Source organism: Macrosteles quadrilineatus, unplaced genomic scaffold (assembly GCF_028750875.1).
Source record: "Macrosteles quadrilineatus isolate MER2022 unplaced genomic scaffold, UCM_ALF_1.0 Scaffold_9__3_contigs__length_116548681, whole genome shotgun sequence".
Classification (NCBI taxonomy): domain Eukaryota; kingdom Metazoa; phylum Arthropoda; class Insecta; order Hemiptera; family Cicadellidae; genus Macrosteles; species Macrosteles quadrilineatus.
In genome coordinates this window covers 35,768,719-35,912,897 of record NW_026542602.1, presented here as the reverse complement: position 1 = coordinate 35,912,897, position 144,179 = coordinate 35,768,719, and the positions used below count along the sequence as shown (strand labels likewise).

At 34.7% G+C, this 144,179-nt stretch overlaps 4 protein-coding genes across 5 annotated transcripts; 2 read left to right on the top strand and 2 right to left on the bottom strand.

Annotated features, from left to right (window-relative positions):
* Positions 1-37,947: 37,947 nt before the first annotated feature.
* LOC129002899 (probable serine hydrolase) lies at positions 37,948-58,573 on the bottom strand. 2 transcript variants are annotated; one of them, XM_054431015.1, is made up of 6 exons: positions 58,123-58,573; positions 55,154-55,238; positions 52,478-52,638; positions 48,491-48,723; positions 44,062-44,254; positions 37,948-41,831 (listed from the first exon to the last, which is right to left on the bottom strand). In XM_054431015.1, exons 2-6 carry the CDS (start codon positions 55,218-55,220, stop codon positions 41,535-41,537), a joined length of 951 nt encoding a protein of 316 aa, XP_054286990.1. In that variant the 5' UTR covers positions 55,221-55,238; positions 58,123-58,573; the 3' UTR covers positions 37,948-41,534. The 2 variants fall into 2 exon arrangements, with proteins under 2 accessions (XP_054286990.1, XP_054286988.1); XM_054431013.1 differs by having other exon boundaries at positions 58,248-58,573.
* A 5,780-nt stretch (positions 58,574-64,353) lies between these two features.
* On the top strand, positions 64,354-84,387 carry LOC129002810 (probable isocitrate dehydrogenase [NAD] subunit alpha, mitochondrial). Its single transcript, XM_054430885.1, has 7 exons — positions 64,354-64,407; positions 65,641-65,698; positions 71,174-71,299; positions 73,890-74,062; positions 80,083-80,346; positions 80,809-81,058; positions 83,531-84,387. Exons 2-7 carry the CDS (start codon positions 65,672-65,674, stop codon positions 83,756-83,758), a joined length of 1,068 nt encoding a protein of 355 aa, XP_054286860.1. The 5' UTR covers positions 64,354-64,407; positions 65,641-65,671; the 3' UTR covers positions 83,759-84,387.
* Positions 84,388-89,484: 5,097 nt separating this feature from the next.
* LOC129003325 (phospholipid-transporting ATPase ID) lies at positions 89,485-136,732 on the bottom strand. Its single transcript, XM_054431618.1, has 25 exons — positions 136,561-136,732; positions 134,747-134,841; positions 133,181-133,393; positions 132,013-132,128; positions 130,250-130,345; positions 126,328-126,483; positions 125,201-125,375; positions 123,277-123,488; positions 121,484-121,646; positions 101,433-101,513; positions 100,855-101,017; positions 99,982-100,091; positions 99,272-99,463; positions 98,658-98,829; positions 98,004-98,108; positions 95,884-96,055; positions 95,060-95,205; positions 94,183-94,311; positions 93,688-93,911; positions 92,853-93,078; positions 92,340-92,443; positions 91,734-91,865; positions 90,738-90,880; positions 90,054-90,229; positions 89,485-89,544 (listed from the first exon to the last, which is right to left on the bottom strand). The coding sequence occupies exons 1-25, from the start codon at positions 136,730-136,732 to the stop codon at positions 89,492-89,494; spliced, it is 3,726 nt and encodes a 1,241-aa protein (XP_054287593.1). The 3' UTR covers positions 89,485-89,491.
* Positions 104,699-119,297, top strand: LOC129002408 (E3 SUMO-protein ligase ZBED1-like). Its single transcript, XM_054430186.1, has 2 exons — positions 104,699-104,832; positions 116,618-119,297. The coding sequence occupies exon 2, from the start codon at positions 116,638-116,640 to the stop codon at positions 118,960-118,962; it is 2,325 nt and encodes a 774-aa protein (XP_054286161.1). The 5' UTR covers positions 104,699-104,832; positions 116,618-116,637; the 3' UTR covers positions 118,963-119,297.
* Positions 136,733-144,179: the final 7,447 nt, after the last annotated feature.

Genomic DNA, 144,179 nt, shown 5'->3' with positions numbered 1-144,179 from the left:
GTTATCTCGCACGTTGAATGCAACTTGATCAGCTGTTACAGTTTTTTTCCATTGTTACCCAGCTGTTATCACTCAGAGAGGATAATCCAGTCGCATTCAGCTCTCCCGCCCAAAGGATTGCACGGAATGCCCGGAAACGTTTAGATTGGTTTCAACTTCAGACCCCGTAACTGGTTATAACAGATCACCCTTTTTGTGTTTTTCAATTTGCAAGAGATTTTTTACTCTTGTTATTGTGTTGCAATTTATTTTCCATATTTCTGCATCGTTTGGTCAACGCGGACAGATTATTGTACTTTTCAGGGGTTTGCCAATATTACAACTAAGAAGCTCGGATTTGTGTGATTGTTAGAATTTTAGTATTTTTGGAGAGGATAACACAAAAAAGTGGAACTGTTGAGTAGAAAAGACTCTTCCTACTTTTAACGATTTGTAATTCCATATACAAACAACATTATACAACATTATACATTATACATTATTACATTTATACAATTTGGGGTGTGTTTTAGTATTTCTTGTTTTGGGATCTGCCTCTCTGTTCCTTAGAGGTTTCACAGGTTCATCGTAACACCATGTAACTGGTATTACAGTTATTGACAAAATCTATATGTTAGGTTTAAGAATATTATGTTTTAAAAATATTAATTCAGTTCATAAAATACTATGCCCTATTGCAGGAAACATATTCTTTAAAAAACAATACACCGCCTTAGTTGCACCACCTGTGTCTAAAACTATTGCACTATTATTTGGGAAAAAGTGAGAAATATTTGTATACAAAATGGGCATTAACTTTTCCTATCTTTTTGTGAACTCCTTCCCCATCATTTAGGTTTTTTTTACTATTCTCACATTTCTTTAATTTTCTATGAAACCCGAATATTAACTTTTCATACAGTGAAAATAACTTCACATTTCACATGGATAATACATCGATTTTATGATGATATTAGAAAATATTGTATTCTTAAAATAAAGAAAAGTGTACTAAGTAAATGTGTTTTAAGACATTCAGAATAACAAACCCGTTATTCTCAACGCTAAGTTCAATTCTCTCGTAGCATTTTATAATGAGAATTTTTATGAATCTTGAGTATTGTGGTGAGACACAATAAAACAAAAGGACAATAGATGGTGATGGTGGCCGAGCATCTAATTATGAAACCATTGTCTGCCTCTGCCACCTTGATTTGCCACTCTTATCTTGGTTTTATGAGATGTAATTACCGTGGCTGTGGCCAACAAACACTTCCCAGTGAACGTTTTGAGGTTCCGTGATAAGTTGAAAATTTCAGTGTCTCAGAATGAAAATGTTTTTTTTTTAAGTAGTATATTTATCTGCATTTTACAATGGTGTGTGTGCCATGTGTGAGTTGATAGAAATGAGTAGCCTACTTAAAATATGCTAAACAACTGTTAGTATTACCACTGGTCATAAACCGTGCTTACTTTATAAAATCTATGACATAATTATAGAAAAATAAACATAGAACTGAAATAAGTTTCCCACATTCTATTTGAAATCTCAATCGCTAGACTATCAAAATATAAAAATGTTTGAATATTATAAACACTATAACATTAAATTAATTTTTTTATAAACTCTGAACTGCGTATAAAGTTTATTAGAAAATATATGAATAAAATAATTTAGATTAAAAATAAATTACATAATTGAAGGATTGCTCCCCTCCCCCTCTTTGTGGGCTTCCCATGATACATACAATGATGTACCAAGTTTTACGCCCGGTGATCTAAGTTTACAAATTCATTAAGATACACAGATATGCATATAACATGGTCAAAATATGTAAACACAAGTCAAATTTGGGTGCAATCAGTAATCATACATTCCGATTTGAAAGTTTACAATAACAAATTTGTAATTTACAACCTCTCACGTCTAAAACGGTGTAGCTACTATAAAATACCCCCGCCGCAGCGAACCTGCCGACTAAGCGAATTTCCATCCGTCTAAGTCGATTTTCAATTGAATCTATTTGAATAACATTAGGTTTAACGAGTACCTAGGTTTGCCACTACAAGGAAACTAATATAGTGTGTGTTTTTAGTAAAATATGTATAGTATAAGATAAATAAATTTGCCAAGTTTGATCAAAATATATCCATAAACAAGCAAACTACAACACTTAACAATACATACCCTCCATAAGAATATTATGGGAATTTTAAATTACCAATTTTTTAAATTGTATCCGTTACCAGTAACCTTACAAAAACACTCACCGTGCCATTAGGTATTACTGTTACCGTGCCTCCTACGGTAATAGCTACTTTTCTATAGGGAAATTTGCTAAAATCTAGGATTTTTAGCCTCTACATATTATTAACTTAATAAAGTATAAACTTCTAAAGATCTTGTTCTTATTTATTTATTTGATTTTCAATGCTACAAAACAGCACAATGCCAATTACTTTGTAGCATTAATCAAATAACAGGAATGTTAACATGATATTACAATTAATAATAAACACAACTAGGGAAAAATGTCCGTCTTCAATGGTGACAGTTTCACTCAAAATATAAATAAAAGAATATAAAATATAAATAAGAATATAAATAAGAATGACAATATAACATTTAAATATACAGTAACAAGAGAATTTATAACTAAAATAATACTGATGGTCATGAATCAAATATAATAAATATGCAATAAATATCATATAAATATATAACAAATAAATATGTATTATTTACTTTTACTATATATACTATATGTATTTATTTATTTACTTATTCATTAGTAAAATAAATTTCATTTGAATCACAGGCCCTTGCTCCATTCTACACTATCCTTCAGCTTCAAATACGCATGTGCACTTATTTGTCTTATGAATGAATTTAGTTTTATAAGAATTACAAAGATTCTCTTTTAAAATACTTTTAAGAACTTGGTAATCATGTGTTCTTTTCAGAAGCGGTTTGATTTGTTGCTTTAAGTAAATTGTAAAACAATTATAAAATATAATTACTCATTCAGGATTTCATAAAATTACATTTTACAAAATATTTTTTCTTGCTTTGCTGAAATAAATATGCAACTCTGGGTGGGATTTAAATTATCCAAACAAATATGTACATTTATTTTAATTTTGAATGTGAGTGCTGAAAGGTGGTATAGGCTATATTAAACAATCCTGAATCTAGAATTGATTATGTAATGTGTTGAATAAAAACTAAAACCTCATTCCTTTTAAGGCAGAATAAAGTAAAGACCTTCTACCTTTATTGTGTGATTCTATAAATTTTAATACTGCACCCTTATTTTGGAAGTATTGTAGATATTAAAATCAATAGACAATATTTTTTGCGTTGATGATTTATTTATCTGTACATTTTTATGTAATGTCTTTTGATGGGGGTTTAGAATTATTTAATACAACTAGGGTAGACGTACCAGGTCTAAAACCAAAATAAAGTAATCAATTCTTGATACCGTAAGTAACTGGCCCCTTTTGATGTTTTGATATTGTCTATCCCTTTACACACCGGTTTGACCTTATTCTATCCTGCGATAGTTTTAAACCATTATTTAAATCTTTGCTTAGCCAAAACAATTACTAACATTATCTCTCAGTATATTAACACGTTCGCTGCGGCATACATCAAACAGGCGCTCGCCAATTGGGGCAAGGCCTGGTTGAAAACCCGGTGCGCCGCCAAATCAGCGATCGCAATGGCTTTCAAATATTTTAGTCTGACGAATCACAAAAGAACAGCAGTAATATATGCTGCAATATATGTAGTAATATATGTAATGTATGCAGTAATATAAGCAGTTGTTCACACTTGCTGCTTAAGTGTGAACGTAGTTCTCCGAGACACCCAAGGGTAGCAGCACTGACTGGATCATTAGCCAGTGTCTTTGTAATGTGGTTAGAAGAAAGAAAATCTCTGAAACTGGGACAATAGCATTGCCAAACAGGATTTTACTTCCAACCTACACCAAAATATTTTACCAACAATGACAAACTTTTACAACGCTAGCTCCTAGCACGCGGTAGGCACGTTGTAAAAATACAACACCCGCAGCGAACGTGTTAAGAGTAAGGGGTGAAACACTCACTAATTAAGCCTCAATATTTATTCTATATCAAATGAAAAATAATTTCATCACCACAACTACAGTCTCAACGCAGTAGATTGTTTTCTTACCACTCCTCCCCTAAGACGGATTCAATCCCATCAAAGGTGTCCCATGTAAACATGCTAATGCTGACCCTAAGCCTGCATCGCGTTTTAGAGTTGCAATTCCGCTAAACCAATTTAAACGTGATCAATTATCCCAGCCCGAGCAAGCCTGTCAATGCGTTGTCGATTTACGACAATAAAATGCTAATTCCCCCGGTATATAAATTACCACCTCTATTACACCTATACTTGCCCGATTTGTCGGGTTTAATTGCTGAACGGTTTCACAATGGGGAAATTATCTTGAGCCTCTGTTTAGAGAAAAGGTATGCAGATTGAGAAACCTTTTGGAAAGTTTAAGTAAATTTGTTGTGACTAATGGAAGTCCTTTCAATTTCAACTGATTTAACATTTTTAGTATCGTTGGACAAAGTTGTACATTGAGCAGTTGAAAAAATTACAACAAGGAGTCTGCAATCTGCCCTAGTCTTTGTTTACCTCTTTAGGAAGAACAACTGTTTCTGCAGCTCACTATCAGACATCAGATCGATTAGACTTTGTACGAGAGGATCAAAGAGTTTAAATAGTTTTTCTCAATTTTCTTCTTGTTTGCTTTTACAAATCCCAACCAACTTTTGTCATAGACAGAGAATTCCTACCAGAACCTATTGATTTTTGTTCTCAAAAGTTCCTGCCTATATTTCCGTGTCCTTTCCATTCTCGTGGAGCCCTGCGAACATGCTGCCAAGATTCGGTGACATCGCAATGTAAAATAGCAGAGGTGACTGGCCAATCGATCTCTATAAAGGGAGGTTTCACTCTTCAAGTACTTATTTTCAGAGAAAAATGTATCTTAAAAACCATCACTTCTTTGATGATGTTCCTGTGTTTTGATCATACATCTCTATTTAGCATGTGTTATTTTGATCATATCTATCAATATACTCAATACAATAAGGGTTTTCCATGTTACATCCCCTTTTCAGCCGTCCTACTTAACCGATTGTATTGATTGAGGTGTCAGTTTGTACAAAGATCCAACACTTTGCTGACCAACTATCTTTATAACGGTTTAAATGATCATACTGTGAACAAGAAACAGACGATACAGTTTATGAAAACCAATATAAGCTACATTTTTGACAATTGAAACCTGATTGAGGTAGGTTAATCACTCTTCAGTCGTTATGGTGTGGATATAGATCAGTTAAAGGGTATTGCATTATTATTGTTACCTTGTAATAAGCTTTAAAATAGTTTAAACCTTATTAAATGCGTAATTTGTGCATGGGCCCCTCTTCTTCTTACAATTGGACTAGAATAGTATGAGAACTATACAGTAGAAATCAAACTAGACCTTAACTATCAGCTGATTCTTAACGACTGAGTAGTTATTGTGTACGATTTTGAGACAAAGTGACAGGTTTTCACTATTCTAGGAAATTTTAAACCACAAAATAATTATACACACTCGTATATTTTCCATACCATAATCAAATGATCAAATTCAACCAATGTTTTTTTTTTTCAATCGACATCTCGTCGATGGCAGGTGACACAGGTGATCACTGCCACATGTATCTCGTGTCCAGGCGTTACTATACACTCAGTATCGTATACGACTGCTAATCCATCAGGTACGCGTTCAGTTCTCATTTCCGGACAACCGATTGGCTCTCGCCTCAGATTTCGCGGTAACAGCTCATCACTCCTGGATTTGTTTTTATTTTCGGATCCCAAGCGTTCGTTAATGTTAGTCTGCAATTTATTTTTCCATTTTCTCCGCCACGGGTCGGATTACCGGAGATTTGTAACCGGACAATGTTTTACGCAAGCTTAAAGTAGAGTTGTCATTGAGGAGCGATTTGTCCTTCGGTTCCACCTAGTTTGGAAAGTTTGAGTTTTGTTCAGTTTTCGGTAGATTTGTTCAACAGAGTTGCGAAATAGCTTTAAGGTCGTAAGGTGACTCCAAGAAACTTAAAATATTTATAACTTTCTTCCCCTATACCATGGTATATGAGAAAGTATTGTTTTCGTAAAGATTGTTGAGTTTAAGTTTTGAGTGGATATATTCGTTTTTTTTTTTCGAAGTGATGTATGTGTGTGTGTGTGTGTGTGTGTGTGTGTCTGTATGTTTGGATGTGTACAAAGCTACAGACGACACCTATGGTCCGATTTTGATGAAATTTAGTATGTACTAATCCTTGGTATCTTCAGGGTTTTTAATTTTTTTTGAAATTTTGATTTTTAATTTTGATTTTCCCATAAAATCCATAAGATAACGGAAAATCGGGTTTTTATCGAAAATGGCCCTAACGATTTTGATAAAAGTTTAGTATGTTGTACCCCTTTCAATTCTGAGCAAAATGGCATAACTCCCATTTCTGTAAAAATTACATTTAAAAAGTTATAGTAAATTATGTTATTTTCCCATAAAATAACAGAAAATCGTATTTTATAAACAAAGCCGGGTTTGATTTAAATTAGTATGTGAAAGTCCTTATAATTCTTAACAACATAGTGCAATCCTCCATTCCTGTAAAAATTACGGTTCAAAAGATAATGTAATTTATGTGATTTTCCCATAAAACCCATGAAAATACGGAAAAATTGAGTTAAAAAAAAAACTAATTCTAATTGAAGTTAGTCTGTAATGGTCCTGATAATTCTAAACAAAATAGTGCTACCCCCCATTCCTGTAAAAAATGTGGTTCAAAGGTTAATGAAACTTTAGCGATTTTACCTATTAAATATTAGCATAGTTCTCTCACCGCTTACCCATAATAAAGGTTGTTGACAAGCTGATGGGAGAAAGTATGAGCCATATTGCTAATACCGTTTATTTTCATGAATCTCGTTTTTGTTGTAGCCTTCATTCTTGCAGAGATCATGATCTAGTTTGCAATCATTTCCACAACTCAGAATGTGTAGGCCTAGTGACACATCCAGTTTTTAAGTTACTACCAAATGATATATTGCAGGCATTCCATAGAATGGCTTCTATATCCAATGCCTGGAGAATTTAGGCAAAGTATGAAGTGTAGTAATTTTTAATAACTGTAGGATTTTATACACTTTAAATAGGAATTTTATAAAATGCCTATAGGTGTGTCAGGCAAAGTACAAAAAAATATTAATTAATAGTAGACCAATTGATTTATTTTGGATATGGTTATGTTAGGATGATTAGTTTTAGTTAATTTTAGATTAGATTGGCTAGTAACAGAAAAGGAATCAAAAGTCTACAACAGTTATTTGTGCAACTAGTGAGCAAAGTGAACAGTTGCCTCACATGGAAACCCTTACTCTTACTTGGAAATGGTAACTCGAGTTGCACATTATATTTTTCCTACAGTTACCATAAAACAATTAAATTGGTAAAGAAACGTGCCTTCACGTTGCAAATCTGGTGTGAGACAAAGTAATTAGAGTGAGACAATGTTAACAGATTCGCTGCAATGTTAACATTGTCTCACTGATGAGCGAATTGGCCACTTTGCTTTCTCAAATCAGTGAGAGGACATGTAAGTACATTGTTAGGTAACTGTAGGAAAAGTATGTAATCAGCTGTATTTCATACTTAACCCGGTTCGTTCTAGGCAATGTATAGAATGCATTGTATACAAGGCCTGATTATACACTTTGCTTGTAACATATATAGTGCAAATATAGCTGTAGAAAAACATGCCCATTTTACTGAAGATTGCATACTCCGTTACAAAATATATCTACTAGAATAAGATTTTCTGCAAGAACTAATGCTACTACGAAAACGAGGTCGCTTGAAAATAAATACTCATTCAATACCCGTTTAAATGGAAATTTTAAGAATTAAAGGAGATAACAAACATAGAAATTCCCCTCTAATCATTTTGTTAGATTTAAACTAAATTTATGTGTAAATCTGTGTGTGATGTGTTTTAGTGTGGCTGGACAACGTGGGTAGAACGTAAGTAAGACAAGTTCTATGAAACTAAGAAGCTTCTCTTATTTCAGCCAAAAGGTGAACCATCAACACCCATAGGTAAGGCCTCTGCAGATCTGACATCTAATGAGTAAAGCTCAAAACACTCTCTATTGTAACCATTATGACTTATTAATTTGTAATAAAGAGTTTTGAATTATAAGATAAAAACTGTTTAACTTGTACAGCGTTGTAATTTGTGCAAACGTTGAGAAACTCACCAAGATATAATGGTTTAGGTACTAAACTCGTTATAATTTATCGCTAAAATGAATACTGATTTGTTAACAGTGAAATCTTTCAGATATAAGTGACATAGCTCAGAGAAATTTGTTGATTTTTAAGACATCTGCTTAAGAAAATTGCTTTAAGTATTGTTCTGCTTAAGCAATGTTTGAAATGCTTTGCTTTCCTTTATAGCACCTACAATCTTAAACGCAAATACTTAATTGCTGTAATTCTTCTCTGTTATTACATGAAACTTAAAACCTATGAATAATGCATCAGACTTAATTGAAACCTTTAAGCCTATTATGTGACTGGTTAAATATACCCCGTGATAAACTAGAGAATAAATTAATTGATTTTAAATGTAAATCTTTACAGTTGAATTAATATGGAAAACACATTCCGTAGTAACCTTTGCAATTAAAAAATACAATTTATGTAAGGTATTAAATAATGTATTTTATAAACGACTTGCATGTAATGTCATTGTTAGTGAATGTCAAAGGAAATTATCTAAAATACCACAAAACATTCTTATTATTTATATATTTTCCACAAATGCATCAAACTGACATGTTTAGTGAATGTTTTACGTTCGTTTGAAGTTTAGTTACTGACATAAATTTATCTTTAAAATTAACATTTGCTTCCTTGTAGTAATAGGAAGCATCAAATATTTAATTTCGATATTGAAGTAGATTCTAATAAAGACAACTACTACTGTAGTATTTACTCTAAGAACATGCATTTTAGTACTCCTCCCATAAGAAATGCCATCATTATGCATTATTATTTAATTTTTCTACTACGGGAGTTGACGTGGACAAGAGTTTTTATAATTTCCGATTAATATACTTTTCATTTAGCATAATTACAAATTTGGTAAGTTGGAATATATGAAATTGAAGGTTAAGAAAAACAAAGGTATTTTAAAGTATGACACTCTGTCAGTTGTTTAATTTTACTACTTTTTATCTACCAAGTACAAGTTTAAAACTTTAAAAATGTGTACTTCAAGTTAGTGTTGATAATCAAAGTTTACAAACACGGAATAGGGAAAATTGTATGAATTAGGTTTTATGTGATAACTTAGTGGTTTTTGGAACCGTAAATAAGTTGTTGTCTCTTTGAAACATGGTGAAGAACGGTTAAATTCAACGAGAAGACAGATATACATGTTTCAATCACAACTGTTATTCTTGCTGATCTATAGGGTAACATTTGCATCTATGCAGCCTAAAGTCAATATTTAACACAAATGCAGTATACTGTATTTAGCAATTAATGTATTTTTAAACTGATGACCTATAAAGCCTAAACCGTTTTCAACGTAGGTTTTTTATGTTTATCAACTATATTTTCATAAATTTAATTATAAACTCATCCATTACTAAAGGTCGAAACAAACCGTCAACCTAAAAGACTTTTCCACATAACTACAGTATTTCCATTCAGTCATACCAACGCAATACTCGTAATATATCCAATAAACAATATCATGTAACAACACTCATGGTTGGCTACGTTGTTGTAGTGGTACCACTGCATTGTCACTGTTACATCTTGTATGCGTATTGTCAATTAATGGGCCACAGGTTAATCTACATGATCCGTCATTGTTGGAAAAATGGAAAAGCCTTTGTTTAATTAAAAACGACAAAAACGCGGATCGGCGGGAATATAAAAACTAATTAATCCGACCGATGTGATGGCGCTCTCATTATGGCGGGAACGTCCGCGCCACCGCGCCAAACACACTCAAGGTCGCTATTGATACGAATGTCGAATTACACTTTAGAAATATCAAAATAGTTCTCGATTGTAGTCGAGTTGGGTTTTATTGCACTTTTTGGCTATATGATGTGACATATTGCAGTTAGCTACATGGAAAAATTTGTTATCAGACAACATTTTCTACCCACAAATAAGTTTTCGAAGAATATGTTTCTGTGTTAGGTGAGAAAAACCTTGACTAAAAGAGGCAGTTTTACTAGGCAATGCATGTTAAGCACTTCAATGTCAACATTACAAACAAAATAAACTTTATAGTGTCAGACTATACCGTCTTTGTAAAGCAAACTGGTTAATATTGTTGTATAAAATAACTGAAATAAACTTAAAATACTCAAGCGTAGATCTTCACTCGCTCTTAAACAGACTTTAAAAAAATAAAATAAGTGTTTAACTAAAATAAGTGTTTGTACACATCATTATTATACGATGAAGTATTTTCTTATTGTTTCTTTCAATTTCTTGTTTTGAATTGACATACATTTCTCTGTTATGTTATGTTTTCTCTTTTGTGATTTTGAGCTTTGGTTGGTGTACAAACATAGACAAAAATAATTAAATATATACCGTCAGCTGTGCTGAGGTTACCATAAGTTCTGACGCACACCGCTGAGAGCACACCATGTAGTAACGGCATACGCTCATAGTACGCTACGTAAACTACACGGCACTCCCAATGGTGTGCGCCAGAACCTATGGTGACCATGGTAACCGCAGCACGGCTGACGGTCTATATTTAATTATTTTAGTCTGTGGTACTAATCTTACTATGTAGTAGATCAGTACACCATCTTAAATTCCAGATGTTTGCAAATGTTTCCACTGTACAAAACGCATTGGAAAATAACCACAATCATATACCAAGTACACTTTGGGATACACTCCTAGCTTTCAAATAGAGTTGATAACCGATAAATTTGTTATAGGCATCATAGAGCACGTTATAACATAATTTATAGCTATTAAAATGTATACAAAGTTAAAGCCCTTTGAAGCTTCTGCAAAATACTCTTGAACATTCTACAATTAATTGTATTGTTTTACACGCTCTTTCATAAATTTAAAGATTCTTGCAAGCATCATAAAATACATTCTAAAACCAATCAATAGACGTAATCAGAAGTCGATTGTGGAACTTCTTACAAGCTGTTAATTGTCGAGCAAGCATCTAGCTGCAGTTTCAGTAGGTAATATTACTAAATCACAATCAACGTAACAAGCTGTAAATGAATTTCTTCTGTTTATTGCTTTGTATTCGTTAGTCTTAAAAGGTTACGTCATTGAGACCTTAACCGTATCATGGGAATCAAGGAGAACCCGTTGGATGTTTTGAGAGTGATTCATCATTTTGTTTGGTTTTTGGTTAAACGAGAGATTAATATTTGAATATATGTCATTCATTTGTGGTATAATTTGTGGCACCGTTAGTTTTAGGTGTTATGGTGGTTTCTTTTCCCTTAAATCTTAAACCCTTAGCCCTGAATTTAATAAACAAGTTTTATGTAATTTCAAAGATTGCAAATAGGACCGTTAAATATATTAAACCATTGTTAAAACAGAAGTTTCGGAACTAAGTTTAACCATAATCATTTTGCACCTTTTTTACAAAGTTAATAATTAATCCATACACGATAAAAATACCTTGTATTTAATCTAATAAGTTTGAAAACTATGAGACGTGTAAGAAGAAATTAAAATTGCCCATTTTTAACAACACTTTGTGTATCTAGAAACATATGTGCAAAATGCAATTCAGACTTGGAAAACTACTTGGATACATTATCATGCTTCTTTACCAGGTTAACGGGATGATAATTATGTCAAACCTGCTTGAGCTCAAACTTCAACTAGTTTAATCGTAAGCTCAAACCCAGCACAACCTAATGAAGTTACACCGAAGATGACTTGTTCATTCAATCCATTCAGTCTCTACATACAAAATACTCTAAGAATCATAGACGGTTCTTGAGAATAATTATTAATTCTGTACTCAATGAGAATGTACTTTACAAAAACCACTGCTATATACTAATACTACTACACGAAATCATATAATAGTTGATTCCAATATGTTAATCATAATACCCCTGCAGCAGCAAACCTGCCGACTAAGCGAATTTCTATATGTCTGAATTGATTTTCAATTAAGTTTAAATAACATTAGGTTTAACGAGAACCTAGGTTTGCTACAACAAGGAAATTAATAAATAATGTGTTTTTTTATATATTAATAGCTTGGTATAAGATAAATAAATTTGCCAAGTTTAATTAAAATATATCCATAAACAAGCAAACTGCCAGATTTTACAATATTCTCCTTAAGAATTGTGTTCTCCTTAACATGGGATTTTTAAATTAAAAATTTTTTGAATTTTCTCTGTTACCAATAACCTTACAAAAACATTTTGATATACAAAATTATTTTGTTTTTTAACCTCTTTAAGTAGGTTTAGAGAGAAATTAATAAATTTTATGTTTTGAGGGTCAACAATGAGAAAACCCAATTTTTGCCTCATAAAACCCCGTTCTCATGGTCCGATTATGCTGTTTTGCTAACTCATTCAAGTTTATCCTGCCTTACACCTCTAAACCAAATTCCATCAAAATCGGGCAAAAATTACTACATCGCGTTCAGGGACACATGACGTATGATGCTCGTAGTTTTCGCACCGTGACGTATGGTAGTCTTGTCAATTATACGGTTTTTACCGTTGACGCAATGCAAATGTGTTAAATGCAAAAACAATGATTTAGTTTAGTGTACCACTAGGCACTCGCGATGGAGTAACCTTGAAATGGCCGTAGTGGTAGTGCAGTATTATATACCTAAGGGTTGCAAAGACGCTTAGGTACACATGAGGAGCAAGACGTATTCGTTCACATGAGTCTTAATGGTTTGTATATGATTTAATATATTTCATTGACGAAAAAGGTGCGGTATAAGTTTCAAGCGTGAGATTTCTGCTTAAAAGGATCAGTTTTGACTCCCGCCTTTTCTGTATTCGAGAGCTCCCCGATCTAAAATAGTTCATTAGGCCTAATATTATCATGCAAATATTTATGCTCTATTATTTCATTCAATCAAATAACATTTAAAATCAATTGTATAACATAACAGAAGCGTGTTAATAAATTCTTACGTCAGAATTCAACAAATTAGAAATAAAAGAATGCAAAATGGTAATTTGTATGCTCTATTTTGTCATTCGTCAAATAAGGTAAAATTCCACAACAAAAGGGTGTTAAGTAAATTTTCACGCCAGAATTCAACAAATTAGCGGTTAACAACTAAACCGGTATTAAACAGTTCGCCCAGCATTAGTGCATCAAATAGATTCAGTCCCGCGTCCCCACAGGGTATAAACCTATGAAATCGGGGATTCAAAACTAATAAAGATATTAGCCTGGAAGCGTGGGAAGGGAGCAACAGTGCGTCAAATAGACCAACTATCGCATCAACCCTCCGATACTATCACTAATTTATCATCATTTAATCGTTGTATCACCGCACCTGTAGCTACTACCAATTAATGACTAAACTGATAACCGCAAGTTGGCGTCCCTATTGTTATTTTAACCGATTATTTGCCGATCACCCTATGTGATCACCGTTTACAATAATATATCAGGCCGATCAACAGATTGGTGAATTTTAATTCCAAAACTAAATCGCATCGAAATTAATTCCAGGTTTAAAACAATGACCAGTTGATTGGCTAGATTTGTATTACGGCTTTGCAATAATGTCCGGTAAGATTGTGGCTTTGATGCGGTTTCATTATTTTTGTGGGGGTTGTTACAGCTGTGAGTGATGATTGTGAAATGAAATTGTGTTTTTTATAGAAAGATGAAGTTTTCATTTACATGGTGAGGTAGCCTCTGGATCACTAAATTTAAGCTAAATGGTTTGCGTTACCTGGCTTCGTCAAATGATTGTTTTTCAGTAGTTTACCACTATAGCTTCAGACTTAAAAGTCCATCATCAGGTAACACAAAAACATCGATGAAGTCATCAAACGGATTTCGTTAGATGACTTCATCGATGTTTTGTTTTACCTGATGATGGACTTTTAAGTCTGAACCTATAGTAGTCAACTACTGAAAAAAGGATCACTTGAGGAACCAAGGAAACGCAAACCATTTAGTTTTAATTTACGTATTTTTACTACGCTCTGAACAGGCTATTTATGTAAGTTAGGTACTACGTTTTATATGTTTACTTAGGTACTAGTGTTCTGGCTATTAAATTGATGACAAGCTCGTTTTTATTTTTTCCTGAAAATCGGTTGTTTTGTATAATACAGAAGCATTGGATTTATCACTGTGAAAGGTGAACCTTAAACATAATTTTTTGTAATGATGTTATTTGGTCCAGGATCACTTCTTGAAAATTAAAATGGTATAAGATTACCTGTTTCTGTCTATGATCCTAATTTGTAGTATGAGCTACCGGTTTCGAGGTTATAACCTCATCATCAGGCTCTTGTCACTCTTGCGAGGTCGTCAAGTTTTATAAACACACAAAACACATGACAAAACGTTTGCCCGTGCCGCGTCGTGTGGGAACTAGTTCCAGATTTTTATGTTAAATAGTATTCGTATCGTATCGTATCCGTCAATGTTTTTTATTTATTTAAATGTCAGTGTTTTGTGTGTTTATAAAACTCGACGACCTCGCAAGAGTGACAAGAGCCTGATGATGAGGTTATAACCTCGAAACCGGTAGCTCGTACTACAAATTAGGAGCATAGACAGAAACAGGTAATCTTATACCATCTTAATAATTTTTTGCTTCGGGTGAGACTTGCAATAACCATTTTTTTTTATTTTAACTTGTATGCCTATACTATATTTTTTAGTATTGTTTTCTAAAATGATTGTGGTGGCTATTATGAAAATTATACGATATATATATAAATGGATAAAGACATTTAAGTCCTATCCAATAAAAAAATAATTTCCAAAACTTATCACTAAAACCACTTTTTTACGGAAAAAGCACTAAAAAGTCGACGTGAGGGAGTATAAAACTGTGACTAAAACGGTGGGGCGTTGCTTTTACTTTCAAGCTACAACTGGAGTTGGTTGGTATTGCAATCATGTTGTCTACATCGCAAGAGAAATAAATCCTTGCTTTGTGCAAAGAAGCAAAATGTTGTTTGAGTACCCTGTCTCTGTTCAATACCCGTGCAATTCAAGACAAAAACTAACTGGATGAGACGATCAGGTTTGACTTATGGCGAAAAATAAAGCCCGGCGATTATCATCATTACTATTCTCTGTAAGTAAATGTATTGTAATCAAAATACACAACATTTCCCCTAATATTGTATTTTCAATTAATTAAAAAATCTTATATTCACAAAATTCGGCTCATTAAGATGAAATTTTTCAGAAGCTGTCGATTTTTGTATCTTACTGGACTATTATTTTCAGCATTCCAATCTAAATTGTGATTTTTTTAGAACCTTTGTTAAATTCATACACACTTATCCAGAATAAATTTCACAAACATGGTATCGACAATCCCAAGTACAAGCACAAAGATAAACTCATTCCAAACCTCAAACGACCTTTTTGTTAGAGAAACATTGCAACTGCAACATTCCACATTTGATCCGTTGGACTGCAAAAGGCGAGTCAAGCAGTTGTAGGACAGTAGCAACTGCACGAGAGATGCACAAAGTCTAGCTGTCATCACCAGTCCAATCAATCGACAAAAGCTCTTTACAACAAAAATTGAATTCATTTGCTTTTTTCACTGAACCCTCTGCGCCCGATTGTTGTGCGAATTAATATTTTTTGTCCGACGACCCTCCTACTTCGCCAATAACAAATCAAAAGATCCGCGCTCCCGGCGCGGCCCGAGGTCTGTATAGTTCAAAAAATTTATTTTTTGTTTGCATTTTCCCCGAATCGCGAATCGCATTGTCGTTTAGACAAACAAATAGGATTGCATATCTGTGCTTTGGATTGGTTCCTTTCACATCGGAGTTTCGATTTGACCAGATCTTCTATTAACCTTTTTCATGCGCTTTACCCGAAATATGAGAAAAACAATTTGCAATATTGGCCCTCTGTTCGCGTATTGCGGTTGGTAATATTGTAGTTCTTAGGAAGCGATGAGTTTTTTCGTTACATTCTATCTTAATGAAACAGAGCTTACGTATCTGTGAAATTTTACTGATTGATTATTTTATTTTGTATATACTACTATCAGTATCATACTTTTGTTTAGTCTTATATGTATTTTAATGTTTAGGATCAAAGTTTTATTTATCTGGAAATGACAAGCTAAACAAATTAATGATTAGTGGTGATGATACTTTAATGTAATCTATTCTACCATCTTTTCAATACCCTTTGGAATTGACATAGACACTCCATCACACAAATGTGTTAAAACCAAGGTACCAAGAATTAGACCTAGCCTTCAGACTTTATGACGTGTAGGACGTAAAATATGTGTTGTAACTCATAATCTTGTAAGAGAGATGCACACACAAAAGATGGACACACAAAAAACGTTACCCCTTTGTTGAAACTAAAACTAGCTACTTTGCCTGTAACAGATATTCGTAAAAAATGCTAACTTGTTTGAAATGGCTGCTTCTGCTGGATTAATGGATTTCTTTAGGGTATTTGAATGAGCTCTAAAGCCAGTTAGTAAAACAAGATAGGCTCCTGTGAAGGTACAAAAATGAACTGGAACGCCTGATGATAGCACAACGTCGTGCTAAAACCTATGTCGCTGGCATCGACTCGTTTCGAACAAGAGACTGAAAGTATTCAAACTACTATAATAGTTCAGGGTCACAACTTTTTATATTTACTCTATGGGTATTAGCCTAATAATATATAACAAACGGCACACTATAATGAACTAATAGAGGAACCGTTTTGCCATCTTTGGTAAAACAAAAATACGTAGAAATAAGTATTTTTACAAGTAGCAGTACTCAGTATATTAACAAATACATTTCCATTTACTTGAGCCATTTTAGGTAGGCTATAACCCAAAGTTTGGTTCGACTAAGACAAATGGCTTGTTGTATAATCAAGTAATATGCATGAGATTCCAAGATTACAAGTTCATGTCATATTACAATCGGCGAAAAGTTTCCACCGGTGGCATTATAATATTAGGTGTTTGGTTTTCGTAACAGAGCCAATAAATATTCATTGGTAGATTGTCAACTTAAATAAGATGCTAAATCGTTCGTAATTAACATGAATTTCGACATAGCTTATAACTAGAATCAGGAATTGTTGATTTTCTACATCATTTGGAACTTTAGAGCTTGATGCTATAATCAATGGGTGAATCAATAATCAATCGGATTTAATATTTAGTTTACATGTTTAGTAAATACTAAGTTAAGTAAACACTAACGTAAAGAATTTTAATTTCTTGAGGAAAAATCAAACATTCTTCTTCGATGTATGGATTAATACTAAAATATTATTACCGGTTAACATAATATATTTATAAATAGTATTTATTCCTTTAACTATTTCTCTGAATAAAGTCAAAGGAGTTTCCAATCAGTCGTATCACTATCGTATCCTAAAAAAATTGTATAAAATACAAAAGCAAATCAAAACAATTTGTAATCAGTTCCTTTGAAAAGTTGTCTTTTAATTGTCTTAAATAGACCTCTTCAAAATGGTTTGATGAAATTTGATGCTCTGTTGCTGAATTCTTATTAGCATCAAAATGTTGCTTTTGAAGTAGCTATTCTACCTATATTGACAAGCTGTAACCAATGTTTAATGCAAGTAGAATACAGCTGAATGGCCCAGAATACAGAGCTGCTACAGTCAAATTTATTTTTCACTCTTAGTTTTGCATTACCATAATTGTTTATGTAACATAAAAGATACTTTGGTTTACAATAAGTAATCCTTTAAGTTTGTCTTGGTAAATAAATGTTCGTGTTCCTCAGAAATCTTTAAGTGGCATCGACAAATTTCGAAGGGACCATATTTTAAGAGCTTTCATTTTATTCTGAAACTGGCAACAGCTTTAACATTGACAATAATGGGATGTTTGCTTTATTATTGTTGAAGAAATTTACTTTGATCAACTGTTTCAATATCCATCAGTTCTTTTTCCAGGGGTCTACTGTTCGAAGTAAATGATTTTATAACCAGTAGGCCTATACACAATTAATTGTGTATTTCAAAACTAAGTTTAGATTATCATTGAACATTCATTATGAAAACTCAATGATTCAAAGACATGAACTTTATATGAAATACGGACTTTCAACCCACGATTGCACCTAAAGACGCAACGAATTCAATCCTAAACCAACAAAAAGACATCTTTTTCAACATCAACGACTAATCATTCCAAAAAGACAACATACAAGTAGACGTAATCACGACCTGTCTATGCGTTCCGCTCGCTGATTTCGAATGCAGATTTTCGTTTTGCGTCAGTCTACTAAGTCAATATCATTAAACGGACAGCCGGTTAATAAGGCTCGGCTGAATTGCTACATCATACATTATAATGTATGGACAATAAATAAACATAATTTATACGAACTGGTTGTCGTAAATCGATCGGACGGACAATTACCGTGTCGTGGACTGCTCCAGTAATGGGTTGCGATCATTAAAATGTCTTCTGTACTATTTTCGATACCCAGTTTGGAGTGCGCAAATCGGTTACATTAAGCATCCTAGTTTGGCTTTGGTTTATAGTCGATGGAATAAAGGGTCCATTACAGGGTGAATTGATGTTGAATCTTCTCTTGATGACTGCGTATTTCGAACAAAATGGAACAAAATGGTGGATGGGTGTTGTAGTTTTGTTAGTACACAATAGGTCGCCGGTTGAATCTTAAGAAAATACAGTTTTTGTGATAGTTTTAAATTTGTCCAAGTTTTCATGGATCTTTAGGTGTTTATCAAACCAAGGTTATGGAGAAAATTGAAAAGTAAAACTTTAAAATTATGATTCTCATTTTTTTTAAGGAGAAAAAGTAAACTGTCTTAGTTGGGTATAATTTGATTAAATTTGGAACGAATCTGTCATATTTAGAGAAATTAAGTAAAAAATACCATCCGACAAATTGGAATTAACTTAGTCTGCAGGCTTGCTAAGTAGGGGATATTTATCGATAATCCTGGCTAATGAATCAGGTGTTCTTCGTCAGAAACGAGGCTATCATAACCATCCATTCCCAGTTTTGAGTGTGTAAATCGGTTAAGAGCATCGTTTTTTCTTTGGTTTACAGTCGATGGGACAAAGGATCCATACATTTTTTTCCTTGGACACTAGGCACAAGCCTGGGATTGTTTTTCACATTACTTCAGGCTATACCTAGAGGTTGCGGCATTGTCACTCAGATAAAATCCATTGGTGATTTGGCAGGATTTGAACCCGGGACCCCAGGGACCGAACTCCCGCACTCTAGCCACTAGACCCCCAACTCGCTCCCCAAATGCATACATTGTGCTGAGCGTGAATTGATGTAAAATTATCTGTATTTGAGAAAGTGTTCCGAAGGATTTAAGATCGCCTAGGTCACTAAAGGATGTTAGTTTGAACAGAAGAAAAGGCAGTGCATTTAGATTTTTCAAATTGTAAACCGTTTTCCTTGCTCATTAGGCTTTTAATTAGACATTTGCCTAATTATATGCCTAATACCTGAATAAAGAGCTGATCTTGCTATTATCTTTGACTATTAATACAACAACTTCTATATCCAATAGTCAATGCTATTATGCTATCACTTTTTTATTCACTCATCTACGCCTTACAGCACGAAAAAACGAGTGTCGGAGTCATATCAAACTAATTTTAATCATTTGTTCCTTATTTGTATTTTGCTTTGTATATGAAAAGTGCTTAGTTATTCATGGTTAGTTAAGATTCATTTTGTTTTTCTTTTCTTTTTACAATCAAACTCTTCCAAAGTTAACTGTTCACAAAACCTTACAAACGATTTCTTTGCTATTTAAAACATGAACTGTTAATGGTTTGATATATACTGTATGGATAGTCGGCAACAGTCGTATACAATCGCAATGCAGATATAAAATTTAATCACGTGTTTCATTGGTGAATTCCATGTCAAAAATGTTTTTAATTTTCCTATGTCACTTCTAAATAGTGCAAACACAGACAACCGATTTATAAATTCATAAGATGGGGTACGATCAAATATATATATATATATATATATATATATATAATACATATATAATATATATAATATATATATATATAATATATCTTGCTAAGCATATTTATCAAATGTGTTTTTAATGTGGAGCCAACATTCGCTCCGGATCAGCTGATACCAGGGATGGTGAACTGTGACGGTGGGTGTTTTTTTTCATTAGCATTATTGAAAACGTAACCGGACTCTATCCTATTAAGTATTTTTCAATAGCAATTGTTTGTTTTGATTATGCACTGATAGGTTTTTTTACATTCCAACAAACTAAATCATAAAGGGAGTAATATCAAGCGGTAAATTAGCTTTTGTTTTGGTCACTAATATACTGTTTGGGGACAAATAAAAATAAAACATGTGATGGCAAAATGTCATTAATGATCAGATAACTTTGGGTAGCATAACATGAGTCCACTAGTTCTTAGTCTCATAGAATTGAATACAAAACACGATTTTTAAGACCTCTAGGTAAGTATAGATATATGAAATAAGTATTTTTTCTATTTAGTAGAGGAAATAATTCTATACAAACTATGACAGAGTATATTTCACAAGTAAAGATCATGCTGAATGGACACAATAGCAACATTCATAAGTAGCGACTAGTGTTAATTCTCTACATTCCCCCTACTATATTTTATTTACCCTAGGATAATTAGTTTCTTTGAAAAACAGGAATACAAACCCAATATTTCGCATATTTCCACACACGTCTCATTGTTCTACGCGATTATACATGTTCTAAATGTTGTGGTAGGATTAATATTTCAAAAAAGTGTTGTTTTGTGTCGCCGGTCTGAAGAAACGAGTCATTGTTATGAAGGTTCATGCCGGGCGTTTAATATTTTTGAGGGTGGCAGTGGTAGGCTGGCAATTGAGGGGAGATGGTACAAGGTATGGTTTGAGGGCTCCCCCACTTCGTAGGATAGGTTAGGTTAAGTTTAGAAGGTTTTTTATGTTGCCTAAACCTGGCTGGGTAGTGCTCGCCCCAGAAAAAGTCAGAATCTTGATGGTTCAAAACTGGACCCAGATGTCCCTGATCGTTGGGCTTTCAATATATGATACTGCATAAAAAACTTATTATCTTAGTCAGTTTAAAGCTTCATAGACCAACTAATTTAAATCTACACTCACCTTTTATTATATTCACCTTTAAATACGCACTTAGTCCGCAACCTAGCCCACGATTCTGACCCAAAATCTGTTACTTTTAACAGATGATAGTTTTGACTTCATGTTCCAGCGCAATAACATGTATATAATATAGCTGTGTTGGGGAAGCTGACGCCTCTTTAAGTTGTCATAACGTTTATTTTATCCTTTCGTGGGTGGTAGACTCGCAACCGAGAGAATATTATATTTAAGAGGGTGAGAAATATAGATCCTCCTGTGTAAGATAGGTTGGATTAGGTTAAGCTAGGTTAGGTAAGGGTAGAGTAATTCAGATTGGAAACGTTCGATTTGGTTAGGTCAGGTTAGATTAGGTTAGGTTAGATTGGGTAAGGCTGGAAGGTTAGGTATTAAAAGGTTAGTCTTATGTTTACTAAATCAACTTACGCAAGGAGAGCTCTCACCCGACCCATAATATGTACCGGAATATTTTTCCTTTTTTAACAGATTACAGATAACAACACCTTGATATCAGTATTTTATACCGAGCCTATCGCACTACACCAGCATCTGTAATAGTTTGACGACCAGGTCCACCTAGACCTAGAGGCTACTAGAATGTAGATAGCAGATACATCAGATAAGCCATTGACAATCGCAAGCCCCCCCTCGCTCCACAGCCCCTCAAACAGCTCATTAAAATATGCAAATGCCTAGCTAAATCTGAGTAGCGGCTGATATACGTAGTGCTTAAGCAGGATGGTTTATGGGCCGTTTAAATTAAAACCAGACCATATCAAGTGGGCAGTAAAGCCTCAGTCGCGCTTTAAATCGGTTAGTTTCAATTAACATAATTAACAGTTACGGGCGTAGACTTTCGACGGCGACAACGTTTTACAACATCGTAAAATACAGTTTGTAATAATCTCACATTCGCCAATCCAGATTGAAACGTTTTTGATTGATGGAAATCTTTGTTCAAATGGATTGTTGATGGATTTCCTCATTCTTTGATTAAAGGAGTTGTTACATGTGAGAGATTGTGTAACGTTGTGAGATCAAAACGACGTAATCGTACAAATAATTAATTGTTATTTCTAAAATTAGGATTGGGGAATTTTTTTTAGTAAACATGGCTAGAATTTGCAGGATCAATCTTTTTGAAAAATCCTTTTTTTAAATTCAGTTTTACTTATATTTTAGTTGTGTTGCCCTTGCCTATCTGGATCTCAAATGGCTTTGAAATATTCATTAACGTGTGTTTTTTATAGAAAAAATTACATAGGTAGTTCAAGTCTTTATTGATTGGTTTCGGTTTGTGATGTATGTGATTTTATTACCAATCACTGTACCAACCTCTGAATTTACTTAATCCACCTAGAATAAAATATGATAATGATAGATAAAATAAAACAATATATTTTTTTGCTTAAACTCCAATCAGAAAGATGTTACAATGTTGGGTTGGAACAGCTTAGGTTGGATCAGGATGGGTTGAATATTTATTTATTTTATGGGTTTGGATATTTAATTGGCTTTGTTTTGTTTTGGAAGTTTACGTTAAATATAAATTTGGACTTAGTAGTTAACTCCTCACTAATGTGTACCTATTATGTTTTAGTATATTCTGACGTGGAACTATTATATTAGTATCCTCCAAGTTATAAACAACACCTCAAAGATGTCTAGTAAACAACTGTTAACGCCTTCTTTAGATGTTTATACTTTGCAAATTAATAGTCTGAATAATTTAGACAAATGTAAAACTTTAGAGGCAACAAAATACCCCGCAAACTCACTATCGTTTAAATTCTGTTGGGAACATCTTTGGACCTACGTCAAATTACAGATACAAGAAGATACATGCTACAGTATACACTTAGTACTTACATATGTAGTATTTGATTTGCAAATAAATAAGTAAACAAACATGAATATTTTGAACTCCAACTCAGGAAGAAGTAAGATTACAAATATGCCGACACAAAAATCAAGAGTACTATCATGGAACTCATCCTTTAAAATTGCTACGTGCAAACAAAGAGGAAGATTTGACACGGTCGCTTTACAGAGAGAAATAAACAAACATGGTGGAGTATATTGTCGCTATATTGTAGCTTGTATTTACAAAGCGTGCAATATGTCAGCTGATAAGGTCGCGTCGCTCCCGCCAAATAACAGCTGCTAAATAAAAAAACAGCTGAAACTCTGGGGAGGCTGCCGACCGATGTAGCGCTGATCATAGATAAGTGAGTCTAGTCACGAGAACACGAGTTTATATTTAAGTTTTGGTGGTTCTTGCAGGAATTAATTGAATGTTTAAGGTATTTAAGTAAACTAAACATAAAACCTCTCCTATCCTAATTCCCATTGAAGTCTAACCCATGGCAACTTATAGTAGTTTACACTCATTGGATCATTACAATTATGGTTATACGGCTGACAACAGATTGAAAGTATATAACTATCTATGTTTATTTTTAGGGAAATTTTATGTCAAATGATCACCATCTCTAAGAGAAACCATTGCAAATAATAGTAGTTTTAGCTTATTTGCGGCTTTAGTTATATGGCTAACAACAGAATACAATTATATATGCATATTTATAAGGAAATTTCAGATCAAATTATCACAGATATATTTCAATTTTAAACATCTTCCTATCAGGACTTAAGTCTGAGGGTTTAAGTGTTTCCAGATAAACTTGTAGCTAATTTGTAAATCAGTTCACATTAAATGCTCATTTTGTTAACAGTTATGTTCTTTGTTTTAGGGGAATAAAAGAACCGATACATTTGTAACGTTTAGTATTGATTCTATAGCTGCAATGGTATGATGTGGATAACTTGTCTTCAACACTACTCTATTATTTACACTTACGGTAAAACTGTTATACAATACAGTTGTGTGTTTTTCGTACAATTGTATACAATGCATTTCCTCTCAGGATACCTATAAACCTATTAACTTTAACCTATAACCTATAACTACCCTACACCTTTAACACTTTTAACATACAATGGTCTTATACAATTAGCAATGTTCACGACTGAGGCAATAGTTTAGCTGACAATAATTGTTTTATTTTGTGCACTATTATTATTGACCTAACATAGCCTACATCTCATCTTATGGTAAAATCTGATGTCGGTTTCATGCACGTAACGTTTGAGTGCACTAATACTCACTATGATTTGTTCTCTTATTTTGTGATAAATATCATACATATTGTGATTTTCGCTTCCTTTTTTGGCTATAATATCATAAGGCAAACAACAGATGTTTGTTATTTAGTTTTGTTCAACATTTAGTAGTTTGAAAATTGGTTAAATAACATGAAACAATAATAAACAGTAAAATGCCTCTACTTAGACCGTTACTACCTTAAAACTATCTTCAGCTTAGATAAAAGAAAATGGAGGGAAACTGTGACGTCGCCAGTGTGACGACGTCTTAACTTGACAGGAGACGGGACTTGTGAGAAATAAAAACTACATAATTAGATAATACCACGGGCTGCACGGACCGGGATAAAGGTGTACGGTTGCAGGACTAGGACGGACTGACGTAGTGGTTAGATGCACTGGTATAGCGTGGTCGCGGCAGCCAATGGGAATTTATTAAAAATCACCTGATATGACGTCACAGACGTGGCGTGATGTACACACACACTAACACACACTTACATTTTATACAAATCTGGTTTCCTACAAGAAACGCTGTTTTACAAATATAATATTGAATACATAAAGTCATCAAATATACTACAGAAACAGATTAAGTTTACTATAATATATAAGGTGCAAGCTTGATTTTTATTATGACCAACATTACATGAGTTACATGGCAAGTTTCATTATTTCTTAACCCACCGTTTTATTACATATTAATAAAACATCCCGAAGCAATTAAAAAAGTTTAATTTTACGAAATTGGAACAACGTTGATTAATTTTTCCTTATGAAATTGTTAAAGTTGATTTTGACCGAGATTAATTTATAGTCTTACGCTCGGGTGAGTATATGATTGACCCTTCTCAAAAATTCAATCAATAAGATGATTGAGGTTGGTTTCATAACCACTCGTGTTTCTTGATGGCAAAACCCAGTTTAATCATACTGTTTATGAATAATTAGACACTGTTTGACTCGTTCGGTTTTCGAATTGTTAACTTTTGTATTCGTTTCGAAAATGTTCGCCATCGAAACTGAAACTTGAAGAAGCAGATTTCGGCTTAGATTTACTATGTAAGAGATTTTGAGTGGTTACTGTTGTAATGGCACTATAGTTTATGATTGTAAACTATTATTTCCGATTATATATAAAAGTGTTAACATAATAAAGGAAAAGCGCATAAAAGGGAGGTTTTTAAAGTAGTAATATTAGAAAATTTTACTCTAGCTAAGTAACTTAAGGGGACTGTGGGGACACTCTTTTTTGCTTTTATTTCGGTTAAAATTGGTCAAATAGTGTTGCATTACATGTAGGTTAACAGCAATAACATACCATAACGTAAAACACTACTTAAAAAATATAAAACAATAATTTAACAATTTTTATCATTTTTTTTATATTTACAGACCCCTTGAGAGGTTTTACAATACACCCAATACATTATAAGGTTGGCCATACGATACAAATATACGTTATATAGAAATTCGTTCGGGGCTTGGTGTTTTGACGCTTGATATAATGTAAATACTTGATAATATGAGTTTTTTTTTTACATTTTACTATGGAAACGCTGGTATAAGGAAAGCATGCCCTCCCCAGATTAAAATAGAAACCAGTTTTAGATTTAATAAATAGCTCAATTGATCGACCGATAGTGTGTTGCCGTAAATAATAACAGTTTCCCTATTAAATTCCAGATTTTTGTATCGTAAAAATGATAAATTTACTGTTGATACAGGTGAATATTTATAAATATTGATATTTTTGGCCAAAATAACAAATTACCTTCGTAAAATGAAATTATTCCAGATTTATTTAATGATGAACGTAAACTATGTAAAATGCTAAGATTCGCAAAGTTGCATTCATACAGATAATTATTATCATATACATTTTGGCCCACATTTATTAACGATTTTTGAGGGATATTACAGTACAGTATTTTAATATAAAATAAAAAATAAAACTCTCTTTGTTAATAACATTTAATTAAATAAAAATTGGCTTTATAAATGCCAGAGGAAGGGCATTTTAAAAGAATTGTCCAAAACATATTTTATTTTAGTTATTAAATTCAAAATACTTTTTTAAAAATCCAGAGGATGCACACAAATATTAAGGACAGCCAAATTGACTTATATTTCCGTAAAGTTATTGCCAATATGATTCATAATTTACAACTTAGTTAAGTTTTATTTATTTTCTAACAAATTAGTCCTGACACATAAGAAAACAATATTGTTTATGACGTAATGACCAACTAAACCCTCTAATATGCAATATACATTCCAATATATAAGCCTCGTGGAGTTAATATTTAAAGTTTTGCTTCTTAATCGTAAATGTGAATCACACATTCGCTTCAATTTTCAAAAACACAAATAAAATCATTAGATTTTGGGGACAGCAAATATCCCAACCAAGAGTTATTCGCCAAACCACCTTATTAATACTCAAAAGCTTTCATAGTATGGGAAATAACAAAACATTTCTATCAATGTCTCCGGGAGAGACTCATACGACTACGCCCACTTTAAGCAATAATATAACATACCAGCTGAATAATATACTGTAGAAGGAATCTCACCAGCGTTATGTTAAACGTAGTAGTTGGATTAGATATGGAGTAATGATAAGCTTTCAAAACGTTTGCGTTATTATATAATTTAGAAAAGAAAATGTAGAGTTGTAATATTATTTATTGGTAGTCATGCATGTGTTCATGATATATTCAAAACCATACTTTATACACCTCTTACTTATTTTTAGATGTGTTCTTATAAAAATTAATAACTAGAAATTTACTTGGGTTATGAGTTTTAATCATTGAACAGACTAATTAGAGACCTAGATTATAAAATGGCATACATTCTAAAATAAACTTGCACATAACCCACTTTCAGTCAAGCAAAGGCCGTGGAAAATTGAGTAAAAAAAAAATAAAAAAATCTATTTTCATTAGGTTCAAATAATGCATTTCAACACTCTAGGTAAACTAATTTCTACCAGATATTTTTTTTCAGAATCCTGTCTGTATCCTTAAAAAGGAACTAATAATAAAATATCAAACGTTGGCTGAAATGTGTTTAATATTAATCCCACTTTTAATCGACATTTACTCCACGCACACGAGTATTGCTAAAATGTCGCATGACATTAAAAATGGCAAAAAACAGGACGTAGCCGTGTCATGACGTCATTAAACAGCTGATAGCACGTATCGGCCGGAAGTCCGGCTTTCCAGCTGTTTTATCACTTTTACAGAGTGTTCCGAACCCCTCTCCAACCCTTTCGAACCTGCATCGTTAGTTAACGCGTCCAAAAATGATATTTATGTATTTTCAATCCAAGCCTGGCGAAGCTTTGAAAGGTACAGCTGTGTTGAGCCTAATTCCACGTTTACACCAAAGTCTTCCACTAAGTTTTCCACTGAAATAAATTAGTATATTGAAGCATTCTTGTATGCCTAACGGTCAGTGAGAAAAAAAAATTAATTTAAAATTCCCGTTTTATTATTATGGAGAAAATGAAAAATGTTGTAGTTTACTTGTTTATTAATTAAATTTGGCAAATTTATTTATTTAATACTATGATGCTATTAATGTTTGGTCAAAAACACTGTTTACCTTCCCTGTAGCGTCAAACCTAAGCACTCGTTAAATCTTATAACGAAAATAAAAGGGCAAAGGCTATTTAAATGGGGAATAAATATGTTTTATTAATGCAAATAGTCAAATTTAATCAGACAAGTTGAAATTTGCTTAGTCTGCAGGTTTGGTGCGGCTGGGGTATTTATATTTGTTATAATATGGATCTATCCATACTTGCTAAAAAAACCTAAATCTTCTATTTATCCAAATATACACTTTAGAGCTTAAAGACCCCAAAAAATATATAATTTAAACTTTTAAAACTACAATATGCATGTGTTTGTATGTGAAATTACATATACTTGGGTAGAGTTTTTTTTTCATCATGTAAGAAAAGATGGACGGACATCTTATTTTGCCTAGCCCCGGGGCCAATTTAATTGTTTTATACCTTATTTTTTGTTGCTGACATAGTTGATGAGTCATACCAGTTGCTATAGCTCACAATAAGTCGTTCTATCAGTTTGACTTGGTAAACAAGTTTGCGTATTCAACAGAAATCAGTCATTTACATGTTCACGATTTAGTTTTTTTTTTGACAACTTTAACATGGGGATGGAATGTCTAAATATTCAAAGGTAACACCTATACAATATACACAGGTCACCTCACTCCATTCTAAACTCACCCTCCATGCATACTTAGCACAATATACACACCTAGGGTTGGGTCGCTGTCTTGAAAAAATTATAGGCTGATAAAAACTATAAAAAAATGAAAATGATTCCAACACTAATAATATGTAGTCTGGCTCCTATGGACGAAACGCATGTTTTTCAACACAACCCTAAATCTTGTTCGGAACTTTTAGTGTAGTCCAAAAATGTCAAATGTGATTCAACGAGTTAAACACAACCCAAAAAATCCATTGGACGCGATTAATATTAACCGAACATAGTGGAAGTCGGTGTCCACTGTGGGTCGTGTTTGTAATAAAATAAATAATAGAAAAACCGCCATGAATAAAAACACTACCGGTCGGAAAAACAACAGGGGATCAGATAGGTATTAAATATTTAACCTGCGATCGGGCAATGTTTTTATTCCGCTGCCCTAATATAATTTATTTATCGATTTTCGCCGCGTAAAGGCCGCGGGTCGAAAGGAAATAGGGTTTTTTAATAGGGTTGTTTTAAATAATTTAGAGTCCGGTGTCAGGCCCAGTCGCTGCTCGGTTTAATTATTATTTCAGTGCCCGCTCGCCACCGTGCCGACATTTTGTATAATTACCTGCGCTTTGAAATTTTTATTTTTAATTTTATACGGGCAGCGATGTGGGGTGCGGTGACTTTAATTATGGTCTGACCGCGCCGTCTTCATGGGAAGGGTCGAGTTAACACTTTAGTTCAGTCAGTGATAGTTGCGAGGGCGATTTTAGCGACAACCAACCACTGAAATTAGGCGATTCTCTAGAATAACTATAATAAAAATAACCGATATTTTAAAGACTGAATATGTACCAGTCAATGGTACTACAGACACCTACAGATATTTGCATATGAGAACAATTAATTGTAGAACAAGAAAAACTTTTGAAATTTCCACTGTAGATATTGTAGAAAGTATACAACACCAAAACGCCAGAATGCATATTTTAAGGTGAACATTAGAAAATAATTTAATGTGTGAACGAGATGATACAACTATTAACTGTCTAAGAACGATTGTTTCATTAGTCGAACCATTCATAAGGCCTAAGATCTAAGGAGAGCTGGGTAGAATTTCGCGTTATCTCAGAATCGAACCGGCGACCCTGATTTATATGGTGGACACTGTAACCACTCAGCTGCAATAGTTGACTTTTTGATACCAGACTAAACATCCTATTCATAAAAATTAGTTGTAGCAAATTCTTCATTCAATTCAAATAGAAAATTTGTCAAAACCGCTGACTGTGAATAGCCTATGTTACTGTCAAAATTCTATGTACTCTCTTAGTTCCAGATCCTTTATAATGAGACAAAAATAATGCTTTAGCATCCAGTAAGTTACTAATCCAGTTTTGGGTTGGTTCAAAAGAAGGATTTTACGACATCAAATCAGAAATTTACACTCTGTCGGTGGCTCAACTCAACCATATTAATTGTTTTCCAAAATACTCCATGGTTAATAGGGAAGAATGTTTCTTTAAAACCTCTTTTCTCAGCTCATGTGCATCGCAAGGAAAATCTATGCATACTGTTAGAGAGTTATTTTCTTTAGATGTGCAGAATCCCTTTATAAATTAAAATGGGCTCAAAATAAGCACAAAAAATAATTCAAAACTCAAAAAAGTTAACACGGTTCTTACGGGTTTGCTATGCTGGTGACAAAATAACAACGAAAATCTAAACAAAGGAAGAAATTCCAACCACATGTTTTATACAGCTTGGGGTGAAAATAGATAAGTCTGTACATTACATATTTTTGGCCGAGTTTTCATCTATTGGACGACCTCTGGTACAATAAAATCGCCATCTAATGAATTACAAGCAGGTAATCTCACACCATTCTACACTCATACTTCAAATGGAAGAAATTCCAATCACATGTTTTATGCAGCTTGGGGTAAAAATAGAGAAGTCTGTACATTATACATTTTTGGTCGAGTTTTCATCTATTGGACGACCTCTAGTACAATAAAATCACCATCCAACGGATTACAAGCAAGTCATCTCACACCATTCTACACTCATACTTCACTTATATTTGGGTTAAAAGACGCCCCTAGGTGGCGTCCCCATCTCAATTATTGATAATGATAATGGTAAAAAATTAATAATGATGAAGCATTTTTTTAAGTACCTAATAAACCGTATTTTCCAATACAGATTATTTGCAACAGTAATTGTGCTGAACATGTAGAGACGAAAGCTGAGTTAGGGGTACAGTTCTCACAAAAAGTTATAATTAGTACCGTCCAATACAAGTGATTGACCATAGAAGGGGTGTGGAGGGGGGAGTGTGGGAGGGGGGCTTTACACGAGGGAGGAACTCACTACCTCTCTACTCTAACACTGAGGAATTGTTAGTAGAGTCACAGAGAAGTATGGTCTACTTCAACTCTACTACGGTAGGTCTACTTCTCCGTGGTCGAGTTAATTATAAGTACGCTGACCATAGGGGGTACAAGTGCTTATGTGCATGTAGGATTGTTGGATGGTTCAAATAAATCGTTTATAGACTACTTTCATTTTTGACTCTGCATATAACGTTCCATTCGCATGTTAAAATTATAGCAAGTTAAAAAATGTAGTTGAATTGAGAACTATTATCAATTTTTAGTTTCTGTCTAGTTAGACAACTTTTAACCAGGTCAGACTGGTAGGACGACTTATTGTAAGTATCATTTTACTTTTATTGCGAAATTGGCATCTGTAGCTCCATAAGCGATGTATTTTTCAGTACCTAAAAGTTAATGCCACTACTTATCGGTATATTACTTTAATATATTATATTTTTTGTAAAAAGGTGGTTTATAAATTTAAGGACTACTGAAGACCGTTGATGCCATTTTACAATTGCAGCCAAATAAAAATTTTCCTCGAACACAATTATTTTAATCCTACCGAACTGAAATGCAACTAATTATAAGTAGAATTCAATTTTATATCTCCATAAAATAACTCAGTCTGACTTCGAAATACATGAAAATTATACTCCAGAATACAAAACCAATGGCACTGAAAATGAAAAGTAAATTTGTATAAAGTACTTTTCGAAGGGATCTTCGTCACTCAACATAGAACCTATAGTGAATGAGTCGAATCAGTTTGAAATAAGTCAGGTTCCGAAATGAATGTTTGTGGTAAAAGAACACCAACAATAAAATATTTTTACAAAACGAGCGAGAAGCAAAAGAGATGAAAAATTGAAGCAATAACGGGGAAGGCGGGTTTTTATTTACTGGGTGTTTGCGATTCAAGTGGACTAACCTCGAGAAGGCACGATTCTCTGTGTATGATACGGCACATAGCCTTCACAATGTGTTATGTGTGGGCTTTAGTTATGTGGATACACTGTTGTAGTACCTTGATTCCGCATTCTTTAAATAACTGTCGCTAGGTTTTCAGCAATTTAATTGCGTTTACTGGAGAAATTTGAAGGTAAATAAACGGTATCAGCAATCTGACACATACTTTCTCCCATAAGCTTGTCAACGACCTTTATCATGAGTAAGCGGTGAGAGTAAATATGATATTTTATAGTTAAGAGTCACAAAAGTTGTTATAACTTTTGAACCGTAATTGTTGCAGCAAAGGGGTGTTGTACTAATTTCTTTTTAATTATAAGGACCGTAACATATTAATTTTTATCAAAACTAGCTTTTCTCAAAAATCAGATTTTTTTGTTATTTTATGTTTTTTATGGGAAAATAACTAAAGTTACGATAACTTTTAAACTGTATTTTTTTACGGAAATGGGATTTGTACAATATTGTTCAGAATTTAAGGACTATAACATACTAAATTGTTATCAAAATCGTTCTTGCCATTTATGAGAAAATCCATTTGTCCGTTATTTTATGGGAAAATCAACATTAAAAATCAAAATTTCAAAAAAATGCAAAAATGCCTGGAGATATCATGGACTAGAACCTTCACACCAAATTCCATCGAAATCGGACTACAGGTGTAGTCTCTAGCTCTGTACACATCCAGACACAAGCACACACAGGCATCACTTTGAAAACCACTTTTTAGGGTCCAGGGGGTATATCCACTCAAAACTCAAACACTTTAACGAAAACATACTTTCTCCATACACTATGGTATAGGGGGAGAAAGTAAAAATGTTTACTTAGGAATGGTAGCGCTTTTAAGTAGGAAGAGAGTATATTTTGTTTTAAGTATTGAAATTGAAGTGGAAAACATATTTTTACAAAAATAGTCTATTGAACCTTTTATAGAGTAAGATAATAATGATATGTATAAGTTATAGCAACACTATTATTGATATCTTATTATTGACTGGTACCACTACCCAGGCAGTGGTATTAGTCCTCACCTTGTCATTTGAAGTCTGCTGGTTCAATTCTAAATGGATTCTTGGCCCAGATTCCAATAGTCATTGGGCTACCAATGAATGATGTTCTCTCACAGAAGGTTCGATTTGGATATTAACACGCCGAGGGTTTGGAACGTTCCCTACAGAGAACGTAAAACATCTTTTAGAAAGTGCTAGTGTTAAAGTTATTTTTAGCGAATTTCGCATAGAGACCAAAAACACCCTCTTTTCAAATTCATATATCTTACTAATATTATAAATGTGAAAGTTTGTGTGTTTGTTTGTTTGTTTGTTTGTTTGAAGTTCAATCACGCATAAACCACTGGACGGATTGGGCTGAAATTTGGCACGATGATAGCTTACATTCCCGATTAACATATAGGCATATTCTTATCTCAAAAATCCTTTCGGGCCCCGCCCCAGTGGCTCTGTAATTCCCCATGTTAACCTTATGAGTATTCATATTTAAAGGGAATTAAAGAATTTAGTCAGCTGTTTCAACTAAAAAAGTTGGTTCTATGATATGGAAAAGCATTAAAAAGTTATACGATTTACCAACAGGGTGCAGCACTATATTTTTTTTACATTTATGAAAACAGCTAATTTGAACTAAGCAGCAACAAAAAACTGTGATTCGCAATGAGAACTGTCAAAGTAGGATTGTTTACAGTTATGTATATGTTTTTCATTTCATGAATAATTTGTGATATTTTGCGAATTGATAATTTATTTTTCTCTATTGTTTAGGTAAAATGGTAGAACATTATGGCTATGGTAGATGTGTAATACTATAGAATACTGTAAATTTAAAAAAGCAAATTTTATCAAACTGTGTCCTCCACCCATTGCAATCGCAAAGCTTGAGTATAACTGCAATAAGCATTTTATACTTATATTCCAACCCCGTACGAAGGACGGGTACTCAGCTAGTATTTAATATTATAATATTATAGTAACTTATTTCATAACTAGAAGCGAAAGTGGCTATTTTGGTCTCAACCGTGCTTTTCAAACGAGGCCCATCCGAACTTGGAAATACGATTAAGAACAAAAAACAGTTTCGCTCCGTGAGATGAACAACTATTTTCATCATGGCCTTCGTAATGGTTAAAAATTAGACCACATAATTTGAGGTTATACAAAGTCGTCATTGATGTTTACATATCTTCCGTTTTAAAACGTAACTTAAAGCATCGTGTGATTAGCAGCGTTTTCATAATGTACTAATAAAATTACTCTTCTTACCTCTCGACTTATTTGGAAACAATCCTTCCTCGACTCTTACAACACAAACCCAGGAACACCTTCCATGTTGTAATATCTTTTTGATTTATGTGTTTAAAATAGTAAACAACATTTGTGCCGTAAACCTATTTTGAGGTTAGCGAACCAAAAGATTTGCCATGTGTTTTTCTATATTTGAAGTTACCCGAAAACGATGATTTTGAGGAGGATTTAGAGAACTAAAAATTTATAAATAAAAAACTTTTTTAAAACAAAACGTTTTTAAACGCACTAAAAAGTAGAAAACAATTTTTAAATATGTGGAGAGTATAAATACTTGTTAGATTTCTAACAAAAACGTGGGGTGCATGCAATAGATAATTTACAATTACCTTCACCTATTGAACTAATGTATTATTATAAATTGCATGCACCCCACGTTTTTCTTTTTAAATCTAACAAGTATTTATACTCTCCACATATTTATAAATTATTTTCTATTTTTAGTGCGTTTAAAAACGTTTTGTTTTAAAAAAGTTTTTTATTTATAAATTATTTTCTATTTTCTAGTTTTTAATGAGTGGATCTTAAATCTATTTCAAGCATCTATATCAGATTAAGACAGAGACATGTGGAAAATCTAAGGTTTATTTGAGTTTCTTTTCATATAATTATGTATAAGATTGAATGTATGGCCTACCTGTTAACTATAAATATATTAATCTATTCAATTTATTGTTTAGGTTATAGAATACTAAATAAATAACAATTGATATTATTAACAAACACCTTTATACCATATATGCAATCAGATTGTTTATCTTTATTTTGAAATACTTTATACTTTATACTTTCTTATGAAATGGCGACCATACAATGTAGGTATTTTAAGCCAAGTATGAATGGAGATGAGTGTAGGATGAGTGGCGCGATCTTGTAGTCTTGTTAGTGACTAAGGCCGACATTCCTTAGACACAGCTGTTAATTAATAGCCCAAACAGCTAATGGCAACTAAGGGACCTACAGTTTATAGTGGAATCCGAACCACATTTTTCCTTGGTATATACGAATTGGTCTAATTATCAGGATAGTACTGCGGATAGTCGTAATACTCACTAGTGCGGACGTTAATCCACACCAGGGATTATCCCATCCACAGTGCATACCTATAAATATCCACAATCCGTGACCTCCTAGTAGCTGGATTACAGGACGACGCCACCCGTCCCAGTCTAAGTTTGTATAAAGAATCTCTCTCCTGTACCTCTTAAATCTGCTCTTCGAACTGTCAAATTTAAGTATTTACAGCTGACTTAAATTAATTTATGTATTTACATTCTTTCAAAATGTAAACATGTGAAATTTGGAATCCCATGGGGCGTAGCCCAAGGGAAATATGAAAATTGAATGATATAAGATTGCATTGTCATCCATTTGTGAGCTATGTTTCAAATTTCAAGTCTCTAGCTCATCGGGAACTTAGTTTAAAACTGATATCAAAATTTGCAGGAAAGCTAGCTAATAAAAACAAGCCCATGGGGCGTAGCCCAAGGGAAATATTAAAATTAAATTATTTAATATTGCATTGTTTTCCATTTGTGAGCTATTTTTCAAGTTTCAAGCCTCTAGCTCATCGGGAAGTTAGTATAAAATTGATTGCAAAATTTGTACCGGACAAGAAAGCGAGCTAATAAAAACGTTTCAATTTTAAAATGGGTGAATTCCGGACAGAATGATGAAAATTTATTTTCCTACAGTTACCTAACAATGTACATGTTCTCTCACTGATTTCAGAAAGCAAAGTGGCCAATTCGCTCAACAGTGAGACTCTAATTACTTTGTCTCACTCCAGATTTGCAACGTGAAGGCACGAAATAGTGAGCGCGTAACATGCAGGCAACGTCGTATGCGCGCGAAATACGTTGGCAGCACTGGCTGTAAATCAGCTGGTCAGCTGTTGTACTGTTGTATTTGTCACTTCACATTTAATGATATATCAAAAGTTCACTTCTGTGTAAAAATAGGTTATGTTTCTTCACCAATTTATTTGTTTTATGGTAACTGTAGGAAAAGTATAATGTGCAACTCGAGTTCAAAGTACAATTGCCTCACTCGAGAAACCATTCCTCACTCGCCTACGGCTCGTGAGTAAATTCTCTCGAGTGAGTCAATTGCTCACTTTTCTCACTAGTTGCACAAATAACTATTACATCTCCTCGTAGAAAACAACCTTTAATTGTTGTAAAACTCGTTGAAAGAATTTAAACAAAACTAGCGTATTGATTGTTGTAAACTTAAATTTAATAAACATGTTTTAAACTTCAGTGTAAATGGCTTTATAGAAAGGGTTTAAACTCAAAACGTTAACAACACATGAGTTTGTCTAATCAACAAAAGCAAAAAAGGCATACTCCAATCTACACTCATATTTAGGTTGACTGCACATTATGTGCCGGCCTTAACATACCGATAATAACTTAGAATTTATCAAACGTTTGGTGTGTTTAAAAACTTAACGTTCGCAGTTAAAAAAATAGAAACTGTACTTTAAGAGAAAACCACAACGGTAGCACGTTCAATCATTATGATCAAAACAAACAACACACTGCTCGGGTACATTCTCGTATTAGTTTGTATACCTTCCGTCAAAGCAGCACTTGCTTGAAAACACAGCGTGTTAAACATATTTATACCTACTCAAGATTGTTCCAAACAAAATGGTTTACTTGTTTTACTCTCTTACCTTTGAACGTTAAATTATTATAAATTGCAGATTTACATAAATTTTATTGCTGATGTACTTTTCAGTATGCCTTTTTAGCTTTATTTTTTTAATTTCTTATAGGTACCGAAATTACATGAATATTGTCTTAAATAAACCCACGTCTTAATTTTTAAAAGTATACTTTCAGCTAAATGGTAATTTGATTATTCTACAATCTAGAGTTTTTATTGTGGGTTTGCCACAAAAGTTTATCAAAATTTAATTATTTTGGAGTGAGCTTGGGCTTTTGGCTGACCAGTGCTCTTATCAATGGTCAAGTTAATTTGTTATCTATCTGTCCAGGAGGCAGCACAGAATAAGGGTTAAAACTGTCTCAGTCAGGTCATTGACAGGTGAGCTCATTATGGTATGGCAGACTCTGATGGGAAATGTCCGCCTAAAGTAAACGGAGGACCTCTTGTCGCAATTGTATATTAGCAGGATGGCCAAAATCTCTATGAAACCTCTTCAAAAGAAGCACTTTTTTCCTTCTAATCCATCCTTAATGTGTGTGCATCCAAATTTGATTTTAAAACAATAGCCTTTTTGTGTCCATAAGGCCATGGAAAATTAAGATAAAAATATGTGTAATTAAATCAATGACTCTCTATGGGCTCATAGGCCATGTCATTGAAGACACAAAATCCAAGTTTTACGAGTAGAATATATGGATACTCAAAGGCTAAAATAATATCTGCAGACATCAACAACCAACAAAATATTTTATTGATCACATTATTCGGATAGATAAGCTCTAGTGCAGGAACCCTTATGCGAGAGTAATTAATTAGAGGTTCTATAAGTAATATATGATGCCTAGTATCACACATGGTGGACAAGATTATTAAGTACTATCCTTTATAGAAAAACACTATTACTAACAATTATCTCAAAATCAATGTAAAAAATACCATATTTTCCAAGCTCAAAAATGCCTTCAGAATTGTTAAGCTCAACACTAATCTCGAGCTTTCCAAAAAAATATTAAAATAACATTTGGATACATTATGGAATGAACATTTTGATGTGATAAGGCTGACTCTCCTCCTACTTTAATTGTCATGAATAATATAAATTTTAGAACTAGAAAATTACAGCATGCAAATACAACTTATTTAATGGACTTCTTTAGTTCCACATACCTCAGCCAATTCCTACATTTTTACCAAGACAATTAATTGTGATAGAAACTTTTATTTAATCTCAACAAATGAAAGGAAAATAACTTTTTCTTGTTTGTTTGGATTCCATAAGCTCAAGTTAAAACCATTATTCAAATAAAAATATATTAATATTGTTTTCTTCAAAAATTTGGATTTCTATATACTTCAAACTTTTTTGTATTTATTTAATATGCAACAGACCTACTGCTTAGGAAAAACATTCTTGAGCAACAGTGAAATAATTAATTTAAGAATTTAAGTCACCATTTTGTTAAGTTTTAAGGCACCTTTTAATTAAAATCACACTATTTTTCAAGTTATTTCTACAAAATAGAAGTTCCACATGTAAGGCGTTATATTTTTTATGTTTGTAACTTCATATTTCACTTTGTTTATTTTATTGTCTTAACAACTATAATTTACTACGACAATTTTGATCGTTATAATTTCTAAAAAAAAAATATTTAGGTCAACCAATTAATAATACTAATAAAATTTCAGATAGCAAAACATGCACTTTCTATCCTACCTTCTACAAACACATTTTACTTATTAAATGTTAAGTAAACCTAAAACTAATTACCAGAACCTTGATAACAAGACTCTCATGGGGATTGTAAAATAAGACTTGTTATCAAGGTTGACTTCTTATCGAGGTTTGTAATAACATGTGATTAGGGGTAAATAATTTTAAGGGGATTTGTAAATGACACTGTCTTGTTATCAAGGGCAACTTGTTATCCAGGGTCTTCTTATCAAGGTTCCACTATTATAAAATATATAAAGGTCTTAAATTTAAACGTCTCGGTATAATGCATAATATCATAGCCTCCTTTTAAAGGGCAATAACAAAAATGCAAATAAAACATTTCCTATACCTCCATTCTAAATAGTGCAAAAGCTGTTTCCGAATGCTAGGTCTGCGGTTTTGCCACTCTCGTCTCACGGCAGCCTCCCTTGTATTAGAGGCTATGATAGTATTTAATAAATTATGTGGTTCTTTAAAAACCAAAACCAAATGGTTCCAATAATCAAAGTTCAGCTGAAAGACAACAGAATTAAGAAGTTACAAGAGGTTCTACCCGTAAATTCACGGGTGTACAATTCAGAAGCCACAATTAAATTAATTTGGACTTTATATTTCATTTAAAGGGCCCAAGTTCAAGGAATTCTCATCAGAAGGAATGTTAAAAGCAGTGGGACCTTCATACCTTACGTCCTGAGGTGGCCGCCGTGGGTACAGTTTGGCCAAAACTTCTGTGCGCGCGGAACTTCTGTACCTGAACGACATGAACTCGCTGCTCTCTTTCACGACGTCCTGTTACAGATTCTTATTAGCTAATCTTACTCCATTACTAATATTCTTCTTATTATACAACCTGTTTAAAGATCGGTGACCAACAGACATGTTTTTTAATCTCATATGCATCGTCTTTCAAACACCTTAAAGCACTCAGTTGTATCATTGACTATTGAGTCAAAGCTTGAATCAAACAGCTAGAAACAGCATCAGTGTTCATTCACCGCACCTCTTTGAACATAAAAGTAAATAATAATATATGTAAACAAAAATGTAAATCAACAAACTATTGTTGATTTCATTGACCAGCTGTTTTCTATAAATTAGTCGAATAACGTTAACTTCTAAAATGTGTAAGGCATTTGGAAATTGGTCTGTGGAGCAGAGCCCTAAGAGAATTTTTTCACACTATGAGCTTCATTTTGATGTGCCATATGCCTATAATTTTATTTGGTTAATAGCCTTAACCATTAACATAAAATGTGATTGTATCACTTTAATAATATAATAGATGGATATCCAACATTTGGTTTTTTAAATCAAAATATTTACATCGGGCCATCTAAAACCGTGTTTACACAGGATTGTTCGTAACAAAAAAGTCTAGAATCTTAAGTTGTTTTTTTTATGTTTTCAGCAGTTTTTAAGTGTTTACAACAAAAGTTTTTCCTAAAAGAAGTTGTAAATATATGTTTGCAGCACTTTTATATCAGAGTTCACAACAAAATGTTACAATAAGTTATTTTTTCAGTTTGGCTCAGATAAAATTAAAATGTTAACGAACCAACATAATCAGTAATTAACATTAGCCCACTCTGTCGGGGGCTCAATAATGAGCGCCGCTTTAACAAATTGAAGGGTTCAGGAGGGTTTGGTTTTTGGGGGCTCAAGGAAGAGGAAAATTCCCCACAAGGTGGAGAGCGGTGCCATTATTTCTCAGGCCCATAGCGCATCATATGCAAACTGCGAGCCTGTCAATTATACTACGATTATTTATATTCTAAAACTGACTATGATTATTTTAACACTATTAACTATTTAAGATGAGACTGGAATTTCTAGTTCTTTATAGTCTAAGGTTTTACATTCACAGACAAATCTTTAGGATACTTTATCCATAGGTGGAACTGTAATACATAAAATAGCTATTTAGCATTAGCTACGGCTACTTAGTATGGTAAAAGTTCAATTATATCAGTAGTATCCATACTCAAAGTATCATAGTATCCCTAACCTACTGATAAATATCAGTAGTAATCAGTTTCCAAACAAGTTATTTAAATTCTTAAGCTTAGGCCAAACATTTCATCAATGCTTCAGAAGCAAAAAACCTATTTTTTTAGGTTGTATCGGAAGTATTAAATGTTAAAGTAGTAATCAATGCACTTTACAAGAGTTTTCCTACTAAACATCATTAGAAAACATAATGTAAGCTTGTTTAAGATTATATTTTGTGCTATAAATCAATTTCTTTAGTTGATTGTACAAACATGAGATATTTGTATTACAACTAGATTAAAGTGTAAATATTATAATATTTCGACGCGAGGAAGTAAAAACTAATTTCTTAAAAATAAAATTGTCAATACATAATAAATAAAACTGTAAAGATTAAAAACATTTCAATTTTTATATAAAATTATTTAAAATCTCTCAGTAAAATAGTAGAATAACCCTTGACCGAAAACTATATCATAAGTAACGTAGCAAAATTCATTATAATACAAAACTAATAAATAATTTAAAAAATATACACATTATCTAAGATCACAAGTAGTGCTGTGCAATAGGTAAATACTATCAGAAAGAAGCTAGGCGAGTTTCACATTAAACAACCAAGTCGTTGAGGTTGTTTGACAAGTCTTCAACGGGTTCGGACATGAAGAACTTGCCAATGATATCAGCGACGGCCGATGCGTCCTCCAGATGAATATGGTGACTTCCCTTTACCTTGTGGTACTCAAATTTCGCGGACTTCTCCTTGATAGTGTCTAAGAGTTCATCGTAGAGTTCTGGGTACGCAAACGAAATGCCGGGTTCCGCTCGGATATTGAGGTATTCGCAGGTTATTTTGGATGCGTACGCTTTTACCAGGTCCTTGGAGAACTGCGCCAGTCCAGCAATCTGCAAATAAGATTTAAGGTTAAAACAAATGATTCAAAACAAATTATTCTAGGGGCAGAATGGGATTTTTCTCCTTGCGTAATTTGGTAGGTAAGTATGTTTGGTAATAAATGCAAATGGCAAAAATGACAAACAAAATTGTTTTTTAATCTTCATTGCACTTGTTTATGTTATCATGACTATAATATGTTATCGCAGCAACATCCTTATTATCTCATATGATCACAGGGACATCATCATCGTTGTCACCTGTCACAAAAGTGAAATCATGGACATCTCCCATAATCGCTGAAATAAAATCATGATCTCCTGAAATAGCGGTGAAATTATGAACATATCATCGTCAATTGTTATCACGGCAAAATCGGCAACAGTAGAACCAATTCCTGTCCTGTGAAAATCTTAAATTAAATGTAATCCTTCTAATGTAACTCAGCTAAAGCTTCATTGCGGCCATCTACAGTTCTCAAGTGGCAATGATTTTTACTCTTACAAAGTATATATCATAATACACAATACACATTTCTGAAAATGTACCAAAATTTCATCATTTGTTCCAGGCAGTAATGGCAATCATTAAAACATACGATATTTCTATAAACAGAAATTTTGACAATTTACAGGACCCGAAAAAGCCCTGCTATCACCAGGGTTTTTAAAACTTTTGGTTGTCTTGCACATGTTGGACATTTAGTTTCTAGCTCATTTCAAGACTATGTGTATGAGTGTGTGTGTCATCATTTGTGTCAATTGCAATTCCTGGTAATATTTATTAACAAATTTACATACCAACTATAAGTGTATATAATTTTGTATTGCAGTCAGGAAAGTAAAATATAAATATTGAACAATTTTCTACAAAATTCAATTTGTAAGGCGTAGTTTATAAGCTAACAACTATTTACAGTTAATAAATCATTAAATTAAACTAGTCCAGTAATTAAAAATTCAGCTTTAATATGATTTCACTTTAGATCCAATAGATCCGGGTGGAAATAACTCCACACTTAGAAAGCCACTGTTATTGAGCTCATCGCGTAATCTACCTCCTCGCCTTGTCAAAAATCAACACCAAAATAACCAATACACCATAAAATTCAATGTGATGCACTTTATTCTTTGTAGGAAGTATACAGGGTACATTGAAGGCCATATGATGTAAAATGAAAAATGTAAATATTATGTATATGTAAATCTACATCACTGCTTCCAAAATCATAATAGAGTGACCAGGTCAAGGATTTGCATCTGTTTACTGCATTCCAATAGGAAAAAAGGGGGGGCGCTGCTTTTGAGTTTACCCAGGGCTCCACTGACCCTTAACACGGCCCTAGGCAAATATCTTTCTAATAGTATGCGTAGATTTTCCCTGCGTTGCACAGGAGCTGAGAAAAAAGGTTTTCAATAAACATGCCTATCTACTAATAGATAGAATTAGCCCTATGTTAAATCTCCATAAGAAATGTTGAATTTCCATTTTTTGACCCAATTAACATTAATATTCTCAAAATAAAAATAAAACCTGCACATATAGGACCAATAACATTTCTTTTGGTACAACCTGCTTGTAATTCGGTCCAGAAGTATGGTCAGGCTAGCTGTCATAAGTTTTGCAAAAGTTGTTTAACATATTTTTAAGATTATGTTAAAAAATGTAAGGGAGTGAAAATGGAAATGAAACCAAAATAAAACTAAACTTAAGGGAAAATGGTTAATTTTTGGTCAAAATGGAGAGAAGAGAGGAAAACAGAATTCTTCCTAGTGATGAAACACGTTTTGATTATAAAAACGAGTTCCTGAAATAAAGAACAAGTTTTTTTTTCAAATAATGGTAGTAAAGAAATACAAGATTCGATAAAGCTGTTAGGATTTGCTAAGAGCTTTTGACTGTGGGTGTGAGCAAGGCCCCACTAGAAAAAAAACAGGCCATGCTGCAGGATCCATGACGTCACACTAGTGGATAGATTTCATTGATAAATCCATTGCCATCGCCATTCCCATATGTTTTAGGTAAATAAACAAGCTGGCTGTTTGTAAGATTTAAATGGTAAGAGTTTAGTACAACTATCCACCACTGTGACGTAGAGTTGCGCTGCCCGGGCTGCAGCATGGTCTGTTTTTCTAGTGGGGCCTTGGTGTGAGTCAATGAGAGCCAACAACAACATGTAAACAATAGGCCAACAGATCAAAGTAGCCTGGAGTAGCCCTAACCCCTCTCCCTAAACCTCACCTTGAGTCTAGCGTCTCTAGAGAAGTAGTACTTGTCCTCATCGGTCGGTGATGGTTTCATCCCCCGTCTCATGAGTACCTCACAGTTGTCCCTCGACACAGACCCCTGGTAGGCGTCTTCTACAATATTGAGCATTGTCTTCCTGTCGTAGCACGGAACGCTCTCCCCCGCCATGCTCTCGTACTTCAGATACCTGTCAACAGAGTCAACTGTTAAACTGATGTAGGCCTAATCGTGTTTAAAATGAAGAAATATCTCTGTTGCCAGAAAATATTACAATTTTGCGTAGCATCTGCAATGATAGTAAACAAGGAAAAATAATTATACACTAGATAGATACAGTTGACTTTCCCTTCTTCAGATCTGTTCAGGGGCCCTATTTTTGAGGAGGGGGGCATGTTGGTTGTTGGACAACCAACCACAGGATATGGTATTAGCGAATTTCCCATATAGGGAATAAGCTATTACCGTAGGTCTCATGGTAAGACCTAGACCCGGGACCGATTTACTTTTTCGTTTTGAGGTCCCTAGAGGCCAAAAACACCATCCGTTCAAATTCATATATATATATATATTTATATATATATATATATTTATATATATATATATATATTTATATATATATCTAAATATATAAAAGGCAAAGCCCTCACTGACTGACTGACTGACTGACTGACTGACTGACTCACTCACTCACTCACTCATCACTAATTCTCCCACTTCCCACTTACCTAGGAGGCTGAAATTTGGTACACTGATTCTTTAGGCATTAAATAGGAAAACTAAGTGGTTTTTATTCTGATCGGACTCTCGGGCTCCGCCCCAGTGGCTCTGGAGTTTCCCATGTTAACCTAATGAGTACTCATATTTAAATGGAATTAATGAATCATAACAGCTGTTTCAATTTAACAAGTTGGTTCTGTTCTGTGATATTCAATAGCATTAAAGTTACAAGGATTACCAACAGAGTGCAGCACTATTATTTTTTTTAAATTAATGACAACAGCTAATTTGCAACCAAAAGGTGAGTGAGCGTAGCGAGCGAACTTCAACCCGGAGGCGAGTTAGCGTAGCGAACGAGCTAACCTGAAGGCAAGTGAGCGCAGCGAACGAGCTCCAACCGTAAAGGTGAGTGAGCGTAGCGAACGAACTTCAACCAGGACGTGATTGAGCCATGCGAACGAGCTCACATATGAAGTTAAACGGGGCAAAGCCCGCGGGTACAGCTAGTATATTTATATATGTGTCCGTTAGCGCGATAACTCGAGCAAAATTGATCCGATTTTGATGATTTTTAAACCTACATTTATTCGAACGAGTTCGCGAACCAGCATAATCGGACCATGGGATCAGGGGTTTATGGGGGGTTTTATGGGGTAAAAATGGGTTTTTCTCATTTTTGACCCTAAAAACTTTAAATTTCTCATTTTTGACCCTAAAAACTTTAAATTTCTCTCTAGACCATTTTGAAGAGCTTAAAAAAACAAATAATTTAGTATATTGAAGTTTTTTTTTAATGTTCATTGACTACGGAGAAAATTAAAAAAATTTTAAATTTAAAACCCATGTTATTCTTATGGAGAATAAATAAACTGTTCTAGTTTGCTTGTTTATGGATATATTTTAATCAAATTTGGCAATTTGGCTTATTTCATACTAAGCTATCAATATTTCAATTCAAAAAAACACACCTCAACATCTTCCCCGTAGCAGCAAACCTAACTACTCACTAAAATTAATGTTATTTAAATAGGAAATAAATCTGAAAATTTATAGGGAATATTTTAGTAGAAATCAAGCCGGGTAAATGGAAATTCGCTTAGTATGCAGGTTTGCTGCGACGGGGGTATTTTTGAAATCCAACAGTTGAAAAGTGAGTTGGTAGTCACTAGTTGAGTGACTCGTTTGAAAATGAAAGCGGCAACACTGCACGAAATACAGATGACATCATTTTGAACCAATCACAGTGCAGAGTGGCTTGCGAGCTTAGATCTAACCTTTCACTCACTCTAAATTCTGGATCCTTTTCTCAGCTAATCTCAATCTGCCATTATTCGAGTAACTGAGGTAAACTGTCAGCTCCGTCTGTGAGAGATTGAGGTTATTTTTTAATCTTGGTGATTGCAAAAGCACTATGTTTAAGTATTCAAAATAAAATTAACTATGGAGGCTTGTTTTAGGCTATACCTCATTGTAGGGATACCTGTATAATGAATTATTTGCTTTCTTCGTCTCTATTTAAGAACAAATCACCTTATTTTAGTTCCCTTCATCGTTTTGATTCTTGTAAGTATTCATGCATCGTTCATTTAAGTATATGAGTCCTTACTTTAGGAATAGATTTAGGTTTACATTTTAGATAATTAATCTTTTTAAAATATAATGTTAAGTTGTTTACGTTTTTGCATGTTTACAGGACCTCTTTGAACACTATGTTTGATTTTTGTGTTCGGTTTTGTATGTCAATAAGAGTTCAAATGTGTGTTAATCTCATTGCCAGTTATGTTAAACAGCTGCTGGTTTTAATGATGCTACAGATAATGTATGATATCATCAAAATGATTAAACAGTGCTATGTATTGGGACTGTAATATAGTGCTCATTAAAACTCTTCAAACAGCTTTAAAAAAATATTTTATACAGGGTGAGGCAATAATAACATACTGATTAATAAAGTTTTCCACAGCAAAAACAAAGAGTTTATGACTCCATAGCATAATGTTTCTTAACCCTCCAAGTGTCCATAGTTTAGGCCTTAATGTCCACCTATTTTTGGCGCATTTGCAAGGTTTTATTAAAACGGATCTGAGGAGCTTAAAACAATGTTAATTCTAATGTTCTATATACCATTTTGTTTGGAAAGTCATGGGCTTCAATATTATATATAAAACATAAGGAACATTTTTTCAAAAAAAAAATTTTTAGGTAAAAAAAATATAATTTCGAAAATTTTCAAAAAAAAAATAAAGTTTGCGCTCAATGAAATTGTATAAATTATAGGCCTATAAATATTTGAAAATAGCCACTTTGTTCTAAATTTTATGAGGATTACAAATATATAATAATATAAGGAAGTATATTTGCAAATAAATAAGTAATGGGCAAAAAACTGATTTCAGTACATAGCGTTTAGCTAAGAACGCATAGCCTAACCATAGCTAGGAATCTGGCTGATAATTTACATCAATATCACTACCTACTTCTTCAGGATCATCAACCAGCACTTCAAAACCACTTAAATCTTCTTATAATGCACCACGTATATCACTACTTTTGATTTTTAACACTAAAACAATGATAAACGTAATAAAACACATCAGTCATCGGTCCGGGGGAACCTAACTGTTTACAAATACACGCACGTCAGCTGTCTGCTACAATATTTTCGGAACTAAAATGAATAGCGCTTAGAGACAGACCTCTGGAGAAAGCTTAGAATATTACGGAAAGAACGATACCTAACTCGATCCAGTTCAATCCGATTCAGTCAGTCATAGAGCCTTCGCCGTAAACGATGTCTGCGTGTCGAAAAATCGACAAGTAACACTACACAAAGTGTGCTGCTTGTCGAATTTTCGTCAAGTAACACTGGGAGGGTTAAAATGGCATAGTTTAGTTCAGGTTATAAAAACAGCTGTTCATTCATTGTTGCAATATTTATGTGACAGTGAAAAACATTGGGGTGCTCTCATTGCCTCACCTTGTATGATCATCCATTTAATAGAAAAAGAATCGTGTACTTCACTTCAGTGTAGTGGCTATGACTATTAATACAACTAGACATTCCATCCCCATGTTAAATTTGTAGCCAGATTTCTTATGAAAATAGCCATAGTTCATGAGAGCCACTGACAGATTGTGTTAGTCTAAAACCTACTAAATTCTGTCGAATACACAAACTTTTATACAAAGTCAAACTTTGGGAATGACTTATGGTGAGCTATAGCAACTGTTATGACCCATCAACCTGGTCAGTAACAAAAAAAAAGTATGAAATAGAATTTTAGACACTAGCCCATTCTGTGACTGGCTCACACAACTACGTTCTTTAATCTTTTGTAATAAAAATTTTGCAATAGCTGGTCCAAAAAGATGGGATGTCTACTTCAGCATCCAATAGTCAATGGTAGTGGTGTGATTAAACCAAATAAATTCTACTATAATGTTTGGTCATCTGTAAAATATACTCAGTGAATTCACATTATATGTACTGTATTTACAGACACTTTTTAGGATCAAAATCGTTATCTGTAAATGCAAGGATAACATTTCCATATAGCATTATATTTCAGTAAATCTCTATCTGCCTTTAAACTCAAAGGGTGCATTCCATTCTGAGATAACAAGTTTAATCTTTATCTCTGTTTGTCAACTGTTTGCAGACTTAACAAAGAATATTTATTAAAAACAATAAAGATTTTCCATCTACCTGTCAATGCAGATTTTTGTCTGATCAACGAGTATTTCTGGCCTCTCCACCCTGGGGCACACAATGTCTATTGACACCAGCTTGTCGACAGTTTCCGGGTAGGTGGCCGCGTACAGGAACCCGACGGCGCCACCCAGAGAGTGACCCAGCAATGACACCCGCTTCAGCCCCAAGTGTAGCACCACCCGCCGCAGCAGGACCAAACTGTCCCACCAAATGTAGTAGTATTGACCCTGGAAAAGAAAAACTCATTTACACTTATGAAATAGAGAAGAGTCAGTCTTTCAAGGTTTAATAAGAGTGCTTACAATCAAGGGGTTTAAAAATTTGATTCGGCTTGATCGGCTTGAAATGGTGAACTTGAAATTAACTAACTATCAGTAAGTCTCCAATAAGGCATCAAAAGAGATTGTCAAAAATATAAGAGGGCCAAATTAAGTTACACTCAAAAGTGCATGTAAGCAATAGGTCTGACGATTTGAACTGTTAACATAAGCATCTACTGTATTCAACACATACGCATAGGAGTAGCAGGTATATATACACTGATGGGTGGATGGAAAAATACACTACAGTATACTCCTGCCTATTCGAGTCCTAAAGTTATCTGAGGTCAATATAGGCCTGAAATATTTTTATTTTCAGTAGGAAAACAATATTTACTTTATTACAGTATGGTTCTGTTTAAAGAAAAGTGAAATAGCGAGTAATTTGTGATTCGTTAAAGTGAATACTTGAAATAACCATTAACTATTGTTTTTAGGTAAGAATAAACCACAATAACCAAGAAAATTAAAATCACACAGTACTAGGTTGATCGCCAACTCTTTCAGAACATAAACAATAGCAGAGTCAGACTTTGTCGATACCAGATTTAGACATGATTGTGTCAAGTCATCGCTCAGGTCAAACAAAATGTAATGTTGTGTTTTTTAAACTAGAAAGATCCTTAATGTTTGTTTCAAATACTGTACTAGTGTATTGGTTAAAGTATTCCATAGCAATTGAAGTATTAAGCATGTTTCTATTATCTTTTTCTTTCATAACTTTATTTATAAAAAGGTTTATTTATACATGAAAATTCCATTTGATAATTTTTCATTTGTTATGTATCTAGGAAGTTAAAACATAATTTTACAGGAATTTAACATCCGAACATGGTACCGTAACCCCTAACCTCACAATCTATGCGACCACTGTGTTATCGGAGATTCTCGGTTACCAAGGTAGTACAGTTCCCAACAACTTCGGTTAATCGAGAGTGTATTGTAATAAAATTCATCATGTTGATTTTAGTGGAGCCGGTTCTCCTACACAAGGAAGATATTCTCATCGTTGGTAACAATCCTATTTTTCTAGATAGGTAGATTCATGGCATCACATTGATAAAAGTCATAGGTGATTGGAGATATTTGAGCTTAGCCCTATAGAATATAAGGTCTCTGATCCGATCACGAGACTAGCCTCCTAGTATAAAAAACCAGTCTAAATTGGGTAGCCAAGTTGTTATAGTGCTTCCTTTCAAATCTGCAGTTTGGTGGTTTCGGCCCCAAGCTGGGTTGATTTCAGCCCCAGATACCATTTGTTACTGTACAATGAATTAATGGTGCTATTTATCAAAATATAGACGCTGAATAACAAGACTAGGTTTTTACCCCCACAAAAAACGTATTTAAATGAACGTTATTATTCAAAACACAGCATTAAAAAATCAAAAACTTTTAAAGGATGAAATTAAAAGTCGTGAATTTCTTTATCTATTCCATTGTTGCTTTCCATTGTACAACAGTGGTACACCTGTACACTTCATACAATAAACAATTGTCTATTGTCTAATTCCAATAATAAACACACACAAAAACTGTTAAAGGCCTTGAAATGACAACTAGCACTAATTGAAATGTTTTGTGAGTGGATGAATCATTCAAGGTCGCTAGCCACGTTCTGTTAGTCAAGTCTTATATCGTAAGACAATTGAGTAACTGGGTCGAAGGTCAGCTGATAATGGCTCACATGTTTTTCAACTACAACAATGAACTTTTACACTCATAGACGTGATCAGTCAAATTGTTATGGTTATGTAATTTATTTATCAGTTCAATATCTAATTGAGATGAATTGGAGCTAAATAAATGTTATACCTTACACATGTTTATGGTCCTATATCGTGTAGTTTTTTTTGCTGTAAAATGAGAAATAAAAAAGTAAAACTAAAGATGGGAATGTTCTCTGTTGCATATTATCACGTTAAAATTAATGTAAGCTGTTGCAGAAAACAGAATATACAGTAAAACCTCATTAATTCAGACTCCATTAAAACAGATTTTTCCTAATTCAAACAGCTATTTGACAGCAGTTTAGAAAACGCTATACAACAACTAAGTTAGGAATACCATATGGTAAACTAGGCAATTTATTGAGGTTAGAAAAAGAAATTAGAATGCAATATAAAAGTTTTTATCTGAAACAAATGTTTCATTATCTGGGTTGTGCAAATAACCTATTTATCTTTGATTCTGACACAGCAACAACACGTAAGCTGAATGAGCGTGGAATGGAGTGTGGTGATCAGTGCAGTTTTGCTGACTACGATAAACTGTTTTTTTAGCCAGGATCATATTTATAAAGAATATATAATAGTGGTTTAAATACCTTTTACCGTCAAAGTGATTCTTGTAGTCTGTCTAGGCTACTGGTTTCGACTCTCAATAGAGTATTCATGAGGCCACAAAGTGTAAATTTTTCGTTCATTTAGAACACATAAGTTTTTGTCAAACAATAACACAGAAAAATACTCAAACAAACACAGACAAAAACACATAAACACAAACATTCGGCCCATTAGTTACAAAATCATATGTGCGGGGATGTGTATACGGCGATGGTCTAGACTAGCGTTCGTTATCAAGTTCTGAATGAACAAAGAATTTACACTTTGTGGCCTGATGAAGACACCAAACCACTATTATATATTACTAGCTGGCCCGACAGATGTCGTCCTGTCCTAATGTGGTATAATGTCAAAAGCTCGTTCATTTTCCAGATGAGCTCGTTCGCATGGCTCAATCACGTCCTGGTTGAAGTTCGTTCGCTACGCTCACTCACCTTTAGGAGGGAGCTTGTTCGCTGCGCTCACTTGCCTTCAGCTTGGCTCGTACGCTACGCTAACTCACCTCCAGGTTGAAGTTCGTTCGCTATGCTCACTCACCTTTTGGTTGGAAATTAGCTGTTGTCATAAATTAAAAAAAAATTATAGTGCTGCGCCCTGTTGGTAAACCTATTAACTTTTTAATGTATTGAGCATCACAGAATCAAATTGATAAGTTGAACCAGCTGTTAAGATTCTTTAATTCCATTTAAATATGAGTACTCATAAGGTTAACATGGGAAACTCTAGAGCCACTGGGGCGGAGCCCTTTAGACTGATCTGCACCAAACTTCACACAAACCATCCTTGAATAATGCTTAATAAAGCCTGAAAGTTTCATTACAATCTGTCGAGCGGTTTCAGAGTCCAAAGGACAAACAAACAAACATACATACAAACAAACATACATACAAACAAACATACATACAAACAAACATACATACAAACATACATTGGGTTTTATATATATAGACTACAAGAGATTTTCAGAGCCAGTAAATCAGCACCATAACAATTTTTTGTTTGTTTTTAATTTATGTTAGGCCTATTTTTATTTTTAAACATGTGCTATGAAAGTGTAAATGTAGTAGCCTATCTTGTATGAATGAGGAGTAAAAGTAAAATGCATTGTACTCAACGTCTCAGTTTTGATTATCCTCGTTATCCTCATAACCAAACATACTCCAAACTTGGAAACACTCCTATAGAAAATACAGTGATTTTGTGGGACTATAAACTGTATTTACTATTTTTTTAGTGTGGCTTATCAATTAATAAATTTATGTAACTCTAAGCGATGACATAGCATGATTCTAATCGTCCTCAAGAGATTTGCCTACCTGTGGATAGTGAGACGAGAAGCCGTGGCCAGGCAAGTCTATACACAACAGAGCTAGTTCCACGGGTAGGAGAGGAGCGAGGTTGTCAAACGTCCCAGCATTGTCCTGCCACCCGTGGATAGCGATGATCGGGTCTTTGTTGCGTGGACCCCACCATTTGCCTGCACATTGTTTCAAAACGTTAGTTTGTAATTAATGACGCAACATTTATTGCTCAACATTTATGTTTTCCAGATCATAGTTCTCTATAACAATGAATTGTTGTCCCGATGGTAAACATTTAACTGATAGAACATTTAAGGGGCCGCCGTAGCTGTCCGCCGCAAGCTAATGCAAGGGTTAAGGATCTCCGTCACTGTCACCTTAGTTCTTAACCAATTGAAAATATATTTATCTTACTTTATTCATTTCATATTTTTGTAGGCTTTTAGGAATGTAATTTTGTTCTAATAGTAGAAATTTAAGTGGAAGTGACTGGTAAATACCACAAAATAAGCTTTTTCTAAATCATTTTGCTCATAATAGGCCTAATACATTTTTTGGTGGAAATCAAAACCAGAGAGTCATAGATTTGAATGTAAGGAGTAAGAAACCTTCTTAAGATAAAACAAATTTTAAAATTCAACCGAGTAACTCGAGAGGACTTAAACATCTGCAAGCCCTTCTCGCGGCAGTGTTCAATGACACAACATAGCTACTGAAGCCCGAGCTGAGGTAGAGCGCACCTTAAAATCGGTTACTGTACAATTGAGGTTGTTAAATTACGAGTTTTTCTAAGGGATCAAATTAATCTTGCTTGCCTCTAAAAATTAGTGTCCAGGGGTTTACATGTTATGAACAAAGGTCACAAAAATTGACACTATAGTTCGGCCGCTTAGAAAACGACCTGCGCGCTAATGCTAAACCAATGCTGGAGGAGGTCGCTTTCTAAGCGGCCGAACTATAGTATGTGTTTCTAAGTAAAGGACTTCATTATGGATCTACGTTCTATCATTTATTAGAATCTTCCAAAATCTTCATTCTGAAGAAGTCTTATGCTAAATCAAAATATTAGTGTGGTTTTTACATAGCTTTTTTATCTTCTGAAATACATGGCTTCTAAATTTCCCAGGTAAGCTGGTATTCTCTTACAATCAGCTACATGAATTTCTTTTATAACTCGCTATCACAAATAAAATTCCTCCTTATCCCTTTATAATTACTATTCCAATAGAAATAAGTAAATATTTTCTAGTAAATCTAATTAACAAAACAAAGCTGGAAAATCCATTAAATTTGCAAATTTAATTTCATACGTAGGATTTGTAATGTTATGCCATTAATTTAGATTGAAGTTTTTGATTTTTAACTTTTTGACAAAGTGAATCTTACGACTTCCCCTAATCTTGCATACAGAGTGGCTGAAAGTAACTTGCACCCCCTTTTAACTTTCAACTATTTGAGATATTTAAAAATCCGCAACCTTTCGAATATGAGGGGCTACAAGGTAGTAGAAGAAGGGAGTAGCGAGGTATCTCAAAATGTTCAAATTGGTAGTATGACCACGAACAGAATGACAGTGATAGAGTGACTTGGAATCATTTTACACATCTTGATGAAGCTTAAAAATTAACACAAATAAAATTAAAATCTGACCACTAGGTAATAATAAAATGGCAACTAAAAATTAGTAAATAACCTGCCTTCAACATCTTTGTAGTGATCACAAAAAAAGTTACTAACTTATCAGAATATTTTACTGTATTAACTTTCAATTTGTATACAGGCAACATTTTCCTAGATAATATAATTGCTAATAACAACTGTGTGGTTATTAAAAAGTGCCTAGAAAATCACCAAATCGCCAGAATTGCTGTTATCAGTAATCTCTACCTGTTTTAGGATGAATCTTTTTTTTTATAAGTGATCTGATTTTTATTTTTATATGTTGAATTGTTTAGTTTCATCAAGACCTATAAAATTATATCAAAGTTGAATTATAGTTCCCATTTGAACATTTTTAGCTAACCCCTACCCCCACTTAGGGGTAAGGGTAAATTTTTAAAAATTAACCATCATTTTTGAAGCCTCTCATATTTAAAAAGGTTACAGCAAACATATTTCAAATATTTGAATAGTTTAAAGGCTAAACAAAAGTTGCAAGTTACTTTTAAGCCACTCAAATACAGATATTAAATATTTTACACAAGTTATACACCTAACTATTTTAAATTGCCCAGGTAAATATTTTGTACTACACTTTTGTGAAGATTAACTATGTTGACTGCTTGAATCCATTACTGAGTTAATTTGTAAACAAAGAATTGCTTCAGGGCCATAAGAAACTATGTTAGTCAGCCAAGCCTGCTTACTAACTTTCCTTGTGCAATATATTGCATTGTTGAGGTGGCAATTAAGATCAAATTAGATGACTAAACATGGGGATTAGCAAAATACAACAGTCACTGAAGTGATCGTTGTTAAGTAACTAATCACTCTAGGCCTAGAAGTTAATGTTTTTTTTTATCCAAAAATTTGCTTTAAGTGTCTTTTGTGTCTTAACTAAGTTATGCTTGTATGATAGTACACAAAGTAATGGTTGTTGTGGTAAGTTAATTATTCACTATTGGGCTCAAAGGAATAAAGGTAAGCTAAGAACTGCACTCTTAACTTTTTATAAATATTTTTTAAACTTACCTGAAACATGTCCCCAAGGTACAGGAATTTCAATTTCATGGAACCTTCTAGGCTCACCTTCAGTCATTCTCAGATCAGTTATTACCTAGGGAAAAAGGTAAAGTGTAAAATTTATCAATTCTTCCTCGGTAGCAAACCTGCTGAGTAAGCAAATTTTCATCTGTCTGATTCAACTAATTGTCATTAAAAAATGTCCTCACAAATATCTTACTCATTCTCTTTTTAAATAGGCTAACATAGGTTTATGAGTAGGTACTTGGGTTTGCTGACTACAGGGAACCAAACAGAGATTATTTAACTTATAATGAAATGTTAATAGAAGCTTACTAAAAAATAAATACATTTGTCAAGTTTGATAAAAAACCAGAAATGAACAAACTAACAATTGACTTATAAGTTACCTTTTTCTCCTTTAATACTAACAGAAATTTATAATTTAAAGTTTTTGGGTTTTCTTTAATTTCCTCCCTAATTAGGCCTATTAAGTGTACAACAACCCTTCAAAATACTAAATTATTTTTTATTATAAGTTCTAGGCCTACAAAATAGTTCAGAAAGAAATAGAAAAATATTTGTTTTAAATGAAAAAAAATGTAAAAATCAAATTTTTAACCCCATGTGTAATCCCGTTCCCATGGTCCTATTGTGTTAGTTGCAAACTCGTTTCTACCAAATTTCATAAAAATTGGATGATTTTTTATTGTGCAAACAGACACGTGTGTATATTACCTATGGCAAAACAACTGAAGCTGTCACAATCTTCTTTAAGAGCAGCAGATTAAGAATTTTGTGTCTCAAACTTTTAATATAGGCCTAGGCTAATGATTGACAGTTTTAATTTTACAAGAAGATCCAATATTTTAATATTGCCTCTATTCATTATTTATTTTCAAAGCAACCCCTTGTAATTCGGAGACAATAATTCAATAACAACTTATTCATTACGGTACTTAGTTGATTTGCAATTAGGAATTAAGCTACGGTAAATTACATTTACTAGTGTACATGTTGCTCGAAATCGAGCAATTGCAAAGAAGTACAGGAGTTATTTATAAACAAATGACTTGTTTAAAAACTAATAATAACAGCCATAATTTCCGATGATTTTAAAAGAGTCGACTAAAAGATTATTAACTGATGGAAATACTCACAATTTACATACCAGTTCTATTCCAGTTTAAAGGGTTATTTTTAACTATCAAACTGCTCATGGACGGGAAAAGGTAAGCTTACAATTTAAGTCAACATAAAAAAGCTGTCAGCTTTTATAATGTACCGTACCTAAGTTATTTAGCCAATTTGTAGACAATAAGGTGTAGGCTACTTTAAACTCTACAGAACAGAGTTAGGCAAAACCTGTCAGAGCTCTAAAATTGTGTTATTTATCATAGGCATACTCATATGCCAAATTCTTAAAATAAAAATTCAATAATTAATAACTTATATCATTAAACACAAACCATCATCCAAAACTATACACATTTTTAATACAACATAGATAATTATTTACACATTACTGTTTACAATTAACATGTTCTTCTTCTCACTTTTAATTTTTGCTTCGCAACGGGAAAAATCGGTTTCATAATAATCTAAATAGATTCATAATAAATAATCTATCCTCAAGTTTAAGATTAAATAAACCTACCACATTTTGTTTTATTTTTTTTGGATCAGCTGTCTGAAATTGCGAAATAGGCATTTGACAGTTCTGGTTGTTTACTTTTAAATGCCAAAGCAAATGTAAATATTGTGAATTTTCTCATGCTTCCATGGAGACCAATAATATTTAATTTCTGACAACAGCTGGAGTTTCAAAACAATGTTTGTTTCCCATGTTAATCTTATGGAGAAATACGAAACTTTAAAGGGCCCCAGGGCCTCACTCTCTAATTATTTATCTAAAAAGAAAGCTTCCTGCACAACTTCACGTTACGCTCTTTTCAATGACACCAAAAACGTGTCAATCGGTTCAGTAGTTTCAGAGGAGTAATTGTCACAAAAATCCTGCTTGCGTATTAAATAAGTATAGATTTTTACAGTAGGCCTACTTAAGTTTACCTAACTATCTCTAACAGTGAAGTGATTTGATAAAATATAAGTAGGGCTACCTAAGTATAAAGTATATTTTTCAATGTAACTACTTTCTGTTAAATGAATATGTTAGCCTAGCTGAGTGGTTAAAGTGCTCGCCTAAATCAAAAGGTTGCTGGTGGGTTCGATCCTGAGAAAAGTCAGTAAGTTTTAGCATTTTGATGGTTCGAAACTGGACCCAGCTGTCCCTGATCATTGGAGCTGGCAAAAAGTTCACTGTCAAAGATAAGCCTCACCCTTACCTGCTTCTAGCTAAAAAATCCAACTGTAGGACACCTGCGAGTCTACTATCAAAAACAATCAAATCTTTTTTGACCTGGGGCCCATTTACCTCGAATACTTAACCTAATGCATAGTTTGTTTGGGATTTATAATATATTTGCCGAATACTAAGTTATTAAAACCAGAACATCTTAATGAGCAAGATTCAGTTCAGTGTTATTTCCAACAAAATTTTAAACGTAATTAACTTAATTAATCGTGGTTTTAGCAAACCTGTGGGGTACATATGAAGTTAGGGGTAAGATCTGTCAAAAAATTAAATTAACATATTTATAGGGAAATTTGTGATGACTTAACTCTTAAGTACAGTACCTACCACTACATAACTTAAAGCAAAGGACTACAAAATTCAAGATACGGCAAGTTTTTTTTTAGTTTACCAAAGCTTGGAAAATCATGTAAATATCTTTAATAGGCCTGATAAATAATACAAATCTTTACATTCTGTCTAAATTTTTGCACAGACTAAGTTTAAAGTTTGAATAAATAATGTTGTTTACAGTATTTAAAAAACATTCCTTTTTTACTAACCTATAATAAATAATTATCCATAGGTATAAATGAAGGAATGCGGAAACTGTTGAGGAAAATACCTGAGATAAAAGATAGATCCGTGGATGAAACTAAAAATGTCCCAGAAAGAATATTTTACCAACTATTTTAGCGATGAACTTTAACATCTCTCAAACATAATAAACATTTTTAACAATCACCTCACCATGATCAATAAAAAATGTTGAGGATGAATCAATCAGGCAGGCTGCCGGCTGGCTCCACAGCTGAGTAGAGCGGTAGACGACAGACGACAGACGTAGACTTCTAGATCAGATCACTAAAAAAACTGCGACGAGAGACAACATCAGCTGTTTTGTAACTTCCGCACGAGTGACACAGTTGCCAGTTAAAACTGACGAAATATTGAACTACTAAAGTCTAGACAACTCTTAAAAAAATTTCCCCCTCTCCATGTTCTCTACACCCCCCTTTTGAGCATTCATTGACTGGACTATAAACACAAACTATTGGAACAACAATTGACCACGATGAACGAAACACAGGAACGAAACAAACGCCAACTGAACTGACGGTCTGTCAATGTCACTCATACTCTGCCATTCGTCCGTCAAGGTCAAGTGAATTTAGAAGAGACTAGAGTAGAGAGAGGGAATGTTGTGGGGAGGCGACTAGGCGAGGACTTGAGGACCATGAGGGAGAGGGACTGAGGGAGAGTTGAAAGTGGTTGAAAGCGGAAATAATTGCATTAGACCACAGACGAACTTGTTTACTCAACCCTGAATGAAATACCTCAGAAATCGAAAGTCACAAAATATGGAAAGTTTATAGAGGAGGATGTTGGATGTTTATTTGAGCGTCTGTGTCTCACTTTATTTTTGTTATTTGTGAAATGTGTTGTAGTTGTTGATTTATTTTAGCGAATTTCCCTATAGGGAAGCAGCTATTACCGTAGGTGGTGTGGTAAGACCATAGATAAAACATATCCCCCTTGGTATGGTAAGACCTAGGCCCGAGACCATTTTACTTTTTCATTTTGACGTCTTCAGAGGCCAAAAACACCATTCGTTCAAATTTTGATATGTATATATATCTATCTATATATTAATAGGCAAGCATGTTTCTTTAAAACCTTTTTTCTCAGCTCGTGTGCATCGCAGGGAAAATCTACGCATACTGTTGGAAAGATATTTTCCTGTAGATGTGCAGAATACCTTTATAAATTAATATAGGCTCAAAAATAAGCACAACAAATGAATTTGAAAACTTAAAAAAAATAACAGGGGAGTTATGGGTTGCCATGATGGCGACGAAATAACAACAAAATATAAACAGAAAATCAAAACTAATTCCTATCACATGTTTTATTTACAGTGTGGGCTTAATACTGTACATTACATAGTGTAAGAAACGACCATGTGGCCCTAACTTTGCCTGAATAAATAATTTTTCATTTAATTTTTTTTTTCATTTCATTTAACTATTTTTGGTCGATTTTCGACCACTGGACGGCCTCTAGTATATATTAATAATTGGAAACATTATAACAACATTAAGTACCCTTTTAAATTCATTTTAATTAAGAAACGACATGTTTCGACACTTAGGTCATAGTCATGTTTTTTTTACAAATACAAATATATATAGGTTTATAAATATGTGTTTCTGTAAACACAATAACTTGGAGTAAATTTTGTCCGATTTTGATGAAATTTTTGGTTCGAGGGAGTACGGCGGGATACACTTGAATGAGTTCGCGAACCAGCATGATCGGACCATGGGAACGGAGGGTTTATGGGGTAAAAATAGTTTTTTTATCATCTAAACACAAACTTTCCCAGTTTCTCTACAGACCTTTTTAAAGAGCTTAAACAAACAAATAATTTGGTACATATATCAAGGTGTTAATGTACAATTATTGGTTACGCAGAAAGTTAAAAAAAAAATATTTTAAAATTCCCATGTTATTCCTATGGATAATATTGTAAAATTTTGTAGTTTATGGATTAAGTACTATGTCAAGTTTATGGATATACTTTGATTAAACATAATAAATTTATTTATTTTATACTAAATAAATTATTAATATTTTACTAAAAAACACACCTTTTTACCCCTCCCCCCCTGTAGCAGCAAGCCTACTCATAAAACCTAATGATAATTAAATACATTTAATTGAAAATCAATTAATGCAAATGGAAATTAGCTTAGTCGGCAGGTTTGCTGCGGCGGGGATATTTTTTTATATTTAAATGCAGGAATTAACAAAGATTTTGACTGAATGAGCTTTTTTCATTACATTAAATACCTAACTTTGGTAAAGGCTAAAGGTACATTCGACTATTTTGTTAGTTGAAATCAAATAATTTTATAGAGCTAAATTTGACAATAAATATTGCATTCAAGAAACATTGCTAAGTAATGATAAAACACACAGTATTAAAATTATAGTTTGTCTCCTTCTTGCTAAACTACAATAAAGCCCCCATATTGGGCGATTTGGTCGCCCTTCGATGGGCGATTAGATTTGCCGGCAATCTCTGTCGCCGGCCGAAACGTACTTTTTACCCCCAGCAATCAGTCAGGCAATATCATGTGGCAAGAATTGAGCTTGAATAGGTAGCTTGCTGATGAATTATTAGTTCAGTGTTGTTGAAATAAAAGAAGAAAAAGATACGAAAATGGGGTTTAAGGGAAGGCAAAGATTACGGACATACCTTTTACGGAAGTAAGTTAATCGACATAACTATTACAGTAGAGACTTTCATCAAGAAACATTCACTCGCCAAATTCAGCTTATCAGCGCAAAAATACGCCTTGATTGGTAGGAATTTTGAAGATATAAAGTTTTCTACTGGAATTTCCCCACATAGTTGATAAAATACCCCCGCCGCAGCAAACCTGCCGACTAAGCAAATTTATATTTGACTTAATTGAAATACTATATTATTTTTTTAAATATATTTAAAAACGACGAGAAAAATAGACGAGAGAAATTGGGATTTTTTTTGTTTTGAGGGTCAAAAATAAACCAATTTTTACCCCATATAAAACCCCCGTAAACCCCCGTTCCCATTCAAAAAACTCATTCAAGTTCATCCCGCCTTACACTTTTAACTCCAATTTCATCAAAGTCGGGGAAAAAATACTCAAGTTATTGCGTTTACGGGCGTATATATATAATTGAACAAATTGTGTTTTTGGCCTCTGGGGACATCAAAATGAAAAAAATAAATCGGTCCTGGGCCTATGCCTTACCGACGGTAAGTTACCGTGCCACCTACGGTAATGGTAGCTAATTCCCTATAAGGAAATTCGCTAAAAATAATTCCAGAAACGTGTGATGCTATATTAATTGCGAAAGCTGAGCACAAAACCTACGAATCGCCAGAGCGATTTGGTGGATTGCCATGGAAATCGAGCAATCTAGGATCAGGAAGTTGCCGGGCAGTCAAAATCACCAGCAGCAAGCAATTGCAAACGAACACCCTTGGCGATATTTAGTCAATATGTTATGTGGTCACCGGCAATACAAATATATTGCTAGACAACAATTATTTACATCTCACTATCGCTATTTATACACCACTAAACCAGGGGGTTACAGCAGTTCAGTTCGCACAATTATTTGTTTTTCAGGATTAATTTTGCCAACAGTGTCATTTAGAGGCTTCTGATTGACTATAACGAAGGTTTAGTAATTGAAAAATTATTTTTGTTCATAGAATAAAATTATAAATGCCTCAAATTCAATTTTATATTTTTTTATTATGAAATTAAACCGCCATAACCTAACCTAACCAACCAAACGTGCTGACAATGAAAAAATCTAATGAAGGTTTATTAATCGAACAAATAGTTCTATTCATAAAATAAAATTATAAATGCCTCAAATCCTATTTTATAGTTTTTTTTATTCTAAAATTAAACTATCATAACCTAACCAAACTAACCAAACTTGCTTATAATGAAAAATCAAATGAAGGTTTAACCGAAAAAAATCTGTTCATAAAATAAAACTATACCCCCGCCGCAGCAAACCTGCCGTCTAAGCGAATTTCCATTTGGTCGAATTGATTTTCAATTGATCTATTTAAATAACATTATTAGGTTTAACGAGTACCTAGGTTTGCTGCTACAAGGAAACTAATAAAGTAGTGTGTTTTTAGTAAAATATTGATAGCTTACTATAAAATAAAAAAATTTGCCAAGTTTGATCAAAATATATCCATAAACAAGCAAACTACAACATTTTACAATATTCTCCATAAGAATAACATGGGAATTTTAAATTTACCATTTTTTTAGTTTTCTCCGTAACCAATAACCGTACAAAAACACTTTTATATACTGAATTGTTTGTTTTTTTTTAAGCTCTTTAAGAAGGTTTAGAGAAAAATTGGGAAATTTTGTGTTTTGAGGGTAAGAAGTGAGAAAAACCAATTTTTACCCCATACCCCCAAAAAACCCTGTTCCCATGGTCCGATCATGCTGGATCGCGAACTCGTTCAAGTTTATCCCGCCTTACACCTTCAAACCAAATTTCATCAAAATCGGATACAAATTACTTAAGTTATCGTGTTCACGGACACATATATATATATATAAATCTATATATATATATATATATATATATACATATATAAAAATTTGAACGAATGGTGTTTTTGGCCTCTGGGGACATTAAATTGAAAAAGTAAATCGGTCCCGGGCCTAAGTCTTACCATGAGACCTAGGGGTAGCAGATTTTTATCCCCCTGGAATTTTACCCCCTGGGCAAACGTGACGTCACAAACCAGGGGGTAAAATTCCGGCCGCGAACATTTGAGTTTCGCGACATCAGCTCGATGGATTAAACGCGGAATTAAACATATATTTTCACGGTTGTGAGTTTAATCAGAACACATCAAATTATAAAAACCTAGAATGTACGGCCCGGAATTTTACCCCCCGGAATTTTACCCCCGGAATTTTACCCCCCGGAATTTTACCCCCTGGCCAGATATAAATTAGTGAGAATGATTAATTATCGTCATTCAGTTTTAAATGATAAACATTTTATTATTAAGTAGCCTATCTTAATTTATATGTTACATTAACTAATCGAACAGGGTTTTAATATTAATTTTGAGATTCGAGTGTCAGGATTCGATCTTTGAAGCCAACTGTTGGTTAATATGATCAAAATAAAACAGCGAATTCTGTTTACTCAGTTGAGATTTCAAAATAAATAAATAAAGATATGCTACTAAATAATGAAATGTTTACAATTAATTAAAAACAGGAATTAAGAAAATCAATCATTCAATTTCTAAAATCACCCAGGGGGTAAAATTCCGGGGGGTAAAATTCCGGGGGTAAAATTCCGGGGGGTAAAATTCCGGCCCGTACATCTTCAGTTGCCTAAACGCTAGTTATATGGACAGGGGGTAAAATTCCGGTTTTTATCGCTAATCTAATTAATCACGCTCTGACTATTTTCATTAGACTTCCAAATCCGCGGGGGTAAAATTCCGGCCGCGAACAAACTTTTGGCCACTCAGGTTACTACGTCATAGTGACGTCAGCTTTGCCCAGGGGGTAAAATTCCAGGGGGATAAAATTCCGGCGACCCGAGACCTACGGTAATAGCTACTTCCCTATAGGGAAATTCGCTAATAAATGGGTCAAATTCAATTTCATAATGTTTTAATTATATAATTAAACCGTCATAACCTAACCAAACCAACCAAACTTGTTGATAATGAAAAAAATCCAATACAAAAAAATAGTGCTACGAGAGGGATTCGAACCCGGGTCCTTCGGATTATCAGCCCAGCACTCTATCCTCTACACCACCGAGGCCGATGGCATCAAACGTATCGTCGCGGTAATGATGTTCCCTCAGCCATTCAGAAGCCTCAAAATAATACTGTAGGCAACACTAATCCTGAAATAAAAATTCAGCGTTCAGTTCACCGTTTAAGAACTCTTGGAAACTTGGATGCTATCATTGACTATGATCATCGATAAAACTATGCTATGATGCTATAGCAAGATGTAGTAATTACAAAAAAGATATATTAATGTACACATCTCTTATCAGTTGATTTTTTTTAAGGTAGGATCAAGTAGAGGGGACAGGGGATATATTTCATCCCCTAAAACCACCTAAATTTTCAGGATGGAGATAATAACACTAATAAACAGCGTAGAAGCATTTAACACATTTATATGATATAATACAGTATGATTACCTTAAATAATGATCTTTCACTCAATAGGAGTTTTAAGTACAAGTTGCCTAACCTGCACGTTCAGTTGTACCAAATTCGTATTCAGTCATAACCTCTCAAGGAAAAATATTTTGGAATCAGGGGTCTCTTCTAGTGTTGGGGTATCGAAAGAAAATATCGATATTTATATCGACGATAATATCGGAGCCTCAATATCGATATTCCGATAATATCGGACCAAAAATATCGATATATCGGAAAAATATCGTTAAAAATTAATGGAATTGGAATGCTATCGCAATGCATCCCTTTAACAGGAAATTACCTTAACAAACAATAAAAAAAAAAAATTGAAATGAAACTATTCTAAACTACCTATCCTAACCAACCAATAAAGCTTGCTGTATTATTTCAAAATTTCGTTTGCTAGCCTAAGTTATTCCCCATATGCATTTTCTGTAATCAAACGGAATTTTGAAACGGTAACTTAGCCTACAGTAAGTTTGGCTGGTTTTGGTTTTGTTAGGTTGAATAGTTTATTTTCCTAATCCAGATATAGGCTATTATTTTTGCCTAAACAAGGTTAGTTCTTAATTTGTTTTTAAATGCGTTTGAAGATATTAAAACAAAGGAATATATACAGACGGTTTGGTAAAAAAAATATCGATATGTCATCAAAAGAAATCATTGATATAAAAATGTCCCTTTAGCAGGAAAGTACCTTTGTTAATACTGAACAATATTTATTTAGCCTATCCTTATCGAAGTTGTCAGCTGATATGTTTTAATTTGTTATAATCAATATATCGGATAGAAAAATAAAATATCGATATTCAAAAAGAAATAATCGATAATAATGAATGTTCCCTTTAACAGGAAAGTACCACCATGAACAGTTAGCTGCACACATATGACGTTAAATTGTTTAAAATTTATATTTTTTTAGGCTTGTGTACAAAAAAATATACAACAAATGAGAATTTAATGGTTTTGATTGGTTTTCACTGCCGTCACGTCATTTTGGCACTCCACTTCTGCCAACCGTGCCAACTCACTATTCAAATGCAGGCAGAGGCAACCAGATTAAAAATATATTTTTAACTAGATAGGTACATGAAATAGTTTGTGTGTACAATTAAATTTGTTATTAATAATATTTAATAACTGCTAAACAAGTTCAGAAAAGATTAAACTGTATTCATTCTTGCATTATTCTTTGAAAAATTGCTAAAATCAATTCTAACGATAATATCGAAGTAAAATATCGATATCCCGATAATATCGGAAGTCTAATATCGATATAAAAATATCGATATATCGGAACCAAAATATCGATATTTCCGATATATCGGATATCGATACCAAACACTAGTCTCTTCTCTTTCAATTTCAATCTTTGCCCTGCTTACATACCATGGCATCTCAGTTCTTCAAGAAAGTTGTAAGTTTTAATTCAAATCCTAACTGGTTTGAGAGTTTTTATTATAAATAATAAATAGCAGTTGATTGATTGTGTTTTAAGTGCTTAAAACTGCAGTAGAATGTTATATTTATAGCCTGAGGATGGCATATTTTCGTCGCGTCGTCTGTTAACCTTGTTATCTCTCATTCTCTTGCCCTACATGCAAGATTTTGTTATGGGTAAATTACGTCTTTAATCAATTAAAATCCAGTCTTCAGGTGCTTCAACAGAAGTTTTGATTGGATGTTGAATCAATCAACCACTAAGTTTAACCATAACTTAAGTAGAAAATAATGAGCCGTTGTTTTGTTGCTATCGAACTTGGTCTTCTCTAGATAAGGCTACTAAGAGATTCCATCATTGCAGTCTAGTAGTCTATTCTTATTCCCAATTAACAAGTGACAAACAGTACCACAACAAATAAGTTAACCTTGGCCAAGAGGCCTAGGCTTATACAAAAATACAGTAGAACCTCTTTAATCCGAACTAGTTGGGACCGGGGGTACCTAGTTTGGACTATTGAATAGTTCGGATTACAGAGCATACAACAGTATTGTTGTTTTTACATAACAATAGCTAAAACGTGGCTGAAATGGATTGTATTTAATTGTTTTGGGAAAAGTGAAAAATGCTTTATATTGTAAAATACAGCGTTTATTTAATACAGTAAACATAGTGAATAATCAGTACTGTACATTACAATAGAAACAATTACAGTGGGTATTTTAACAAATACAGTAGGCCTATGAGTTACAAAACGTTTTGTTAAATTATTCTTGACACCATTCCTGTATTTATGTATTGTAAGTACTTTAATGAATAAAGTTATATATAAAAAAACAAAGAACTAGGCCTACTGTAATGTGTATAGAGTACAGCAATGAGACGTTTGTATTAGTGGATGGTTGGATTACGGGGGTTCGGATTAAATAGGTTCTACTGTAAAACAAAAAAAATAGGACGATGGTTCCAGACCATCAGCTCTTGTGTGTTTAGATTACAGACCACACACCTAAGTTAGCCCTTTAAACTAAGTACCAACTGTTATTGATAGATTTAGTTGTTTTTGTTATCTTGATTTATCCATTACCGGTAACTTATAACTTAAGTTATGATGTACAAAAATGTGAACACACAATAAGTTAAGGGTTAGGGTTAGGTGAAAAGTAGAATGATGTAGATTGGAAGTGGTATTGCGTCAAGTTCAACCTGAACCTCCCACCACTTATTTTAGATGCTTCTTTCTCACCTAGCTTGGTCACTAGACGGAAAACTCCTGACAATTTACAAATAAGTTATATCAATGCCAAGTTATATCTACTACAACCAGACTGATGAAAAATCCTCAGTGCTGTAAAAACAATTGTCTAACAGGTAAGACAGTAAGTGTAACCAGAAATTTTTAAACAATTCTACCTCTTCCAGTGTTAAAGGAAGTTTATTGTATTTTATAGTTTGAGTCCCATATAAAAAGTACTATTTTCATAAGAAGCAGATTTATGTATGGGGTACTGCAACACAGAGCTCATGTGCTCAAAGCTGTATTGGGAGTTAGTTCTTTTTTCATTATAAAAAGAAAAATGTTTTTTGACAAAGATTATAGTGTTGAATATATACAAAGAGGGCAAAGGTAACATCTTTAGGCCTATTCTTTTAAACAAATTTCTACAAGATGATCTTGGAGTAACTTGCGCAATAAATCCTATAATTCTCTTTTGTATTGTAATATTTTTATAGGCCTAGATATAAAAATAAATATTGTCAGTTACGGTAACTGTAGGAAATAAAACAATGCTCACTGACTGATTGTGCTACTGTCGAAAAGCCTACATTTTTCTTTCTTACAAGCCAATTTTCAACTGCCAAACTGGAAAGGACACTTAACATTGAATATAGCAACTTTTATGTCCAATAGTAGCCCACTCTACGAGAAGCTCAATATACTATAGCCTACTTCTGTTTGGGTAAAAAAACTGATTTCAGTTGGTAAATATAGATGGGATGTCTATTTCAATACTGGTAGTACTGGTATTTGATTACTGTTAACAAAATGCACAAAAATATAATTTGATGGACATTTTAAAGTTAATTAATGTTTAAGAAGTTAAGGAATTCTTTTCATGCTATAATATGATACAACAATTCACATTTACTGAGCATCCATAAGCCATGCATTTCAAATGATAGCCTAGTTACTTTTTTGATAGTTTTTTTGCTCTGAAACCTCTATATACATACTAACCTTTTTATTATGTTTTTTTTTTACTAATAATTGGTAGTATGACTAATTTTAACTAGGTACTTATACCAAAGTGATACTCAAATCTCATTTAAATTAACAATCTTTAAGGATCATAACAAGTGACAGAAATAGTTAAAATGTAATTTTGCACTTTAAATGAAGGTAGCGAGTACACTACTTAATAATTAATACAATATTTCCAGTAGAGAAATGTTAGTAGCACGAGTATCTCTTGTAAGACCTGTACTGCACGGTGAACGTGGAATGAATATGGATGATGTTTTAAATGTGTTGTCAGTTAGGATCAGTAACTAAATAACTAATGTTATCAGTAACTAAATAAGAGCACAGTGGTACTGGCAACTGTTAGTAAGCTAATGTTAAACAAACAGATAATTTTCCACTGATGTTTTGTGGAACAGATTATTAAGATTTATGCCACTAGTTTTAACTGAGACATGAACGTTTATGGACTGTAAGAAGGTTAATACTGTAGTAATAACTAACCATCGTTTTTCTTATATATTATATTTTACTTTTATTTCCTGTTGGATTTTGTTCAAAGAATTCTTTTTCAAGTATTTTTAACATTAACATTTCAAATATAGGTCGAGTCTATTAAAGGAGCATTCAAATCTACCAACAACATTTCAAAAGCACCAAAACATTTTAGGGAGCAGGAAACTCAAGTAAGAAAAGTTAAATATGGTTACCTACTGAAAATGCTTCTCAAGAGTCATATCTTGCACTATTTCCTTAAAGGGCACTTTATTTTATAAATATGAATGGGTTTTTCTATAGAGACCAGCATAAGTACGCCTAAGCCAATGAATATCAATCAAATTCAAATTTGAATATTTACGAGTCTTTGAACAACCTCAACCTACTAGGCTTCCTATAGACTTTACACTAGGTGCTGAAACATTTTAAATAAATTTAAATCTATTTACATTCATCGAATAAAAAAATAACACATTTATTCTCCATTCTCAGTTTACGAAATAGGCCTAATAATTGTATAGGCTACAAACAGTAAAAATACTTGGTGCCTGGGGGGTCTTGGGTTTATAATGTTGACCATATTTATCGATGTGTAAAGGAAAATATTATTTAATGTAAAATTATTATTTATAAATGTGAATAATAAATAATATATATCGATCCTCCTCCTTTTCCATCTTTGATCTTCAGTCTATGAATATATTTTCACTTTATCCTTTGTCTGTTCTGATTTTAAATGCCCGTAAGAAATAGTGAAATTGTATAAGTATAGCTGCGCAGTGAACAGTATTCAGATTGATCCTTTAGGCGGTACCATGTTCTTCTAGTGGTCACATGAAATGTTAATCAACATTTCTGCTTAATTTTGTGTTAGGCTAAATTATAAAATGCTTGATATTTCAAACTGTGTACTCTAAATGTTGTCATCAACCAAGACCTTTTCCCTCTATAGAGCGTCTTTTACTTGTGACTTCAAACTAATACATGTAAGCATAAAACTGGGCTCTTGAAGCTGAGGTTGAAAACTGCAGTTGAATATATCCCTAAAATAAAATATTTGACTTTTTAGATTTTCTTCATTGTAATGCCTCCACAGCTTACTGATAGAGACAAGTACTGCACAGTACTTTTACCCCTCCTATAATGAGGTTCATAAGACGGTAACTTACTGATAAACTCTTTTAACACTTTGTTTCCTGCTTTCAGGGCCGTATTTTCCTAACGGCGGACAGGGTGTTTGCCGGTGGCCTCAAAATTTTTCTTGGTAAATTTATTTAATTGATAATCTGTTTTGCCGCGATCGCAGAAGACTAAGATTATGTCTCCCCACTCACGCAAGATGTAAACTATTTCTCCGCAGCCACAGGAGTCATTCATGATTTCGCCGTGCTCGAAGGAGACAAAGATCATGTCACCACACTTCCACAAGATGTTAACTATTTCTCAGCGGCCCCAGGAGACGTTCATGATTCCGCCGCGATCGGATGAGACAAAGATGATGTCTCTGCGCTCGCGCAAGATGTTCACTATTCCTCCGCGGCCACATGAGACGTTCTTAATTTCACCACGATTGCAGAAGACGATGATGATGTCTCCGCACTCGCGTATGATATTAATGAACTATTTCTCCTATGAATGGCCATAGGAGACATTCATGATTTCGCCGCAAACGCTGAAGAAGAAGATGATGTCACTACGATCGGGCATGTTGTTCACTATTTTGCTGTGAACATAGATGTTCACGATCCCTCCACGACCGCGGCAGATGTGTGACCGCAGATGATGCTTTTAATTTGGCTGTGATTACAGATTTTGTATCAACCGAATATAGTACCAATATCAATTTATATATGTACAGCATTTTAAATACATTTTTCCAAAACTACCCAATTTTGATCCGATACCATAAGGTCAACATTTTGTTCTTAACCCAAGAGAAATGAAAAATTTCTGGCCCCGACCTAGGACCCCTAATATTACTGTATTAAAAAACTAATACACTTAACTAGCCTCCTAGGTCTTTTTGCCGATCGGATTGTTTGAAACTGAAACAAAAGGTCAATTCATCGTGTTGAAACAATACCACGCGTATTTTTAAACCCTTGAGTTCTAACCTTCGAAAATTTAGAACTTAGAATTTAGATGAGGAGCTTCTCTGGTAAGAGCCGCCGGGGACCTCATCGATTCTAAATACGGCCCTGCGCTGCTTTCATACTTTTTAGATCTATTGTCACCTACTCTTTTCTCTTGTGGACTTCCTAGAGTAGAGTTGCATGAACTTTCATAAACATTGCACACGTCTTTTGCCAATCTCCAAAATTGACATAAATGCTCCTTTACACACCTGAACATTACCACTTTTTGTTTTACATAAAATGTGAAAACAACAGTATTTTTAGAAGCCTCATTTAAGTTTACCTCTAGGGTAGTATAAAATTGTCTTTGTAATAAATTTTGTCGGACTTTTATTGATGTGCAAAGGAAAATATTATTAAATGTTACATATATATATTTGTGAATATTGTAATATTTTTGTTTTACAGTAGTAATTTTGTTAATGTAATTATACATTTAAAACCTAATCTACCTTGAAGGACAAATTAAACAATTTTGCTGGACATACATTTCTTAACCTCTGCTCCTTGAAAAAAACTTTCTAGGTCATCCAGTTTGTTTTTTTTTTATGACAAATTGTTTTGTTTGTTTTACAGGTAACATCAAGAGTACCTTTAACAAGATGCTACAGTGGGGAGTTACGCAAGGCAACACTGATCCCTGGTGATGGAATCGGACCCGAAATATCGGCCGCAGTCCAGAAAATATTTACCGCCGCTAAAGTACGTACCAGTCACCATTTTCAAAATTGTAAAATGCAATATAGCCTATTTTTGCTGTAAGTTATAGATAAATTATTAAGTTTTAATTTTGACTCTCCTCCCCTATTAATTCAATTGTGTAGGCCTATAGAGAAAGTATTGGTTTTGTCAACATGTTTTGAGTTTTGGGTGGAAATATCCGTTTTTGGATCCCCCCGAGGTTTCAAATTAATGTCTGTGTGTGAGTCTGTATGTGTGAATGTGTGCTGAGCTACTACTTTTGGTCTGATTTTTATGAAATTCTGTGTATTCTTTCCCAACAAAAGTCTCAAAAAATGAGTAGGCCTACTATAGCCCTCTTAATATTTCAATTGAAATTATCCTTTACCTAAAAGGTCATAAACATAAACATTATCACTTTATGATGTTTTCAACCAAAATCTTGTAACTTTCTTACACAGTGTCGTCTTGAGTCTCAGTAGCCTTCAAGGCTTAAGGCCGCTGGTTCAAACCTGCTCCTCTATTGTGGAACCAGGTGACACTTGTCATTTTTAAGAGCTATCTATTGATGATGCTACCTAACAAAAGGTTGGATACCTACTGATATTGATACTGATGATACCTGGGGGGAAGATTATACTGTGCCCTTTAAGATCTATTGTGTCCCCCAAACTAGTCTCCAGTCTTTGCCTAGAGAACCCCCTCCAATCCTATCTCCTTAAAATGAAGTTCAGCGTCAGGTGGGGTTCTAACTACAGAACACCTCTTGGCTCTCTTTCGCTCCACTGCATCACATTCAGCTAATAGATGTCTGGGTGTTTCTTTCCCTGATTGGAGAATCGGCATTTACATTCCTGAACGATGTTCATTTTTTCCTCAGATGACCTCTGAGCCTACAACGTCCAGTTAGGAAACCTGTTAAGATTCTCAAACAGTTCTTATTCAGGGGTGGGGTAATCTCTTGTGTCCTCCTTTTTCCCTCTCTAGGCGCCGGTTTTTCCTGCGCTGCTGATACCTTCCTTTCATCTCGCCATTTCCATCAAAAGTATTAAAGTACCAGTATCCACTTTCCTCCTGGCCTTATCAGGTAGCATGCCCTGTTCTAAGAAGCGTAGGTACCAGCTGGTTCCTGCCCTACTCTACGAGGATCGTCTTTTTCACGAGGTTCCCCTGGTTAGGGGTAGTTCTTCAAAGGTCAGGGTATTTTACCTTTCCTTCCATGACTTGATTGGTGAAGGTTGGATAGTAACCAAGGTTTGAACCGCACTTTTAAAAAATGTTAAAAAATAGTTAAATACTAGGGATGGACGGGATTGAATTTTTAGTTCGGGACGGGACGGGACGGGATTTTTATTTCCTTCCCAATTTTCGGGACGGGACGGGACGGGATTTTTTTCTGTGCATGAAAAGAAAGTCTTGAGTATTGCAGTTACCAAAAAAGGCATACGAAATCAATCTTTACCGTTTGTGGCACTGATCTATAAAAACCAAAAAATAAGTAAACATTTTTCAGGTACCTATAGAAACTTGTGACTCGCGGTCGAAAGGACTCGCGGTCACGGTGCGATCGTCAAAATGACCGCAGTAACGGGGTGATCGTCGGTATGACTCGCGGTCACGGCATGATTGTCGGTATGACTCACGGTCACGGCGCGATCGTCGGTATGACTCCGCGGTCACGGGGTGATCGTCGGTATGACTCGCGGTCACGGCATGATCGTCGGTATGACTCACGGTCACGGCGCGATCGTCGGTATGACTCCGCGGTCACGGGGTGATCGTCGGTATGACTCCGCGGTCACGGGGTGATCGTCGGTATGACTCGCGGTCACAGCGCGAGCGTCGACATGACTCCGCGGTCACGGCGTGATCGTCGGTATGACTCGCGGTCACGGCATGATCGTCGGTATGACTCACGGTCACGGCGCGATCGTCGGTATGACTCCGCGGTCACGGGGTGATTGTCGGTATGACTCCGCGGTCACGGCGTGATCGTCGGTATGACTCGCGGTCACGGCATGATCGTCGGTATGACTCCGCGGTCACGGCGTGATCGTCGGTATGACTCGCGGTAACGGCATGATCGTCGACTGACTCACGGTCACGGCGGGATCGTCGGTATGACTCCGCGGTCACGGGGTGATCGTCGGTATGACTCGCGGTCACGGCATGATCGTCGGTATGACTCCGCGGTCACGGCGTGATCGTCGGTATGACTCCGCGGTCACGGCGCGATCGCCGGTATGTCTCCGCGGTCACGGCGTGATCGTCGGCATGACTCCGTGGTCACGGCACGATCGTCGTTATGACTCCGTGGTCACGGCGCAATCGTCGAAACGACTTCGTCTCCTGCGTTCGCGGACCTATTGCTCGCAATAGCGGCGTCATCGGCACTCGCGAAGCGGCAAAATCGCCGGCGATCGGACCAAATCCCGTCCCGAAAAATTCGCGAATCAAATGTAATCCCGTCCCGATAATCGGGAATATTTTTTTCCCGAAAAATTCCCGAAATTTCGGGACCCGTCCATCCCTATTAAATACCAATGAATGACGTTCAAATTAGTCTAATAATTTTAGCTTTCAACTAACAAATGGTAACTACTATCCGCAGGTGCCAGTAGAGTGGGAATCCGTGGATGTGACACCGGTGAGAGGACCAGACGGCAAGTTTGGCATTCCACAGGGAGCGATTGACTCGATGAATCGCAACAAAATCGGTCTGAAGGGACCCCTTATGACACCTGTTGGAAAGGGGCATAGATCCCTTAACCTGGCCCTCAGAAAGTATGTTTATGCACTTAATTCCAAAAATTCAGTAGTGTATTCTTCTGAAAAGTCGCTAATTTTGATGATATCTAGTCGCTAATTTTATCTTAAAAAAACTTAACATTAGCATCTTAAAAAACTTAACTTCTATACTTTATTTCATCATTGGTTATCCAGGTGTGTTGCTGTTGCTAGACTAGTAGCATTGACTATTGGATACTGAAGAAGACATACCATCTATATGGACCAACTGTTGCCATTTTTTTTTATTAAAAAGGACATAGTTGTGTGAGCCAGTAACAGAATGCACTAGTAAGTTATCCAAAATTCTATTTTCTACCTTATTTTTTGTTTCCGACATATTTGATGTGATTCATAACAGTTGCTTAGCTCAAATAAGTCTTTCCATAAGTTTGATTTTGTGCAAACATTCGTGTAGGCTATTATTTGATATGAATAAATAATTTAGATCAGCACAATCTGTCGATGGTTCACATCAACTACAATGATTTTGGTTAATAAACTTTAACAACTTTAACATGGGATGGAATGTCTAGTTGTATTAATAATCAAAGCTAGTAGTTAGTATTTCTGACTTTGGGGGGGAAAGGACGGGCTTGATTTCCAGCACATTCACAAACCGTGAGTTTGGACTGTTTTCTAAAAGTTAAAAAATGGTATAGTTTATTTCTGTGTATTAAGCCACAACAAATATAGAACTCCGATTATCCGAATCAATAGGGACCAGACCCTATTCCGATAATCAAAAATTCGGATAATCGGAGTTTTACCGGAATTCCGGGAATTTTAAAGAAAAATCCTCATTTTCGGTACTAAGTGAACTTTTAATTAATAATAATTTAAATCAGAACATTTTTACAGTTTACAATGCTCATAGTACAAGTGTTCTATACATGTTATTAAGTCAATAGTGTTCCATCAAAGTCCAAAATTGGCTAAATGTGTTTAATAACAATTCTTTGATATTTTGCAAAACTTATTACTGTAGCTTTACGTTTTTAAAATTGTTGAAATAAGCGATTCGGATAATTGGAGATTCGGTTAATTGGAGTTCGGATAATTGGAGTTCTACTGTACATTTGTTTAGTGTATTTATATACTCATAATTTAGTTAGGGATCGACTCAGCGTGGTTTCTGAAATACAAGGAATTTTACCTTTAAGGGCAACATGGCATATTACAGGTATTTCTTCTGGACAAAAGGTGAATACTGAAAAGTCACACATTTAAAAAAAGTTTACTAGTTGTTTCTTAATACTCGGACATTTTGTAGTCTGGCTCGGTAGTTTGACAAACGGCCGCAATCTTAACAGTGGGAAAAACCAGTCTGCAGGGACACGAATCCCAGCACTATTTTTTTTTTTTTTTTTTTTTTAGGGAGAGGAGGTAAAAATGCTTTTACGCACACAGGTAGCCAGCCTGTAGTGTGAGACTCCTGAGCTTGTCAGACTACTCACTAAAAAACCCCCTCTACTCTTTTGGACACAGACCTGGGATTGTTTGTCACATTACTTCAGGTCAGGTCAACGTGTGACCTAAGCCCTCAGGGCTCACGCCGTTTCTGGCATTCAATTTCTTTATGACCTAGACTGCATCTCGGTCAAGCTCTAGCTTCTTTGTGCGGAGAATATCCTGGACGAAATGTGACATACAGGTCCAATTGTCCTCACCCTCCGTCATCATCGGAATGACCGTGTCCACCAACAACTGCCCTACATGTTGTTCAGCCTCCAGGCGGGAACCTTCCCAACGCTGGCAGCGGAAGAAGGTGTGCTCCGCGTCGTCGGGAGTGCCTGGGCAGTAGATGCAATCGGGTGACACGGCTTTGCCCATCCTGAAGAGGTACGAACGAAAAAACCCGTGACCTGTCAGAAACTGGGTAAGGTAATAGTCCACCTCACCATACCGTCGGTCAACCCATGGTTGGACTTGCTGAATCAGTCTCCTGGTCCAGCGTCCCCGCGACTCCTGTTCCCAGTCCGGCCCTGGCAGCAAAGTCCAGGATGTACTTCCCCCGGGAATTAGTGAGGGTCAGTCCCCACTCGACGGCCCTTGCATTGAAATCACCAGCCACGACCACATGCCCTGTGGTGTCCTGCACGCTCTCTTCCAAGCGGTCTATCTTCTCGCGGAAGTCATGGATAGCCTCGTTAGGGGTGAGGTAGACACTGTAATAGGTGACGTCCTTGCACCGAACCCAAACAAATCCACGGCCCTTTCCATGACCCCGCACTTGCACTTGAGCTGTATTACGCACCCAGAAAGCAGCAGTACCAAGACTATCGGGGAACCAAAAGGGTGGGACCCTATTCCGGTACTGGTACTGCTCGCTGACCAAGAGCGCGTCGACACCGTGTTCGAGGGCAAGCTGACTGAGAAGCGCGTCAGCTGTCCTGGATCGCCCAAGATTACATTGGAGTATTCTTATTTTCGTGGGTGGGCTTTTGCTTGCTGGAGCGCAGTTTTAAAAGCGCCGCACTGCCCAGACCCAGCTATATGTTTGGTGTTTTTGTCCGCGAGCCCATTTTCCTTACAAAGAAAGCAAGATTCGACTTGGCAGTCCCTACGAGCGTGACCCACCCCTCCGCACCGGAGGCAGTGCTTGCCTCGGTCGGGCCCCTTGCAATTTCGGGAGGAATGACCGAAACCGAGGCACCTAAAACACCTGGTTACTTCCACCCTCCGTCTGAGCCTGCAGTTGACCCAACCGACCCTCAAATGCTGGAGTGCCAACACCTTACTAGCGTGTGCGTCTGCCATTTCGGCGACCGCCATCCGCTGCTGGTTTCTATTTGGTTTTGTGAGCCACACCCTAAGAACTGCCGATGTTCCGGCAAGTTCGGGGACTGCTTCCTTTAGGGCCTCAACCACCTCACTCTCTGTCGACACACCATCTATGGGTGCGTTCACAAAGAAAGCTGGTTACAAGTAACTTACTTTCAGCGCTTGTTCCAAGCGCTTAAGAATGCTGTTGTGTGTTCACAACAAAAGCTTGCATTTCAAGCTCAGTGTAGTCTCAGCTCTGGTTGAGACAATATCTTCCTCAAGTGATGAAGAGTTATTTTTATTGAAAATGTAGAATTAGGAAGGTGTTCATGCAATTAACTGCGGAAGTTAATCACGTTTAATTACATCCTCAAAAAAGTGACAGTTTTTAGTGAAGTTTTGGGGGGGATTGGCATATTATTGCTTATTAAGCAACCTATCCATGCACCAAAACGAAAATTGGACCAATAATGAAACCTAAAAAATACTTGAAGGGAGTTTTAAACACCCTATGTAGCTGATTAATTATGATGCAATTAATATTGTGAGATATATTCAAATGTTTTAATTTTCTAGGTAAATAAAGTAAAAGTATACAAGTTTCATCTATAAAAAATCCAACACAACACTTAACTAATATTGAATTAAATGTGTTTGTCTATCATATTAATACATATATGTCATATTTGTCCTATTGGTTACGTTATTGAACATTCTAGGAAAAACCACAATATGTGGGTAATATATTTTTTTCGACATTGGAAGCTCTAAATACTTGAACTATCAACTCATCGACATTCATACTGCACTGTTAGTAGGTAGTTTTTAACTGACTGGTTCGCTCAACAAGCGCCGGAAAACAAGTACGAAACGTTCTTGCGTGCTTGTCAGAGCTTGTAACAAGCGCTTGCTAGCCGGCACAAGCTTTGTCTGTGAACACACACGCTTGATACTATGTTAACTTTTCTCACGCCGGTTCGAGCTTGTAAGCGCTTGCCAACAAGCGCTTGTAACCAGCTTTCTTTGTGAACGCACCCTATGTCCCGAACCTCAACTGACGTTTTAGGCTCGAGTGCACGGACGGTGCCCTGGCCTTCCACGGCTGCCTTTAGTTCAGCAGCAAAAGCGGATTTGTCCTTTGACTTACCCAGTTCAAGGAGGACGTCCCCGCCCCGAGTTTGCCTAATCGACCGCACAACCGTATCGGTCTGCTCCGGCTTAGCTTTAGCCTTTATTATACCCAAGACTTCAGCGAATGATCTCCCCCCTGAGGGCTTAACCAAGATTGCCTCAGTCCTGGGCTTTTTTGGCCGCGACCTTTTAAGAGCGGGGGCCAAACCGGGCCCAATTTGGGCAACGTTTGTCGTTTGTGTCTTTACCGCCACATTTTTCTTGGAGGTGACCTCCGCCCGCCTCTGCTGCCTCTTCTCCTTTCGGGTAAGACGCTTTTCCCATGCAGCCCCAGATGGTGTCTCAACGACTGATCCCTTACGGGAGCTTCCCCTAAGAGGGGTCACGGGTTGCAGAGGTTGTAGACGCTTTGTTGGGAAAGCAGCTACATCTGGGGAAGACCTGGGCCCGGCAGACAAAAGGTCTGTCTGGGTCGCCTTAGCCTTAACCTTAGCCCTTGTGGTCTGAACAGCCTCTTCCTTTTTTGGAGGGCTTTCCGTAGTGGATGGCCTTTTGCGTTTCTTGGAAGGCAGCGCCCTGTCGTCGGGCATAGACACTACCTTCTCCGCAATCTTCTCCATGGCCGCCTTGCTTACCAACCGGCAGGCAAAAACGAATCCAAGGTCATCTTCTAGCTTGGCCATGCCATTTTTGACCACTTGGTTAACAGCTTTCTGGGTCCGAAAGGTGTCCAGCATAGCTTTAATGGTCTCCTCCATGTCTCGAAGCCAGGTTTCGATGCTACTCTCTGCGTCAAGGTATTTCTGACGCAGAAGCACCATCCCTGAGCTCTCCGACTGCAACGTTGTTGTAAGGTGTTCCTCCAACAGCCCTTCACCAGACTTGAAAGCTGGCACCGGTGGAGGGGAGACAGTCGCTCCCTTTACCAGCGAAGGTGCCAACGATATATTTTCTACCGTCAGAGGGGGTGACCTTGAAACACACCCTCCCCTCTTAAACGCATTCTCCTCTGACTGCTTGCCAAGCAAGCCCTCCATACTACCTGGGGTTGAAAAAGCCATAAAAATGTTTGCCAGCGCATCGTGCGGCAAGGGACGGCCCGGAATAACCAGGAACGGGTATACCCTCGGGGACGTAGCCCCTACCCCAGTTCCCTGGGGCCCGGTCTCCGTTTGCCTAGTACCGAGAATCCTGACGTACCGGGGGTCGCCCGTGGCAGTGCAGAGCCCGACCTCTGCACCCATGCCGCACTCCCTGCCTAGGGCCCGAAGGGGCTGGTTCCTGACGACATACCAGAGAGGTCCCATCGGCAGTGCGAGGCACAAAACAGCCCTTTTGCACAGAAAGGGCACTCCCAAGGCTCAATAGTGCACGCCGGTCAAAAAAGAAGAAAGGAAAACACCCAAACCGGGGTTGAGAAAAAAAAAAAAGTGTAAAAAGGAAAGATGAAAGATTTCGAGGTACAAGCCAAAGGTAAGAAGCAAACTTGGCCTCAGAGAAAGTTGGGAGCATAAAGAGAAGGATCTCCCACCCCCTGTTAGTCGCCTTTTACGACAAGCCGAGGGAGGCTGCGGTCCTATTCTAACCCGGTACCGCACGGGGAAATCCCAGCACTATAGACTCATTGCATATCCCAGTTTTAGTACTTTTTGTTGACTTAATTTAGTTTTAATTTGTACTATATGCTTAAATATTTATCTTAATTATGCTTTACAATGGTTATATTTTATCTTGATCAAATACATTAAGAAAAAACCCAATCTTATAAAATGATGATAATCCTTATACAATTTTGGTAATCCGTCACCATTCTGGCCCCTTACCTGTCGGACTATCGAGGGACAACTGCTGTAGACAGCTTGGGGTACTTTGGTATTATACCGGCCACACCTAATAATTATAATCTAACCTAACCTAACCTAAGGATGGACTATGTTTTAGGTTAGATTAGGTTAAAAAGATTTTGTTATTTAAACTAATTATCAATTAAAATCTTATTTGAAGCCAATTTATTGGTGTGGTCGTTATAATACCAAAGTACCCAGCTTGGTAATCTGTAAATGTTATTTTCCAGAATACCAAAGTACCCAGCTTGGTAATATGTAAATGTTATTTTCCAGAGAGTTCAACCTGTACGCCAACGTGAGACCTTGTCGGTCGATTGAAGGCTACCCAACACTGTATGATGATGTGGACGTGATCACCATCAGAGAGAACACGGAGGGAGAGTACTCGGGCATAGAGCACGAGATTGTGGATGGAGTCGTGCAGAGTATCAAGTTGATTACGGAGGAGGCCTCACGGAGAGTTGCAGAGTTTGCGTTCAAATACGCACGGGACAATGGCCGACAAAAGGTCACAGCTGTGCACAAGGCTAACATCATGTAAGTGACAGTAGATAAGCTGCATGAAAGGTCAATTAAAGAATCTGAGGATATTTTGAGGACATTAGGAATCTTTCTCTAAGAGAACTTGTATTTGAATAATGCAAATCAGCTGTAAAATATAACATGTGGCTGTCTAGCAACAAAATACAATTAGATGCCCTTTAAGAGTGCAATAGGTTCATAATAGGTTATGTAATTTAAATTATAGTTTCTTTGAAGAGAGTGATCCTGAAATAATTTTCCACTGCAATAACCCTTTAAATCTTTTTTACCTTTAGTCCAAACTTCTAGAAAATTGTCAAAAAAGACTTCCATAATGATGTCTGAATTCCAAATTTTCCCTTGCACCATTTGTAGATAAATATTTTGACTAAATGTAACTTAGGTTACCTGTTTTCTTATAACGGATTACAGAGGTCTTAAAATTGATTAATTTACAAACTTGACCTTGTTGCGCAGGAGGATGTCGGACGGTCTGTTCCTGCGGTGTTGTAGAGAGGCGGCAGAGAAGTTTACTGATGTCAAGTTTGAGGAGAAGTACCTGGATACAGTGTGTCTCAACATGGTCCAAGACCCCAACAAGTACGACGTCCTGGTGATGCCTAACCTGTACGGTGACATCCTCAGTGACTTGTGTGCAGGACTCATCGGCGGCCTCGGGCTCACTCCCAGCGGCAACATCGGCCTCAGCGGCGCACTCTTTGAGTCGGTCAGTATATCAATGAATAATAATAAATCAGAAAATCCTTCTCCCACCTACTTTAACTCACTTTAAAGTTTATGTTGTAACAATTTTCAGTGTGTTTGAAAATTTATAATAGAGGAATAAGCTATAAAATATATTTTTTAAGCATTAATAATATAATATTTAAACAGAGTTTAAAAAATTCATTATGACGTTGGTTCTGAAATGTCACTATTATTAAATTGGACTTTTCCAACATGTGTTTCGTTAATTACTACACTATGTTTCTGAAGGTACACTCCTCCAGTTATCAAGTGAAAAATACTTACTCTGCATTAATCTAAATTGGCCCTCAAAAGCCGGCCAGTCACAAAAACCGCTAACTGGGTAACAAGTAACAACTATTTAGAACATATATACAACAATAAAAAGATCAAGTACATAATGAAACAAAAAATTAAAACTAAATTGAAAAATATAAAACGCTGAAAAGAAAGTCAGTTAGTACATTATTTTTACTACAATCTTACAGCTAAACACAAAAAAAAAACAGTGATAACGGGAGGATCCACCTCCAGAATCGTTGTGTAGTTTTAAACGTGTACAAGACATGTTGGAAAAGTCCAATTTAATAATAGTAATATATTAAAAAATTATTATTAACCTGTCATTTACTTTTCCATCTAATTTTGGTTTTACAATAATTTAATTTGAATATTTTAAAAATTCATTCATTTTAATTGGTGCTGTTTCAACCAAATTAATACCATAGTTTAATTTAACTAAATCAAGTGCTGTGATATCAATTATATTTATGTACTTAGCATTATCTAAAACTTTGTCCTCTCACTGATAAATAGATGGCTTATGTCAGACAGTTCTTTGTGTCAGTTGATGATTTACTGGGTTAATTGTTGCATTTACTTCTGTTTAAGTTTGTATGCGAGCTTAATAGTGTTGTAAAAATAAATTAAATATTCATTTTCATATTTAATATTTACTAGGAAGCACATGAAGAGGAAAATTGTAAACAAATTTGCTATTTACAAGTTATAAAAACAAAATGTAAACTGTGTAAAATTTTACTTAGGCCAAATCTTTAGTTTTTACCAAATTTTACAAAAATTAAAAGCCGCTTCTGTTTTTAAGAAGCCATATTTAAAAAGGATAGTATTTATGATACAAGTAGGGTAACAAACTTGTAATGCTTTGCTTCTAATGTAAAACTGTAAAAAACGTCTTCACTTCCTAAACAACATTTTATATTTTTGTATCTAAGATCACACAGTATGAACAAATTTATCTAACAAATTTTTGATAAATATATAAAAGTAAACATAACATCTTACTACAACTTTTATCTGGAATTTCTTAAGTGAATCCTGAAAAAAATACAAATAACACTAAGCTCACTTATGTTTTACATTTTAAAAGAAAGGTAAATTTCTTTATTTTATACTAAGCTATTAATACTTTACTAAAAACCACACTTTTTTACCCTCCCTGTAGCAGCAACCCTAGGTACTCATAAAACCTAATGTTAATTATTGATTAACATACCGTACTATTAATAATAGGATTAGTTGGATTTCTTTAGTATACCTGGATGTTAAGTGTTTTTGAGTCCTGGGGCACATTGATGTAAATTTTTGGGACTAATCAAGAAATCCCCCTCCTTCACAAAAATTTATGTTTTAACAATTTTCAGTCTACTTAAAAATTAATAACAGCGGTAAAGCTTTATATTTGATTTCACATTAAACTTACACTAATACATAAAGCTTCAATGTGAGCAAGATTTTTCTTACAGCGCAAATCAAGTTGATGAGTAAATTAATTATTTTTGAACGTTCATAAGTGTCTCATGAATAATAATTAAATCAGCCACATCGGTAGGCAACTGTTTTGTACTTCTAGAGTGTTAAGCTATCTTTGATGCATATACAAACAATTCTTCTTTAAGATACAAATCACAAAAGCCTCAGATCTGGTAACTGTAAAGGATGTGTTAAACAAAATACAGTGGAAACTCGATAAGAAGCCCCTCGATAAGAAGTCACTCTTGATAACAAGTGTATTTTTCAAATCCCCTTGAATTTATTTTACCTCTAAACACATGTTAATGCAAACCTCAATAAGAAGTCAACCTTGATAACCAGACTTATTTTATAATCCCCATGAGGGTCTTGTTATCAATGTTTAACCTACATCACTATGCAGTATGCAGCAGGTATAGAATGTGGGATGATGTGTGGAAGGAATGAGGGAAACGCTGAGACACTAGTGGTATTAAACTAATACAACAGCAATTAAATGTACAAAAGATCAAAAGCAACAGTGAGAGAAAGGATTCTAATGCACACTCGCCTGCCACGCCAAATGAAATTGTCTATACACTGAAATTCAATACAAATACCTCTTTCAACTTCAATTAATTTAGGAACATTCTGTATTTTTACTTTAGATAGCATTTTTAATGTTGCGTTGCATGTTCAGGTGCACGGTACAGCACCAGACATCGCTGGCAAGGACCTAGCCAACCCCACGGCCCTGCTGTTATCTGCGTGTATGATGCTGCGCTACATGGAGCTGAACCAGTATGCAGACAAGATACAGAAGGCGTGCCTAGACACCATCAAGGAGGGCAAGTACCGCACCGGGGACTTGGGCGGAAAAGCCAAGTGTTCAGAGTTTACCAATGAAATTTGTGACAAGGTCGCATGAACAAAGTAGGCAATTAGGCAGTTTTTTCTTAGGAACCAGTATTTATTTTCAACGACAAGGTTTTCTAAAAACCCCCTCGCTGTTGTGAATCCCGAAATGCTAGGAAATGTTTGAATGTACTCGCCAAAGGTTAGAGTTGTTGATTTATGACACTGTTAAAATATTGCATAATTTATTGTAAATTTTCGGAACTTAAAAAGTTAGTTAATTTTATTCTGTGACAGGGTCTGCGCCATAAAAACTGTATATAGAGAAATATTTCTGGATCCAAACGATTCCTTTGTTTGCAACCATCCTATGTACAGTATATTTTGTTTTAGTCTTTTAGGAATACTCGTTCAATTTTTTTGTTACTGTGTGTGATTCCTCATCTATTAGAGTATTAGGCCTACTACAGCAAAAAACTGTTTCTACCGGGTAACCATCACATAAGTTATTTAATAGTGTCTTCCTTCACATAATCAAAGTTCTGTTTATTTTCCGTATCGGAATTATTTACATAATACGAGATATTTATAAATGAAAATACTTGTTAAAAATACTCATTCTACAAAATGTATTGATATACTAGTCAGTATTTAAATTATTATATAGGTTGTAAAATAAAAGCACTGGGCGGTTACTGACAATACTTGTTTGAATTATTACCTGGAAATCATTCGCATGAGTTGTGTTAAACTTGGTCTTTCCGACGTGTTTGTGTTGTCAGTCCCATTCCACGTCAAACACAACAACACGACGAGGCAAAACACAGAACTGCTAGCTCAGTTTTTGTAAAAGAAATCATTTAAAATATTTTCATTTAACTACTGTATGTATTTGTCTAACTAAATAAATGTTACATGTCATCTTTACTAATATTTCAGTTCAAACGACTCGTATTTTGTATGGATTATGCTGGTTTTAAGGATTTCGGTTAGCCCTTTGCTGTAAATTATTGCTTATATCTATTATGGAAGAATCTTCTCTTCCTCTCTTTGGAAAGACATTCTTTGAAAATCTTCCTGTAAAGGCCTCGACAATCACGTAAAATGGGTCTTTGGGTGATGACAGTGTCAAAATATGCAAAAACTGTCAAGTGACTTGATCCGTCAACCAACTGATCTAGTCAAGTCATCCTGAAGATTGCACTCTACATCGTAGCCAAAATGTTGGTAAATGAAATAATATATTGATTTCTACAAAACGTAAATGTTTAGGGTAAATAACGTAGTGGATTGCTGAATTTTAAATGCCTCTTTTGAAGTTTGACAGTTTACAGCATAGACACCTCTTTAAAAACTGAGAAGGACTAAATAAATGCAAATCTCATATCTTAACTTTTATTGTAACATTGAAATAATTAAATTAGCTTAACATATATTCCAAACAATAAGAAATGGAAACACTATAATACAAAATATAACTAGCTTTGGTATTGGTTTTGTTGTTACATTTACATAGGAAAAAGCAGTGCGCGGAGAATACTTTTTGAACTTCAAACAATGCAATTTAAAACAATAAAAAATCTTAGCTATGGTCTTTTTAATAGTAGAATGTAAATGTAACCTAAACTAAAAATAAAGATAAAAAATAATCTGAACCATGCTTAAAAAAAATCATAATAAGAGTGTAAAAATTCAAAGTTAATTGCATGTAGTAAATGGTTCAAACAATAATTTTATGTTTCACAACCATAGACAAAAAGTGTTAAATATAGACTGTCAGCTGTGCTGTGGTTACCATAGGTTCTGGCGCTTGTCGCTGGGAGTGCATGTAGTCACGGCATACTCGCTACACGCCAGGACCTATGGTAACCGCAGCATGGCTGACGGTCTATATTTAATTCTTTTTGTCTATGACACAACACAAATAGTAAAATTAAAAATGAGAAAAATTCAAATACTGACGTGCATACAAAAAAATAAAAAAGTTATCAATTCAATTCAATATCATACTGGAGCTTGATTAAATTTATTTTATTTTCTTTAAGATACTAATGCATAAACTGAATGTGTAGTTTGAAGTGGATTAAGGATTAGTTGAGAATGAGTGAGATACATCGTGTAGCATTGTTACTTGATGAGAAAAAATAAAATGGTTGCCATTTGCCACATCAGTTATACAAATACATAGATAAATATTGTTAAACCATACATTTTACATTTTATTATAGTCTACATAATGACCTGCTGTGCTTATATACTATGGCAAGTAAGACAATACTTTTACACAACTGACTTTTAAATGCAATTATTCAAATCAATAATGTTTTTTTTCTCTCCAAGAAATAAAATTGATTTAAATTTTGGGGGTATAAGTTAGAGTATTTGATGAAATAGCCATATTTATTAAGTATAGATTGTGTAAATCAGAGTTATGAAAAAATTGCATTTGATAAAAAAGGCTAACACTCAAATAAATATAAAGAAAATTAAGTATCCATACTCATCTCTAGGCACACATGTATTAGGCACTATTGTAGCTGAAATTGACATTGGGTGGTGTGAATAAAAACTAGTATTTGCTTAAACTAAGCTGATTTCAAGTATATTCTAAGTTTTAGGTGAATAAAAGTAGTCAGAATATACTACCCCTAGTAAATTCTAAGATCATCAAATGACTAGAATATTCTAACCTTTGTAGGTGAATAAGCGTTAGTTTTTACTAGCCAGGGCTAGTATATTCTTAAAGATTTTTAAGCTAGGGGTAGGCAGGCTAGCATTCTGGTGACGGAGGCCAAAAAAGGGTTATCAGTCATCCTGGCTATGTTTATGCATGTACGGAACAGAAAAACGTACTCTGTCAGGCGTGAGTTAGATGTAGATAAGTGCAAGCAGTACATTTACCAGTACATTTACTGGAGTAGAAGCATGTGCACTTGTAAAGTCCCCCATACAGTGCTTGCTTCTATGAACAAAAATTTAAGTTTTTTTATGTTTTTTTAAATATTTTTTTATTTATTACAAATCCTAGATATGGGGTAGGAAATAGAAGTTGGGAGACTTTGACTTTAACAATGTTTATAAAACAATGTATTTATTTCCAAAGAAGCCGTCAGTGCCATCAATGTTGTCGCCCATAATCATGTCACTTCCACTAGAGTTCTTAGGGTGTTTAAGAGTCTTCCGTAGTGGAAGCCATGTTGGATTTCTTCCCCATAAGAACAATGTTAAACATTACATCATTTGTGGACACGTAACGGCGTTATTTGTTAAGATATAGCTTTTAAATTTATAATTTGTATTTTTAACATAATAGACTTGTGACTGAGGTTTTTGAATTTCGAAAATCCATTTTCATTTCCTTTCAATAATAAGCTTAATTTTAAGCTAATTAATAATCAATTATTCATTATAAAAATTAAAAATTGTGAAATAAAAAACGTCAATCTCTAGAGGACCGCAATTCCTTAAATTTAACTCCTTATCCATAATTATATGACAATTTGCTGATGAGATATTTGGACCCAAAGTTAACATTGTTCTTATGGGGAAGAAATCCAACATGGCTTCCACTACGGAAGAATCTTAAGTAGTTCCAAGTTCCAACTGTAACGTTTCCTTTTTAATTTGAATTTTGATCAGTTTGATCTGCTGTAGCAGTACCAAACGTTGAAGTTCCGGAAGTGAGAGATCTTTGGTTTCTTCTGTTTCATTTTTGTTTATAGTTTATTTTGTTTTCCTCATCTTACACTTGAAAGTTTGCGTCATCTTAGTATTTTCTAGGCCTAGTTTGTTCTAACCTGTTAGAATATACTAGGAATTGCCAAAATGATCCAAGTATATTCTAACTAGTCTTAGCAAATTCTTATTCACCTCGTTTTGAGAATTAGCTAAAACTAGTTAGAAAATACTAATAAGAATTTACTATTTTTATTCACTTCACTGAGTATTTGTTGTTAACACAGAATAGTCTCACTTCTATACTTGGTGTTGTGACTCATAGTTCTTTTAGCTAAAACTAAAAACTTAACTTAATTAATATAGTGTTATTCTTTTAATCCCAATTAATAGCAATGTATCGTTCATCCTTCGTTGTACTTTAAAGTTCCTGTAACTGTACAACAAAATTTAAAAGTAAAAAAAATAAATAAAAGCCAGTATTTAATTTACAAAATTATAACAGTTTGGAATAGTATTAGTATTACAGGTATTGCAATATTGAGCATTATGATCACTCTTTGGGAAATGAATCATATTTTTGCTATTGACATTAGTGGTGTAGCTACATCTCAATATTATAGGTTTACCTTGGTACCAAGAGTATGATTTTATGATTTTTTACTGTAAATTTTCTTATTTTAAATTTATTATTCGTCAAAATTCACTGGAAACCATTGTTTTCACTGAAATTTAGTTACAAAACACTCGAGTAACAAGTTACAAAGTAAACAAAACTATAGAATAATTTGTGAATCTACTATGAATATTTGAAAAGAAAAATGTACAACAAACTGTTGCAATACTCTTAAAAGTTAATGTACCTAATTAGAATAATAACATTTAATTTACCAGGTAATCTGTGTAACAACTGTCTATGATATGTTCTTGTTTAGGTTGCTATCTGTTACAATTTTTACTCTTTGTTGCGACTTTATAATATGTTGCCTATCCACACATAAATGAACCCAGTACATTTTAGTTAGGCCTACACATGATTGTGTTAAACAGTTAATTTACTCACAAGGCACAGCCTACTAATTGATAAAAAGGAATGTAAAATACAGACAATGCAATTAAAACCATCCAGTTACATCAACACAAGTACATAAATTAAGCCAATCTCTGTGGCCTTAAATAGCAATATGGTTGAAAACCATCTAATCTGTTAAAAATTACAAAATATATTTACACATTGTTATAGATACAAATTTGCACTTTTTATCACAGTCTTTTATAAGGCCACCAGGAATGCTTAGCTTACAGTTGCAATATTATACAGTGTTAAATATTCTTAATATAGTTACTGTTCTACAAATTGAATTTTATTTTTAAATTCTAAATGAACTTAATATTTGTATTCCTCTTCTCGGCCCCTTATCAAATAGATCCCGTAAAAATAACCTTTATCTGCAGTTATGAAAACATAAATCATTATCCAAGAATTTGTAAAAAATATAAGAGGATCTATGATCAATCATCTAAGAGATATTACGAATGTTGTGGGTTAATCATTTTTATATTGCGTCTGGATGGGATATAATTGAGACTATTGCACCTGTTTATAACAAGCGTTGAATATTGTTTGAAATAGACATTCCATCCCCATTAAGTTGCAGCCAGCTTTAGAAATATAAAGGACATTAGTTAAATCAAACCACTTACCATAATTTATAATAAAAATTACAGATTTATGTCAAACACGGCAACTTTTTGCTGGAGTAAAACACATAATCATATCACTGTTGCACCTGTTAAGGATGTATTAGGGACTGATCTCTGATTGAAGAGGGGGACTTGACATAAAACATCCAACATCCACAAGATGTCTTCTTCTCTGACATCAGTCTCTCAATGTCAGGACAGCCAATCACAATGTTCAATAGTTACAGAAATAGAATTTAACATCCAAAGCCACTCCTAAAGTTTTTCATTCAAGTCAAAACTCCCTATGATGATGCATCAAGATTCCTGAGACATTGCATCAAAACTCCTCTGATGTAACATCAAGATTCATGCAAGGTTTCATCAAGGTTCCATGACGTATAATTAAGGTTTTACGATGTTATCAAGATTCTCATGATGCAGCGATTCACGGCAAATAGACTGGACATACTGGAGGAAGTCCGTTGGCCCCTTCTTTGCCTACAACATAAATGCAGGAATTATTTCAGAGTAAATGGTGTCAATTGTTATGTAAACTACAAGTTTTTTTTTTGTTTTGCTAGCTACTGTACTCTTGCTTTGTAACAGGGTGAAAACAACAGATGAATACAGCTTCTTTTTTTAGCGAATTTCCCATATAGGGAATAAGCTATTGTGGGCCTCATGGTAAGACCGGGACCCGGAACAGATTTACTTTTTCGTTTTGAGATTCCCAGAGGCCAACAACACCATCAGTCCAAATTCATTTATATATCATTTTTCTTAATATACCACCCGAAAAATGTCAGGCATAATTTATAAACTTAAAATTATTGTTTACAAATCTTTAATAAAAACAGGATGGTTGCAACTTTTAAGGTGGTCCTAAAATTGTCCAAAATGCACTGTTACTATAAGGTTTCTTTTAAATTAATTTTCAAATAGCTAAATCTCGATATCACACGGCAAAGATGCTTTACCGTGCCAGAATACTTTGTCCAGCCTCATACCGAGTCGTGAGGAAGCTGCGTTGCCATTGGCTTTGTTGGTTGCCTTCCTTATCAACTTGCCAGAAGTGATAAGACGGCCAAACCCCTCCTGGTGAGAGAATGCGTATCCAGACCTGATAGATCGCCTTTGCTTGCGAGACGAGTTGGGTATAAACTTTGTCTCTGAAATTTGGGACCTGAAAAGATATTTACTGTTTCAGTTTATTTCAATAGTAGATCCATCCAGATGTATACAAGCATGGATTAAAATATACTCCCTTATAAATGTCTCATTCTTATGAAGACAATTAATTATTTGATAACATAAGACTGCTATAACTACTACAGTACTTATCTTCCAGTATTCTAACTAGTAACTACTAACCAAAGAGTTAAATTTTCACTGTAATATTTTACCTTTAATAAGATAAAAACATCTTTGGGAAAATTATCCACCAGTTTTTGTTCTTTGTTATTCAGTTAAAAAATAGTACTGACTAAAGATACACGTTATATTATTTGTAGTTATAAAAAAACCCACACTTCCTTGATATTTGAGTTATTAATAAATTATGGCTCATATTAGTCGGCTATACTTTATGTCCACCCATACCACACCAATTTCAATTTGCAATATAATTACACCTTAGAAGCACCTCCATTCAAATGATATTATAGGGAGTTAAAGATGAACTAGCAACTTACCTGATTACTCGTTGCTGAAGTCTCACTCGGTCTGCGAGTGAAGGACATACATCAATGAAGTAGAACCTCCACGCCAGTACAGGCGCCATCAACAGTACGACAGTCATGCCAGTGGTGAGCCAGAACAACGGCTCATCCACCACCTTAAAAAAGACCCAGATGCCATAATAAATACTAACATTTTTATGATGTTTCTGACAAAAAAGTTGACGTTAGATAGTAACAAGAACAAGACCAGGGTTTGGATGGTTCCCTAACAAAAGATGTTAAACATGCTAATAGCGTAAATACACAAAAATAAATAAAAACAAAGGAGCAATGGAACTAAATCTCAACTTCTGCAGGATTACATATTAGGAATAATAATAATATGCTGATAATAATGTTATGAGAAGTTATGTAATATTTGTGTAAGGCCCCGGGTACAATACTAGCGGTGAGCGACAACCATTAGTCATGGCCCCATATGTTGCCGTTCAGAGTTAGACCTTAGCGGTGAGTGTCATGATAGCGTCGAAGGCAGCACCAAACCCTACGGGAATACTCGACGCTCCGACAAGTCATGCTTCTTCCCACAGTTTTCAGTCTAGTTCAAGATGTCAGAGGAGAAAGGACTGTGGGCCTCCGGCCAAACTTAAGGAAAAAGACATTATTGCTTTGAAAAAAGCTTAGTGATACTCAAATTGAAAGTCTTATGCTAGTTCAGTCTAGTTCAGTGTCGTTAATCATTGTGGAATGATAAAGACAACTTCAAGAACACTACGTTGACAAGGAAGCTGTTGGATGAAGTAGGAACAGCGTTTTACATCATCACAGTTTTTGGGTTTTCTACATATTTTGGTTACCATTTTAGGCAGTTTTTTCATCATTTACCAGAACACAAGAACCTGAGGATAAATATGTTCTCCTGTTACTGTACAATAGCTGTGGTTGTTTAACCAGAGCATTGTTTGGATTAAGGGTTTTGTTGGATCAAACTTGGGACTCAGTACTTACGATTGTGAGGCTGCCTTGATAGTTGCCCTTGATGATGTAGTTGTACAAGTAGTCCAGACAGAAGTACCAGGCCAGACTGCCCCAGATAGTAATATGGTTGAACACAGTCCAGTATGAGGTATCCAGTGTCACCTAGGTAAAACAAAACAGTTGTAAAGGCCTAGACACTATAACAAGCTATAACGCTATACTATAAAAATTCAAGGGATTAAACACGTTTGAGATATTTTTACTTGGGTTGGCAAGATTTACTTGGATATTAGAGTCCAGGGGCTAATAGATAGGTACAAAGAAGATAACAAAACATAGTCATGCATTTTAACATCATAGTCTTGCATATAGGACATCTTTAGTCATCATGAATCTGCTGGATGAATCTATTCTCAATAAATGAAAAAAAAAAAAAAAACGTGAGGAAACACTTGTGGGGTCTTGTTTGGAGTTTTGTAGCAGAAGTTTTGACATTGAAAAGGGTTCACCCAACACAAAATAAGTCAAGTAAAAACGATAAAACTTAAATTATACAATGTGTGAAGTGGAAAAGGCAAAATTTATATATTATAGCATACATTTTTTAAATAGGGATTTTATGTGGTATTATCTTACCTGGATGGTAACTACAATCACCAGGATTGTCGCAACGGTTGTGCTTAACACTGTAAAGTCCGACACTCCATATCCATGGGAGGAAATCGCTTCTTTGAAAGTTTCTGTAATTCAAATTAAATAAACCATTAAACATGTCTGTGAAGATTGGCTGATTCTAGGCCTGTGAGTGGAATGTATACAGCAAATCAAGGGGTGAGTAAGTACAGTACACGATCCCACTCTACATTAGTTTGTAGAGTCAGTCATGCTACCGACTGAACCCGCGAACAGATTCACCATAGGCTAACTAAATCAAATTCAAATTCTACAATAAAATTGTCTGAAACTTCCTAGTTACTCTCAAAACTATTAAGATTAGATTATTCTATAGATTCTTTTGTATAAACTTTTTGAAAGTGGTGAACATAGTCTTTTTTGCAAAAGATTACCAAAAATATTCAATTTGAAAACATACCTACAACTGCAATACTTCTCTATTTTGTCTAAAAAAAACAAAAAGAAATCACTGACCATAAGGCACAAGAAATATAATGGCAGAAGTGAAGAACCCATGGAGAGCGCTGAGTAGGAACTCCCGTTTGTTGAAGAAGAGATTGAGATGGCCCGGAGTATAGAGCCGAGGGTAGGTTAGGCTGTGTTTGTCGTCAACGTCCTGATCAAACACTCCCAAGGCCAGGACAGGTAGCGACGTGTAGAACAGGTTGTACACAGCGATGAACATCGGGTCGAACACCGTCTGCAACAAAATAGTGTTAGCTCTCGCAGAACTTGCCTGTCATGATTTGAAGCTAATTTTTATTGTAGAGTGCACAAAAATGGTCTAAAATCTGAGATTGTAACGGTCATTTAGCTATTACATCAATTACCTGAGTTTGACTACAAATTATAAATACTGTAAAGGATTTTGGACCGCTTTCCTCTTATGATTCCATGTGTGCACGCTATGGAAAACAAAACTCTCAAAGGACCATTATTGTGTCCTTGTAAAAGTTAGCCTTGTAGTAAGTGTCTCAGGCTTTAGTGATGGAGAAACACAGGTTCAAACCTTAGCAAAACCACTAGAATAGGTTTGAACCGCTTTACCTTAAAAGCGTTTAATCCATTCGTACAAAATGTCACTGTCATTGAAAATAAAAAAAACATTATTCATGCATTTTTTCAATGACTTACCATTGAATATGTTGTCAAAGAATTATTAATTATAAATTTAAATTATCCAATTGTACTTCTTCAAACAGGAAGGCGAATGAAATTATCCCAAGGTGTCGATAAAACTCTATGTACATAAGTTTCTCTAAACATTTCACACATACAACAAACAAATTTTATTCTCCATAATGAGTACCTGTGCACTATAGCCGCAGAAGAAAGCAAACCAGAAATGACAAAGCGTGAAGGCAAAGTTCTTGTAGAAAAAGTAGCGCAAAAACTTGCACATTCTATAGTACGACCATCTTCCGTGTACTAGGAGAAGTCTTTCTAGAAAGTGGAACTGGGCAATGGAGTAGTCGGAGGCCAACATGGCCTGATTTCCTTCCTGGCCACTGATCCCCACTCCTATGTTGGCCACTACGACACAAAAATGTCATAGGTCAAAGACTTAGAAAGCTAGCTAAGCTGAAATATTGAGAATCCATATAACATTATGAAGTCATAGTATGCCTTAAAACATACTCAACTCTGTAGCGTGAAACCTGTAGTTAAACAACAATGCATTGAAGTGTAACGCTTAACTCTTCATTTGTCAATTATGACTATCTGCAATTCTTGCTAATCCGTCAAGAAATTTGAGGTGTATAATTTTATTGCAGCACTGAACAAATATTTCAACAGCATTTACCCTTGATCATAGAGACATCATTTGCCCCATCCCCGATTGCCAGTGTGACAGCATTTTGGTGTTTCTTGACAAGTTCCACCACCAAAGCCTTCTGAAGAGGGGTTACTCTGCAGCAGATCACTGCTTTGCCTAAACATTCCAAACATTGATTAAGAGTCAATTATAACTTTCAATTGAGCCTAAAAGCTTACAAAGAAATAAAGAAGTAAAAAATAAATTCTTAGGGAATTAATAACTCACGGTTCCATTTGTTAACTATTAACTATAACATAAAAGACTCATATTTCATATCTGAAATATATTTATGGGATGTTATTTTTAATGTTTTAGCATCCCAGAAAAATCATCCTACTATAGGAAGAGCATCTGAAAAGTAACATTTATTGATAAGTCGACAAGCAGATGAGGAAATGGGTTTTCAAATTACTTTTAGGAGGTAGGTATGCACAGGGAGACCTACCCTCCCTCTGTTGGGTTGTATGTAATTAGACATACAAACCAATTTGCATGAAATAAAATGTGACATCGCAATTGTGATAATTCAGTCACTAGAAGTCATATTTTTTTGCATGACTCAGTAAACAAACACTTTAAAACTTTAACTTAACACAGTTTTCTACTAATTAAAGAGCTGCATTCTTTGGTGAGTGCAAGAGCTGGTCTGGTGGCAGAGTGTGAAGATTCAGTTCCAGGCTTAAATCCTGCAAGTCATCAATGTCTTTATCTAAGAGGTAATGCCGTGAACCTATAGGTCTAGACCAGAGTAATTATAACCTGGCTAGCTATAGTGTCCTAGGATATTACAGATAAAGATTTACAGAATACAGATGCAAAAATCATTAGTCCAAGCTAGTGTATAGTGTAGTACCCTACTCACAGCGTGTGCTGATGTTGACAAACAGATGTTCCACATCAGGACTGAGTGCGTGTGCGAGAGACTGTCCACTGATGACTAGAGCGTACTCTACCACATCTCTCTGCTCTTGTACACCAGTTCTCTCGTAGTCACTGCTAGTCACATCACTGCGGATACAACATAAGGACATGTCTAGACAAAAGGTTCTTTATAATAGTAGTGCAAATGAAGCGGAACAGTAAACAACCCTTAGAGCTCCAGGAATTAGTTGTTGTTTATCAGTTGTTTAAATGTGTGTGTTTTTTGTTTTCCCGAATCTAAGTGAACCAAAGACCCAAATTCTTTGAAACATTTCTAGATTTTTCATATGCTAAAAATCTCATATTGGTATCCAATTTTGGAAAAAACTGCATACCGGTATTAGAACTCTTATACTAGAATGGATTTTTTTATAACCTTAAAGATGGGAAAGCAATACATTGCGTTGAGACTCCATCCTAATTGAACTAAATAATATGCTGAACCCAACAATCCAACATTTCCTAATATGAAGAACAAAAATGTAATCCTTATTGTCGTGGGAGACGATTACCAGTGTTGCCGAGGCCTCAAATTATTTATGCTCCTCCTGATATCCTTTTGGCTGTTCCGAAATTGGCCTGGTCCCATCATGGTCGGATATGAGGGGTTCTACTGTATACAGTAATTTTAAATATAATTTTAGTAGATTTCATACGGTTTTAATAAGTTTTAGGATTTTAGTGGGTTTTTATAAAAAAATTCACAAAATGCTTGAAAATATATTTCAATCAAGTTACATTTTGGGAACAGACATCACTACATACCTGAATGTTACTATGCTGTTGCGGTTGAGTCCGAAGTAAGAGCCAGTGCCAATGGAGCTCTGGCACTTCAACAGTTGCTCAACAACTTCATCACTGGAGTCTGCATCAACCACCATCATCTCCATATCATCATTGAGCAGCTGGCACGAGTAGCCTACGTTGATCGCAGTCTCTGTAACAATGAGACTAAAACTGATAACAAAAAGTCAGTGATTGTCATAATTAACTAAATAACTCATCAATTTTGCTCCAAACAAATTCATCGATCAAACTTTCCATCATCATAGCTGGGTAGCTAATGCTCGCTCAGCAATCAAAAGTTAGTTGGTTTGATCCTGATAAAATATGTGAGTGAGTGAAAATTTAAAAACGTACGTTTTCATGTCCGTTCATGTCCGTCCAGTTTATTATTATGTGTTTTTATATTTTTTGGGATGGGGGCAACATGTTACACACATTTATTTAGTTTTAAATAGGTTCTAGGTATTTTTTTCGTATTTTTAAAGTTTCGAAATTCACGACCATGACGTGTCCCTAGGGTACATTTTCCAACTTTCACGCTGTTTTTAGACTAATTATTCATGCCGAAATATATAAAGCCATATTTTTATGTCATCAATGGTTATTAAACTTACAAAAAAGGAGCATATTATAATTTTATTGTCATTGCAAACTGACTACCATGACAAAATAAGTCTGTCCCTCGATTTGGCGTCACGACCATTTGGGAAAAGTTTTCAACTTTGGAGCACGACAGTAGCAAGCCTGGCGTCGATGGAGTCAGTTGGTTTTAGAGACTAGTTCGGGGTGTACGTCAGGATTGTAGTGCCGGTCGTTTCGAGTTGAAAGGAGGAATTACAAGATTAATAAAGGATAGATTGTGTTTTTTGTAATTTTGGTGTGTCCATGACCGTACGTAGTCATTTGATGAAGTAGACATGGTGTTAATTTTTCTTTATAAGATATTTCAATTGCTAGATTAACCTAGAAGTCCACTTTGTATCCTCGAACATGAGGTGCAGAGCGACCGCCAGAACAGAGCCAAATAACACGTAATTTCACGACCAAAGTTTCACGACCATCGTGGGTTTTTTCACGACCAATCCAGCCTTATGGATTATAGTGTGTTTGGTCGTGACAATAACTTTAATATAATTGTAAATTGAACAGTTTAGTTCAATTGAACACATATTTTTATTATAACTAACAGTATAATTGAAGGATTGTTTAGAAAGATTTAGATTATTTCAGACAATTCACGACCGTACCGCTTGTCCCTGACCATCACGTTTATGATCATAAAAATTTCAAAAATTAAAATATCGTCATATTTCAATGTTTTATACACAAAAGAAGCACACCTATATACAAACATAACGATTTTTCGGGTCTCAGGTAAGTTTTTTCTGAGTTATACAAACTTAAAAAAAATTTTATTGGCTTTTTTTTCAATTTTTTGAGTTTTTTATTTTTTTTTAGAAAGAACAAATATACCAAAAGCTCAGTGACCTTTTTATTGTATAATGGTCATAAAAGTAAATTAGTTTATAGCAAAACATAGTTATAAAAATAATATTAACTATTTTTAATATTCATTTAAACGTCCGTAATGGTCGTGACAGGATTTTGTGTTTTTCCACTAAAGATGCTCTTTAAAAAAAAAAACTACCAAAGATATTGCGTTACCATGGACATTTTATGAAACTTCAAATGTTAATGAAATAAAAAAACTAATAAAAGTTTTGAAAAAAGGGGAAAAAATTTTGCAAAGTGCTTTTCCTGAAAACGTACGTTTTTAAATTTTCACTCGAGTGCCGGTATTTTTTAGCGATTTCAGACTCAGCTAACCTTGATCAATGGGCATTAACAAACGGTTTTGGTTAAAGAGATGGTGGGTCTTAATCAGTAATAAAGCTACACAGATCATCTCACACCATTTCTGCATTCAAATATAATTCATTGAGTCTGAAACACATCCCCAAGTGGCGGTCTTGAACCTTGATAATGTAATGTAATGTTTAACTAGGCAAGTACGGTAATTCAATTGGCTCTATCACTCATAAGAGCTGTACTAAGGGTTGAAGACTGAAGGGGCAAAAAACAGAGTTTAGTATATTTACCTTGCTTGTCCCCCGTTAGAACCCAGATCTTGATGTCTGCCATTGACAGGTTTGCTATTGTTCTTTGCACTCCATCCTGGAGTTTATCCTCTATGGCTGTTACTCCTGGAGCAAAGTAGAATTTAAGTCAGTATATGAACAATCGTAGGAGAATAGAAATGCTACTTATTTTAAGGGTAGAAGAAATAAGCTAAGGAAACTTCAGTAATTATCTGGAGTTATGTATAGAGCTTATAGCAATTAAAGGAGTTTGCACTTTACTAAACAAAACTAGAGGATAAACAAGATATTAGTCTTAAACAGATTTATTGAGCAGGAGTAGACCCTGAATCTAGACAAGTCAATAAACTATAGGTTTTTTATGCATCCTGTTGCATGCTTTTGAGTCAATTGAACTTTATTTGCTGATAAATTGCAGCATCATACCTGAGGTATTTGTGTATCCCGCCTCCACCATAGTTCCTTTCTTAGGGTTCCTAATGCAAAATATATTGATGATCAAGTTTTACTTACTATGCTGAAGTGGCCGAGCTCTTGCCATCTATTCTCCACAACCCTATTGTTCCTATTAATGATATGGTTATTCAACTTAATTGTAATTGTGTTGCACAGCTTAGATTTTCTTGGTTTGAACATAACAGTTTAACAACACACCTATAAGAGTCAAGTTGTTCTCAATCTCTTCATAAATGTCGTGAAGTCTTTCTTCTCTATTGTCTAATGACACTGTAGCTTCGTGGTGTTTGATTCTCCAAGCTTCAAAATATTTCTCATCCAAATCTTTCACTGCGAGACACAGTGTTCTTAGCCCTTCACCAGCGAACTTCTGTGAAATAAAAAGAAAAACTAAACCACTAACAAGGAAACACTAAAAATCAAAATCAAACTTTTATTAATTGTTGACAAGAAAGTCTTTTGTAAAAGCAAATCATAAACTCCCAGCACATTAGCACATATTTCAAATTGCAACTCATCTGGTGAAAAATAAACTAGGTAGCTTATTTGCTCATTCGTCAAAATCATGACGTATTTTTTAACTCTGTAGGTTTCTTTTGCAGTCAACCAACAAGCCTGAAGAAATTTAAATAACCTTTATAAAACAGTTGAAATGCAAAGTGACAAACAGGAGCAACAAACATTGAAAAAAAAATATTTTGCCCTACTCAATGCATTTGTCTGCAACATTATAGCACAAGATTTAAAACACCAGGTATTTTTGCTTGATTAATATAGAAAATGTAAAATAAGTAACTTGTTTCTGTTATTACATTCAGATGTTCGAGTGTTTTTCCTTTCAGATGATCGTCGCCTGGTTTCAGTCTTCTATACACTACGTTGTCAGCACCTTTACAAAATAGCCGCAACTTGTGTCCTTGTCGCAAGATTACAGACATTCGTTTCCTCACGTTGTTGAAATCTAGGATGCACAGGACCTCGTAAACACTTTTCACTCCCATCACCTGGATTTATAAACCCAACATTATAAAGTAATACAAGATATTTTGGTGTAACACTTTCACACTAGATATTCTACTGATGAAAACGAACAAAAAAGCTCATATGGACACATAATAATGTAACTGGTGTCTTACAGTTACTCCTCAATTTTCTGTATTTATGTAGAAAAAAAAAAAATACTGTCTCACTTTACTGAAGGTCTTTGTTAGTGTTTTATTTAATTGGACACAAAGTAAAATTAAGATGTAACAAAGATGCAATTTAAGATTTTAGAACGATGTTAAACTAATAAAGTAATTTTTTTGGCACGAATAAGCAGTTATGTACCTTTAGTAGATTATTCATCAATATTGAGTTCAAATCTCTTTAAAATAATTGATGAAGTCAACTTTTTTGTTTCATGGTGGTTATCAAGTAAGAAAAATTTTGCTAGGATTCTTTAGTCTTTTTAAAATTTAAAACTATATATATGTTACTTACTGAATTTTTGTTGAATTGAACAAAGTATACGCCTACTTACCTCCACAGTGATTGAATTTGGTGTTCTATTTTTGAAAACAAATCCGAAGTTCCGAGCTGCAGAAACAAGTGCGGCTTCATCCGGAGACTGAGCCTGATATTGTAGCTTTCCTGTGGACCATCAATGAAACAACTCATAATTATAAATTGGAAACTCATGCTAATAACATTCATTTATAAAATAAGTATGATATTCTACAAGGCCGAGAAGTAAATACGGTACGAACATGAAATCCCTTGCTTGGTAAGCCTCGTGCTAGGAAACTATGCTGCTCACCATGAACACCTTTAAGGTGACTTGTGTACAATACTTTTTGCTAGACTACCAGCAACAAGTTTTTATAATAAGTTGTGCTAAATTTACACAAATGTAGACTAACATAATTTCTCTAATATTTTGATTCACCTATTTCACAATTTTAAAAATATGGAATTCTAAAACTCATACCCAGTGCTTGATTTGTAAAAAATTAGGTGCTGGAAATATAACCCATTTAATGTGATGAAATGGGTTATATTTAATGTGAATATTTAATGGGTTTTTCAATTAATGTGAAATAATATACCTATTTATGCCAATTTTTTTCTTTCCGAAAGAGAGGTACTGGAACTGCTCATACCTGTTTTTGGATTTAACAAGTAGATCACATCTACTGTGTAGTTCTTATTTATAATTCTATAATCTAATTTCTTTTGACTTAACTATTACTTTATGTGTTTTTTATCTGGAATAGGTGTGTAGAATACAATGTTCTTTATCGTAATGCATCTTCTTTAATAAATTAATTTGTTGATGATAACTCAGAAGCCAAAGGATCAATGTGTTTATTGTATTCAACTAAAATTTTTCCTCTAAATCGTAACGGAAACTGACCGTTTCGTGAGCCTGGCATGACTGTGTGGCAAACAGCTAGAAGCGTGAAGAACGTGTGAACCTCAGCTTTGTTGGACCTTACGTCTTTGAGCAGAGAAACATCGTAAAATGTGAACTCTGGCTCGTAATCCTTGTGGAATGAAAAGTCCACTTTGTCTTTCAACTGTAACATGTTTATAAGAATATAATCAGCTATAAAACGGTTGTGAAAATGACTTTCATAACTTAAAGCAAAGTAGAGCTTATTATAAACTCGGTACCCAGGGGTTACAAGTCAAACTTAAATTCAGAAAAATTTATTAAAACCTGTGTTTCAAAACAAGTAGTTTGAACCATCCAATCCTCCCATGTATATTCTTCATGTCTTTTAAATGTTTTTTTTTTTTAGAATTACAGTATTATTTGTAAAAAGGCGACAACAATAGTAATAATGTTTAAATATACTTTTTGAGCTAATTCATACAATATTCAAATGTACAGGGTGGTATACGTTTAAAATCTGTTTTGAATACATAGTTATAGGAATATGTACTTGATAAGCACATTTTAAATCCATTAAATAAATGTTATATACAGACCTTCCCGATATCTTCTCCTAAGTTTTCTACTTCTCCATAACATTTTCCACCGATTGAACATTTGTTGAAGGTCATTATATTCTGAAAACAAAATTTTAGTTTTTAATATCTTGGTGGAAAAACACATAATTATTATTTCCTTAATATAAATAATGTAATTTAAAGTTTACAATTGGTGCAGGACTTCGTAGCGGTAGGGACGAGGATTGATTCTCGGCACATCCACAACACAAATGGGCTTGGAACACTTGCCCTAATAGTATTTGAGTACTTCCTCATGTAAAAAATCTACCTGCATATAAAATACCCCTGTCGCGGCAAACCTGCAAACTAAGCTAACGTCCATTTACCTGGCTGTATTTCTACATTCCCTGAAAATTGTCAGATTTATTCCCTATTTAAATAACATTAATTTTAATGAGTATCTAGGTTTGCTGCTACAGGGAAGATAGGTGGTGTGGTTTTTATTAAACGTTGATAGCTAAGTATGAAATAAACAAAATTGCCAAATTTGATATTATCCATTAACAAGCAAAACTACAACAGTTTATTTATCCTCCAAAAGAATAACATGGAAATTTTAAATTTAAAGTTTTTATATTATCTCCGTAACCATTAGGCATACAACAAAACTTCAACATACAAAATTATTTCTTTTTTTAAGCTCTGCAAAATAGTCTGGAAAGAAATTGTCAAATGTTATGTTTTTTGAGTAAAAAATGAGAAAAACCAATTAAAAAAAATAATAAATATATATGTATATATATACATATGTATATGTATGTGTGTGTGTGTGTGTGTGTGTGTGTGTGTGTGTGTGTGTGAACAGACAAGCCCCCTATGTGTTCCAAATTATGTACTTTATAGAATATATATATACATTTGTCCATTAAGCCCCCATAGAATATCAAAACACCGTAGTTGTACAATATGCATGCACAAAAATGAACAACGATCTATCAATACGATTAGAGCATCACACAGCTCTAAATCGATTCACATTAATGCACCTGTGCACCCGTTCTCCAGTGTTCCACTCGCGGGATTGCTATCCTGAAAACGGGGTTTTTAGACCATGAAAACGGGATGCGGGTCAAAGCCAGTTTTTGCTCTATCTGGCCCTTATTTTTTCATTTTTTTACTGAGAATAAAAAACTATCACCAATTAATTGAATAATTGCAGTATATAGTACTCTAGCAATGTTAAATTGGGCATGATCACGGCCACATTTAACTACTGGCCGCGGCCTGGTGGAATTGGCAACGTCGCAAAAGTGGTGTTGTTTAGTGACAGACGTCCCATGGCAGACAGGTGACATCAGCTCATTAATTCGCACTTAATTGATTTAAATTTATAAACATAAATTAAATTTATTGAAATATTTAAAATAAAACATACGGAGTTGAAAACCGAAACAATATGAATTTAAAATCTATATCTCTATATTTTAAGCGGAGTTACTATTGTCATAGTCCACGCTTATGTAATAAAGATTCTCTCCCTCTCTCTCTCTTTTTTCGGATAATTTTTGCTCGAATTATCGAACGGACACACACATTTTTTAAACGGATGGGTCGGGTTGGCAATTCCCCGATAGCATCTAACATTTTGTCTAGGATTTTTATATTATCAGCAAGTTTGGTTGGTTTTGTTAGGTTATGACATTTTAATTTTATAATTAAAACATTATAAAATTTAATTTGAGCCATTTATAGTTTTATTTTATGAACATAACTATTTTCTCGATTAAACCTTCATTCGATTTTTCATTATCAGCAAGCCTGGTTAGTTTGGTTAGGTTATGACTGTTTAATTTTATAATTACAAACTATAAAATTGAACTTGAGGCATTATAATTTTATTTTATGAACAAAACTAATTTTTCTATTAGTAAACGTAAACCTTCATTATAGTCAATCTGAAGCCTCCAAATGACACTGTTGGCAAAACTAATCCTGAAATAAAAAATGTGCTATGGGGATTCACTAATTCACTGCACTCGCACTGCCGAGTGCCGACTGCCGTTCCCTCTCCCTGCCGTTCTGCGTTCTACCACCGGTCTACGGAATGGGCACACGGAAGGGACTAAGGCTAAAGGTGTAGTGACGTCATATCTCTAGTGGGTAATGTCTTCTCTTGAGGCGACACGATTACCTTTACGAAACGATGTGATTTCAGCGGCGTTCGTGGCATAGTTGGTAGCGTTTCGGATTGGTGTGCAGGAGGTCCCGGTTTCGAATCCCGCTGGTAGCACTGACTTTTTGTCAACAAATTTTTCATATCAGCAAGTTTGGTTGGTTAGGTTAGGTTATGACAGTTTAATTTTATAATACTACATTTTAAAATTAATTTTATAATTAATTAAAAATTATAAGTAATTATTAATTAGATTTTTATCTTATATAGTTTTTATATTATCAGCAAGTCTGGTTGGTTAGGTTATGTTATGACAGTTTAATTTTAAAAATTAAAAATTTATTTTATAATTTTAAAACAATATTTTATAATTAAAAAGTTAATTTTATAACTAAAAAAAAATTAATTTAAATTATTTCAACTTAGCAGTTCTAGCGGCGAACGCTGACACTACAAGATATGTTAGCGTTAGTCCCTCCCGTGTGCCCCACCGATGGTTCTACTGTTCGGCTGTAAGACAATAAAGGTCGATTCACACACATCAGTTACGGCAAGTCACAGTAAAGTCACTTCAGGCACGTCACAGTTAACAAAAATATTCCTTGATGGATTTTCTATTGCGCTATCTACACTCACCCGTTGCAGTCCCGTCAGTCACTCTGCTGGCATCCGTCAGTCAATTTCAGATTTCTTTCCAACGATACTTTTTGATTCTTCGGACGCCTGACGGAACTGTTTGAGGTTAGAAAATAGTGTTATTGTTATTTAAATGGTTGTGTTTGTATTTTGAGTACGGTTTGTAACAAACAAAAAGATGGACAATGATAATTTAATAGAATATAGGTTTAAAATTTAAATTTTTTGACTATAAATTACTGTAAATATTAGAGACGGAAGACAGACTGAAACCAACTGACGGACAATTGACTGAGAAATTGCGGATGCAACTGTGACTGGACTAGTGGACTGTAACTGGACTGCAACTGGACTGTAACGGAACTGTGACTGGACTGATATGTGTGAATCGACCTTAAGACAGAAGTGTTGTTTCTGTTTCTGTTTGTTTTGTTCATTCTCTCCTCCTCGTTCCGACGTTCCGTTCCGTTCCGTTCACTCACACACACACAAACAGCTCAGAACTCACAACCACAAGGTAATGGCGTCATTGATTTGAGCTTTGAGCAGTCAACCAAGTTCTACAGTTATGCATGGCTTTATTATTTAACCAGCGCACATAACACATTTTACACCAACAATTCAAAGGTAAGGTTAAGTTTAGTTTTTACGTTATTATTCGAACTGAATTCTACAAAATGTCTATGATCTCGATTTTTAACCGATCCAAATTGGATGAGTCGAATCACGGGATGACTCCTGCAACTCCACACTTATTTTTGTGTGGACCATGAATGTGAATCAACGTGGAAACAATTCATTAATTCAAATTAGTGATGGGCGATACGGACGCGTATCGCGATACAGCGATACGATACGTATCGGAAAAAAATATCGTATCGCCGTATTGAATCGGGCGTCTGTATCGCGATACGCGAATCGTATCGTCAAAAATATCGAAAAACGATACGTATCGTATCGTTTCCCCCCCTCCCCTACCTAACCTAGAAACAGCAAATTTATTTAAGTACCTGGGGACCGAGCTTTGCTCGGAGAAAATCATTAGTTTACTCTGAAAACAGTCTTAGTATTGCAGATACATTAATCCATTCCCACACTACTCCACACTGCTCGCCTTTACTACTTCCTTCACAACTCCCTACGTCTTGGACCTGTTTCCCTTTCCTTCCCATAGCATTTTAGGATTGCAGATAAATTAATGAAATGTAATTGCCACAGACAGTTGACAGTTTCCACAATCTGCAGTCTGCTCTGCACTGCACTGCTAGGCTAGATAGAACGCTAGTGGAAATGGACTGGAGACTGGACTGGGATGGGACTGGTACATTATCAAGTAAAAACCAAAAATATAGACTAGATAGAACGCTAGTAAAATGGACTGGAGGAGACTGGACTGGGATGGGACTGGTACATTATCAAGTAAAAACCAAAAATGTAGACTCTAGATAGAACGCTAGTGAAAATGGACTGGACTGGGATGGGACTGGTACATTATCAAGTAAAAACCAAAAATATAGACGTCACAAACTCCTATTTCAAACTACACATCCACAGAGTACAGATTTTGCAGTTTGCTTGGCCTGCGCAAATAAGCTTACAAATATCGTTTTGACATGAATCGTATCGCTCTATGTGCCGATATAAATACAAATATCGTTTTAGGCGATACGATACGTATCGTTTTTTAAATATCGTATCAAAATATCGTATCGTCCCTCGCGTATCGCGATATTCCGATACGATACGATACGTATCGCACATCACTAATTCAAATCGTTACTACCCAATGATAAAATCAACCAATCAATTTTTCTATCCCCATCCCTAAAAACAAGCTTACTCTAGGCCTAGGACTACCCTCTTTAGGCCTAGGCCTACCTTCCTTTAAAAACAAATATTTAACAAAGATAAGTTTCAAAGCCTACCTTATTTAACTTAAGTTATACCATTAAAAACCATATCAGAATTAACTTATAAGCCTAAGTTATAAGCTTTGAAATTATATAGAACAAGTAAGATATTCAAATAATTAGTTGAAGATTCCAAACATTCATTTAACTTATTACAAAAAAAGAAAATTAACTTTTAGAGGCATAGGCCTAACTTAGCACCAACGAATCAATGTAATAAAATAGGCTACCGTTGGTAGCCTAGGCCTAAGTGGAAAAAAACTTTGAGCAAAGTCTGTTGCACTGAGTCTGTCACAAAACTGTCAAACATTGGGGTAAGATAACTAAGGCATTCGTTTCAAGTAATCAAAGCAAGGGCCTTCTTTTCTACAAAGTAGCGGGTGGTGCAACCTGCAACATGGATGTAAGTAGGTAGGCCTAACTTAGGCTAGGTCTAATAATTCCTCTTTTACAATGTCATATTAACCCTCCGAGTGTTATGTGTCGTAAAATCGACACATAACACACTTTGTGTAGTGTTTTGTGTCGATTTTTCGACTCGCAAACACTGTACGGCGAAGGCTCTATGACTGACAAAATCGGATTGAACTGGATCGAGATAGGTATCTGCCGCTGAATGCTTTTTACCATGCGGTTGGCATTCTGGGTATAGTAGTACGTTTTCTGTGACGAGGGACAGAAGTGATTAGCCGGTTTACAAACATTCCTGTGAGCGTCGGATTCTTGTGTCTCCCTCTTTCTCTACCTTTGCTTGCACACGTTGCCATCCCAATCTTAATCAATCCTAATCCAACGTAACCTAACCTATTTAGTTCTTCGTCTTATTTCATTGAGGGTTCGGGTTCGTACGTGTCAGAGTCCGAATCTATAATACGGTGCGGTTTTTAGAAAATGGGTAAGTTATGCTTTAGAAAAAAAACCACCAATACACAATAGTGCCAGTGGTAACGTTTGCAAGCGAAGGTAGAGAAAGAGGGTGACACAAGAATCCACCGCTTACAGAAAGGGTTGTAAACCGGCTAATCACCTTTAACCCTCGTCTACTTGAGAGTCGCCGCTCAACCAAGGCCACACTAAAAAAAACAGGCCGTAATGCTCATCAAGCATGACGTCACGATAGAAGACGGCTATGACGTATAAGTAGGCCTATTTATTTATTTATTTTCCACTGAAAGATTAAAACAAGCAGCTGATCACAAACGGCAAAATTACGTCATTGCCGTCTTCTATCGTGACGTCATGCTTGACAAGCATTACCGCTTGTTTTTTTAGTGTGGCCTTGGCTCAACCCACACGCCACTCAGCCCACACACCGCTCACGGGAAGTCACCTCACTAACTTACTTACAATAGGTACTCTCAAAACAATAACAATTCAGCCACTTTTTACATTTTTGTGAAGTGACCTGATGCCTGTTTGGATATTTGAACTAAGTTATTGTTGTTTTATGTGCTAGACCAGTGGTTCCCACTTGTGAGTCACCAGAAAAGACCAAATAAATAAAATACCCCCTCCGCAGTAAACCTGCAGACTAAGCGAATTTCCATTTGCCTGAAATACCTACCACATTTATTCCCTAATCAAATAAAATTAATTTAACAAGTACTTAGATTTGCTGCAACAGGGAGGGGAAAAAGTAGGCCTATTAATAGGCTAGTTAGTAAGAAATAAATGCATCCTCCAAACATGGAAAAAATATGTCTATAAACAAGCAAACTACAACAGTTTGCAACTATTTTGCTGTTAGGTAGGCCTACTTAGCCTATTCTCCATAAGAATAATATGAGAATTTTAAATTTGCCATTTTTTTGGATTTTTTTTTGTAACCATTTGTTGGATAATAACAAATAACTCTTTGTTATACTAAATTATTTGTTTTTAAATAAGTTCTACAAAATGGTTTGAAAATAAATTGCTAAATTAAAATTTTATATTTCTTGGGTCTAATATAGGAAAAGCCATTTTTTACCCCACATAAACCCTGAATAAGCAACAGCAGAAAAAGTTGATGTTTTGTATTCTGAAAAGTGTTGTCAAAGTAATAAGTTTGCAATAGTAATAAGTAAGCAATGGTATCATAGACTAACCAATACAAGTAGACTTCTCATCCCATTGTAAATTTTGAAGCTTGTGTCTCGCATCTAGTTCATGTCCAGCGACACTGATTGCTAGTGTCAACAAAATTTTGTTTATATTATTTTAGGGTTAATTTCATGATTTGTGCTTTACTGTTTGGTTATATAACTAGGGAATGAGTTATTATTTATTATTAGATCGTTTTATTTGGTTAATCGAGGTTTTAAATGACTTTGATAACAAGAAACAAATTGTAAACAAAACACAGTGCACCGGACAGAATTAACAATAAAATTGTCTTTAACTGATCCATAAGGATGAGAAATCTACTAAGGGGATATGTTTTATCTATGGTGGTATCTATGGCTCAACTATTTATTTGAATTAAACTTTAATTGGAAATATTTTTTTTGTAATAACCATTATGAAAATGACAGATATATTAGATATTAAATTTCCTCATTTTTTTAGCCAGGGGGGTGTAAGCGCACCCCCTTTCATCCCCATGTGGGTGCCCATGCTGATTTTCTTTATGTAATCAAAATTAGAAGTAAAACAAATAACTTTAATCAGTGATTTTAACTTAGCACAAGCAAACTGTTGAGTTTTTTGTCCAATTTTTGTCCAAAGCTATAAATGGGGAACTTAAAACAATGAAAAATGTTGTTTTACCATTGACTGAAGATAATTTTAAAATCCATCCTGTAGTGTACTGAATCAGCTGATACAATTTAAATGTGTTTTCAATACTTTGTTTACATTGTTTTTTGTTTACGTTTGACAGAACAACATAGTTACTTGGTGTTTCAAATATAACTTTTCTTACGAAAATGTCTTGTTACTTTACATAATTAACTCACGCAGTACTACAAATGGCGCAGTCTACTAAACGGACCGACGATTTACGTATAGATGCTTTTGATGGTCATTCTGAAGAATGGACTTACTGGCTCGAACGTTTCAAGATTGCATTACGAAACAGAGGAATCAAGAATGAGGATACAAAACGAGACTTGTTGCTAGGGAACCTTGGACCTCAACCCTTCAAGCTAGTATTTGACCACGCACGACCTGATCCCGTCAGTAATCTTCACTTTACAGGAGTTATTGATATACTTAAGAAATACTACACACAAAAATCCACACCACTATCACAGCGGGTTATCTTTAGTCGCCGTTTCAGACAAGAAGGTGAATCTGTTAGTCATTTCGAATTTGCTTTGCGCGAAATTGCAGGTCTCTGTGACTTTAGTGACAACTTAGACGAACGGCTGAGAGATCAGTTTGTTCTGGGCATCAACAATGATCGCTGGCAACTTGAACTTTTGCGCTTACATGCTACGACAGATACTACATTTGAACAAGTCACAAACACCGCTACTTTATTGGAAAATGTTGACAATCAACAGTCACAATTCCGTAATACACGTTCAGTCAACAGAATAAGCAACAGGAACAAGAAGAATGCTTTCGAAACGATACCGTTGAAACAAAAAACAATGTAAACAAAGTATTGAAAACACATTTAAATTGTATCAGCTGATTCAGTACACTACATCGTCCCCCCTTCTTCTAAGAGTTAAGCCAGACGAAGTTGATCTGCGTGGCATCGTCTATTTAGTCCATTTGTATTTACTACATATGAGTAAGGACCATTCACTTTCACAATCGTTCCTTTCTTGAAACCAGCTCCAGATTTGTCTAGTACCCATACATTGTTGTAAGAGCCTAAACATTAAACATGCTCGAATCACCCCCTATCACCCAAAAAGCAATGGATTAGCGGAACGATGTGTTCGTACATTCAAAGAACGTATGAATGCTTCAAAAGGAAATGCTGGGACTTTCCAAGAAAAACTCAACAGCTTTTTATTTGCTTACAGAACGTCACTGAGAAGATCTACTGGAAAAACTCCAGCATTTATGATGTTTGGTCGCGAATTACGCTCCAAATTAGACATGTTGTTTCCTGACGTTGAGCAGAAAAACGACGAAGAGTTGGTTCAACAGCGGCTACAAAAACCTGGATCAAAAGAAAAAGTTTTTAAAGAGGACGACAATGTATGGGTACTAGACAAATCTGGAGCTGGTTTCAAGAAAGGAACGATTGTGAAAGTGAATGGTCCTTACTCATATGTAGTAAATACAAATGGACTAAATAGACGATGCCACGCAGATCAACTTCGTCTGGCTTAACTCTTAGAAGAAGGGGGGACGATGTAGTGTACTGAATCAGCTGATACAATTTAAATGTGTTTTCAATACTTTGTTTACATTGTTTTTTGTTTACGTTTGACAGAACAACATAGTTACTTGGTGTTTCAAATATAACTTTTCTTACGAAAATGTCTTGTTACTTTACATAATTAACTCACAGTACTACACATCCAGCTTGAAAAAGCCATAACACTCAATGTTTAATTAACCTCTGTAATAGGACTATTTCTATTAAAACAATTTCAATAAGACACCTTTTATTAAAATCACAAGGCAACTTAGGACCTCTAGAGATGACAAGTCTTTTAGAGAAACCTTGATAGCACAACTCTACAAAGCTCTATGAAACAGTTCCCACAGGAATTTGCCAGAATGGATTTTTTGGAAGAAATTCATTTATTCAAACTAGGACAAGTGAAACCCTTACTCCACGACCACCTCCCCCACTCCCATTTTTCAGAACATTGATTAATTAATTTATCTTAACAGATAAATTAATTAAGAGGCGGTCGGACAGAGATTCTCGGCTGCCGGACCTGGCCGTCACTTTAACATGGAGCGCATATAATAAATCCTCGTTTTCTGGTCTATCCGTGTTCCAAAAATTATTTCCCACACTCAAAACATTGTAAATGTATGTAGGATTAAGACTGTACAATATAAAAATCATAATGTTTAATTATAAGCCGGATATAAAATAAATCATTTCTTACATTTCCCATAAGGAATTGCAATACTTTCTGCTAAAATATAAAATGACTGGAACTATAAACAATTCTGGTTCAAACGCCATATTGAAGAGCATATATTCATTAGTGTATTGAGTGTGACAGATATTTATTTTTCGATGGTTAACATTAAGTTTTGTATTTTTTTGTAAAAGCTTGCAAAAAAGCCTTGCTTGCCGACTGAGTACTAGTTCGACGATGTCCCGGCCGATGGCAGCACAGTCGATTGTGGACTACAGAGCACGTTTTCAAACCGCGCCAAATACAATTAATTTAAACTGGCCACAGATCTGTTTAAATAAATAAATAACGTTATGTCGTTACATCCCTGATGTATTATAATGCCAAGGAAATGATGATATTTAATTCACTAGGAATCTAAGAATCTAATATTTTCGGACTGTGTATTTACCGCATGTATTAAAGTATTACTGTCATCAGAGATAAAAGTAGTTCTACAACACCCGGTTTGATACAAACTCAAATATAACACCAATATAAAACAAGTTCCGTTAGAATAAACGTCTCTTTTGGTCATACTTAGTACGTTAACTACGGACTTAGCTGTGTAAAGATAGCTGCTGCAATACACGGTTTGATACAAACTATTTCCCAAAATGAAAACAAGGTCCAGTGGAACAAAAGCATTTTCTGACATACGTGGTATATACGATCAAGGTCTTCTAGGAACCAAATCCACCCTCCGGACCAGCACTGCGTCGTAGTCAAGCCGGCTTCTGACTCATGGATTATCTTGGAATTGCGATGTCCCGTTTTAGGTCTATAATATTCGAGCTAAGATAAAACCCCAAGTGCCCATCCCAAATCCTATTTATATATTAGAGGCACAGGATAAGGCAAAATCTAGAAAAAACATCCAGAGCCAGATTGCAACTTCAAATGGCGTTGAAACGTAAAAATACGACACATAGGACCTACTGTTTTTTTATTTTTATATTTAAATCGTTCCATATATAAATAAAATACAGTTTTGTCTGTAGGCCTACATTTCTTAGAATCATGCAGTTTCTGGTTACATTATGTTTCATAGCCAAAGAAAGTCGAAACGAGTCTTATCTCAATTTCTGTCTGTCTGTCCATTCTTTCATTCTGTCAGTGACGCCAAAATGTCATTTTACGCGGTCTACTCCTAGAAAACTAGAATACCGACCAAGGTTCAAATCATTTTTCTGTATTTACTGGATTAGTGAGTTTCTTTGGCTATAAAAACATGGCCCCACTTCCTTGAAAACAAAATAACGAACCATCAAAACCCCAATTTTGTTCGATTTTTGTCAAATTTTCTTCCAATGTTTACTATTAAACTTTTATGAAATAACGACCAGCCATTTGGATTAGTTCTCACTTCTAGCTGTCACATATGATACGTTTACATTAAATACTGTTTACAAATACCACAACCATTTCTGATCAAGTTTTGTAGGCACATCCAAACCAAGTGGGATTAAAAACGTTGTTGCCTTACTTAGCCGGTTTAATTAATCGCAAGTGCAACGATTGTTCTTGAGTTTTGATAACCGGGAAAAGGCCGTGAATCAGTGTTGTATAGTGCTCAGTGCTGGGAATATACCGATCATCGTTTAGAGATTACGTAATCTTTCAAATAAGAACCCTTTGTTTGGATAAGGGTTTTTCTTCAAACTGTCATTAATATGTTAACATTAAAAGCTGCTTACAAATAATGCTATTAATGGGAAATAACTTTGATTTTCGAAAAAAAATCCAAAACCAAAGGGGATTAATAACTTTGATACTGTTTGAATAGGTTTGAATAGGCGAAACATGTTGTGAGTTCTACTTACTACAATTGAACTGTTGACGTAAAGGTACGTACCTCATATTTGTCTAATTAATCAGTTCAGGGGCTACATCATGAATTTTAATTTTACTTCGATACTGATACCAAGATACCACATCAAGTGAAAGATTTTTTGGGCAAACCATAATAAATTTTTAAAGCTTTACGTTGTCAACGTATCAATGTTTTGTGGACTGTGTATTTATTTACTTATTTATATATTTGCCGACGGATTTACACCAATTTTACAGTTTGATAAGGATTAGGCCTAAATACGATTATCATAAAACATGATGACACTATAAAAACTTTTAAATAAATAATTTTGCTTGTAATTTGCTTTGGTTAACGCGTAGCAAATCCCCTAATTCAATTCTGTATTTCTGTGAGTATGTCTGTTGATAACGCATTAATGTGCTTGATTCTCAGTGTTTCGTGGAAAAGACAAGAGCACCTTTGTTAATGAAAATTTCAACCTGAATAAAGTGTGCAGTAGTGAGGTTGATGTAGTATTTTAACTATTTTAAACCAGTGTGAAAGGTAATTTCAATTACAGGCCTACGTTAGGGCTATGCCTGATAGATCTAAAAGAAATTCCTTCTATCATTAGATATAAAATATGGACTAAGACGATCGGGTGAGTGATATTATATTGCGAAGCATTCGTATATTCAGTCTTTTGTAAACATGTTCAAACATTTAGTATGTTATAGTCCTTTATATTTTGAACAAAATGGTACAAATCCCATTTCTGTAAAAATTACGGTTCAAAAGTTATTGTAAATTATGTTATTTTCCCATAAAAACCTCATAAAATAACGAAAAAATCGGATTTTCCCAAAATTGGCTCGAAAAATTTTGTTAAAAATTTAGTATTTTAAAGTCCTTTAAATTCTGAACAAAATTGTACAAATCCCATTTCCGTTTATTTACTCTCACCGCTTACACATGATAAAGGTTGTTGGAAACCTTGGTTGGTTTGGTTGTTGGTTGTTGACAAACTTATGGGAGAAAGTATGTGTCAGAATGCTAATACCGTTTATTTAAGCTCTTTATAAAGGCCTGGAGAGAAATTGGGAAATTTTGTGTTTAGAGGGTCAAAAATTAGAAAAAACAATTTTTACCCCATAAAACCCCGTTCCCATGGTCCGATCATGCTGGTTCGCGAACTCATTCAAGTTTATCCCGCCTCCCGCCTTACACCTTCAAACAAAATTTCATCAAAATCGGACAAAAATTACTCAAGTTATCGTGTTCATGGACACACATATATATAAAAATTTGAACGAATGGTGCTTTTGGCCTCTGGGGACATCAAAATGATAAAGTAAATCGGTTCCGGGCGTAGGTCTTACCATGCCACTTACGGTAATAGCTACCTCATTACAGGGAAATTCGCTAAAATGTATGGGATAGGCCAAGTAGTTACATTATTGAGCCCAGTAGCACTAGTATATTATTTATAATTGAATACATTATCATGTATTTTTATATTAAAATACATGTGTATACATCGAAATGTCTTACTGAAAGTGCTATTTGTATCTCCAAAACATTTTTTGTGTGGGAAATTAGCATATTGTGCGGTGACGAACTGAGACCTGCTGAGACACAAAGGGTGGGTGAGCGAAGGTAGCAAACCAGTGAAAGTGAAACGTGCGGTGGGACAATAGACAAGGGCTAGGACACAGGCTGAGGGTAGTCGAGTTGATGCTTTCAAGTTTCTAGGTAACACAGGGTTGTCAACAATCTCAGATCCCGTTATGCGACAGCCACGAAACTGGTGGACAAGGGTGGTACTATTACAAAAGTCTGTTTTGGGAGGACTGTGTTGTTGCTCGTGACGCCTGCAAAATATGGGATACGGGGCTCTATCCGACCGCCTCTTAAGGCAGTAGCCTTGGATTAATAACATTATTCCATGGTCCATATAAAACATAATTCTTGGAAAGATAATGCTGTTTGGCTACAGCCACATGACTAAGTCCAAACAAATAAAAATCAATAACTATTTTTCTATAGTTTAATGTGTGTACTGCATTAATACACCACCACTCAAGAAATAAACTGTTGTTTTTTAATTTATTGACATTTTATTTATCAATCTATTTAAATTTAATACACATTAAGTACTGTACTATATAAATAAGGTCTCATTATAAAGATGCTCTGTGCTTTTATTACCCTTGACATTGACTGACCTTGATGACAGGACTGCTGGCCGAAATGACCTTTATAACACGGATCCTTAACAAACAATAAGAGCACCTCGATAACTAGACTATTTTCCTTATCCCCTTTGTGAAACTTTTTATTAAGGTTGTAGGCTAATGCATAGATTTTTGTTTGGTAGCCAAGTATAGAATTCACTTTAGATCAGGTCGTGGGTGGACCTAAGGAAATCAGAATTTGTCCTCGGCTTGACTTATTTACCGTTGCTGAGAATTTCTAGCATTATCAACATCAGTACAGTATACGGACACAAATTAAAAAGGAGATGGAAATATATAAGATCATACCTAGTTTAATGTTTTAGCAACAACTAATAATGTAATTAATTTCTGTTATATTTGCCAGTGATAAAGTTTAATTTATGATACACTAGCTGAGTACCCGTCCTTCGTACGGGGTTGGTATATAATGCTTATTGTAGTTAAATACTCGTGCTTTGCATTTGCAATGAGAGAGGACACGTTTGAGAAAATTGGGTTTACTATAATCTACGGTATACCATAGTATATAGAACATCCTACCATAGTCATAATGTTCTACCACTGCACCTAAACAATAGGAAGAAGTAAAGTTATCACACTCAGATTTTTGTTGCTGCTTGGTTCAAATTAGCTGTTGTCATAAATGTAAAGAACTAATGGTGCTTACCCTGTTGATAAACCGTATAACCTTTTAATGCTATTGAATATCATAGAAACAAATTGTGTAGTTGAAACAACTGGCAAAATTATTTAATTCCTTTTAAATATGAATAATCATAAGGTTAACCCTTAGAGTGCCAGGCGAGAAATAAAAGTAACGCTCAAAAAATGCCGATGATTTTTCCCGAAGGTCGCGCTAAAAATGCCGAGCGCGATCTGGCGATTTTTAGGTTAAAATTTCGTAAAAATCGAATTTTCGATATTTCGACCAACGAAAATCGATGTATCGCATCTAGTAACTTTCGACTCAATGTTAATATATGGGTTAAAAGAATCCGAGTATCCATTCGGTTGTTATGACAACTGTTCGATCATTACGAAACGTCCGGTCAGCCGGACGTTGGCACTTTTGGCTCGTTCTAAAAACGTCCGGTCGGCCGGACGTCGGCACTTTTGGCTCGTTTTAAAAACGTCCGGTTCCCCGGACGTTGGCACTCAAAGGGTTAACATGGGAAACCCTAGAGCCGCTAGGGTGGAGCCCGAAAGGATTTTTGAGGTAAAAATATGTCTATATGTTAATCGGGAATGTAAGCTATCATCATACCAAATTTCAACACAATTCGACCAGTAGTTAAATGCGTGATTGAACTTCAAACAAACAAACAAACACACAAAATTTCACATTTATAATATAGGCTAAGTATGATTTATAGCTTCTAAGTTTAGGCATGCATAGGCTAATACAGTACTGTATAAATTACACATTTTAACATTAATATTTTGTTCCAGCTGGTGTTGGTCTGAGGAAAATGGGGAAGAAATCATCTATTGTATGGAACCATTTTACAGTGTCAGAAAAGGGAGGTACAAGGGCTACCTGCCATCACTGCAACAAAGAGCTTTCGTACACCCTCAGCACCATGAGTAATTTAGGTAGACATATGAAGAGCAAACATCCAGAGTTTCTTGGCTTGAATAAATCTGCAAATGAATCAACAATGGAGGTTTACGAAATCGAAGCAAATGAGATTATTCATGACGAGCCAAAATCTTATGAAATTTCAATGAGAAGTTTTGAAGAAATGGAAGACATAGACGAGCCTGGTCAAAATAATGAATCGGCAACAGCATCTGAGGAAATTGTTCAATCAACACCAGTAGTCGTAGCCTGTAGCAGTGAGAAGAAAGATAGGAAAAGAAGCAAAGTGTGGAATCATTATCAAAGATCACCTGGCAATAAAAGTGCAACTTGTCTTCATTGTGGTAAGGGGATCAAAATGGGCACTATTAGCAATCTTGCAAGACACGTGCGACATGTACACCCAGATGTACCATTTATTTACACTCATGAACAAGCCTTAAGCTACAGACCTTCCCAAGTCTTAAAGGCTGGTGGCAGTAATACGAATAAAGAAGAAAGCAAAATGAATAATGAAATGGACATAAGTTCAGAAGTTATAGAATTACATGTTGACGACTATCAAAATCCGGAAAATGTGATTGAAACAACGGTACCTGAGAGTAATTTAACAGAAGACAGAGACGTGGATTATGGAAGTATTGCTCAGCCGTCACAGACAGAAACACTTAACATCACTGAAGATTTTGATATGCACGACTATATTAAACCAAAAGAAACATCCACTCTTTCAGAAAAAGCAGACAGGCTATTGGTAAAAATGATTGTCAAGGGTTGCCATCCGGTCGGAATGGTTGAACAGAGAGGATTCAAAGCATTTATAAGCGCCCTTAATCCTAAATATGAATTGCCCTCTTTAAGTAAAGTGACAAATGAACTCATACCAGGATTTTATAAAGAATGTGAGTCAAGGGCAGTTAAAAGTCTGCAAGATGCTGAAGGAATTTGCCTTTACTTAGATCAATGGAAAACTAAAACCGACTCCTACATGTGTGTTGCTGCACATTTTATAAATAAGGAGAGTAAGTTTGAGTCCCTGTTTCTAATGTGCCATGTTCTAAATCCTGTTGAAACTGTAACCGACATTTCGCAAAGACTTGTCGACTCAGTTTCTGAATGGGAAGTTTCAGACAAAGTGGTCGCTGTAGTAACAGACAACTCGGAGATGATGGCTGAAACAGTCAAATATAATAATTGGGTTCACATTCCTCATTTCATGAAATCATTGTCTCTTATTATTCATGAAAACTTTAACATTATCAAAAATATTCTAATAAAAGTCAAGAACATAACAGCAGATCTGAAAAAAACACCTCATGCCGTCGCTGAAATCTATTCCAAACATAAAAGTCTAGGAAATCCTCCTGTAAAATTGTTAATCAAGGTTAACAATCATTGGAACTCTAGTTTCACAACTCTTGAAATGCTCTCAAGGTTCACCAAACTCAAGTCTGCAATCATGCATGTGTTGCCAGGTGTTTCTGAATACAATATGAGCGAGAGTGAGTGGAGGATATTAAAGCACTTTGTAGAAGTATTTGAAATCTTCAAAGAGATAAAGCAAGAATTCACAAAAGAAGAAAGGTTGTGTATGTCAAAGATTGTTTTTTATATAAAAAGTCTGAATGAAAAGATGAAGGAATGTCAAAAACAGATTGGCATGCCGAGTGATATTATTTTTGTAGCCACAAATACAATCACACTCCTCGACAAACATTTCAGTGACTTCATGGGAAACGATTTAGTCTCACTCATGTTGATGTTAGACCCACGCTTGAAGAAACATGCTTTTTCAGATGAAACTGAATACGCATTGGCGTGTTCCAAATTGAAAAAGGAAGTCTGTGAAGTTTCTGTACCCGAGTCAGAATATGCTGAACCGGATCCCATGTCTCTTTGGTATTCTTTCGATCAAGAAGTTATAAAGTTGAATGGAGTAAAAGATCCTATCGGAAAAGGGATTCTAGAGTTTGAAAATTACTTACAAGAGCAGCTGCTCGAAAGAGATAAAGATCCATTGATTTGGTGGGACAACAGAAAAGCAATATATCCTAGGCTTTACAAACTGGTTAGGAAATATTTGTGCGTAACCAACAAATTGTACACTCACAAAGATTCCATATCTAAAAAAACTGCATACATGCTTTCTCAGCTGAGGAATTGTGAGTCCAATGTATCACAATCGCAGATGATGTTCCTACACCATAACATGTAAGTCATATGAAATTTCTTTTGATGTTAAAAGGATATAAATGTTCTTCTATCAGTAAAGAAAAAAAATTTAGTTTAAAAAATTGATAAAATATATTCAAGTTTACTTAAAGCTATAAAATGATTAACATTTTGCCTTCTCTTGTAAATGAGGTCAAATGATAGGCAAACATTTTCCTGTTGTACTATACATTTTTATCATTGTAAATAACTTTAATGTAAATTGTAAGTTTTTATCTGCTATTTTAGTATAATTGAAAACAGTAATCTTTGTATAAAATATATTGTATAAATGTATACAGTATGACCAAAAATGTAAAATAGTTTCAGAATGATTGATTAAGGTAATATTTTTCAATAAAAATATTTTTCAATAAAAATATTGTTCAATAAAAATATTGTTTAGTATTTCAATAGGCTACTACTGTTATCATTATTATAAAGTTATTTCCATACACATCAATATTCACCTATTACTTTTATTATTTTAACTATTAATTATAACTCTTGGTAATTTAAAATAAAAAGATGGCAATTCAAAAATACTCAAACTGTGAAAATTGGTAAATTAAAATAAAAAGATGACAATTCAAAAATACTCAAACTGTGGAGATTTAATAATTTAAAATAAAAATATGGCAATTCAAAAATACTCAAATTGTGGAAATCCTTGTTCTAAAGAAGTGAAGGAATGATGAGATGAAATTCAAGTGTCCTAATCAGTTTGATGTTAATTAGAGTTCAATTTAATATCAATCTCTGTTCTAATGCTTATATTTTTATATACAGCATATCGTTTTTGTCAGTTCCAAGATATACATTTTCAAAGAGTTAGACTACCAATATAGCCTACTATAATAGACCATTTTTTACTAAAATGTGTTTCTTATTGATGGATTTGAATTAGAACATTGATTTGGGATACTGATAGTAAAGTAGACAATCCATCCATTTGGGAGTGGAAGAATGTTAGTACCTAACTTATGAAATTGGATAGTTTGCCATACTAGCAATAGGGTCTAGGACTTGGGTGCGGGAGGGACGGGTTCGATTCCTCGCACATTCACTTACTTTATTGGGACCACTTTCCCTTAAAAGGGTTTGCATTTAGTTAATTAAAAAGTAGATGCAAGAAAAAAAAGTTGAACAAACTTTCCATACAGTTCACATCTATACAGTTATCCTTTTTCATTGAATTTACCATAAAAGTAAGTTTAAAAGTTGACTGTAGTATAAAATATGCTAGTTGATAATACAAGTTTCAGTTCTGCAAAATAATTGCCAGATAATAAAAAAACCTGTATTTAAAGGCAGAGTTCTGTTGGTGAATAAATTCTTTTTATTCTATAAACTAGCTGGCCCAACAGACGTCGTCCTGTCCTATTGTGGTTTTATGTCACATGCTCGTTCATTTTCAAGATGAGCTCGTTCGCATGGCTCAATCACGTCCTGGTTGAAGTTCGTTCGCTACGCTAACTCGCCTCCAGGTTGAAGTTCGTTCGCTACGCTCACTCACCTTTTGGTTGCAAATTAGCTGTTCTCATAAATAAAAAAAAAAATATAGAGCTGCACCCTGTTGGTAAACCTATTAACTTTTTAATGCTATTGAACATCACAGAATCAAATTGTTTAGCTGCACCAGCTGTTAAGATTCTTTAATTCCATTTAATTATGAGTACTTATAAGGTTAACATGGGAAACTCCAGAGCCACTGGGGCGGAGCCCTTTTGACGGATCTGCACCAAACTTCACACAAACCATCCTTGAATAATGCTTAATAATGCCTGAAAGTTTCATTACAATCTGTCGAGCGGTTTCGGAGTCCATAAAGGACAAACATACAAACATACATTGGATTTTATATATATAGATAGAAGATTATTATGGGATAGGATAAGCATTTTCCAATAGCTGTATCTACAGTCAGAGATCAAAGGGAACTCATAAAGGTAGATTGGCAATACAGCAAAAGGCAATCATTTTAAGATGATTTTTCGGTATCTTGCACTTGAAGGTGAAGATCTTTCAATAATGCGGTATCAATCTAAAGGTATAAAACTTATGGATGTTTGTTTACTCTGTTTTGAGCCATTTTAGCACATTTGGCAGAGGTGGGAGCAACCGGCAGTTGTTTGGACTCTATAAAGTTCCGGGGTGTTTTGTTGTAGCGATTTTTTCATTTATTTTAACCATTTTATAGATAAGAGATAACCACTAAGATAAGATAAAGCAAACATGGAATAATGGCCCGCCGGCCAATAATTTCCTTTTGTCTCTCTAAATTTAGTGTTATTTTTTTTAATACTGTATGAAAGGCAGTTTAAAAAATATGATCTGTTATTTTCAATAATCCAGCACCGTCAAAGTCCTGAAAGTGCCACTATGATTTGATAACTCATTTAGCAGTCGACCGATTGAAAATATAAAAGGAGAATGTCATAAAAAACAATGCTTTGATAGATAATTTTTAGCAGTACACTGATGGCAAACATAAAGCCAGCATGTGTATTAAACAGTAAGCCTACCTGTGTTAGAGTCCCTGTTTTGTCAGAGAAGATGTACTGGATCTGTCCCAGCTCCTCATTGAGTGTGGTTGTGTGGACTCTGGCAGCCATCTTGCGACGGGGGCAGAACATTTTCTCATCCCAGTTTATGAAGAAACTCTGCATGAAACGGATGATCTCCACACTAAAAGCCAAAAAGCATTAAATTAACTGTCTTTGTTCATGGTTCAATATAATTTTTTAAACCATCCATTTAATGAACAAGTTAGTAGTTATTCCTCTAGCAAATTTGTTGAACAGGTTGTAAGGAAAATATTCACATTACTAATGTTTTGGTTTAATGTTTTTTCTATTTTTGTTGAGCAAGCACAAACAATATTTTGGAGGGAAGATTTTGCAGGGACAGTGTAGGATGGAGGAGAGGGCTAAAAGTTTATGACAGTGGCAAGTTTTATCACCAGAACCCTATATTTGAGAACTTAAAAACTGCTTATTAATATTCAAACTCTCACACTCAACCTCTTGTGCACACAATAGCACGTAATTACACTATAAGACTGGAAGTTTTGGGTACGAGTAAGAGTTTCATCGGAGGATTTCATGCGAGTATTGTCACAACATCCCGGGTGAGTCGAGTAGAATAATTTTTGACACATTACCAGCAACAAACACACAGGATAAGTTGAACAAAAACAAAACCCATTCAATCAGATAAGGGTTTAATTATATCTATTATTTTAACAGTTTTCAACATGAACAAAATGTTTTAACCATTTTTCCAATATTTATTGTGAAATTGAAATTAGCTGCAACAACTTGCAAAGTAAAGGAGATTGGTGAATTGTACAGGGTGCGGCAAATAAACCAATCTATTTTCTGCAGAACACTGTTTAGCAACAGGTTGTCTGAGATGGGTGGGGTTAGGCTAGTTGGAAAGCCTACACACTGCCATCATCTGTAGTCATAGAGCAGTGGTTGCTTGAGCTACGCACATTTGTTATTGAGTCATATTAAAAAAGTTATGATTCAGTTATTCCAGCTCAGCAGCAGTTCCGTAATTATTCATAATCAGGGAAACGTGGAGAAGTTCTGTCACGTGACACAATCATGCGGTGGTTTACTAACTTTAGAACAACGGCTTTTGCGTTTGAAAAGAAGCTGACAGGCCGTCCAAAATCAGACCGGATGCCAGACAACTAACATTTGATAGAGTTCGTGCTGCTTTCCTCAGTCCTCTTAGTGCCGCCCGAAAACAAGCATCTGCTTTGAACATGTCTGACCGCTTGGTTACACAAATTTTGACGTAGGATCTTAATTTTCATCCCTACTACAGATTAGTTTGTATTAATCTGTTAATTTTGTTGATTATCCATACAGACAATAAGAACCTCTCCATGTCAACTTGATTGAAAGAATGCGTGCAGTTCCATGCATTTTTTCAATCAGGTTGACATGGAGAGGCTCCATGGGCTGCAATGGCTGAATCATTACTTTTTTAAATGAATCGATAACAAATGTGCATAGCTCAGGCGACCACTGCTCTATGACTACAGATAATGGCAGAGTGCAGGCTTTCAATCAAGCCAACACCCACCACCCCCAGACAATCTGTTACTGAACAGTGCACCACAGAAAATAGATTGGTTTTTGCCACACCCTGTATAAACTCGATCTAGCTTACCGATCTTCTGTAAACCACTTTTTGGCCTGTATTTAGACTAGGTGGCTGCTTAGTGTGTAATGTAGAAAAAAAAATTTCATCCTTTTCCAACAAAAAGAAAAGAAAAATAACATAAAATAAAACATTTACATACCTGACATAAAGTGAGATTGGAACGACAGTGTTAAGTACAATGGCGTAAGAGAAGAAGATGAGAAGAGAGATGATAACTGGGCCTGTTATTCTCTCCGAGGGGATGACCACAGACCACGGAAGGAATATCTGGAAGTTCTTGCCAGTCGTGTACTCCCAAAACAGGCACGCCAGTGAGCAAAATACGCATATTATCACCAGGAATAACACTATCTGAAACAATATGTACATAAAATTAATGGATGTTAGGGTAGTGCTGCCTGCTGCCAAGTTAATAGTTGATTGCGTTTTTAAAGGAAGCCAAGTGGCTGAATAGGAACTTGTTGATGAAAAGATAAAGTTCAGCCATCTTATCTGAATATGAGAGTGCAGGTGTTCAATATAAAAAAAAAATAACTTTTTTATGTATCTTACCCCTGGACTCCAATTTTCTAAAATAAGCTACCTAAACTGTATCCTTTGAAAAATCCATAATTTTAAATTAGGTACTAATTTATTGAAGATTTAAGTAGCCTACTCTATCAGTAATTGTAGCACCATACGATTAGTTTTAGGTTTCATAGTATATTTCTAAGTATCAGAGGCGATCTATTACTTTAGACATGTCTTAAGTAATCTAATGATCACTGCCAGGGAGTTATCAGTAAAATTAACTATTTTTACTGTAAACCAGAGGTTTAGTTCAACTTCAGAAATGCAATTTCTGTCACCTCCCCATGAAAGGATTCATACTAATGGTGGTTATTTACTTGAGCTTCAACTCTCCAGACTATTGGTGGTTTGCCAGTTACCTACAAATAACTTTTTCCTATAATAGTTTTAGTTTGGTTCTTACTTTTTTTGTCATGCTTTACATTTTTTACTAAATAGCCATACAAATAGTTTAGTTGAGTAATAGAGTGGTTTTCAGTTCTCGGGTTGATTATAATAGGGTTGAGTTAGTCATATCAACCCTAAAAAAAATGGCGAAGCTCTTTAATATTTTGCAGGGAATGGATGATTTCCATTGGCTAATAGCATTGATCTCTATTGTTAATCGATGGCTAATAGTCAAAATTGAGAGTCAGTGGTGTAGTCGTAAATTTTTCAGTGTCGAACGCTCACCATTTTCACAGAAAAATCAGGTCGCGTACCAATACTACCAATGTATAGGTTCTTTGGAAAAAGCAGAGTGGGGAAGCTATACACCACTGGCAATAGTTCACATTATATAAGAAGAAAAATTTTGCTTGAATAATAAATTTAATATATTTTACCTATGACTGTTTTTTAAAGTACCGGTAGCCGTTTCAGCACAGTTTTTAGAATTGAAAAGTATCTCATAAAAGCATGTTTACTTTCCTAACAGCATAGTTTTACTCATAACAACTGGGGTAACGTACCATAATGAGGTTCAAGAATTGAGAGAGAAGAAGTAAAATTGTAATGATTGGAAATTCAACTAATCAGCTGTTCAGGCTAATTTAATTGTTGAGTGGTGCAATTAGTGTTTGGTACAATATGTTTTGATGCATCACTGTTAGTGGCAATGAGAGGTTTTAAACTAAAACAATAACCTCTCTTAGAAGTTGTGATTAGTGATTTTTTGTAATTAAAACACTGTCGTAGGTAAAGTAGTGTGCGCAACTCGCGTCGTAGAAGTTTTTAAGGCACTCCCCAAGGCTCGTACCCAAAATTTTCTACTCGTGTCGTTAACACTAACTTTACGCAATCGTTGCGTAGACTACTATACTATAACACACCACATATAATATTTGTTTCTGATAAGGCTTTTTTAAAGGCTTACCCCCACATATCATACATCAAGACATATTAAGTCTACATATCAGATTTTAAAAATGGATTTAGATTTTCGATTTAATTAAGCTATGTAGCATATCAAATATAGATAAATAGATACTTAAAATAAAATCAAAATAGTTTACCCAAATGATAATCTGGTTAAGAAGCTTATCTATGGTGGTTCTCTTGAACTTAGTCTTTCCTGAGTTCTGCATCAGCTTGGTGTCTTGTCCAGCGAAGATTACGACTCCATAGCACCACTCCGTATTGCGCAGCATGCAGCCTCTTAACAGGACTCTGTCATTGTCCAAGCCATAGCTATAAACAGAAATATTGTTGAACAGATAATGAGTAGAGCCTGGCTCCATAACACCACTCTACGCAGCATGCATCCTCTTAATAGAACTCTATCATTGTCCACCTGCTTATGCAAAGTGACTGTCAACGTCTGGTTAGGCATTGAATAGAGAGAGTTATTTATATTATTTTGTGGGTAAATCTTTATGTTATGAGTTTTCAATTCTGTCAAATTAATATATTTGCTTTAGAAATCCTAGAGTCTAAGTGAATTCACAGTGCTTTTTGATAAGCGTTTTAACTGGGAAATTTGAAAATTATTTGGTGCTGCATAGAAAAGATAATCAATTATTTGAGATGGGGGTGCCTCCTAGGTGCGTGTTTTAATTTGAATATGAGTGTAGAATGGTGTGTGATGATCTTTGTAGCTTTGTTACTGACTAAGATCAACTGGTTCAGTCAGGATCATTTTCATTTATATAAAGTTCAATGATCAGGAACAGCTGGGCCCGGTTTCCAACCATCAACAAGCTACTAAATTATCTCAGGACAGGATCAAACCGGCTACCTTTTGATAGTTAGGCGGGCACTTTAACCACTCAGCTACCCAGCAAATCAAAATCAGTACCTATATCATTTTAACTACTGCAGCACTCCTCTTGAACTCTTGAAAAATCTTTAAAAATTCTAATTAAAACACAAAACTTGTAGTAAAATAGGTCATCAGTCATCACAATATACTTTAATAACCGACTAGACTTCTTAAATAGGTGTTACAACTATAGGAGTATAAATAGGAGTATTTCAACTACTGCATTCAGAATTATGAGATTAAAATACTGATAGACTGTAAGCTAACAGATTATATCAGTCACAATGGCCCTCAATAACTCCCTACTGTTGAACTGGTCTTCCTATGGTTCAAGATGTATTTATGGTATAAACTAATAGATCAGTTGATAAAATAACTCACGTGACCCCCTTCCAGATAAGAGTCCCCTGGAACTTGTTGAGTTTGTTGTTGGGCGGCTCACAGATGATCTCCCCGTCAAACTGCCCCAGCTTCTGGTTGTCTTGTCCGAGGCCCACGGTCTCTACCAGACACTGGCGACACTTGAGATTCGTCTCCCTGTCAATGTCAACATGGACAGTAGTAGGCCCTACCTTGATAAGCAGTATATGTAGCAAGTGCGGAGGAAAAAGTATTTCCTCCATGTATTGTGTGTGTGAAGAAGTAAGCAGTGATTAACACAACTAACTTACAAAAGAGCTCCAAGCAGTCGATAGCACACATAAAGCTCAGGATACAATATTATATTTCATATTTTACCCCTAATAGTCCAGCATCTATAGGGGGTTGAGTATGCACAGAAAGTGTAACTCTTTTTGACTTTTGATTGTTGTTGGGGGCATCTTGGAGATGACAAAAACCGATGTTGTCGCCCTCCCAGCAGGTGCACAACTTGGGGGGGAGGGGGGGAAGGTGCTCTGAGACGCGTTCTAGAAAATCGCTTATATCTCGTGAACTAGACACGATAGAAACAAGCTCTAAACGGCATTGTATTAACAACTTCATCTGCTTTAAAAAAATATCCTGGAAAATCCCACTATCTATGATATTAATTGAGTTATTTAACAATTTATTTAAAATTTTAAATAAAAACCCCTAAAAAACGCTAAATTATCCATTAAAACCCCTTTAAAACAACAAAAGTACAGTTTTTCATCGTGCATAATATGTTTTACTCGCTAAAGTGACTTTATATGGTAATTATATCGAAATATTACAAGGTTATGCGAGGTTTCCGATGAAGCGGCACCTGCGCGGCAGAAATCAACGTGTAGTACGGACTGGTAAAAATTGGGTATGTACCGAAAGTGTAACGCATTTTGACTTTTGATTGTTGTTAGGGCACCTTGGAGATGACAAAAACCGATGTTGTCGCCATTCCATCAGGTGCACAACTTGGTGGGAGTGGGGGGGGGGGGGAAGTAGCGCTGAGTCGCGTTCTAGAACATCGCTCATATATCGTGAACTAGACACGATAGAAACATGTTTTAAACGGCATTGTATTACTAACCGCATCTGCTTTAAATATTTTGCAATGAAAAATCCCATATCAATGATAAAAATTGAGTTATTTAACATTATATTAGAAATTACTAATTTAATGTCGAAATACCGTTTATCTACCTATAAAACTCTCATAAAACAATGAATGTAATGTGGTTAGAATGCATTCTATGTATCAACCATCGAATTTACAAAAAATTAAGTGTATTGTACTTTTCTTAAAATAATATGTACGGAGTTCTCAGGTTAGCGAGAAAATAATTATAAGCTATTTTTAACACTAGGCTATTTTAAATATAAAATTTTTACAACAATCTAGGTACAAATACCAAAGAAAAAACTTCAGTTTGAAATGTATGTGGTTTTTATTAAAAGAATATTATAATAGACTTGGAAATGCTGTACTTCATTTTAAATCTTAACTATTATATAAACTACACATAAGAAAATAATGGATACTATTTCAGCCATCTTGTTTGAAACGGTCTTAAAGATAAGGATTTCTACATTTTTTTAAATATTTGCAGTAGGATCTGCAGGATGACTTGTTTGAAAAGCAGCTACAAGTTGATCTAGAACAAGTCTTGCATTTACATGGCTTTAGCAAATTTGTAGGAGCCGGGGGCAGTGTCATAAGAAGGGGGCGCAATTTTCCCGAGCTGTTTTTTGAAAAAAAAACCGTACTGGAATAGATCTCAAGACAATATTTCTCCTGTCAAGGACTTTTCCCAAAAATATAATTGGGCACTACACCGTAACAGGTGTAATTTGAAGCTGTCCGGTGTGCAAGGCATTTTTCTAATGTCCTTGACGGCAGATGGATTAGTTGTGATTGCTATATAGCTGCTGTCATTGCAGGTGCTTCCTTTCCTTCTTAATACTGCTGCTCCTACTGCAAATGTTTTAATAATTGTAAAAATCCTTATCATTAAGATCGTTTCAAACAAGATGACTGAAATAGTATCCATTGTTTTCTTATGTGTAGTTTACATGGTAGTCAGTTTTAAAATGAAGTACAGCATTTCCAAGTCTATTTTAATATTATTTTAATAAAAACTGTATACATTTCAAACTTAAGCCTTTTCTTGGGTAGTTGTGCCTAGATTTTTTTTTATTTTTATATTTAAAATCGCCTAGTGTTAAAAACAGCTTATAATTATTTTCTCGCAAACTCGAGAACTCCGTACTTATTATTTTAAGAAAAGTACAATACACTTAATTTTTTGTAATTCGTGTGTTGAACATAGAATGCACTCTAAACACAGTACTGTTCATTTTCGTTTTATGAGAGTTTTATAGGTAGAAACGGTATTTTGACTTTAAATTTGTAATTTCTAATATAATGTTAAATAACTCAATTTTATCATTGATATGGGATTTTTCATTGTAAAATATTTAAAGCAGATGCGGTTTGTAATACAATGCCGTTTAAAACATGTTTCTATCGTGTCTAGTTCACGATATATGAGCGATGTTCTAGAACGCGACTCAGCGCTACTTCCACCCCCCACTCCCACCAAGTTGTGCACCTGATGGAATGGCGACAACATCGGTTTTTGTCATCTCCAAGGTGCCCCCAACAACAATCAAAAGTCAAAATGCGTTACACTTGCGGTACATACCCAATATTTACAAGTCTGTACTACACGTTGATTTCTGCCACACAGCGGCGTCACTCGCGTCACCGTGCCGCTTCATCTGAAACCTCGCATAACCTTGTAATATTTCGATATAATTACCATATAAAGTCACTTTTGCGTGTAAAACATATTATGCACGATGAAAAACTGTACTTTTTTTGTTTTAAAGGGGTTTTAATGGATAATTTAGCGTTTTTTAGGAGTTTTTATTTAAAATTTTAAATAAATTGTTAAATAACTCAACTAATATCATAGATACTGGACTTTTCCTGGATACTTTTTCAAAGCAGATGAAGATGGTAATACAATGCCATTTAGAGCTTGTTTCTATCGTGTCTAGTTCACGAGATATAAGCGATTTTCTAGAACGCGTCTCAGAGCACCTTCCCCCCCTCCCCCCCAAGTTGTGCACCTGCTGGGAGGGCGACAACATCGGTTTTTGTCATCTCCAAGATGCCCCCAACAATAATCAAAAGTCAAAAAGAGTTACGCTTTCAGTGCATACTCAACCCCCTATAGATGCTGGACTATAAAGGAAGCTTGTTTTGAAGCAAAAGTACAATGTGCTAGAATAATAAAACAACATCTAAAATAGAAACACTACTACACCACTTATTCCTTTCAAAGAAGCTCCCTTGCAGAGGCAAAAATATCAAATTAATTGATTTGAGATTTTTTTATGTTGTCAACTGATTTTTTTATGTTGTCAACTGATTTTTATATGTTGTCAACAAGAACTCTTTTCTTGGGTAAGTTAGTTGTTTATCTAATGTGTTTATCTAATGAAGTTGAGTACCACAACAATTTCTCTGATTACTGTGACACCTAGCTCATAAATAAATCTGGATAAGTGAGAATATTTTACACCTTTTTGTGTGATCCTCTGTTAAGTTTCCTTTTTCTATTTTATACCCCATAGTCCCAGACCTATGTGAGTGATAAGCAAAGAACTAGGTTCAGTAAAAAGCACGGTAAAAAGTTTGGCAGCTCAATCAAATGCTATCATAGCTCTGAAATAAGCCCTAACTGATACCAACTTTTGTGGCCGGTACAGATTGTCACCGTAGTGGTAAATCTTTTTTAGAGTAATAATGTAAGTTATGCATTTAAAATATAGTCAAAAACTAAATCCATCTCAACAAATATGTGCCTTATTCGTAAAGGTAAATCTTTTTGTTTACCCATCAAGCTCAGATGTTTCGATGAAGCAAAGTCCGTTGGGCTCGCTGGTGGACAGCAACAAAACATCAGCCGCCACAAAGTGGTCATTTTCCATTCTAAAAACATAAATCAGCAACCAGTATAATGTTAACACTAACTAATGCACTAACACTAATGTATGGCACTAACTTAAGGATTACTGTATTGAGTCATTCTTTTTATTTCAATCTGGAATCAAAATTAAGGCTTTCTAAAAATTTCTGGTGTGTATTTGCTCCAATATTAAGTTTTGTAAAGATGTTCTGTATTTCATAATCTTCAAGTAAGATTTCTTTTGTCATCATATGCTGCATCATAGGGGACTGATCACAATTAGCCTGATTGGACAAAATGGTCATGACACTTACCCCTGCTGTACTTCCATTGTGAACAGACTGTTTAACTCCCCAGATTATTAGAATGTATACAAAAAATATGTGTCAAGCTAATTGCTATAACACACTTTTTTGTTGCATCTCAAATTTGTTCAAAAGCTTAATAATATGAGATTATATAAACTAGCTGTTACCCACGGGCTTCAACCCGTTTGACTTCAAAGTATTATAAAAAACTATTGATTGGTTAAGTTAAGATGAAATAAACAAAACAGAATACAGCATTACAAACAAATACCCCCGCCGCAGCAAACCTGCAGACTAAGCGAATTTCAACTCGTCTGATACATTTTTACTAAAATATTTCCATAAATAAGACATATTATTCCCTATTTAAATAACATAGATTTAACGAGTGCTTAGGTTTGCTGCTACGGGGAAGGTAAAAAGTGTTTTTTGACCATACGTCAATAGTATAGGATGAAATAAATAAATTTGCCAAATTTTATCAATATATACCCATAAACAAGTAAACTACAACAATTTTCATTTTCTCCATAAGAATAACATGGGAATTTTTAATTACACTATTTTTGAATTTTCTCCGTGACCGTTAGGCATACAACAGCGCTTCAATATACTAAATTATTTCTTTTATTAAGCTCTACAAAACGGTTTAGAAAGAAATCGCAAAATTTTTTGTTTTCAGGTTGAAAAATGGGAAAAACCCATTTTTACCCCATAAAACCCCCCATAAACCCCCGTTCCCATTGTCCGATTATGCTGGATCGCGAACTCGTTCGAATAAACGTAGGTTTACACGTTTGTACCAAATTTCATCAAAATCGGATAATTTTTGCTCGAGTTATCGCGCTAACGGACACATATATATATATAAATACATATATATATATATGAATTTGAACGGATGGTGTTTTTGGCCTCTAGGGACCTCAAAATGAAAAATAAGATCGGTCTCGGGTCCAGGTCTTACCATGAGTACTACGGTAATAGCTTATTCCCTATATGGGAAATTCGCTAATAATCACACCAGATTTTAATAAGGTAATAAATAATTGAAAGAATAACATACAAATAAGAACAGCTGAGGTATTTTTAACATTAAGTATATGGAAAGTTCCCTTTGGAAAGCAACTAAGACCTTAAAGGGCAATTTATGAAAAAATGGATAATTTTGCGCAAGGTTTCTCGTCATGACGAACATTTTAAGTATATGGTTTATGGGGGTGTGACTTGTAGTTTTCTCAAAAGTTCATGGATACTTTTGCCTTTATATATAGATAATTAATTCCTCATTTCCAACATATTAATATACCCTCAATTGAGTGACTTTGTACATTACACAAAGCAATAATCTTATAATAGGTTATGTAACCACCAGTGCCTACCTGATAATGTCACCCACATGCACTCTGGACCACCTCTCGTCCAGTAGTTGAGCACCCCCCGCCTCAACTACACGAGCCAATCGATTGTTGACTCTAGAGTCACTTTTGTGTCTTTGCTGTCACAAACAGAAGATACTTCAATATCTTGGCACTCGTGGCATTGAAATAGTCGAATACATTAGTTTTCCTCTAATCGTCTTTTTACCATGTCATTAGTCAAGAGTTTATTTTCCAAAGTGTTAACTTACACAGAGTAAAGCTGAGAAACATGTATAACCTAATAGTCATAAAAAGGATGAAAAAATAAATAGGATTATTACTTTGATATCATTACATAGAGTTAGGAAGTTAATTCTTAGTATTTTAACTGGTAAAAGGAACAGTGAGAAACCTTGTCTAGCATTGTTAACTAAATATGATCATAGACATAAATAATTAAATATAGACTGTCAGCCGTGCTGCTTTTATCATGATTACCATAGGTTCTGGCGCACACCACTGGGAGCGTCGTGTAGTTAAGTAGCACGTACGCCGTAACTACATGGCGCTCCCAACAGTGTGCGCCAGAACCTATGGTAACCGCAGCCCAGCTGACAGTCTATATTTAATTCTTTTTGTCTATGATATGATTAACTGTTTATTTTCCCCGGAGTCATTAGATATTAGCTGAGGTTTGCCAAAAGGTCAACCAGCTGTGACAAAACAAGTAGTGGGAGAACTTCTTCTCAAACCGCCTAAATTTTGTAAACAATTTTTCCATTGTTGGTGTATGTAGTTCAACAATGGATACAGCTGGCAAAAAATAGAAAGCTTTCTAGCAAAATATGGTTCTCAAGAGTTTATACGGCCTCAATTACTGTACTTTTATCAAAAGCTTGCTGTTACAATACAATAAATTACAAAAAGGTGAAGGGTGACTTAACGATTGACTGAACATTTTTGTTTCAGTCAAAGTAATGGTACTGTAAGACATAAAAAAACCCAGCTCAATCACTTGTAATGTTTTCAGGCTACATACATGTTGATAAAAACTTTTTCACAAGAAAATAAATAAGCATTAACTAATAGCTGGAAACATCTCATTCTTTTTCATCTTCACCTTTAACCACATTAAGGAGAGTCAGGACCGTAAACTCATTTATTGGAAAACTCCTCCAAATAAACTCACAAAGTCATCGTAGGCATCCTTGATGGCGGTGAGGGACAGAACTCCTATGAGGGGGATGGCCGTCGTGACAGGAGTCAGTGAAGAGATCACCTTGATCATCTGCAGCAGCATGAGACATAGGAAGTAGAAGTTTGCGAGACGTTGAAACTGCTCAAACAGGTTGGCGGGAAGAAAGGTAAGTATCGAGTACTTGGACGTCTTGATTATGTTGTTCTGCAACACAAGGTTTATGGAAATTGTCAACCAGATTCGCTCTTTCAGTAAAGTAGAATGTATATGATTTGAATAGTATATCAAAGTCAGTTGATAAAAAACCTAAATTAGATTTTTATCTCAATATGGGAAATTTTATTTCAATTAGTATAGATTATTTTACTAAGATGTCTTTGTTTTGTTTATATGAACAGTGAATAAAACAAAACACGTTGAAAGAGGTAAAAAATAATAATATACAAATAAACTTTCTGGGTGAATATTTGTTCAGAAGACATCTTTACCAATTCATTTTTCAAAACACAATGCCATGCTGAACAGTTTGAATACAATTTTTATACCATGAGATTAAATATTTAAAATCTCGTTCCTTATTTCCAAGAAATTAAAAAAAATCCTTGCTCCAAAATCTCTAACATTGTGGGTTTATTTAGACACACCATGAATAACATTAAAGGAATTTATTTGTCTTGAATTAATAAATACATTTTTACATCTTAAGAAGTTAACCATGGTTTTGAAAAAAATAAGTTTTTTTATGGTTATCTAATTTAATGGCATAATAAAAGGTATTAAAAGTAGGCTTAACTTTTAAGCTGTGTTATATATTTAAAATCACTGTTTCCATAATGTAGAAATAATTATTAATATTATGTTTTGTAAATACCTTAAGAGACAAACATTTCACTAATTAATACATTTCACAGTACCGTAGTCACTTTTAGTATTGAATCCATGCTGTATATTTCAGTACAAATTTTTATTTTAAGTCCCTGTATACTTAATACATGCAAAAATCTATGATATCCTAAGAGGAAAGTAGGCTAAATTTAAAATCAAAAGGTTGCTAATTTGGTGGTCAAAGATTTATATGTTTGATCAACTAGTGGAGTAAAACCATAGAGCGCCTTATTGGCCCGGGCAGGCAATCCAGATACTGCGCGAGTATTGCGTCTTGATTGTTGAAGGCGTCGTTAATGTACAGCGTTATTTTAATTGATTTATTGAATAAGTTTTTTAGTCTACTAGTTTCCCGACTCAGAAGAATACCTCGCGTGAGAGATCTATCGTTTTCAATTTTATAGACATTTGGTTACGCAGCTCTAATATGGACTCCGAACGCCGGGTGACAGGACAACCACACAGCTGAAATCTATTCCTGATTAGCGAGATTCAAACCTGTGGTTTTAGGACCTTGAAAGAGTGGCATTGCATTGCTGGTCAGTTTGTCTCTCGCTATAAACAATATTTTAGGGTTGAACCAATTTTATCTAAAGTTTTGTTTTAAGTAATTAAATCTTGTAAATTATTGTGGATATATACATTAACAAATTATCAACTTTTTATACTTACTGCGTATTTAAATTGAGCATTGAATAGCCTATCGTTGGCCTTTATTCGTCTGTGGGGCTCTGCAACAAAATATTTCTGAATATTAAAATTTATTACTAACACCAGTAATTAAACAATCATTATTGTTGACAATCAAGTACGTAATAAAGGTCCAAAACAACATATCACTAATCGTAACAGAAATGTATGTCTTGACTTTTTTTACACAAGTTTATATTTTATAGATTTCATAAACTAAGTAATCTCTTTGAGGATCCAATACTTTGATTTTCAATCATCATGTGCACAACAAATATTGTTGTTATTATATTGCTATGTTGTACAATAATATTGTATGCCTAAGTTTAGTAAGTAATACTCATTTAAATTATGCATATTTTAGATACATGTATTATCCCAACCTCGAGTTAACATAGTATTGTAATGTTAAAGTAAGCTCTCATCAGTAATGTAAGGTTTAAAAACATACTCGTCATAATTGTATAGTTAATTCATATTTAAATTCAAATTGAAAATTTTGTTCCCACATACGTGGTTCAATAAAATTGCCTGATCGACTCGACGTACATAACTGTAGACCATATTGATGAAAACTTAAAAAAACTCCCCCTATAATAACTGTATTGTGGCGATAGGCATCGTTATACTATCATTACTGAAATGTGCATCTGCTACGATTCATTTTCAATAATTATACACTTTGATACCAACTGCATTTAGTTTAATAGATAAAATAACACCAGTTTTATCAATACTCCGGTAAAAGATTCTACGTATAGTTTTATGTTGTGGTTTAGAATATTTAACAGAAAATTTCTTACCACCAGCTCGACATTTAAAGTGACAACGGACATTTAAATTTGGTGGTGGTAGGAAGGGGTGTGCGCTATCACAGCCTATCTATTGAAATTACCTTATTGTCCAATGTCCATTCATTCCCTCAGCAATTCAAACGTCCACCACATTATTTGTTTTGCCTATTTACTTGTATAAGGTAGGGCCGTGTGGAAAGGACGCAGTCCCTACCTATATGATGCAATTTGTAAAAAGTAATATGATTTTTAAGGTCCTGGCTAATGAAACAGCTGATCTCGAGGCTTCTAAAGGCGGGGGAAAATTTTAGACGGGGATATTTCATGAGCTTTAATGATAGAAAATTAATGCAATCATTTTCAAAACAATCTCATTACCAGTACCACTAACGATGAACTTTAAACACATATTTAAACTGCTCTACAAGGTGGCAAATACGTAACATACCAATAAACTTTCTCCTTGCCATAAAAATGTCAAAAGAAATTACAAACGAAAGTCTTCTACAAAGATGCAACTCATCATAAAAAACTTACCGTTGTTACTTCTAGTTATGAAATTGTCCAGGAAAGTTACAAACGAAAGTCCTTAATATGAATGTTAAAGGTGATTTAAATTGTCAAGGACACTTACCAGTGTTACTTCTAGTTATGAAGTTGCCCAGGAAAGTTACAAACGAAAGTCCTTAATATGAATGTTAAAGGTGATTTAAATTGTCAAGGACACTTGCCAGTGTTACTTCTAGTTATGAAGTTGCCCAGGAAAGTTACTAACGAAAGTCCTATGAATGATAAAGGTGATTTAAATTGTCAAGGACACTTACCAATGTTACTTCACCCAGTCATAACGTTGTAAGGGAAAGTTACAAACGAAAGTACAGGAAGAGAGAAGGAAAGAAGCAAACGAATCACTTACCAACATAACTTCTACTGGCAAAGTGGCCAAACGACACTTTCTTACAAAATCGTTGAAAGCGTGTTCAATTCATCAACATCACTTACCAATGTTACTTCTCCTGGTCATGAAGTTGTCAAAGAAAGTCACAAACACATTCTTTACACGTGTAGACCTCTTGATTCTCTCCTGAGCCCTGGGTGTTCGGAAGCTTTCTCTAGGAGTTTGTTTCTCCTCCGACACCAGTGACTCCAACTCTACTTCTATCTCATCCTCCATGACCTCCCAAGGTTCATCCCCTCCTCAGTCCTCACATTCCGGCATTCGTCATCATGACGTCATCAACTTAACATGTGTATCCTGGTTTTAGTAGGGTTTAAATAGTTTTTTATTACTACAGCTTATGTGGGTCACTAAGAGTTGAGAATTTATAGAATAAAAACCATCAACCTTTGGAAACTGAAATAGACATCCCTTTCATTAGACTAGCTGTATCTATTTCCCCCTAAATAACATAGTAGAATGAGTGACTCATGGAGTGTACTATGGTCTAAAACTCTATTTTAACACGTTTTTATTAGCTCACTTTCTAGTCTGTTCGGTAGAAATTTTGCAATCGGTTTTAAACTAACTTCTCCATGAGCTAGAGACTTGAAATATAGCTAACAAATGGATGACAATGCAATATTAAATCGTTTTATTTTCATATTTCCCTTGGGCTCCACCACACCCCATTGGCTTCCAAAGTAATAGTTACTCGTATATAAAGAAAAAATATTAGTAATAGATTTCAAAATTTATCCTCTCGGACATTGAAATACAAAATATATCATGTTGGGGATAACCATCAGGTCGTTGAAATAAGGAAATTTAAGGTATATTTGACATGTTTTACCTGTACTATACAGTAGCATTGTTTGACCATGATCGTCCTGAACCTACTTACTGTTGTTTATCAAAAATAGGCTGGCATTGACAAGGGATTGAGCCTGGGTTACCCCCTGGCCCCTATGTACAGTATGTGGATATGGTTTCAGAAAATGTATTAAGATTACATTTTGTTTCTACATCCTTAGTAGTTTTTTTCACATTTATCTATTTAATTATGGGTTTTATTAAAAGAAAACGTAGATGTTAACCCCTATTGTCACATGAACTCAAATAATGAAGTAACCATCTAAATGATAACATTCTAGTCGTCTATAGGAAAATGGTCTTAATTCTTTCAATACTTTTTTTATGAAATGGTGACCAAACGAATGTAGGCATGTCTGCACAGTGAGGTAGGTCCAGGTTTTATCCCAGTTTTGGTTAAAAGCCTAATGAACAACATAAGAGTTTTGAATTAAAGTTTTTTTTTTATATTTCTTATGTGTTTATTCCTTGTAACTTTAATTTGAAGTAGAATATCCTGACTTCAAGTATTACTGCGTAGGATATACTTAATCTGTTTTATTAGATATTGATCTCTATTAATCGAACTAATAAAATATCCCTTGTAAATTGTATTTTAATAGTTAAAACATGTTTTGATTGGTAAAACATTACATTATTACATTATATACGGAAAATAAGGCCTTTGTATAATGATTAATTTATTACTAAAAAAAAAAACACTAAATAAATCTGTGTTTAATTTAAGTCTAATTTAACTCTTTTGAAAAAATAGGTTGTCTTTGAAACATATACGGTATTTAAATCATCGATTATTGACAAAATTATAACATTCAATGCAAAGGTTACGGTAATTACGTGTAAAAAGCATCATGCGCACCCAGCACGTGCCGCGAGGGGACAGCGCGTTCACATGATTAAAAAATGATGCCCTACTGTCGTTGCGTGAGTGACCTAGAGCCGAATCATGCAAAGGTATTGAACAGACAGTCGATATTGTAATGGACGCCATTGGACCATTAGTCCATCCGTTTGTCCATTAGTCCAATAATCAGTTGCTATTGGTTCTGTACCATTATCGACATTACTAAGACATGACAGGAGCAAGATGATCTAAAGCCAAGTAGCTGGTTGGGTTTTATAAAATAAAAATATCTTTTCTGCTAATTTGAAAGTTCTGTGGCATTAAATACCCATATTAGTATTGACCTTAATCCACAAGAAACCCGTAACATTGCTATACAAACGATGTTTTTGCTGTTTGTAGGCTTTTAGTTCACAATAGCAACAGACAATTTAGCGACAGATCAATTTTGTTTACTCCCACCTTTAAAAAGTTCCGTATTCCGTACTTCAAGACAATTACACTAGAGTTTAGGCCTTTACAAAATAAAACGCCTGCAAAGAAAGACTAATAGGTCCAAGTTATGCTTTTGCATCATATATTTAGATAGTTCCATAGCATAAATTTGATCTCTTAAATGCACCTGAACTGAAATTATTAGAAATTGGGGTTATTGGGGGGGCTATCACGTAATTTAGACGTGGTTTAGTATATAAAAAAAAAAAAAACAGTAAAAGTTAATAGCTCGAGTTGGGAAAAAGAGCTCTATAAAGCGATATGGAATAGTTTTCGAGTTTTGACTGACTATTATGTTGAAGTTAAGTACATAGTTTAAATTTAACTTGTACGATGTAAATTTATTCTTGTCACAGACATAAACATTTGAATTATAATGAAGAGTGATTAATTTCAAAATAAATAACTTACATAGCTAGGGATGTTTGCGTATTAACAATGTGTAGGTAATCACAGATAAATAAGATATGTGAAATGCAAAATCTAGCTTGCAATAAACTGAGGCAAAAATAAACACTCTATAAAACACAAGTTAGTTTTCATTCTCTAAAGTCTTTATTATAAAACACGTAGCGGCTTGGAAACAGTTAATACCACACGAAATTACATCACGGTATTGAAATATGTTGACCAAACTATTTACTTTACAGAACATTCATTTCTAATCCGGGATTCAACAGTATTTTACCTCCTTACTTACAAGAATTTCCATCCACACAGAAAAAAAAACTTATCGATCAACCTGAAAAAAAAACTGTTGAAAATTGACCTAGTTACACAGTTTAAAACAAAGAAAAATCGCCAGAAATCGTCGACAACTCACACCAACAACCGCGCAACAATGACAATCGATGCCTACTAACCAACTCTGGCGGAGAACCGAGGAACCTTTTGGCCACAAACTGTTTATTTATTCAGCAAAGACAATGGCGGTAAATAATGACAACGGTTGAGTGGCACCACTTTCAATCGGTTCGTTAATTATGCAAAACACAAACTTTCATACTTTTTACTTAACGTGGGGGATTTCTTCATTTTTTTATTTGGAATGTTTGGTCCATTTATATTTCTGTTGATGAAAAAGTGGGCATGTTACTTGATTGATGATCTGTGACGGTACTGACGTATCATGCTTAAGATTGGATTGGAGAATCTGGGTGCTTACGTGCCTTTAAAAAGCCCACGCCCGTCATCTTTGAGAATACATAAATCCCGTTTTACTCACTATTAACATATGCAAAGAAAAATCTCCAGTTTTAAATAAATTAATAAAATAAATTAAAAGTCATTAGCCAGCGTTTCTCTGATACATATAAGTTTTTTAGAACAACTTTTGTCATTAAACTATTGTCTTTAAGCTACTGGAACTAAACATTTAAATATTTTAAGAACGTTTTAAACTTAGTTTTAAAGGTATTGCTGGATGCAACGGGTTTTCACAGGTGCAGTATGAAGTACAGTGCACTTGACTGGGTTCAGCCTAAACCCATTAATGAAAAACCATTTGGAGATGTTCTTCAGTGTTGATCTTGTTGATGGCCTCCCTCACGTAACCAGGCTCAAAAGACAAGTGCAACTGGAAATCATACGCATCACGTGTGCAGTACAATGTTTTACACAGCTGGGAAAGTCAGCTGTGAAAAGCGTGTAAAGTACAGGCCCCAAACAGCTACCTTGAGGAACGCCCCGTTTTTTTCCGAGGGGTTCAGATGTTTCACTACCCAATCTGGTAACCTGCAGTCTGTCGATAAGGTAAGAGCAAATCTAGATAGTGATTCTATCGCTAAAATACATATATTTCATTTTTGTAATCAGCATAGTATAGTCCATAGAATCAAATGCTTTGGAGTAATCAAACATGGCAAGTAAGCTATGTGTGGCTTCATCCTTGGAGCTTTGTCCTTGGAATCATTTATGTCACAGAATAAATTAGTCAAAGCTGTACATGTGCTATGATTTTTTCTAAACCTGACTGTAGTTTCAGTAGCAGCCTATTGTCATTCATAAATTGAGATATCTGGTTAATCATTGATATTGGTCTAAGATCTTCTACCTTAGTTGGTGCAGCAGTTTTTTGGCAATGGCCTGACAATAAGTTGCTTCCTTGCATTTGGGAATACTCCACTGATGAGTGACTCATTTACGAGATGTGTGATTGCTTCAATAGCAAACGGACTCACAGCTTTTTACATGTCTATTGATATTTCATCACTGTCTACAGCTTTAGACTTTATTTGATTCTTCACTAGTTTTACAGTTGCTTCGGTGACAGCACTAAATCTAAATTCATTTTTTGTTTCATCTTATCAATGTGTAAGTAATGTAGGTAGTTTAAATAAATGTTTGAAGGGAAGGCATATAAAATATACTGGTCTTAGTGTGCGATGACCTAAATGTGTATGGCAAAGTGTATATTATGACACTTAGGTAGTCCTGAGCGTAATATTAGGAACCTATATTATGACTTAATAAGCTGTAAGCAACGAACGAACAAAGAACTTTTACATTACAAATTTCATTTAGATTCTATACCTAAAAGTCCCATCGCTGTTAAATTTGTAAACTAACCAACGCCATTACATTCTATTCCCTATTGTTTTCTATCATAATGCTTTCGTGTTAATCATTTCAATATAACTTTCAAGAAGGCAGTCGAATCATTTGTTTAGACTCAGCAAAATTATAAAAAACGGGGTTGCAATTTTGTAAACATGAGTTATCATTTCAGAAGCCAAATACATCTTCATACATTTTTTCATAGGTATAGTCTATCCACGTTCACTTTACATGACGGTAAATATACAGTGTGATTGATAAGTCCTGTAACGGTGTAATCTATTTTTTTACTATCATAGACAGAGGGGTCAGATAAAATTATGTAATAGCAGCGTGGGTTAGGTTTATTATCAAATTAAAGAGCTAACCTAATTAACATAAAAAATATCAATGGTAATTAAGTAACGTATTTTAGGCAAGATGATAGAAAATAATATAACAATAATTGGAATAATATTGTGTTTAAATTATCTGTATTGTCATTATAGAGGCGGGGGAAGCTAAACAACGCTGTGTGCAAATGAGGACATTCAACCTATCTAAATGATGTTTCAGAATATTTTAACACATATGTGTACATTCTACATTAAAACAATTAACCAGAAAATGTTGTGCAGGGATTTCTCCAGCATTGAGAAATGTCTCCTATAGTGAGCAATATTTCTAGTTTCTTAGATATTTTTCTTATTGTGTACATTCATTCTATCTCTCTTTTCTACATGGAGACTTCAATCTTAAGATGAGCTTAGAATCACTGGATCAAAGCATTATCATCCAGCTGAAAGCCCTTTAGTGATTGACGGGAATCAAACCCAGTGCCTCAGGACAGAAGTCTTGAGCTTTAACCTTTAGACCGACTGCCTCAAGATAACATGCTACGTGATGCCACTGGTCAGGCTGGGCCTAGTTGGAGACTCATTCCAAGACTACGCTAATAATTGATGTCTTGATGTCGCACATCGATCGCTATCCGTGGCCGATCACACACAGTATGATGACTTGCTTGTCCTAGGTCAGAATGGGGATTTCCTCCAGGGTTTATTTATTAACTTGATAGATTTTCTATCTTATTAATATACCCCCGCCGCAGCAAACCTGCAGACTTAGCGAATTTCCATTTGCCTGATTGGATTTAAACTAAAATGTCTCCTTAAAAATATCACATTTATTCCCTATTTAAACAGAATTAGTTTAACGAGTACTTAGGTTTGCTGCAACAGGGAGGGTAAAAAAGTATTTTTTATGTAAAATATTAAAAGGTACTGTGGTTTAGTAAGAAATTAATGTATTTTCCAAATTTGATCAAAATATGTTCATAAACAAGCAAACTACAACAGTTGACTTATTCTCCATAAGAATAACATGGGAAATTTAAAATAACAATTTTTTTGAATTTTCTCCGTAACAGTTAGGTGCATAATAACGCTTCAATATACTAAATTATTTGTATTTTTAAGCTCTACAAAATGGTTTAAAAAGAAATTGTAAAATTTTGTGTTTTTAGGGTCAAAAATGGGAAAAACCTATTTTTACCCCATAAAACCCCCCATAAACCCCCGTTCCCATAGTCCGATCGTGCTGGTTCGCGAACTCATTCAAGTTTATCCCACCTTACACCTTCAAACCAAATTTTATCAAAATCGGACAAAAATTACTCAAGTTATCGTGCGGATGGACACATATATATATATATATATATATATCTATATATAGATATATAAAAATTTGAACGAATGGTGTTTTTGGCCTCTGGGGACATCAAAATGAAAAAGTAAATCGGTCCCGGGCTTAGGTCTTACCATGAGACCTACGGTAATAGCTACTTCCCTATAGGGAAATTCGCTAATATTATAAATGGAAAAGTTTGTTGTATTTGTTTGTTTGTTTAAAGTTCAATCACACATCAACTACTGGACGGATTGTGCTGAAATTTAATTACCGATTAACATATATAGACATATTCTTATCTTAAAAATCCTTTTGGGCTCCGCCCCAGTGGCTCTGTACTTCCCCATGTTAACATATGAGTATTCATAAGAGGAATTAAAAATTTAGTCAGCTGTTTCAACTAAACAAGTTGGTTCTATGATATGCAATAGCATTAAAAAGTTTTAAGGAAAAAAAAAAACACACACAAAAATACACTAAATATAGGAATCACAAATAACTCAAAAACCGAGGGGTTTAGAGAAAATGATAAGTACCAGAAATGTGTATTTTTAGTTGGACTACATTTTGTACCATTAGATTTTTCTTGTATCTCTAATAATAAAGCCACTATAGTCAAAAATACAGATATGCCACCAATTTCCAAAATTGTGGCCGTAGCACACCTTCAATTTTAGGGGACTTATAGTATGTTCAAAAGGAAGGTACACCCATCATCTGTATCAAATTCCTTGCTTGTGCTAATTTCTTTTTAGGTTTATAGAATTTTTCGCTTATTTTTACTGCAATATAAAGAAAGAGAGAGAAGTATGCCAACATACCTAAGTAAAATATTCATCAATTCTATAAACGTTCTTTTTTTATGTAGTTGCATTTCTCTCTTCTTTCTTTTACAATAAGAGTTTAGCAGCTTTATACTTGATGAATTTATGATATCTTGACTCAATCCTCAGGTTGGTAATACTACCGGGTTGTTCTAAGTAGAGACTCAGTCGTCAGTAAGGTTTTAGTTTCTTGTATTAGTTTTGTGCAATTGTATACCCTACACTTAACAGCCAGAGTAAGCATGATTGTAAGGATATTGTATTAAACCTGAATAAAAGTTATTCAAACAGTTTGGCTAAAAAATACCCAACTTTCAGTAAAGCCTGGCAGTCCACGAAACCTTACCGTGTCCGGATGATGGTGGTTCTACCAGTTTATATTTGGTAGAGACCTAGCTTCTACCAAACCTCGAAGAATCTTCAA

Coding starts and splice junctions, on each gene's coding strand:
- LOC129002899 (XM_054431013.1), bottom strand. Junction 52,639..55,153: donor ACCTTGGGGACATGTTTCAG/GTAAGTTTAAAA, acceptor AACAATGTGCAG/GCAAATGGTGGGGTCCACGC. Junction 48,724..52,477: donor TCTCGTCTCACTATCCACAG/GTAGGCAAATCT, acceptor TTTCTTTTCCAG/GGTCAATACTACTACATTTG.
- LOC129002810 (XM_054430885.1), top strand. CDS start 65,672: ATGGCATCTCAGTTCTTCAAGAAAGTT. Junction 80,347..80,808: donor GTGCACAAGGCTAACATCAT/GTAAGTGACAGT, acceptor CTTGTTGCGCAG/GAGGATGTCGGACGGTCTGT. Junction 81,059..83,530: donor GCGGCGCACTCTTTGAGTCG/GTCAGTATATCA, acceptor TTGCATGTTCAG/GTGCACGGTACAGCACCAGA.
- LOC129002408 (XM_054430186.1), top strand. CDS start 116,638: ATGGGGAAGAAATCATCTATTGTATGGAACCATTTTACAGTGTCAGAA.
- LOC129003325 (XM_054431618.1), bottom strand. CDS start 136,732: ATGGAGGATGAGATAGAAGTAGAGTTGGAGTCACTGGTGTCGGAGGAG. Junction 94,312..95,059: donor TGTCAACATCAGCACACGCT/GTGAGTAGGGTA, acceptor TGGAATGTTTAG/GCAAAGCAGTGATCTGCTGC. Junction 90,230..90,737: donor CTTCAGCAACGAGTAATCAG/GTAAGTTGCTAG, acceptor ATATCTTTTCAG/GTCCCAAATTTCAGAGACAA.